This window comes from Rhinopithecus roxellana, chromosome 4 (genome assembly GCF_007565055.1).
Source record: "Rhinopithecus roxellana isolate Shanxi Qingling chromosome 4, ASM756505v1, whole genome shotgun sequence".
NCBI classification, from domain to species: domain Eukaryota; kingdom Metazoa; phylum Chordata; class Mammalia; order Primates; family Cercopithecidae; genus Rhinopithecus; species Rhinopithecus roxellana.
The window spans coordinates 94,874,224-95,018,402 of record NC_044552.1 but is presented as its reverse complement, the minus strand read 5'-3'; positions in this window follow the sequence as shown (position 1 = coordinate 95,018,402).

Sequence of the window (144,179 nt, the reverse complement as noted above, 5' to 3'; positions counted from 1 at the left end):
AGGACTCATTTGAAGAAAATAAGAGATTTAAGCCTAATAAATTTACCCTTTGAAGTCAGAAACCACTACTCCTATTTTCAAGAATCTTTATTTCATGCTTTAGATCTCAAAACACCTCACACATATAAGTTGGATATATAAAATACAATTCTTTTTCAAGCTTATTCACCACTGGTTAACTAAACCATGTTTGGGACCATAAATCATTCCCCTTCTCACCCTTGGTATAACTTGAATAGCCATACCTGTCTGTAAATGAGCACAATACTGTGAGATTAGACTAACAGTCTAATGTAATTCGTGTATTTCAGGTTAAAATATTCAAAATATTTTTTGTTTCTTTTTTTCACAAAGAATGAGATAAATTCAGATGAGAAAAATCTAAACACAGTAGAACAGTAGAAAATTGTATTTATTTATACATTACTATTTATTTTTATTATAACTATTTATTATAATTATATATATTTATTAAACCTAAATTATTTTCTATTTATTCCATTAAACACATACACACACACACACACACACACACACACACAATCAATTAAAGTTGCTTTCTTGAATTCTGTTTTTCAGGCTTCAGGACTCTGGAATTTCAAACAGTTCTCAGTTCATGTGTTTCTCAAGAACTATCTGTAGATAAGTAATCAGTTAAATAAATGCATAACTCAGTTTTATGTGTATATAGATGCTATTATGTTTAAGAATATAGAAGAAATTGAAAGTTATCAAATTGATAGTCATCTTTTGTCTTTTCATAACTTTTAAATCAACTAATGTAAAAATTACAACTACTGTTACGTGGGGACCACACATTTGTTTGGAAAGGGGTCAAATGTAAGAAGAACTCCTCTTACTCAAAATGACATGGAGATACAAATAGAGAGAAATATATATATTTATTTAACTCTATAGATATGTAGATATCTGTGGCTTTTTAACTCAGTTTCAAGAATGAGCTCATTTGCTAATATGTCTGCTATTAGTGTAAAATATCTTCTGCATCTCTGTCCTGTTTGCATGTAGGCTTCACATGGAATTCCTTGCTTATCATTGGCTAGAACTGTCAGAAGCTCTCTGTGCTTATTGCTGCAGAACATTCTACTCCATCAGTATATTTAAAAAAAAATTAGCAGAAGATTCTAAGCATTCTTGGATAAATTATTAGACAAACTTCATCTTTTATGGTTTTAATAGCTAAAACCACAATGAGATACCATCTCACACCACCCACAAAGACTATCTAAAAAGTAAAAAAAAATAACAGATGCTGGCAAGATTGCAGTGAAAAGGGAACCCTTATACACTGTTGGCTTGAGTACAAATTAGTTCAACCATTATAGAAAGCAGTGTGGTGACTCAACAAAGAGCTAAATGCAGAATTACCATTTGACTCAGCAATCCCATTACTGGGTATATACCCAGAGAATTATGAATATTCTACAATAAAGACACATGAACACAAATATTCATTGCATCACTATTCGCAATAGCAAATACGTGGAATCAACCTAAATGCCCATCAGTGACAGAATGGATAAAGAAAATGCTGTGCATATACACCATGGAATATTATGCAGCTATAAAAAATGATGGGATCATGTCTTTTGTGGGAACATGGATGGAGCTGGAGGATCTTATCCTTAGGAAACTTAACACAGGAACAGAAAACCAAATACTGAATGTTCTCATTTATAAGTGGGAGTTAAATGATGAGAACTCAAGAACATGAGGAAGGGAACAATAGACCCTGCTTGAGGGTGGAGGATAGGAGAAGGGAGAAGAACAAAGAAGATATTTACTGAGTACTGAGCATAATATCTTGTTGATGAAATAATCTATAAAACAAATCCTCATGACACGAGTTTACTGATGTAACAAACCTTCACAAGAACCCCTAGATCAAAAATAAAATTTCTTTTTTTAATGAGTTCAAATATAAATTAAACAAAGATGGAGAAAAAGGGAGAAGATTTGTTCTTCCCTCTGAAAAAAACAAAAATGGAAATATATGAAAGAATGGTTTTAAAACATTGAATACGTCTCTGAGAGATGGGAAATAAAGTAGTTAAGCTCTCAATAATTAGGACACTTAATATGACTCAAATAAGTTTTAGGCTGCAGTACAGAGAAGTCCAACAGACTCTCAATTGAGGAGGTGAAGCTGAGCATCTAGAGAGATTAGAGTGGTTAGAATATGGAGGTGGTAATTTCAGAGGTAACACTGGAGATCTGCTTATGTAACCTTCAAGCATTCAGCTAAGAATTAAGTTTGCTTAACACCTGAGGGTTAAGAAAATATCAAATATGTATTAAATATAAGTATATATCCTTTATTTTCAAAAAAAAGACAGGAAAGATATAATAAAAAAAAAAAAAATTGGGCCAGGTACAGTGGCTCATGTCTGTAATCCCAGTGAGAGACAGGACTAGCTGGAATTTCCTAGGCCTACTAAGAATCCCTAAGCCTAGTTGGGAAAGTGATCGCATCCACCTTTAAACAGGGTGCTTGCAACTTAGCCCACACCCGACCAATCAGAGAGCTCACTAAAATGCTAATTAGGCAAACACAGGAGGTAAAGAAATAGCCAATCATCTATTGCCTGAGAGCACAGCAGGAGGGACAAGGATCAGGATATAAACCCAGGCATTCAAGCTGGCAACTGGCAACCCCCTTTGGGTCCCCTCCCTTTATATAGGAGCTCTGTTTTCACTCTATTTCACTCTGTTAAATCTTGCAACTGCACTTTTCTGGTCCGTGTTTTGAGCTGAGTTTTCGCTGGCCATCCACCACTGCTATTTACTACCATTGCAGACCCGCTGCTGACTTCCATCCCTCTGGATCCAGCAAGGTGTCCACCGTGCTCCTGATCCAGTGAGACGCCCATTGCCACTCCCGATCAGGCTAAAGGCTTGCCATTATTCTTGCAAGGCTAAGTACCTAGGTTCATCCTAATCAAGCTGAACACTAGTCACTAGGTTCCCCAGTTCTCTTCCATGACCCAGGGCTTCTAATAGAGCTATAACACTCACCGCATGGCCCAAGATTCCATTCCTTAGAATCTGTGAGGCCAAAAACCCCAGGTCAGAGAACAGGAGACTTGCCACCATCTTGGAAGTGGCCTGCCACCATTTTGGAAGCAGCCCACCACCATCTTAGGAGCTCTAGGAGCAAGGACCCCCAGTAACACCAGCACTATGGGAGGCTGAGATGGGCAGATCACTTGAGGTCAGGAGGTCAAGACTAGCCTGGCCAACATGGTGAAACTCCATATCTACTAAAAAATATATATATACATATAACAATTAGCAAGGCATGGTGGTGCACACCTGTAATCCCAGCCACTCGGGAGGCTGAGGAAGGATAATTGCTTGAACCTGCATAGTGGAGGTTGCAGTGAGCCGAGATAGTGCCACTGCACTCCAGCCTGGGTGACAGATTCAGGCTCTGTCTCAAGAAAAAACAAAACCCAAATTGAAGTTGAACTTTAGAAATGTATAGTAGAATGTCCGAGATTTTCAAAATACATTGGATTTTGTTTTATTCTGTTTTGTTTCCCAAGATGCCTGATTAGAGGCATTTCCATCATGCCATGAGGAGAACCAAAATAGTGTGTGAACAATCACACTTTGAACATATTATCTAAGAGGGAACATGGGGAGTTCAACAGAATAGTGAGAGGAAGCTCTAGAATCTGGGAAGAAGATGGAGGATAAGCAGCCCACATGGCTAGGATTGGCCAAAACCAGGAGCTAATCCCCAATATGGAAAAGAGTGAGTGAGTTTCTTCATATGGTTCAGTTTTTCATTGGGGAATCATGCAAGCAAAGCCATGGGAACCACCTTGGCCCTGTCAAACCCTCAGTATAAATTGGGAAGTGGTGGGGAGACTGTGAGGAGGAACTGTTCCAGGAAATGTCTCACATATTCCCACAAACCTGGATCCCCGTGGTAGGATGCCATTCTTGATCCTAACTCTTAGCAAGCCGTGCATGGTCATGGTCCTGGGAGCTTGCAGCTGCAGCAGTCTTCAGCTTTAGAGAAGCTCAGACTTGGACTTCAGAAACTGGAGTTTGATTGAGGGAGGAGCATCCACAGCCAGAACTGAGAAATAAGTGTGGGAAGGGCTCCAGGTCCTGGCCCACCACGTGGGACATGAACAGGAGAAGAGTTGCCAGAGAGGCTTGGTATCAAGCTGGGCAGTGGCTCCTATAGCCTGAGTCTGTGCTGCAGACTAGAAGCAAACTGCAGTAAGTAACTGAAGAGCTACATGGGCTGACACAGTTTGGACAGGGGAATTGACTTCTGCCAGGACTGAAGTATGAGAGGGAAGCAGATTCCACTACTGCTGGCCAAGACTGTGGAGATGGAATGAACTCTCCTTTTCTGTGATGAGATCTTGGCACAGCAGTAGTGATCCCTCACCCTGGCTTTTTTTTTTTTTTTTTTTTTTTTTTTTTTTGTGGAGACAGAGTCTCACCCTGTCACCCAGACTGTAGTGCATTGGTGTGATCTTGGCTCACTGGTTCAAGCAATTCTCTTGCCTCAGCCTTCCAAGTAGCTGGGACTCCAGGTATGCACCACCATGCCCGGCTAATTTTTGTATTTTCAGTAGAGATGGGGTTTCACCATGTTGGCAAGGATGGTCTTGATCTCCTGACCTCCTGATCCATCACCCAGGCTTTTTACAAGGGGCCTGAGGACTTCCCTTCCAACCCTGTCTGGGATGGTTAATGTGTGTGACATTGGGGGACCTGAGTGCAGGAATGCCCAGTCCAACTTCACCCACCCCTCCAAGAAAGAGTGTGAAATATATGTCCCTGAAGGGTCCAAGCTTCAATCCGCTGCCTAGGACACCTGAGCACTTCCAGAGAACATAGGTCAAACATAAATCCTACTACTACTGCAGCTGTCTCTTACCTCTAAGCACCACCTACTGGCCTGGAGGGCAGCCCACATAGCACATTGCAGCAACTGCTAAAATAGCACAGTGCTCAGGACTGACAAAAGTTTCTTATGACTACCGGTACCCCAATCTCCCTGCTACCCTGGCTGCCCAGGAGGTCTTGAGCCCAATCACCCACCCAGTACATGACAACTACAACTTGTATTTGAGAAAACAGCCACACTAAGGCTACTTATAGCCAAGGACATCATACAGAGTCTTTGTCACTGCAAATATCCAGAAGCAAAATCAAATGACCTTATCCAACATTCATCATCATCATATCTTCAAGAAAAAAGTTCTCCCCCAATGAAAGTAAATTCAAAAATAAGAAGTGACTGTTGGTTGAGATATGCAGAAATCAACATGAAAATATAGAAAGCATGAAAAAGCAGGGTACTAAGACACTCTCAAAGGAACATAATGATTCTGCAGAAATAGATTCTAGCCAAAAAGAAATTCTTGAGATGCCAGATAAATAATTCAAAATATTTATTCTAAAGAAGTTCAATGACACCCAAGAAAAATCTGAAAACCAACACAAAGAAATCAGAAAATGAAGTCAGGATTTGAATGAGAAATTTAATAAGGGAATAGGTATCTTAAAAAACAAACACACACATGAACAATAGAAATTCTGAAACTGAAAAATTAATTGAAGACATTATAAAATATGTTAAAAAATACCAGTAATAGACCAGGCCAAGCAAAGAAAGAATCTCAGAATTAGAAGACAGGCCTTTTGAAATAGTCTATTCAGCCAAATATAACAACAAAAAATAAAAATAATAAACATGGCCTTTTAGATGTTTGGAATTACATAAAGCAGCTGAACTTGCAATTTATTGGTGTTCCTAAGAAGGAATAAATATCAAAAAAGTTTAAAAAACATATTTAAGAAAGTAATTGATGAAAACTTCCCAAATCTAGCAAGAGATATAGACACCCAGATACATGAGGTCCAGTGATCTTTGGTAAATACATTCCAAAAAGGATTTCACCATGACATATTATTATCAGAATATCTAAAGCCAAAGTGAAGAAAAAAAAATTAAATCAGCAAGAGAAAAACATCTAGTCTCCTACAAAGAAAATTGTATCAGACAAACAGTGGAGTGCTCAGGAGAAAACTTAAGAGGGCAAAGAAAATGGGAGGGTACTTTCAAATTGCTGGAAAAAATAAAAGTGCAGTATTTTATATCCAGCAAAATTAAGCTTTATAAATAAAGGAGAAATAAAATCTTTCACATGGAAGCAAATGCTGAGTAAATTGTCACCATTAGATTGTTTCTAAAAGAAACGTTCAAAGGAGTCCTAAATAAGAAAACAGAAGTTCAATATTCATGATCATGAAACCACAGAAAAGAATATAAATCACAGGCCTTATAAAGAAACAATCACACAAATAAGGAAGAAAAAGAAATCAAATGTCAACATGACAGAATTTCACAAAGCCAGAAAGTCAGAGAAAAAGAAAGAACTTTTAAACAACTAGAAAACAGTTAACAATATGACCAGAACAAAACCTCACATTAACCCTGTATTTAAAGAGATTAAATGTTCCACTTAAAAGATATAGACTGGCAGAATGAATTTTAAAAAGAATGATCCAACTATATGCTACTTACAAGAAACTACTTTATGTGTAAAATACACACGCAGACAAAGTAAAAGAGTGGAAAAAGATATTCATTGCAAATGCCAAAACCAACAGCTAATAAGAGTAATTATATGGTTTGGCTCTGTGTCCCCACCCAAATGTCACTATGAATTGTAATAATCCCCACATGTCAAGGATGAGATCAGGTGGAGAAAATTGAATCATGGGAGGTGGTTTTCTCCATGCTGTTCTTGTGATAGTAAGTTCACACGCTATCTGATGGTTTTATAAGGAGCTTCCCACTTTATTCAGCATTCATTCTCTCTCCTGCCACCCTGTGAAGTGCTGCCTTCCGCCATGATTGTAAGTCTCCTGAGTCTTCCCCAGTAATGCAGAACTGTGAGTCAATTAAACCTCTTTACTTTATAAATCACCCAGTTTTGGTTATGTCTTTATTAGCAGCATGAGAGCGAACTAATACAAGTAGCTATATTCATATCAGATAAATCAAACTTTAAATTACAAATATTTTTAAAAGACCAAAAAGGCTATTATGTATCTTTCATTGATTGATTGATTGAATTAGGATCTTGTTCTGTCACCCCAACTAGAGTGCAGTGGCATAATCATGGCTTACTGTAGCCTCGACCTCCTGGGCTCAAGTAATCCTCCCACTTCAGCCTCCTGAGTAACTGTTAATACAGGCCTCCACCATTACACCTAGCTGATTTTTGTAATTTTTTTAGAGATGGCATTCTGCCATGTTGCCCAGGCTAGTCTCAAACTCCTAGGGTCAGGAAATCCAACTGCCTCCCAAAGTGCTAGGATTATAAACATGAATCACTATGCCTGGCCATTTATTATATATCAGTAAAGAAACCAACTCATTAAGAGGATATAAAAATTGTAAATATATATGCACCCAACACTGGAACACCTAGATTAAAACAAATATAACTAGACTTAAAGAAATAGACAGCAATACAATAACAGTGGGGGACTACAACACTCCCACTCACAGCAATAGACGGATCATCAACACAGAAAATCAACAAAGAAACATTAGATTTAAATTGAACTTTAGACCAAATGAACCTAACATTTGCTAACATTCAATTTTATTAGAATTTCACATCACCAAACCAGAACTAAGTTGTTTATCTAATCTTTTGAGAAATCAGGAGAGAGATAATAGCTATGTCCCAAACAGGCCAACTCTAGCCTCCATGAAGAAAGTCCTCTCTGCTTAAACCTCTACAAAGAAAGTAACCTGATATTTACCAATTGGCCTTCTGTTCCCTGTTTCTGCTTTCTTCAGTCTTTTCCTGCCTATAAGTCAGACTCTTCTGCTCACCTCATTGGAGTACCTTTTCTAAGCCCTTAGATGAGATGTTCCCCGATTCATAACCTGCTAATAAAAGCCAATTGAATCGTTAAGCTAAATTTGTTGAAATTCTGTCTTTTGACATTTCAATTGGTAATTATAGAAAAAAATTGATGTGGCATCAGGTGGTTTGGGCTTTCAAGTTATATCACCGGCCAAATTCTGCTTTATTTCCAGTAGGACACCTCAATTTGCCAAGTTTCATTGACTGCTGTCTTAACATCCACCTCTTAACACACATGAAAAACATAAAATCTACAAGTAGGTAAGTCCTCTATCAACCCCATCTTGTGACTGTACAACCTCATTAATATTCTAATTCATCCTGAGTGAGCTTCTTCAGGAACTAAGACTCCATAGGATAGTCTCTGAGAGCGGATGCAAGATTAGCAGTGATTCTGTATTAAAATGGCAGCGAGATCCAAACACACAAGAAGGACACAACTAATATTCCTGCATGATTAATATCACACTGGGCATTGTTTATATATGCACTTCTCAAAATTTATTAACATCTAATGTTAAGTATCCACATTTTGGAGAAAATGAATAGATAAACCAATGGATCATCTCTGCATTTCATAAGGCTCTTCCCTTTGTAAACTGAGTCACTGAAATTTGGTCGAATGATAATTCTTCTGGCATATGAGTAGTTTTGGAAATAAATCATTGGATAATGAATTAAGAAAAATTTCAAGGTCAAGTGTGTGGAGATACAATTTAACTGAGGGGTATAATGACAGCATAACAGCAAAAAATATTCTAGTTTTAAACTCTAGTGTTTTATTGTGACAAATTAAGACAAAATCCTATCAAGATAAGTCTTTATAGCCAAGTTCAAGCAGGTCATGTTTATGGAAGTACAGAACCCAGCACAAATCATTAAATCACCTCTTCTGTATGCTTAATATCTTTATGCAGATTAAATCTGAAAATTTTGTTATGGTGAATAATTTAACAAATAGTCAGTAAAAACAGACATTAAAAACAGCTGTTGGTCTGCAGGTATATGCTTGGAGGAGAGAGGTATGCAGAAGACCAAAGACAGCTGAGGCAGGCCTAGGGAGTAGGTTGCATGCTGATGCTAATTGTACTTTACATATTGACACTAATTATACTTCAGCCACCAGCTGCTAGCTGCCTTTTTTCCCCTCCCTTCATAGATCCTGAGGGTCTGTAGGCAATTGCATCAATTTGCCTTTCTAGGAGGACAATCCTGCATAAAATTAAAGTCCCAAATAATCAAGAAAATGAACAATTTCTAACTGAAAATAGATATATATCTTCAGCACATATCTATAAACTAATCCAACCTTTGACATTTTTAAGTGAAATTGTATGAAGAACTGACCACAAGACAGACTTACAGCTTTCTCCACCTAATGCAAAACAGGTTGAAAAGCGCCTGATGTTGTCAATGGTTATCTGGTTGTTACATTAGGTGCAATTAAAACTCAGAGCTGATGTAACTGACTGTTTTCACATTTTGTAAACATAGAGGAAGGGGACATAATCCCAATGACTCCCTTCTGGAATGTTTTATGGTAAGTGTTTCTTCTTATGATAATGTATTTTCCCACTGGAAACATTACCTACATCTCCTATCGGTAGTTGTTCTCTTTTAAGCTTTATTTTCCTTATTTTACACCACCAAAGCAGTCTTTTAAATGCTTTGGTGAGTAATGAATTCTGAATAATAGGTCCTGAGTAACTGTAGATTTTCCACTTGCTATTTTTAAATTTATTACTTTGATAGTAAAATAACCAAAGATTGCTTTATAATTTTCAAAAAAATAAAATTATTATGGTTTGATTTCTCTGTCTTTCTGCTTCTTTCTCTGTCAGTAGCATTACTGCAGTTCAGAGCAAAACGTGAGTATGAAGAAATGAAACAACTCTTTGGTGGTTGTGAATGAAAATGTCATCATTAGAATCAGTCTGGTTACAGCACTGCTATTTATTAGCATCTTCAGAGCTTCTTTCCTCCTAAATCTCTTCGCTCTGAAAACATATACTTTACTCATTCTTTAATCCCTAGCATTTAGCACTTAAAACATTTCCAGAGGCATCATAGGTACTCGGTAAATGTTCATTAAATAAATGAATGACACTGCAGATGTATACTTTTGAAGGTTGTTGTATATCTTCCAATCCATCAGTGTGACCTTGGAGAAATCTCAAAAACAGAAGGATAGTTCATGTAGCAATTAGTTAATGGGTTCTTTGCTGAATGACTTGTCTTCATGTACCTGCTTTTGGGGAAGTATTTGTAATACTGGCTTAATTGGTCCTGCATACAAAGACTCTCCAATCTTCAGATATCTATCTCCTAACAAATATAAAGCATAAAATAATGTATTAATTCCTTTAGAGGCTTATTCTTGATTCAGGATCCATACTCATTGAAACACATTAAAAAGTATCCAGACACAAATAACTTCACTTGGGGGAAAAAGGTTAGTGTCAGGCCTTGATTCGTGGTTGTTTTAGAAATACTATTAGAGCCGGGCGCCGTGGCTCGAGCCTGTAATCCGAGCACTTTGGAAGGCTGAGACGGACGGATCACGAGGTCAGGAGATCAAGACCATCCTGGCTAACACGGTGAAACCCCTTGTCTACTAAAGAATACAAAAAATTAGCCAGTCCCAGCTACTCGGGAGGCTGAGGCAGGAGAATGGCGTAAACCCGGGAGGCGGAGCTTGCAGTGAGCCCAGATCGCACCACTGCCACTGCACTCCAGCCTGGGCGACCGAGCGAGACCCCGTCTCAAAAAAAAAAAAAAAAAAAAAAAAAAAAAAAAGAAAGAAAAGAAAAGAAATACTATTAAAGTTTATCAAAAATGATAGGATAGGACCAGGACAGGTCTGAAAAACAAAATAAAAAATTTTCCAGTTATCTGGCTTATCCTTTTGGTAGTGTTGTCTGTGAGAAAGAACACAAATTTGAACTGCGCAGGTCAGTGCATATGCTGATTACTTTCAAACCAACATGGATGGAAAAGACAGTATTCATGGACGGTGAAACCTGCACATACAGAGGTCAGACTTTTCATATCCGCAGGTTGTGTGACTGCAGCACTTGCCTGCGCACATATTCTGTTGCACATGTGAGGTGCTGAAACCAATGCCGCCAGCATATCAAGGGACGACTGTATTTTATTACACATAGGAAGAGTAAGTATGACCTCAAGAAAATTTTCTTTCAGTTTGTGGGCATGTGCGCTGAACTGAATGATAAATGCTATATATTTACTGTGGGTAATAGTTAAGTATTTGGATGCTTCTACATCAACATATTTGAACTATGGATGCCACAGTGTATTGGGCAGGACAGTATAAAGGTACTCATATCTGAAATCAGAGAAGAAGATGTTAAAGAAAAAAGCAATCAGCTCACCAAACATGATGTTACCCTGTCTTTCTGCCTTGAGCAGTTCTATTAAGATAGTGGAGGATAAGTGAGAAGTGATTGCGAAGGGACAGGGACAGAGAGAGACTGATGGAATTATAATACCGTTGAAAGTTAACTGATAATGTAAGCTAGTACAAACACCTTATTTCATAGACAAGGAAAATGAGTCTGAGACACTATAACTCAAACAGTTAATACACTGATTTTTTTAATCTAGTTTACATTCCTTCAACTAAAATGAAACTATTGCTTGGGAGGGGATAAGTAGGGGGTGGAGTAAAGAGAAATACTTTAGATTTCTAAAGTACATTGAGATTGAGATTGGAATCTGACAAATAAAGAGATCATTATAGTGGACTGGGAAGACAAAGCCGCCCCCACTTCTAGGTCCAGCTCTGTCATATACATAGTGAGAAGCTTGGACTAGCAGATTTTTACAGTGATGCTTCTCAGTTTGCCTTTAATTTCTATGAATGAAAAGTTTTTCTTAATATTTCATTCAAAGATATTTTAATCTTTAATCTATACTTACTGTATTTCTCTTTTTGTCCCCTAATCCTGGAGGCAGAGGGAGTTTATGGACTCTTCATAAATTCCTATTTTTTTGAAATCAAAGTAGAATGAAAAGGTATGGGCAATCTCGGCATTATCTTTGCTACTGAAATACACGGACTATGTTCCTAAGTGGGAAAGAGTCAATCAAAATTATTCTTTTGTAGCAGACCAGGCTATTTTTGTCAATAAAAACTCTCAGACAGGCAACCATCTGTAGATTTCTTTCTCCTGTTATCTAAGGTTTTTGTGTGTGTGATTGTCTGTAGTTCTTGAAGTCCTGAACCAGTGCTTCATTTAAGCTCTTCCTTTTACCCTACAGGCACAAGGCAGCTGGACCTTGAACAGGTAAAGTTCCCACTGAAGTCAATTGGAGTTTTGACTGCCTGAGGGCTGCAGCATTGGGACCCCAAGTCATCTATTATAAATATTTTTGACACATCAGATTCATGTACATTCAACTCCAGCTGAAAAGGTAAAAAGGTACAGATTCTCACCAGTTATTTCATGCCTTGAAGGAAAAGAACTCTGCTTAAATGATATTCTTTCCTCACCTCAGATTCACTTGGGAGTTATAATGGTCACCAAAGACCCTTTCTACAAACCGGGGAGAAATGAAGTGTTTCTTAGTAGAAAGAAATTGTTTTTCTGCTCAGGCAGTGTGTAGTAGACCAAGAACATTTCAGCTCTTTTCCATTTATTATTCAGTTTATAAGAATGTTTTACATAAATAGTAGACAGATATTGTGTGTGTATGTATGTGTGTGTATATATACATATATCTGTGTGTGTATATATGTGTGTGTGTATATATATATATACATATGTACATATACACACACACACACACGTTTTTGGCAATACAATGACAAAAGCTTTCTGCATCCCTTGATGATATACAGAAGAAAAATGATAAATAAGAGAACAAAAAAAAGTACAAAACTTAAAACTGCACAAGAGTTTGTCCTGTTTTTTAATTGAGTTTTTTATTGCATGGAACTTTCCTTCCTTTTTTAACTTATTTTGAAGCAAATTAATGCACCAATGACTTTTCAAACTATATAATTTTTCATTTATGTCTTTGATGGGGGGAAATTCTTTAGTGGTTTTGTCTATTTTGTATTACAATTTATATCACAAAACATCTGGAATCGTTTGAGGCCAAAGAAATAGCTACATATTGATTCCAGTGGTAAGAATAATTGTATTCCTAAGTTAATATGAATTAATGCTTCGTATATTTTTAAATTTTCTTTAGCGACAATTTTATTGTAACTAATTGAATTCTCTAAAAATTGCATTCCATATATTTCTATTTTTATTAATATTCCCTATTTATATAATTCAAAATGATAGGAATATCACTACCATATTAAATAAGTAAATAAGACTATTTGCCTTTTAAATAATTAAAAAATATTTTCACAGGATAGAAAGATATATAGTCAGACTTTAGTGCAGGGAGCAAATTTTACTCTTTACCATTTATCATACCCCCACACCTTGTAAAAATATTTCAGGTAAGGAATATTATTTTGTACATATATATGTATTTTGAATAGATACATATATGTATACTATTTGGAGACTATATAAATATAAACATAGAAATAGATATATAGAAGTAGGTATACTGTGTATGTGACTATATATTATATATACACGCACATACATGCATATATATGTGTGTGTGTATATATATATATATATATATATGGAGAGAGAGAGAGAGTCTCTCCAAAATGAAATGAATACCAAATTTTCAAAATGTGTATTGTATTCTCATGGATAAAGTACAATTAGATACAATAAGAAAATGTTTATATTTTCTGCAGCCTAACTACATGATCCTATGAGTGGCAGGAAACCAGAAATAATTCTGTTGCTACTTATAGTCAATGAGTCATGACAAATCTAAACAACCAAATTATTCAGTAGCATCAAATTTGACCATTCTCGGCTCTATCTACCAAAAGTCCAATTATTAGAGCAATTAAGTAAAAATGTGGCCAAACTAAATGCCTGGTATTGTGTAAACAGATCATTGGAATGAAGAATAACGTTTTTTAATTGAACTGACTTTTTTCATGGCAAGTTGACATAGATTGTCAAACATCATCTGGTTATTTTCTCCACATGATTTTAAGCTTCAATTCAAATTAAATAAATTTATTTAAATTCTTATTTAATTTAATGATTTTTTAAACTGAATAACTTGAGTAAACTTGTACTATATATACAAAACTTGATAGCAAAGCTTATGTGTATATTTGTACACTCACATATGTAATTATGATGAAATAATAGTTACAAGGCTTATTTTGTGCTGTTCAAGTCTATGTATTTAGTTCTCACAATAACTCTAAAAGATTAGTATTAGTATAATCCCTATTTTACATATGAGATCACTGAGGAAAAATAAGATAACACAGTTGTTTCTGAAGGGCTGTCTGACTCGAAGGCCCATGTGAACTAAATATGCTACAGCTGTTCACGTATAACCAAATCTACAAAAGCAACCAGTGTAGTCAGTCAGTATACTGAAAGAAGATACAACTCAAATTTGTTGTTGGACCAAATTAATCGATCAACTCAATGAGAATAGTGTATCTCCTGGTTGTGTTTCTAGTCAACAATCTATTTCTCTTAATTCCACAAAATGACTCAACTTCGACTTTTCCTTTGTGTTCACTCTCTAAAACATTACAAGGAAAGTGGTAAATCCCAAATAGCTCACTGTGGTACAAAGGGAAGGAAGGAAAGTCTATAGATCTTCCTAGTTCCATTCCCATTTTCTCTTTCAAGTTATATGGCTATAGCAAATATGAAGAAACAGCAATCATTCTAACAATTTTACCTCACCTTTAGCCACAAACACCCCAAATTTCCAAAAGCTATCTTCATAGAATCAGTATTAATTTCATAGAATTAGTGTTCCATGAATACTAATTTCATAGAATCAGTATTAATTCCATACATTGTTAAAATAATATTATCATTTTACAACAAATATTACTTGACAGCAATCTCTATGTTCAAGCTGAGTCTGTATTCTGATCCTACACTGCAAATGTTCCAGTGGTTTAGCCAGGAGAACCTTGTGATAACATTTGAAAAACAAAACAAACAAAGCGTTTTGCATTTAACAAGGAGATTTAGTCAACTATTTGTTATGGTTATAGAGGATAGTACTTATTTTGGTTTCCTTCTACCTGTTCTCATGGAAGAGACCAACTAAATCTTAATACATAAGTCGGTAGACATAATATAATGTCATCTATTAAATATGGCAATTATGTAAAATAATAATTTTTGACATTTGCATTTTATATCATAATTTTAAGGATTTCCAAGCTTTTGCATTTTTTACTAAAAATGTTGATGCCATTTTAACCTACAAATTAGTGTATATACAGAAAAATCAAGCTAAATATTTCATTAAATTTGTAAAGTCATTCTATGTAGCGGCAATGGAGTCAATGCTGCAATTGACTGCCTCTTCTTGTGAGTTAGTATTCTATTTCCCACCAAAGTTAAAAAAGAAAGATGAAGGAAACTAATAGAATCTTACCCTAATCTTAGTGGAAGTGTTCTTATTATTGTGTGGAAGAAATTTTAAAAAGACTGATTGAACAGTTCTAACTACATAACACAGTTATAGAAAGATGCAGAGGACTTGATCAACTCAGGGAACAAGATCCTCAGGCAATTCAATTCCTTTGCTACTTTAACTTGAGAATGCTGACAAACTACACAGGTTTGAATGAAGCTGGGTTGGAGAGAATCACGATGGCCAAATAAAAGACCTAATCTGGGAGCCTAGGACAAGTGAACTAACAATAAATAATCAGAGATGCAAAAACTAACCAGTGGTTGAAATGCTGAAATGTATTTTAACTTTGATTACGGCATAAGAGGAATCTGTACAATATGGTAGGTCTGAAAGCAAACAGGCCCTTGAGCTAATTAAGTGAAATTTTGGTAACCCATTTTTCTTATTTAAAAAATGAGAGGTTAATATTTGCAAGATTGTGATGCAGGTTTAATGAGAACCTTATTACACGACACACATATCTGACACAGGGAACACACAACAAATAGTAATTATTCACATATCTTCAAGTCTTCAAATATAAGAAAGACATGAAACCACTTGAAATAGGATGTTGTTTTAGCATACAAATATGAGAAATTGCCTGTTTCAGGTAAATGCATATTTCCATAACTGATAGGTTTATCTGTTACAAAGAAATTATGCCAAGCTAAATTGTGACATTGACCCAATCAAAGTCTGCCCATTTCTTTTTTTTTATTCCAGACATATTTCTGTAGATCTTGTTCTCTTGACAGATCACACATAAGACTCTGTACTTTCCTGTCTCAGCTATATTGACTTTTATTTTCAAACTCTTGCCTGATAAACATTTGAAATTTTATGAACGACCAAAATAAATCAAATAACTCTCTTTTTCTTCAGAGATTGGTATCCAACCTTCTAGTTTCGAGACCCACCTCAACATTTAGCTTGTGAATTAATTTGATATTAAGAACACAAGTGACTCATCAAGGTTTCACCCTTGAAAGGAAGTGACAGGCCTGGTAGTAGAAACCAGGTTCTTAGATTCCTGGCCCAAATAATATACTTTCTACTACATCATACCTTATGTATCTCATAGAGTTAAAACCACTCAACAATTTCAATGTCTTCGAAATTTTATTGTATTTCCCTGACTTGCATTTACTCTTGATATATCCATTTTATGATCATTGTATTTTTTTTAACATTATACTTCTTTCTTTACTTACCACCATATCCACCATTACCAAGTAACCAAAAATATAAATTACTATATTTAGGAGAAAAGTAAGTTATATTTTTCATGCATATCTATACAATACACACACACACATACACACACACACACAATCAAGTGAACAAATATGTGAGTGCTTTCTTACTGTCAAAATGATTCCCAGATGCAAACAGAGTTGGTCCACCTCTAATTCTGTTCCAGGAGTCATGGCAGGGGCCCATCTGGATACCAGGATACTGAACTCTGTCTCCTGCACTGCTGTTAGTATGTGCCCACACTAGAATTGTGTTGGACAGGCTCCATTCTCACTCTTTTCCCATGCACCTGTCCTCATCCCTGTTCACGTGTGCCCATGCATGCACACACACTCAACAGTGACTTTTCTCCTTTATTCTTCCTTTCCTTGCTCTGTCTTTCCTCTCTTTTATTTTTCCTCTTTCTTCTCTTTATTCTTCTCTAACCTGTGTAGTGACTCAACCAATGAATCTTTCCCAGTTCATATGAAAAGCCTTTTTATCTGGATGCAAAGCCTGGGAAAAAACATTATACTCAATATTTGTGTTTTTATACTAAGATTTGAGCCTGAAGAGAAGGAATTACGCTTGATAGAGTGACACTCAGGTCAAAGAAATATGCAAAATTAATATGCCCTGTGAGCTGTACCTAAAGTCACAAACACACACAAATATATATCCCCACACATACAAATATATGTGGACATATATATATATCGCATGTTACGGAGATAGATTTTGTCCAGCCACTGGGCTGCTTCCTTCAGCATAATAAACAGATTATCTATGGTGAAAGACCATTGGAAAACATCATAAAGAATTAAACATATTTGTGTGTGTAATGTACAAATTTGCATCTGATTTAAAGAGACACACAATGTATTTTGACAAGTTCCCTAAATGTTCCCCGACTGCCTCCCACCTGCTTTTTCAGGACACCAATAGACAGTTGTTCCCTTTGTTTTCTGTGACCTTCAGCTACCTTCTTCCTTGGCCCATTCTCCTCAGTTATGTAAATGTGCATTAAAAATGCACAAATGGTCTCAAAGTCTTCCCTTAGTTCCTCTCATTTTTCTCCTCTTCTGAATCATTAATTAATATCTTCAGTATATGGTTTATAATTACTGACTTTATTTTTCTTTCTTAACCTATTTCTTGGTAGCTTCCACTCCTGTCACTCTAGTGAGACCCCTTTCAAATGACTGGTGTGTAATCTCCTAACTGCCGTGTCTCACATTTCTATTTTTATGCTTTATAGCATTAAATGCCTAGAATAATTCAACAAGTTGACAGTCAACACCTTCATATTTATTAAAATATGACTGAATTTTATGGATTATAATACAAGCTCATTAGTAGAAATAAACTGGATTTAATTGCTGTAATTATTATAATATCACCATACTCCAAATCAGTAATTTTGACTTTTTTCTAGGAAGATTTATTTACATGGGATTATGATTCTTATAGTTTTATATTTATTCCTCTTAAATTATATTGCTATTTTTCATATAGAATTATATATTCTATAAAAATATTTTACTATTTGCATATTATTTTATCATATGGATTAACCATGACTTGTATAGTCACTCCCCATATTGGGATGTGTAGTTTGTTCTTATCATAACAAATCGTGCTATGAGAAAATCTTTGTGCATAATATTTAGCTAAATCTCTAATCATTTATTCTCAGTAGTGAACTTACAATGTGAAAGTATGCATTTTAATGATATTCAAATAGATGCTATCTTTTTTCTCAGAAAGGGTTTAACTAATATATACTTCTTTCAGAAGTGCAAGAAAATGTTCTTCTTACCAGATATATAGATGTGTTAGGCCATTCTTGCATTGCTAGAAAGAAACACCTGAGACTGGGTAGTTTATATAAAAGAGATTGAATAGGCTCCTGATCCTGCAGGCTGTACAGGAAGCATAGAACTGGCATCAGGCTGAACAGGAAGCATAGTACTGCTTCTGGTGAGACCTCAGACAACTCAGTCTTCATGGAAGGTGAAGAGGGGGCAAGTGTCTCACATGGCAGAGAGGGAACAAGATAGAGAGTTGGGCGGGAGAGGTGCCGTATTTTACAACAACCAGGTCTCATGATAACCCACTCACTATCACGAGGAAAGCACCAAGACACAAGAGAGCTGCCAGTATGACCCAAACACCTCCCACCAGGCCCCACCTCCAAAATTGGGTATTATAATTCAAGGTGAGATTTGATGAGGACACGTATCCAAACTATACCATTTTGTCCTTCCCCCCTCCGTCTTATGTCCTTCCCACATTGAAAAGTACAATCATACATTCCCAACCATCCCTCAAAGTCTTAATTCTTTCCAGCATTAACTCCAAAGTGCAAAGTCTCATCTGAAAGAAGGCAAGTACCTTCCACCTACAAGCCTGTAAAATCAAAGGCAAGTTATTTATTTCCAGGACAAAATGTAGGTACAGACATTGAATAAATATTCCTGTTCCAAAAGGGAGAAATCTGCCAAAGGAAAGGGCCTACAGGTCTCACAAAAGTTTGAGACCCAGCAGGGTAGTAATTAGATCTTAATGCTACAAAATAATCTCCTTTGACTCCATATCCTACATTCAGGGCACATTGGTGCAAAAGGTGAGCTCCCAAAACCTTGAGCAGCTCCACTCCTGTGGCTTTTCCATGCTGAGCTTGTAAGCTGCTGGGGGCTCTACTATTCTGGGGTGTGGAAAGTGGTGGCCCCTTTCTAACATCTCCAATAGGCAGAGCTCCACTGGGGACTCTGTGTGGGGGCTCCAACTCCACATTTCTCTTTGGCACTGCCCTGATAGAGGTTCTTTATGAGGGCTCTGTCCTTGCAGTAGGCTTCTTCCTGGACACACAGGGTTTTTCATACATTCTCTGAAATCCAGGTAGAGGCTTCCAACCCTTCACTCCTGCACTCTGCATGCCTGTAGGCTTAACACCACATGGAAGCTATCCAGGCTTACACCTTACACCCTCTAAAGTGGCAGTCTGAGCTGTATCTGGGGCCATATGAGCTGAGACTGGAGCTGGAGAGGTCTAGATGCAAGGAGCAGCCTCTTGGGGTGGGGTAGGGCAGTGGCACCCCAGGCCTGATTCTTGAATCCATTCAGTCATCTTGGGCCTCTGGGCCTGTGATGAGAAAAGTTGCCTGGAAGATCTCTGAAATGCCTACAAAGTCTTTTTCCCATTGTCTTGGCTGCCAGCACCTGGCTCATTTTTAGTTATGCAGATCTCTCTAGTAAGTGGTTGCTCCACAGCCTGCTTGAATTTCTCTTCCAAAAAAGCTTTATCTTTCTCTGCCACATGGCCAGGCTGTAAATAATCCAAAGTTTTATGCTTTCCTTTTTGTTTAAATATAAATTCCAACTTTCAGTCATTTATTTGCTCTCACACCTGAGTATAAGCTGTTAGAAGCAGCCAGGCCATATCTTGAAAGCTTTGCTGCTTAGAAATTATGTCCACCAGATACTTAGGACATCATTCTCATGTTTAACCTTTCACAGATACCTATGGTGTGAACACAATGCATCCAAGCTTTTTGCTAAGGCATAACATGTGTGACTTTTGCTCCAGTTCCTAATAAGTTTCTCATTTCTATCTGAGAACTCGTCAGCCTGGACTTTATTGTCCATATCACTATCAACATTTTGATTGCAACCATTTTACCAGTTCCTAAGACGTTCCAAACTTTTCCTTATCTTCCTGTCTTCTTCCAGAGCCCTCCACACTTTTCTTCAACCTCTGTCCATTACCCAGTTCCAAAGCTGATTCCACATTTTCAGGTATTTTTATAGGAATGCCCATTCCTCTGTACCAATTTTCTCTCTTAGGCCATTCTTGCATTGCTATTAAAAAAAAAAAAAAAAAAAAAAAAAAAAAAAAAAAAAAAAAAAAAAACTCTGAGACTGGATAATTTGTAAGAAAAGATGTTTAAGTGAGTCATGATTCTGCTGGTTATATGCTGGTTATATAGAAAGCATCTGCCATCTGCTACTAGGAAACGTATCATCATAGTGGAAGGCAAAGAGGGAGCAGGTGTCTCACATGATAATGGGGGACCCAGGGGGAATGGGAGGGGAAGAGGTGTCACACTTTACAACAACAAGATCTCATGAGGACTCACTCAGTATCACAAGGACAACACCAAACCATGAGGGATCTGCTCCCATGATGCAAACACCTCTCACCAGGCCCTATGTCCAATATTGAGGATAACAATTCAACATGAGATTTGACAGAGTTACATATTCAAACTATAGCAAAAGACATCCCTATCAGCTTAAAAAATGCTAGTAAATATGAGGCCCTACATATTGAGCTCTTTCTTTGATTTATAATACAGCACTTGACTATTTTCGCTCCTTTCATTTTACTATTCTTTCTTAATACAGTGAGCCTATTGTCCCCTAGTGCTTCACCTGGATTTTGTCATAATTTTACTCTATATCCATGTGTTATCTTATCCTAACCCACTGATTTAATTACAACCCTCATGTGGCATACCTTCTTCCTTCATCCTAACAGCCATATACATGCACCCAGCTCTTGCTCATTCATTGACACATTCTAGAAAATTTATCTTCCACTAGTACACTACATTTTCCTGTGGCAGCCATGCCCTATACACAGAAGGCTAAATCTTACCCTGTGGGGCTCCTCTAAATCTTAATTCCTTTCCTGCTCGTTCTTCTTCAACAGAGATGTAGTAATTACCGTCTGCCCTTGAAATTATATTTTGTAATTATTTTAGTAACGTGTAACCTTTTAAATTAAAAATTCTTTACACTGGCCAGGCACGGTGGCTCACACCTGTAATCCCAGCACTTTGGGAGGCCAAGGCAGGCAGATCACCTGAGGTTGGGAGTTGGAGACTAGCCTGACCAACATGGAGAAACTTGCCTCTACTAAAAATACAAGAAATTAGCCAGGCATGGTGGCACATGCCTGTAATCCCAGCCACTCAGGAGGCTGACGTAGGAGAATCGCTTGAACCCGGGACGTGGAGGTTGAGGTGAGCCCAGATTGTGCCATTAGACTCCAGTCTGGGCAACAAGAGTGAAACTCTGACTTAAAAAAAAAAAAAAAAAAAAAAAAATTCTTTACACTAATTACCCTTGTTCAAATTTCTGGTATGATTCTGTCTCTGACTGACACAGGAACCATTTTATGACTGATGTTGATGTATTTTCACTTTCAAACAATTCCTACATTTAAGGTGCGTCTACTTTTTGTTCACTCATGTATGATTTGTTTCTCTTTTGAATTATTTAGATTTATTTATATCTACCATTTTAAAAAGACTTTTAAAAGAAATACGATTTTTAACATATTTGGTGTTTTCTTGTTAAGATTGTAGTGATAATCTTTGCTACATTCTACATGTACCTAGGAGTGGATCTTCTAACATCGTAATTGACCACTGTGCTATGGGAATGCCTCTCAAAGCCAGCCCCTCATTTTTAGTCATAATATAAAACTTCATCATCTCTCAGTTGGATATTGTAGGAACTACTTAATTGGTTTATTTCTCATTCTCTACATAACTTAATCCACCACACTGCTGCCAGAATTATGTTTCTAGAAAACAAATGATGTCACTCTTCCATTTGACAACTTCTGACACTTCTTGCTGGGAGGATAGACTGCATCTAGCCTTTCACAATCTCCACCAAATAACTCTCTTCACTCTCCCTAATCAGTTGTTTCCCACTTAGTAGTCCTATTACTTACCACACAGATTTTTCTCTGCATGTCCCAAATATACAATCCATTCGTGTGAGATCTTGTTCTTTTCGATCTTCATATCCTATTTTGCAAGGAAACCCTCCTCAGCTTGATACCAAATGTTGTTTCAATTTCATATTATCTGTGAATCCATCCTTGAGTACCTTTAGTGTACTTCTTACTGTTCAACCATAATTTTTCAGATTTTAGCACTTTAATTCAGTGGTTCTCAAACTTTACCTTGCAGCGAAATCATCTGAAAGTTTTATTATAAATCTGTGAGCTGGGCCACATACCAGAGTTTCAAATCCCATAGATCTGGGGTAGTGCCAGATAGTTGACATTTAAAACAAGTTTCTTGGTGATGCTACTACTGCTGGTCAATGTTTTAAAAAATGGGACTGCAGCCAGGAGTGGTGGCTCACTTTTGTAATCCCAGCACTTTGGGAGGCCGAGGCAGGTGGATCACGAGGTCAGGAGATCGAGACCATCCTGACTAACACAGTGAAACGCCATCTCTACTAAAAATACAAAAAATTAGGCGGGCGTGGTGGAGGAAGCCTATAGTCCCAGTTACTCATGAGGCTGCGGCAGGAGAATGGCGTGAACCCGGGAGGTGGAGCTTGGCGTGAACCCGGGAGGTGGAGCGTGCAGTGAGCCGGGGTGAGCCACTACACTCCAGCCTGGGTGACAGAGCGAGACTCTGTCTCAAAAACAAACAAACAAACAAACAAACAAACAAACAAACAAAGGAACTGCATTTTTAAAAACACTGATCTAATGAATTTAGAAGATTCTTTTAATATTTTGAGTAAAAGTTTACAGCAACTTCAATTAAACAATTTGTGGAAGAATTGGAAAATTGCGACAGTTTCTATCTCATCAATTGTATTTGTTTTTATTAAATGCATTTTCTAAATTAACTGAATAAAAGAGTTGAGAATATGAATAAGAGCACAGTAAAAGAAGAGGAGCAAACCAAAGGCAGCTTCCCTTTTCCAGCTATATGTCCCTGAAGTATCTTCTTATATCTAATCCTCATGATCTGTAACAATAAAAAAGAAAACAGTTGAAAAAGCAAATTTTAGTAAAATTGATTTTCAGCAGTTAAGCGGCTTCACTGTGCCACAAACCAAGAGTATTTTACAAATGGTTTCATCATCATGACTGTGTGAAGCCTTCTATATAGGTATTGGGATAATTATATTGGTTGTCAGGAATATAAATGCTTTTCAGATAAAGCCAATTTATAGGTAGATTTCAGGGTCTGTCGCATTTCAGTTGCTTCGTGTGATTCTTTGATAAACCTCAGCTTATTAGGAAAGAATGGCCCTTGCCATATGTGCAGCATTAAGAACATCTGGAGACACCATCAAAGCAAGAAATATTTTACTTTCCACTGGCATGAAGAAGCCATTGGAAATTTCACAGATGTTTGAATCTCAGGATCCCTGGATAGTAGGAAATTGAAGCAGACTGCTGGCATTGACCAAGTGATTTCTCCTAGGAAATGCACTGCTACTATATGGAGGAAAATGAGAAGTTGTTCCTAATGGGAATAAGTTCCTTGCTAAATAAAGTTATGACTGAATAATCTAATTTGTCATTGAATGTCATTGTAACATACACCAGGCTAAAATCATTAGTGCGCCCACAGTGGTTACAATTAGAATCACAAGAGCAATAAAATGTTAGTAAAACCCATGCATTTATCGGGTTTAATGCAATTTGGCATTTATCTTGATGATTTGGGGCATTTCTCTATGTTCCAGGAATCCTACATCCAATTTGTCATTCTATCGAAATAAAAATTACTCATTCTACATTCATCACAAATTTAGTAAAGCCATTTTTAACTTGATTATATAAGTACAGGTTCTCATCTAGAATTTAAGGATCATGTGCATGACTCTTATGTTTACTAAGCAATGTTTCTAAACTCCCTGGCAAAAGTGCATCATACTGAAATCATTTGGGAATCTTTACCTATTTTGATTTTGCTAAAATACGTAAGGTCAGGACTCCATCTCTGATACTGGTAATTCCTCAGCTTTGCTCAGAGAAATTGAGGAATGGAGGGAACATGAAATTAGCTATGTGTTTGTAGAAATAGTTACTCAAGTAATTCTGATATTATCATTTACTTAGAATCACCTGCTATAAATTCTCAGTACTAAAAGTGGGGTACATAAGCTAGCAGTATCTAGATTCCTGGAAACTTGCTAGAAATGCACATTCTCAGGCTCTGAAGCCTCATCTGCATTTTAAGGAAAGGCCCAGGTGATCTGTTTTTACATAATATTTTCACATGAAACTACTGCTGTAAGAAGCAATATTGTCTTTAATGTGAAGCTAATTGATTCTCATCTATTTTATTTTGGTCCCTGAAAGTTAAAGCCCTAAAGTTAAATTAAAATGAGAGCAATATTTATGAGGATTATTAAAGTTTGTGGTACAAATGTTATATTTGGCATTGGACAAAAAGCCTTTGATGTTTAGAGAGCATAGTATTAGTAAGGCTACAAATTTTACCTCACAGTACGACTCAGAGAAATTCAGCTCCTTTGTCTATTTCTTATCTACTGTACAGCACAATAAACATCTGCCAGGTTGAGGGAAAGAAAAAAAGAGCTAATGGTCCAATACGAATTATAATTTATGCTTTATTAAGTTGAATCTATTAAGGGACTTTTTATTCTCCCTTGTCTAAATATGCTCAGCCCTTTTCAGAGCTTGGCCTCCCCTCATTCTTCTTTCCTTAGAAAGCATCCATTCCTTTTATGCTGCCTTGTAGATATCAGGAGGTGATGGGGTTCTTGACTGAAATTATTCTGCCTCTACATGTGTCCCCAGGTCTCTGCATGTCTTTACTTCCTAAAGTTATTTCCCCAACTGGCTTTCATGGTTAAAAGGTGAGTGAAACTCAAATTATTTTCAGTTTTCTCACGGTCCAATAGCCTTCTTGGCTGCCTGAGATTCGCCTCGGCTTTCCCTGATTATAATTTCTTTAATATGTCAATTATCTCAAAGAATATTCTATAGAGATACTGTTTTGACAGTGAGTTTAGTCAAACAAAAACTGTGAATAATATGCACCAAAAACAAGAAATCTATCAAATTTACTTTACAATGCTAGCAAAATCCTAACGCTAAAATTTAATCTACATAGCTTTAAAATCACAATCTCATTTCTGAATATTGCTATTTAACAATATTTTATGTGATATTAAAATTTTACATCAAATGTTAGTAAAGACAGTTAAATATTACATTAGAAGTGTTGCCCATCATGACTAAGTCGAGTGTATTCCAAGGAAGCAATGCTGACTAACATCAGCAAAATTGCATACCTAAGAAGAAATCAATTCCAAGACAAATTACCCAATTAAAAATTTGGCAAAGGATCTGAATAGACGTTTCTCTAAAAATGATTTATAAATGATCAATAACAAATAAAAGGATACAAAACATTATTAGCCATCAGAGAAATGCAAATCAAAACCAGAGTGAAATAACACTTCATACCTACTAATGTGGCTATAATAATATAGCTAGATAATAACAAATATCAGTCAGGGTGAGGATAAATTAGTAATCTCATACACTTATGGAAGAAATGTAAACATGGTGCAGCAACTTTGAAAAATAGTCTGACAGTTCCTCAAAAAGTTAAACATGTAGTTACATAACACAGCAATTCCACTCCTAGGTATTTTATTCAAGATAAATGAACACACAAAAATTTGTACATAAATGTTCGTAGCAGCATCACTCATATTAGCCAAAGTGGGGAAACAACTCAAACGTCTATCAAATGAATAGATCAAACAAATTAGTACACCCGCAAGGTGGAATATTATTCAACAATCAGAATTAATGAAGCAAAATATATGGCGTAATATGAACGAACCTAGAAAACATTACATACTCCACAGCTCAATTTATATGAAATGCCCAGATTAGGTCAATTTATAGAGACAGAAAATAGATTAGTGGTTACCTAGGGCTAGGAGGTGGGAAGAAGGGGGTTTGGGATGAGAACATCTGGCTGGAATAATGGGGAATGACTGTTAATAGGTACAGGGGTGTGTGTGTGCGTGTGTGTGTGTGTGTATGTGTGTGTATGTGTCTGTGTTAAAAAAAAAATTCTAAACTTAAACATCTAAAAATATTTGAAAATTAAAGCATTGTAAATATACTAAAACCCATAAAAATGTACACTTTAAATAGGTGAGTTTTGTGGTTTGTGAATTATATAGCAAAAAAGCTTAAAAATATTTACTTCAAGTTTAATGGAGAAAGTCTACATGAAAACTTCCGTAGATTCTCAAAAGTCCACAATCATGATTTTTGAGAACTATTACCAAAAGAAAATTTCCCGGATCAGGCATGTAAGGAGCTTAGCCATTGCCACTCCATCCTAAGTAACAAGCAAAGAGCAGACCAAACTGAAAAATAAACAACACTTCTTAAATCCACTGGAGAAGTGTAGTCCCAGGGTAAACCATTGCCCCCAGAATTGGAGAGAAAGGCAAATACAGAGCACCACAACTGACTGCAACAAAAACTCATAAGCAGGGAAACCAGTGCCCAGGCAGGAAAATGTGAACTGTAATGTCAAATTGCTGGAGGCTCAGTGTAGACAAGTCAGAGAGTTAAAAATTTCAGGGGAATCCAGTCACAGAAGGGTCCTCACACTTTTGTGGATTTTAACTCCAGGAGCTCAACCAGGTCCTTCTGGTGTATATTTGAGAAAAATCTCCTTATGCTCCTGGCAGAGGGACAGGGAATGAGCAATTTTGAAATACATGAGAGCATTCTTTTCTTAGCAAGGCCCAATCTGAGGAGAAGCTATTTTACCAGAGCACGATCTGCTGGAATTTTTTTAGGTCTTGTCCTAACTAGGGGAGGGAAAATACCCACCACCATCAAACTCTAGCCTTTCTTGTGGAGAATGGGAAATAACAAACTCCAAACCCCTCTGGGCTTCCTGTCCCACCTAAGGTGGGAAGGATTGAGAAACAATTATGAAGTTTACCATCAGAGGGTACAGGTCTACAAAAGACTAAGACCTAATCACAGGACTGCAGAATGCTGCTTATCCCCTCAAATCTTACCATTGCGTTAATGAAGGCTTATTTGCCATAGTTTCTTTTACCCGGTAAAAAAATGTTCACCTTACAACAAAAATATTATAAGGTATACTAATATGCCAAGAAAAAAAAAACATAATTTGAAGAGACTGAACAAACCTGTGAACCAGGTGAAGTATAACAAGAATGTTGACTATATCAGACCAAAATTTTTTTAAAGAAAAACCATCCCTATGATGAATATGCTGAAAGCATTAAAGGAAAAAGTAAATGGCAAAGTAACAGATAGATTATGTAAGCAAAGAGATGGACATCCTTAGAAATATTCAAAAGGAAATACTAGAGATGGGAAACACTACAATGGAAATGAATAATGACTTTGGAAGGATCTGTAGTAAGCTGGACACAGTGGAAGAAAGAGCATCTGTGCTTGAGAATATGACAACAGACACCCAAAAAGTAAAAAAAAAAAAAAACAAAACAGAAACTAAGAAAAAAAACCCAAAAACAAAGAGTAGAACTGATATCCAAGAACAGTGGGACAACTGAGAAAACGTATAACATACAAAAAATAAAAATAAAAGAACAAGAAAGCAAGAAAGAAAAGAAATATTTAAAGCTTGGACACACTGTCTCACATCTGTAATTCCATCATTTTGGGAGGCCAAGGAGGGAGAGTTTCTTGAACGTGCTGGGATTAGAGGCGTGAGCCACCGCGCCTGGCCCTGAGAGTTTCTTGAAATCAGGATTTCACAAGACCAGCCTGGGCAATATAGCAAGACCTCATCTCTAGGAACAAAAAAAAAAAAAAAAAAAAAAAAAAAAATTAAGCAGTAATGACTGAGAATTTCCTTAATTTAATGTCAGATACCAAACCACAGACCCAGGAAGCTCACAGAATGGCAAAAGGGATAAATACTACCCCCAAAATTAAAGGAAAAAAGCTATGCATATAAATATTATATTTGAACTATAGAAAATTAAAGATAACAAAAAACAAAAAAAAATAGTGAAAAAGTGCTTTACCTATGGAAGATAAAAATTACATCTGACTTCTATATAGAAACCATGCAAGCAAAAAAACAGTGAAATGAAATATTTAAAGTATTGACAGAAAAAAAATACACCTAGAATTATCTATCCTTTGAAATTATCCTTCAGTTATGAAGGGAGACCAGATATGGTAGCTCACAACTGTAATTCTAGCACTTGGGGAGGCTGAGACAGAAGGATTGCCTGATACCAGGTGTTCAAGACCAGCCTCAGCAACATAGTAAGAACTCATGTCTCTGAAAAATAAAAAAGTAAGTTGGGCATGGTGGTGTGTGCCTGTAGTCTCAGCTAGTCGGGAGGCTGAGGCGAGAGTATTGCTTGAGCACAGGAGCTTGAGGCTGCACTGAGCTATGATTCGACCACTGCACTCCAGCTGAGGTGACAGAGTAAGACCCTGTCTCTGAAAATAAATAAATTTTCAGGGAAAAGAAAAATGTATAAAGATCAGAAACTAGGATCTACGTCAAGAACAGAAGAGCACAAGGAATAGTTGGAAGTTAAATGAAACTTCAATTTAAAAATTCTGGATTAACCTAACAGATAATTTGTTCAAAAAATAATAGCAAAAATGTATTAGATTACATATGTTTATACATATATATATACATATATAATATACATATTTAAAAATAAAATAAATGTTTTCAATGATTCAAAGAGTGAAAGGAAAAATAAAATTATTTAGTTATTAAAAGCATCTTTTTTACCCTGAAGTGTATAAAGTGATTTCAAAGCGGGCTTGAATTAGTTATAAATGTATATTGAAAGGTATAGGGTGACCATTAAAAGAGGTTAAAAAAAAAAAAGGATAATTGATATGGTAAGAACTAAATGAAGTTGGGATAAGCTTAAATGTTAAATAAAAACTGCAAAAGACAGAAATACTATAAAAGGCAAAAATAAGAACAAAGAACAAGGGAGGCATAGAATAGAAAATAGTAACAAATATGATAGGTATTAATTCGAGTATATTACTAATAACTTTATACATCAGCAGTCTAAATACACCAATTGAAAAACAGAAAATGTCAGAGTGCATCCAAAAACAAGCCGCAACTATAACTTGTTCATAAAAAAGAGATATTAAAGGCCGGGCGCGGTGGCTCAAGCCTGTAATCCCAGCACTTTGGGAGGCCCAGACGGGCGGATCACGAGGTCAGGAGTTTGAGACCATCCTGGCTAACACGGTGAAATCCCGTCTCTACTGAAAAATACAAAAAGCTAGCCGGGCGAGGTGGCTGGCGCCTGTAGTCCCAGCTACTGGGGAGGCTGAGGCAGGAGAATGGCATAAAACCCGGGAGGCGGAGCTTGCAGTGAGCTGAGATCCGGCCACTGCACTCCAGCCCTGGCGACAGAGCAAGACTTCGTCTCAAAAAAAAAAAAAAAAAAAAAAAAAAAAAAAAAAAAAAAAAAAAGAGAGAGAGAGATATTAAATACAAAAACACATACTGACCAAAAAGTAAATGGATGGAGAAAGATATATCATAACACTAGTCAAAAGAAAGTGAGAGTAGCTATGTTAATTTCAGACAGACCCAACCTCAGAGCAAGGAAAGTTATGAGACATGAAAAGGTCGATACAAACTAATAAAAGGCTCAACACTGCAAGAAGACGTAATCCTTAATGTGTATGTGTCTACCAAAGAACATCAAAATATATAAGGCAAATATTGATGGAGTAGCAAGGAGTAAAAGATGAATTCATTCTTATAGTTGGAGACTTGAACAATCCTATCTTATATATAAAAAGCTCTAACAGCCGGAAAAAAAAAAAAAAAAAAAATCAGTAAGGACATTGTTGAATTCAAGAGCACTATCGATCAACTGGATATCATTGACATCTATGGACTCCTTCATCAAATAACAGCAGATTACACATTCTTCACAAGCTCACAGGGAACAGTAACCACGATAGATTACATTCTAGGCCATAAAACATCCCTTAAAAATTTGAAAACAATAGTAATGACACACTATCTGCTCTCCGACCACAGGAATTAAACTAGAAACCAGTAACAGAAAGACTGTGGAAAATCTTCCGATACTTGGAAATTAATCAACACACTTCTCAATAACAAATGGGTCAAAAGAGAAATGTGGAAAAATTTAAGAATATTTTGAAACAATGGAAAGTAAAATACAACTTATCAAAATTTGTGTAATGAAGTGAAAACGGTGCTTATGAGAAAATTTATAGAATTAAATATATACATATATTAGAAAAGAAGAAAGCTATAAAATCTGTAATCTAATATTCAACCTTAGTAAACTAGCAAAATAGGGCAAATTAAATCTAAAGTAAGCGGAAGAATATAAATAATAAAAATTAGAGCAAAAATCAATGAAATTGAAAACAGTGAATCAGTAGATAAAGTCAACAAAACCAAAACCTAGTTATTTGAAAAGATCAACAAGATCAATAAGCCTCAAGCCAGGATAACTAAGAAAAAAAAAAAAGAGAGAGAAAACACAAATAACTAATATCAAAAATAGAAGAGGAAACATCATTACATATTCCATAGACATTAAAAGGATAATAAAGCAATATTGTGAATAACCTTATGCCTACAAACTTGATAGCCTAGATGAAATTGACCAAATCCTTAAAAGACACCATCTGCCAAACTCAAACAGAAACAGGCTAATTAAAGAGTCCTGTATCTATTCAATAAATCAAATCAATTATTCATAACTTTCCAAAATAGGAAGCAACAGGCCAAGATAAGTGCACTGCTGATTTTTACCACACATTTAGGGAACAAATTATACCACTTCTGTAGAATCTCTTTCAGAAGGTAAAAATAAGAGGAATACATTTTACTTCATTAATTGAAGCCAGCATTACTCTAATATCAAAACCAAAGACAGTAAGTCAACATCTTTAATGAACAAAAATCCTCAAAATATTTATCAAATCAAAACCACCAAAGTATAAAAAGAATTTGACTGGGGTGGTGGCTCACGCCTGCAATCCCAGCAATTTGGGAGGCTGAGATAGGGGGATCCCTTGAGGTAAGGAGATCAAGATCAGTCTGACCAACCTGGTGAAACCCCATCTCTACTAAAAATACAAAAAGTAGACAAGTGTCATGGTGTGTGCCTGTAGTCCAGCTATTCAGGAGGCTGAGGCAGGAGAATTGCTTGAACCCAGGAGGTGGAGGTTACAGTGAGCCAGGCACTCCAGCCTGGGTGACAGAGAGAGACCCTGTCTCAAAAATAATAATAATAAAAAAAAATTACACACCATGTTTAAGTGGGATTTATCCCAGGTATGCAAGGCTACTTAACATTTGAAAATCAATTAATTTAATCCGTTACACCAATGGGCTAAAGAAGAAAACTCAAACAAACATATTGATGGATGCAGAAAAAGGATTTGACAAAATCCAACACCCGTTCATGATTTTTAAAAAAGCTCTCAATACACTAGGAGGAGAGAAGAAATTCCACACTTTGATATAGAATGTCTGCAAAACATACCTATAGCTACAAATCATACTTAATGATGGAAAACTAGATGTTTTCTGTTAATATTTGAAAAAAGTCACGTTTGTTTCCTCTTACTACCTGTTTTCAACATCATACTGGACATTTTAGCTATCACAATAAGACAAGAAAAGTAAATAAAGTGTTTACAAATTGAGAAGGAAAAAACAAAACTATTTTTGTTTGCCGATTATTTTGTAGAAAATCCAAAAGAAGAAATAAAAACATTCCTGAAACTAAGAAACAGCTAGAGTAAAGTTGCAGGATACAAGGTTTATAAACAAATGTCATAGCTCCCTATGTGCCAACAATGAAAAAGTGAAATTAGAAATTAAAGACACATTATCATTTACATAAGCACCCTCCAAGATGAAATACTTAGGTATAATATAAGAAAGTATGTACAATATATATATGAGGAGAAGTAAAATTAAATAAATGAAGGGATATTCCATCTTCATGAATCCAAATACCTCAATATTGCCAAGATGTCAGTTCTTCGCAGCTTCATGTATAGATCCAATGCAATTCCAATCAAAATATCAGCAAGATATTGTGTGGATATTAAAAAACTGAATCTAATGTTATACAGAGAGACAAAAGATCCAAAATTGCCAATTAAATATTAAAGAAGAACAAAGTCAGATGACTGACACTACTTGATTTCAAGACTTACCATAAAGCTACAGTAATCAAGATAGTGTGGTATTAGTAAAAGAACAGACAAACAGATCAATGAAACAAAATAGCAAGGCCAGAATTAGACCAATATAAATATACTCAACTGGTCTTTGACAAAGGAGCAAAAGCTATAAAATAGAGAATCGTGTTTTCAACAAAGAGTGCTGTGGAAAAACTAGACACCCACATGCAAAAAAAGAAAAGAAAAGAAAAGAAAAGAATTTAGACAGAGATCTGTTACACTCCAAAAATACTAACTTCTTAAAATCAGAGCCCGAAATGTAAAATGCAGAGCTATAAAACCCATGGAAGATAACATACAAGAAAATTTAGATGACCTTGGTTATGGCAATAACTTCCTAGATGCAAGACCAAAGGCATGATACATGAAATAAAGAATTAATAAGCTGGGCTTCATTAAACTTAAATATTTCTGATCTGCAAAAGACAGTCTCAAGACAATGAGAAAAAGAGCCACATACTGGAAGGAAATATTTGTTAAAAAAACATATCTAATAAAAGACGGTTTTCCAAAATATCCAAAGAACTCTTAAAACTCAACAATAAGAAAATGAACAACCTAATTGAAAAATGGGCAAAAAATCTGAACAGATACCTTACCAAAGAAGATACACAGATGACAAATAAATATATGAAAAAGTTCTCAACATAAAATACACATTGCAAATTAAAACAGGATAGAACTACCTAATAGAATTGGCAAAATTCAAAACACAACACCAAATGCTGACAAGAAAGTGTAGCAACAGAAACAATCATTTATTTGTGGTGGAACTGCACAATGGTACAACCACTTTGAAAACAGATCGGCAGTTTCTTTCTAAACTAAACATACACTGAGTAAACAATACAATTGCCCTTCTTATTATTTATTCAAATGAATTGAAAGCTTACATCCACACCAAAACCCGCACATGGATGTTGATAGTTGCATTATTTTAATTTATTTATTTATTTATTTATTTATTTTTTGGGACGGAGTCTTGCTCTATCGCCCAGGCTGGAGTGCAGTGGCCAGATCTCAGCTCACTGCAAGCTCTGCCTCCCGAGTTTACACCATTCTCCTGCCTCAGCCTCCCGAGGAGCTGGGACTACAGGCGCCCGCCACCTCGCCCGGCTAGTTTTTTGTATTTTTTAGTAGAGACGCGGTTTCTCGGTGTTAGCCAGGATGGTCTCGATCTCCTGACCTTGTGATCCACCCGTCTCGGCCAACCAAAGTGCTGGGATTACAGGCTTGAGCCACCGCGCCCGGCCTTATTTTTTATTTTTTGAGACAGAGTCTTGCTGTGTCTCCCAGACTGGAGTGCAGTGGCACAATCTTGACTCACTGCAAGTCCGCCTCCTGCGCTCACGCCATTCTCCTGCCTCAGCATCTAGAGTAGCTGGGACTGCAGGTGCCCACCACCATACCTGTCTAATTTTTTGTATTTTTAGTAGAGACGGGGTTTCACCGTGTTAGCCAAGATGGTCTCGATCTCCTGACCTCGTGATCCACCCACCTTGGCCTCTGAAAGTTCTGGGATTACAGGCGTAAGCCACCAAGCCCGGCTGCATTATTTTATTTTATTTTTTTATTATGCTTTAAGTTATAGGGTACATGTGCACAATGTGCAGGTTTGTTACATATGTATACATGTGCCATATTGGTGTGCTGCACCCATTAACTTGTCATTTACGTTAGGTATATCTCCTAATGCTATCCCTCCACCCTCCCTCCACCCCACAACAGGCCCCAGGGTGATTTTCCCCTTCTGGTGTCCAAGTGTTCTCATTGTTCAATTCCCACCTATGAGTGAGAACATGTGGTGTTTAGTTTTCTGTCCTTGTGATAGTTTGCTGAGAATGATGGTTTCCAGCTGCATCCACGTCCCTACAAAGAACATGAACTCATCCTTTTTTATGGCTGTATAATATTCCGTGGTGTATATGTGCCACATTTTCTTAATCCAGTCTGTCATTGATGGACATCTGGGTTGGTTCCAAGTCTTTGCTATTGTGAATAATGCTGCAATAAACATACATGTGTATGTGTCTTTATAGCAGCATGATTTATAATCCTTTGTGTATATACCCAGTAATGGGATGGCTGGGTCAAATGGTATTTCTAGTCCTAGATCCTTGAGGAATCACCACACTGTCTTCCACAGTGGTTGAACTAGTTTACAGTCCCACCAACAATGTAAAAGTGTTCCTATTTCTCCACATCCTCTCCAGCATCTGTTATTTCCTTAATTTTTATGATCACCATTCTAACTGGTGTGAGATGGTATCTCATTGTGGTTTTGATTTGCATTTCTCTGATTGCCAGTGATGATGAGCATTTTTTCATATGTCTGCTGGCTGCATAAATGTCTTCTTTTGAGAAGTGTCTCTTCATATCCTTTGCCCACTTTTTGATGGGGTTGTTTTTTTCTTGTAAATTTGTTTGAGTTCTCTGAATTATTTACTATTGCCAAAACTTGGAGACAACCAGATGTCCTTCAGTAGGTGAGTGAATAAATAAACTTAATTCATCTAGACAATGGAATATTATGCAGTGATAAAGAGAAGTGAGCTGTCAATTCACAAAATGGTAGAGAAGAAACTTAAATTCATGTACATGAAAGAAGCCAATATGAAAAAGCTACATGTTTTATGATTTCAACTATCTGATTATTCTGCAAAAGGCAAAACTATGGAGACACTAAAAAGATAAGGGTTGGCTGGGGCAGTGGCTCATCCTGTCATTCCAGCACTTTGGGAGGCCAAGGTGGCTGAATCACTTGAAATCAGGAATTTGAGACCAACCTGGGCAACATGGTGAAATCCTGCCTCTACCAAAAAAATACAGAAGATTAGGCCAGTGTGATGGCACAAACCTGTGGTCCCAACTACTTGGGAGGCTGAGGTAGGAGGATCGCTTGAGCCCACCCGGGAGGCAGAAATTGCAGTGAGCTGAGATCGCACCACTGCATTTCACCCAAGGCAACAGAGTGAGACCCTGTCACAAAAAAAAAAAAAAAAAAAAAAAAAAAAAGAAAAAAGAAAAAGAAAAAAATCAAGATTTAGGATGGGTTAGGAGGCAGTCAGAGAGGGGTTTTAGGGTGGTGAAACTACTCTGTATGATACTATAATGGTGGATACGTATCATTACATATTTATTAATTTCATAGAAGGTACAACACCAAGAATATACTATAATGTAAACAATAAATTTTGGTTGATAACAACGTGTCAATGTATGTTCATCAATTGTACCAAATATGCCAGTGTGGTGCAAGATTTTGATAGTCTTTTCTTATGTGGAGGAAGGAGCTATATGAGTAATCTCTACACCTTCTGTTCGATTTTGTTGTGAACCTAACACTGTTTTAATAAACTCTCTAATAAAATACAATAAAATAAAACAAATGTCACAACAAGTTTAGTTGTCTAGGCATATATAAATATAATTAAAATTTGTGAGACAATTCATCCAATATTTATCATGAGGGATTATAAACATAGAATGATGATATAAACATAAACACAGGAAAAAAAGAGAATGTCTCTTTTATTTTGCTTAAAGAACTTTAAGAACTGACTATCTACTTCAAGGTATACCATATCTATATAGTAGTTAAGATCCATGGAGAAGAAACCAATTCATTGCGGCAGACACATTAGCTGCTGAACACACAGGAAGCTAATAATGAGACAGGAATGCTGAGGTCAGCTGCTGCAACTGACTCTTAAAATGTCTGTCTCCATTAGCCTGCTTGCCATCAGAAACAGATGCAGAAATTGGTGAAGCTACATTTTCATATAGAGCTCCAGCTGCAAGGAAGTGGAGTAAACATACTTTTTAGCATTGAAGCTTCTGCCAAATATACCCTACAAAATGATCATTTTAGTGACACTGTGTTAATCAACCAAATATATCTGGCATATAAGACAAAAATTGGATTAGATACATCCATCCATGCATATTCACATGCATACATACATAGACATATATATATGCACATATATAATTTGAATTAACTTTACATAAAATGAAATCACACATCTTAAGTGTATAGTTTAATGACTTTTAATGAATATGTACACTGTGAAATCACCATCCCAATCAAGACTTTAGTCATAGATGTTTTATGAATGCCCTTTACAAAACTGAAGCAGTTCCCTTCTATGGATATTTTCAGAGACTTTAGTATTAATAGGTGGTAAATTTTGTCAAAAGCTTTTGGCATTTATTGAGAGAATTATACTTTTTTCTCTTTGTTCTGTAATATTGGTAAATTATATTCATTAGCTTTTACATTTTTTATTTTAAGATAATTTTAGACTTACAGAAGAGTTTCAAAGATAGTCCAATGACAACTTCTATACTCTCCACTCAAATTTCCCTAATGTAACTTACCTAATCATGATAAATTATCAAAACTAAGAAATCATTATTTCTACAAGAAAATCAATTGTGCAGCAATCAGTTTTTGAGTATTTAAGCAAACTAATATTCTTGGAGGAGACCCCAATGGAGTTTTTTTTTATAGATTTCCAGATTCAATTTGCTAGAATTTTATTAAGTATTTTTGCATGTGAGTTGATGATAATTAATTTATATTGTAATTTTTTTTAATTTTCAGTTTTGATAATATGTTGGTTTCATAAGATAAGAAGGTATTATGTGAGAGTTTATATAAGATTTGCATTTCAAATTCTTTACATGTTAAATTTAGAGTGAAATGATCTGGGTCTAGAGTTTTCTTAATGAGGTTTTTGGTAATTAAAATTTTTGCAACTGATATGTATACTTAGATTTTTCTATTTCTTGTTATATCAGTTTTGATAAATTGTGCTTTTTCAAATTGTTTGTATATTTTTACCTAAATTTTCAAATTTGATGGTAAAATGTTATATGAAAATACAACCTCACTGTCTTCTCTTTTATTTCTTATACTGGAATTTTTTAAATCTATTTTTCTTTATTAAATTTTATCAATGTTTATAATACTTGTAGGTTTTGTTTTTACTAAATTTTCTCTACTGTTTGTTTTCTATTTTTCTGATTTCTTTTCATAGCTTTATTGCCTTTCTAAGAGTTTTCTGGGTACATAGTAGGTATATATTCTTAAGGGGTACATAAGATGTTTTGATACAGGCATATAAACTAAAGCATTTATATTTTGTGCTACAAACAATTCAATTATATTCTTTAGGTATTTTATAAAGTATACTTAAATTGTTATTGACTACAGTCACCATGTTGTGCTATCAAATACTAGGTCTTATTTTTTCTAGTTAATTTTGTAATCCATGTTCAGTTGCTTTGATTTTTACATCTTACTAGTAAGTGAGAACATGTGATGTTTGTCTTTCTGTGCCTAGCTCATTGCATTTAAAATGATATCCTGTTCCATTTATGTTGTTGCAAATGACTGAATCTCATTCTTTTTATGTCTGTGTAGTACTCCATTGTGTATATGTACCACATTTTCTTTATTCATTCATCTATTCATGGCCACTTAGGTTGCTTCCAAATCTTGGTTATTGTGAAGAGTACTGCCACAAACATGAGAGTGCAGATATCCCTTTGATATACTGATTTCCTTTATTTTGGGTGTGTAAAATAATAGGATTGCTGGATCACATAGCTGCTTTACTTTTAGTTTTCTGAGGAAACTCCAAACCATTCTTCATATTGGTTTTACCAATTTTCATTCCCACCAACAATGTACGAGGATTACCTTTTCTCAATGTCCTTGTCAGCATTACTTGTTACCTGACTTTTGAATATAAACCATTTTACCTGGGGTGAGATTACAACTCATTGTAGTTTGATTTTCATTTCTCTGATGGTCAGTGATGTGGGACACCTTTTCATAGCCTGTTTGCCATTTTAGGTCTTCTTCTGAGAAATGCCTATTCACATCTTTTGACCATTTTAAATTCAATGATCATATTTTTTCCTAAAGAGTTGTTTGAACTGCTTCTATGTTCTGATTATTAATCCCTTGTCAGATGGGTTATTTGCACAAAATTTCTCCCATTCTATAGGTTGTCCCTCCACTTTGTTGATTGCTTCCTTTGCTATACAGAAACTTTTTAACTTGGTTTGATCTCATCTGTTCATGTTTGCTTTGGTCTCCTGTCCTTATGGAATATTATTCAATCAATCTTTGACCAGACGAATGTCCTAGATAGTTTATTCAATGTTTTCTTTTAGTATTTTCACTGTTTGAGGTCTTAGACTTATGTCTTTTATCCATTTTGATTTTACTTTTGTATATGGCAAGAGTTAGGGGTCTAGTTTCATTCTTCTGCATATGAACACCCAATTTTCCCAGCACCATTTATTGAAGAGACTGTCTTTTCCCCAGTCTATGTATTTGGCACTTTTGTCAAACATCAGTTCACTGTAGGTGTGTGGATTTGTTTCTAAGTTCTCTATATTGTGCTATTGGTCTATGTGTCTGTTTTAATGTCAGTACCATGCTGTTTTGGTTACTATAGCTCAGTAGTATAATTTGAAGTTATATAATGTAATTCTTTCAGTTTTATTCTTTTTGTTTAAGATAAAATTTGATATTCTGTATCAGTTGTTTTTCTTTATATTACATAAATTAAAGGATTTTTTTTCTATTTCTGTTAAGAATGTCATGTGTATTTTGATAGGGATTGCAAGGAATCTGTAGATCACTTTGGGTAGTGGGACATTTTAACAATATTGATTCTTTTAATCCATGAACATGGAATATCTTTCCATTATTTTGATGTCCTCTTCAAAATCTTTTTTCAGTGTTTTATAGTTTTCATTGTAGAGATCTTTCACTTTTTTGGTTAAATTAATACCTAAGGATTGATTTTTATTTATGGCTATTGAAAATGGGGTTACCTTTTTCATTTCATTTTCAGATTGTTCCCCATTGACATATAGAAATGCTACTGTTATTTGTATGTTGATTCTGTACTCTACAGCTTTACTGAAATTGTTTATCAGTTCTAATCTTTTTTTAATTTTGTTTTTATTTTAATTTAATTTTGTTGAGTCTTTAGGTTTATCCAAATATAAGATCATATCATCTGCAAATTTGACTTCTTTCCAATTTGGATGCCCTTTATTTTCTTCTCTTTTCTGATTCCTCTAGCTAGAACTGCCAGTACTATGTTGAATAACATTGGTTAAAGTGGGAATCCTTGTCATGTACCAGATTTTAAAGGAAAAGCTTTCAGTTTTTCCCCATTCAGTATGATATATATGCTGTGGCTTTGTGATACATGGCTTTTATTATGTTGAAGCATAGTCCTTTTTTTAAAGAAAGAATTTCACTCTGCTGGAGTGCAGTGGTACAATCTTGGCTCACAGCAACCACCAGCTCCCAGGATCAAATGATCTTCCCACCTCAGCCTCCGAAATAGCTGAGACTACAGGGCATGTGTCACCATACTCAGATAATTTTTGTATGTTTTGTAGAGATGAAGTCTCACTACATTCCCTGGGCTGGCTGGAATTCCTTAACTCAAGTAATCCTTCTGCCTTTGCCTTCCAAAGTGCTAGGATTACAGCCATGAGCTACTGCACCTGTCCATGTTCTTTCTATACCTAGTTTTTTGAGGGTTTCTATTATGAGGAAATACTGAATTTTATGAAATGCTTTTCCAGCATCAATTGAAATGATCATATAGCTTTTCTCCTTGATTCTTTTGATATGATGCATTGCACTAATTGATTTGCATATGTTGAGCCATCCTTGCATCCCAGGAATAAATCCCACTTGGTCATGATAAGTGATCTTTTTAATGTATTGACAAATTTAGTTTGCTAGTATTTTGTTAAGGATATTTGCAGCAATATTCATCAGAGCTATTGGCCTGTAGTTTTTTTCTTTGCTTTTTAACGTGCCTTTTCCTTGTTTTGGTATCAGAGTAAAACTGGCCTTGTACAGGTGGTACGAAAGTATTCATTTCTTTTCTATTTTTTTTTTTCAATAATTTGAGCAGAATTGGTATTTGTTCTTCTTTAAATGATTGTTAGAATTCAGCAGTGAAGCCATCAAGTCCCACATTTTCTTTGCAGGGAGACTTTTTATTACAGCTTTGATCTTGTTACTGTTATTTGTCTGTTCATGTCTTGAATTTCTTCCTGGTTTAGTCTTGGTAGGTTGTATGTATTTAGGAATTTGTCTATTTATTTGTGGTTGAGTCTTGGTAGGTTGTATTTGTCTAAAAATTTCTCCATTTTTTTCTAGAATTTCCAACTTAATTGCTCATAGTAGCTACTAATGTTCCTTTGAATTTCCATGTTATCAGTTATAATGTCTCATTTTTCATCTCTGAGTTTATTTATTCAAATATTCTCTCTTTCTCCCTAGTTAGTCTGGCTAAGGATTTGTCAATTTTATTTAACTTTTCAGAAAACCAACATTTAGTTTCATTGATCTTTTGATTGTTTTCTTCATTTCAATTACACTTATTTCAACTCTGATCTTTATTATTTCTTTTCTTCTACTAATTTTCGGTTTGGTTTGCTCTTACTTTTCTACTTCTTTAGATGAGTTGTTAGATTTTTTACTGGAAGTTTTTCTCTTTTTAGATATTGGTAGTTACAGCTATAAACTATGTTCTTAACACTGCTTTTGCTGTATCCGATAGGTTTTGTTGTGTTGTATTTCCATTATCATTTGTTTCAACAAGTTTTTAAAATTTTCTTCTTAATTTCTTCATTGACCCACTTTATTCAGGAACATATTATTTTAGATTTCATGTGATTGTATAGTTGCCAAAATTCCTCCTGTTATTGATTTCTAGTTTTATTCCACTGTGTGGTCAGAGAAGATGCTTGATATCATATCAATTATTTTGTTTTGTCACTATATATATATATATATATATATATATATATACATCCTTGAGAATGATTCATGTGCCGAGGAGACTAGTGTTTATTCTGTAGCCATTGGATGAAATGTTCTGTAAACATCCATTAGGTCCATTTGGTCTATAGTGCAGATTAAGTCCAATATTTCTTTGTTGATTATTTGTCTGGGAGATTTGTCTAATGCTGAAAGTGGAGTGTTGGATTCTTCAGCTATTATTGTATTGGGATCTAACTCTCTCTTTAAGTCTAATAATATTTGCTTTATGTATCTGGGTCCTGCACTATTGGTTGCATATATATTTAAAATTGTTATAGCCTCTTGCTGAATTCTCCTCTTTGTCATTATATGGTGACCTTGTCTTAAAATCTGTTTTGTCTGATACAAGTATAACTACTCCTGTTCTCTTTAGTTTCCATTGGCTTGTAATATATTTTCCATTGCTTTATTTTCAGTTTATGTGTGTCTCTGTGGATGAAATATGTTCTTGTAGGCAATAGATCATTGGGTCATTTTTTTGTCCATTAAGCCACTCTGTCACTTTTGCTTGTAGTGTTTAGTCTATTTACATACAATGTTATTATTAAATAAGGACATTTATAAAATCTCACCCCTGATGTTTTGTCATTTGCCTTTGGGTTGTTTTGTGGTCTTCTTTTCCTTCTTTCTTTCCTTCCTGTCTTCTTTTTAGTGAAAGTAATTCTCTCTGGTGATATGATTTAGTTATTTGTTTGTTTGTTTGTTTGTTTTTTAGTATATTTATTGTATATTTTTTGGTTTGAATTTACCATGAAGCTTGCAAAACCTATCTGATAGCCTATTATCTTAAGCCAAAACAACTTAACACTGTTTACATAGACAAACAAGCAAAAAAAAAAACCCCCAAAAAACTAATAAAAGCTCCACACCTTAACTTTGTCCCCCAGTTTTTTTCACTTTTTGTTGTGTCTATTTGTATCTTATTGTATTGTTTATGTCTTGAAAAGTGTTGTAGTTATTAATTTTTATTGGTTCATCTTTATGCTTTCTATGTAAAATAAGAGAAGTAGTTTACATACAACAGCTACAGTGTTATAATATTCCGTATTTTTCTGTGTACTTACTATTACAACTGAGTTTTGTACCTTCAGATGATGTCTTATAACTCATTAATGTTCTATTCTTTCTGATGGAAGTACTCCCTTTAACATTCCTTGTAGATAAGTCTGACACTGACCAAGTCCCTCAGCTTTTGTTTGTCAGGGAAAGTCTCTTTATTTCTCCTTTGGTTTGAGGGATATTTTCACTGGATATATTATTCTGAGGTAAAACTGTTGTTTGTTTTTTTGTTTTTCTTTAGCACTTTAAATATGTCATGACAGCCTGCCCTGGATGCTGAAGTTTCCACTGAAAAGTCTGCTGCCAGACATATTGGAGCTCTATTGTATGTTATTTATTTCTCTTGTTTTGCTGTTTTTACAATTCTTTCTTTATCCTTGACTTTGGGAGTTTGATTATAGTCTTTTTTTGGTTAAACCTGATTGGTGTTCTATAGCCTTTTTTTATGTGAATGTTAATAACTTTCTCTTAGTTTGAAAAATTCTTTGTTATTATCCCTTTAAATAAACTTACTACCCGCGCCCCCCGCCTTTATCTCTCTCTACCTTCACTTAGAGGTCACTCTTAGACTTGTCATTTGAGGCTATTTTCTAGATCCTGTAGGAATGCTTCATTCTTTTTTCTATTGTCTCCTCTGTTTGTATGTTTTCAAATAACCTGTCTTCAAGTTCATGAATTCTTCCTTCTGCTTGATCAATTATACTATTAAAATACTGATGCATTCTTTAATGTCAGTTGCATTTTTACCTCCACATTTCTGCTTTATCCTTATTATTTCAAATTCTTTGTTAGAATTATTACAAAATTTTGAATTTCTCTTCTGTGTTATATTGAATTTTTTTGAGTTTTCTCAAAATAGCTCTTTTCTCTATTAGAAATAGAGTTTTCTGAATTCTGTTTCTGAAAGGTCACATATCTCTGTTTCTCTATGATTCCTCCCTGATGCTTTAGTTCATTTGGTAATGTAATGTTTTCCTGGATGGTCTTAATACTCAGATGTTAATCTGTGTCTGGACATTGAAGAGTTAGGTGTTTATTGCAGTTTTTGCAGTCTGGGCTTGTCTGTACCCATCCTTCTTGAAAAGGTTTTCCAGATATTCAAAAGGACTTGGGTGTTGTCATCTATGCTGCATCTGTTTTAGGGTGCACGACAGTTCAAAGAATTTTGTGGTTCTTACAGACTCATAGTAGTACCGCCATGATGGTCTTATACAAGATCTGGAAGAATTCTCTGGCTTAGTAAAGAGAAACTCTTGTTCTCTTCCCTTACTTTCACCCAAAGAAGTGGAGTCTCTCTCTCTCTCTCTCTCTCTCTCTCTCTCTCTCTCTCTCTCTCTCTCTCTCGCCCCTAAGTAATGTGGAGCTGGAGATGGAATAACAAAGCCTCCCTGTGGTCACTACCACTGAGACTGTGCTGGGTCTGACCTAAAGCAAGCACAGGTCTGTGTCTCACCCAATGTCTGCTGTAAGCATTCCCTGGTTACTGTCTATGGTTGCTTAAGGCCCTGGGTCTCTACGATCACCAGATAGCAAAGCCAGCCAGGCCTATATCATTTTCTTCAGGGTGGTGAAATTCCCCAGCCCCATGGTGGGCCCAGAGGTGCTATCTGGGAGCCAGGGACTAACGTCAAAACCCTTAGAAGTCTATCTGGTATTCTATTATATTGTGGCTGAGCTGGCACTTAAACCACAAGACACAGTTCTTCTTACTCTTTCCTTCCATTTCCACAGGCAGAGGAGCCTGTCACCACAGGTGACCGGGAGCACTGCCAGACTACTGTTGATGCTCCCTTACGGCCCAACATCTCTTAAGTCAGCTTGCAGTGAATGCTACCCAGCCTGGGACTCACCCTTCAGGAAACCGGGCTCCATTTGGCCCAGAGCAGGTCAGCGATGCTGCCCAAGAGCCAAGTCCTGAAACTGGGGACCTCAAGGGCCTGGTTGGTGCTCTATCCCCTGTAACTGAGCTGGTACTTAAGGTGTAAGACAAAGTCCTCTTTACTTTTTCCTCTGCTTTACTTTTTCTGTCAAGCAGAAAAATTCATGCTCCATAGCTACCACAACTGTCAATACGCTGATTCTCATCATCTGAAGCCAGGAAGTCTCACCAAGGCCCATGACATACTTCCTGAGTATCACTGCTGGTTTCTCAGGGCCTCAGAGCTCTTTAGTTAGCAGGTGATGAATCCTGCTGGAACGGGGTTCTCCTTTCAAGGCAGTGGATTTCTTGCCAGCCCAGAGTGTGTTGAGAAATGTCTAGGAGCTAGGGCCTGGAAAGGGGGCTTAATGACTTTGAACTATGTCCTATCCCGCTGTGGCTGAGCTGATATCCAAGATGCAAGACGAAGTCCTCCCCATTTTCCTGTCTCCTCTCCACAAGTAGAAGGAAGGGGTCTCTTCTGGAGCCATGAACTGTGCAGCTTGGGATAGGGGAGGGATGATGACAGCAGTCCCTTTGCCATTCTGCTTGCTATCTCAGCAGGTCACATGCTCCCCCAGTCCACTGACTCTGGAAACAGTTCATCACTAGGATTTGATAGCAGCTGCAGCCCTGGTGGCCTAGACTGCCTTTTCAGTTTATTATAGCCCCAGAGCATTTTAGCCCTCCATAGAGAGGCTTGTCGGAACTCAAGTTAAAACAGCTAAGATCGGTGATTCCCCTCTGGTTAGGGCTAGTTTAAATGCTCCCTCTGTGGTGGGCATCAGCTGAGTTTGTTCTTTTATTTTTACTTTCTGCTATAACAGTGCAGCACTGAGTCCAGTGCATCCAAATTTCTGTGGTCTCCCCTACCCAGTAGACAGAATTGCTCTCCATACCATGCCACTACTTTCTGGGAATGGGGACAGGGTGGCATCAGCAATTCAAGACTGTTTCTCCTAATTCTTCAGTGTCTCTTTCAATGATATACAGTTAAAAGCAGATACAGTGAGTGATGACCTGATTTTTGGTTCTTATTAAGGTGTTTTTACTCTAGATGTTTGTTAAATTGGTGTCCTTGAGGTGGGGGGATGGGGGCAGGTGGTGTGATCAGTGGAGCCTTATAGTCTGTCATGTTCCTCTATCCCTCTTTGCCCTACTTTCCCCTTTTTTGAGACAGGGTCTCACTCTTGTCACCCAGACTGGACTGTAATGGCATGATCCTGGCTCACTGCAGCCTCTGCCTTCCAGGATCAAGTAATCCTCCTACCTCCCAAGTATCTGGGACTATAGGAACATGCCACTACATCTGGTTAATTGTTGTATTATTTTGTAGAAATGAGGTTTCACCATTTGCCCAGGCTGGTTTTGAACTAGGCTCAAGCAATCTGTCTATCTTGGCCTCCCAAAATGGTGGGATTACAGGCGTGAGCCACCATTCCACACCTTCTTTTAGCCTGCTTTTGCTTACTTTGGAATTCAGTTACTTTCTTTTTTCCAACTTAATGCAGGAAATTATACCATTGATCTTAAGCACTTATTCTTCAAAATCTAAGTGCTTAAAGCCTCAAATTTTTCACTAGGTGCTACCTTACCTGCCTCCTATACATTTTGGTATGTTGTGATTTTTTTATTATGCAGCTCAAAAATATTTTCAACTTACCTTCTGATGTTTCTTTGCCTCATTGGTTATTTATATGGTATTGCTTAATTTATAGATAGTTGAGTATTTTCTAGATAGGTTGTTATTGATTTTTAACCAATTCCTTTGTGGTCAGAGAATATATGAAGCAAGATTTCAAGCTTTTGATATGTAATGAGACTTGTTTTATGGCCAGCATATCATCTATCTTACTGAATGTTTCATGTGCACTAGAATGCACTATTGTTGAGCATATGTAATTCTGCAGTTTTGGGTATAAGTTGTATAAATATCAAATAAGTTGATGTAATTAATAATGTCGTTTCAGTTTACATGCTCAGTGTTTTTGTTTGGGCTAGCTTTATATAAAATACTAGAAAGAGAGTGCTAAGATGTCTAACTGTGGATTTGTCTCTTTTTCTCTTTATTTTTATTTTTCTTTATCTATTTTAAATCTCTGTTATAAGGCACATCTTTAAGTGCATATATATGTCTCTCTATATAAAGTGTTTTTAAAATATGCATATATATTTAAAGTTTCCCTTTAGATATAATATAGTTGGCTCTTGCATATTTTACTCCATCTGACAATTTGGCTTTTTAGTTGATATATTTATTCTATTTATAGTTAATGCAACTATTGATATGATTGGATTCAGGTCTACCATACTATTATTTGTTTCACTTTGTTCAATATGTTTGTGTCCCTGCTTCTTTAGTCTAATAAAGTGAATTTGTTTTTGTTTTGGGGTATTTTTTTTTTTTTTTTTTTTTTTTTTTTTTTTGAGATAGTGTCTCACTTTGCCTCCCTGGCTGGAGTGCAGTGGCACAATCTTGGCTCACTGCAACTTCTGCCTCCTGGGTTCAAGTGATTCTTGTGCCTCAGCCTCCTGGGCAGCTGGGATTACAGGAGTGCAACACCACACCCAGATAATTTTTGTATATTAGTAGAGACAGTTTTCACCATGTTGGCCAGGCCAGTCTTGAACTCCTGACACCAAGCAACCCACCCGCCTCATCCTCCCAAAGTTCTGGGATTACAGGCATGAGCGACCACAGCCAGCAAAAAAGTCAATTGGTTTTAAGCTTCAATTTCTTTGCCTTGTTCCCTATACTTTTTTGTGTTATGTTTTTAGCAATTGATAGAAATGACTAAAGTGTATAAGTTACTAAAGTACTCAATTGCAAATGTTAAGTATGCATTCTGAACTTCTCACAGTCATTGTTGAGTAAATATTGTACTGTTCCACCTAAATATAAGATCATTATAGCATTATAATTACGTTTCTTCTCAGCCTTTTGTGCTAATAGTATTTTATTAACTGTATCTTAAAATGCTTCTTTAAAATGTTATAATTTTCTATTAAAATTCATTTTAAGAAGTTAATAAGGATATGATAGTTTGTTTACATTCACCTGAATATATGCCTTGCCAGTGCTCTTAAAGTAGATTTAAACTTTCATCTGATGCAATTTTACCTCAGTGTGAATACATTCCTATAGTAATTCATGTAGCGCAGGTCTGCTTGAGAAGAATTCTCAGCATTCATTCATAATAACATGTTTTTAATTCATCCTTTTTTTTTTTTTATTTTGAGATGGAGTCTCCCTCTGTCACCAGGCTGGAGTGCAGTGGCATGATCTCGATTCGCTGCAACCTCTGCCTCCTGGGTTCAAGCGATTCTCCTGCCTCAGCCTCCCGAGTAGCTGGGACTACAGGCACACGCCACCACGCCCAACTAATTTTTGTATTTTTAGTCAAGAATGGGGTTTCACCATGTTGGCCAAGATGGTCTCCATCTCTTGACTTTGTATTCTGCCTGCCTCGGCCTCCCAAAGTGCTAGGATTACAGGTGTGACCCACTGTGCCTGGCCAATTCATCCTAATTTTTGAAAGATATTTTTATGCATTATGGATTTCAGGGTTGATATTTTTTTTTTTTCCAGCACTGAAAATAAAAGGAATCAAGACAGAACACAGTGGAATAAAAACTTTTAAAAGTAGAAAATATTAACACCAAAAGCAAGTTGGTTCTTCCAAAAGATAGAGAGAATGATAGGTGATGATGATAGATGGAGAGACAGATATAGCAAGATATATGAGAAAAAATGGGATCAGAAATAATCAGAAAAAAAGAAAATAATTATATATATATATGTTAAATACATATATACACATATTCATGTTAATATATGTTTAATAATCAGAATATTATGAAAAATGATATACTAATCAATTTGAAAATCTAGATCAAATTAACTGGAAAATGTAAAAGTTTAACTTAGCTAAAGAATAAATAAAGTACTTAAAAAGAGCAATAACTATTAAACAATTTGAAGTGGTAGTTCAAGGCAATGCTCTCTCACAAAAGAAGTCTGGATGGAGATTTATGTAGTAATTTCAAGGAATAAATAATTCCTAATTTATAAGAATTTTCCTAGAAACAGAAAAAGTGTTAATGTACTTTTTAAATAAAGTTATTATTGATTCCAAAGCTACATAATGAAGCATAATAAAAAGCTAATTATAGACACATACTTAACAGTGTAAAAGCAAAACTCTGAGAAACACACTAGCTGACAAATCCAAAATGGGATTATTAAATGTGCATCATGATTAGATAAGTTTAATCATCAGAGTGGTTCCACTTTAAAGCACTTAAAGAGAAAAATAATATGATTGATGCAGACAATCTTTAAGTACAACACTCATTTACCTATGTGCATATTTAATATATGATGAAATTTGTTAATTTATTCAGGAAACACTTAGTAAACTAAGAATAGAAGGCAATTTCCGTAAGTTGATGAGGGCTATGTACCAAAAACCTATAGCAAAAATTATATAGGTAGATATTATATATACTCTCATTAATAAAAATATAATAATGCCCAATCTCAGCACTATTTTACATAATAATGGTGAGCCTGGCTAACATTATAAGGGGGAAAAAAATAACAAGAACAGGCGTAACATCTGGAAAGGAAGAAATAAATTGTTATTATTTGCCAGTGACAAATACCTTGACAAATGTAACCAAGTGAACAAATTAAGCAATTAAGATTTCAGCAACTTGATTGATACTTGGTAAGATAATGGAAATCAATAGCATATTTTTACATTTACAATAACTTGCTGGAAAATATAGTCAATATATATAGTAATGAACATACATTATATTAGGTTGGTGAAAAAGTAATTGTGGTTTTTGCTATTAAAGGTAACAAACTTACTATAAAATTTATGTAAATATATTGTCATGAATAGCTACATCAACCCTGAAAATAAGAGCCCTCATCTCCATCCCTGCATACATGAAGACATACTACAAAGATACTGTTATAATTGAGTGAAGAGCTCAAAGCAGATCCATGAATGTAAAAAAAAAAAAAAAAAAAAAAAAAGAAAGAAAGAAAGAAAAAGAAAAACTTATATTTTGATGAAGTTAGTTCCAAATATTAATGAGAAAAAGAAAGATTACTTAGTACATGGTGTTGGGAAAACTGCCTTATTTTGGGGAAAAACATAAACATAGATTTCTACTAATACTTTGGGGAAGGAATCCATGGGTATTATAAGACCCAAATACTAAAGGTAACAGCTATGAAGTTAAGAGAAAAAACATGAAACAATAACTTTGGTACAAAAGAGTGCAAAGAATTTCTTAAACAAAACTTTAACATCATAGACTGTAAGACAAAAACAAGCAAAATTTATATTATCAAATTTGAAAGAAAAATACAATAAAAGAATCCATAAAGAAGTGATGATAATTTGAGAAAAAAAATGATATATGAACAATGGGCCAATAGATGAAATACACAAGAAACTCATTCAAACCACTTTTTTTCTTTTTTTTTTTGAGACAGAGTCTGTCTTTGTCGCCCAGGCTGGAGTGCAGTGGTGCAAACTCAGCTCACTGCAACCTTTGCCTCCCAGGTTCCAGTGATTCTCCTGCCTCAGCCTCCCCAGTAACTGTAATTACAGGCACATGCTGCCATGACTAATTAAGTTTTTGTATTTTAGCAGAGACAGGATTTCACTGTGTTGCCCAGGCTGGTCCCGAACTCCTGTGTTCAGGCAATCCTCCCGCCTCGGCCTCCTAAAGTGTTGGGATTACAGGCATGAGCCACCGCACCCAGCCTCAAACCACTTTTTAAAAATTCTGGTGGAAAAATGAGCAAAAGCAATACGTTAACAATGTATAGAAGAGAAAGTGTAAAATGCTATCAAGCATATGAAGACAGGCTCGTAGTCAAGAAATTAGAACAATACAAATCAAACTAACAATAAAATACTAGTTTATACTATTAATCAGATAAAATTAGAAAGCTGCACATTACCAAATTTTCATAAATTATGGAATTGTGAGTCATGTTTTTGTTGTACTAAATTTCTGAAAATCAATGTTGGACTCTTTAATCAAACCATTACATCCATGCCCAATATTCATAAGGATGTTTCTTTTGGTATTGTTTTTGGTGGCAGCAATTTGAAATAAATCTAAATATCTTTCATTAGAGAAGATTTGGACAAAATGTGCGAGATGACTATCATGACTCCCCGTGTGGTAGATGACTAGTTAGAAATAATGTCCATCAGTGACAGACTGGATTAAGAAAATGTGACATATATACACCATGGAATACTATGCAGCCATAAAAAAGGATGAGTTTGTGTCCTTTGTAGGGACATGGATGCAGCTGGAAACCATCATTCTCAGCAAACTATCGCAAGAACAGAAAACCAAACACCGCATGTTCTCACTCATAGGTGGGAATTGAACAATGAGATCACTTGGACTCCGGAAGGGGAACATCACACACCGAGGCCTATCATGGGAGGGGGGAGGGGTGAGGGGGGAGGGATTGCATTGGGAGTTATACCTGATGTAAATGACGAGTTGATGGGTGCTGATGAGTTGATGGGTGCAGCACATCAACATGGCACATATTTTGTTACACATATGTAACAAACCTGCACGTTATGCACATGTACCCTAGAGCTTAAAGTATAATATAATAATAAAAAATAAATTAAAAAAATAAAAGAAAAAAAGAAATAATAGGCTCAACATACACACACACACACACACAAACACACACAGTGGATAGGTTTAAAATACACAATGATAATTTAAAAAAACAGAAAGTGATATGTGATATATAAATATTTGTATAAATTAAAACGATATATATGAATGAAACTGCAAATTTTTCCTCAGAATCCATTCTTCCCTTCTTTAACAGTGACAGACTAAAGCTGAGATGTGATCACTTGCCTAGGAAAATATTTTCCAGGCCTTAAGGTGCTGGATGTGGCTATTTTACCAAGTTATTGATGGTGAATTCTGAGTGACTGTATGTGTGCTATCTCTGGGTTAAGGCCCTTAAGCAGTTGGCTGACTCTCTCGTACTAGCCTTCCATAACCTTTTTCTCTTTCCTATCAGCTGCAGCCAGCTTCAGGTATAAAAGGTACGTCTCTGAAGGAAATGACCCAGGAACAAGGTGAAAGAAAGCCTGGTTCCTGAGTAACTACTCAGAAACCTGGAACAACCCCAGACTACAATATGAGAAAGAGAAATAAACCTCTGTCTGGTTTGAGATATTGCGTTTTTGTTGTTTTGTTTTGTTGTTGTATGTGTTCTTTGGTGTTGTTTAACCTCATGTACAAATGTATAAATAATCAAATACACATATTAAGGCACATGTACATGATATATAGCAAAGATACTCAAATAGCTGTTGGCTGCTTTCAACAGAGCAGAGAAGGAATGGGAATAAAAGGGAATCATGTTGATACACACACACACAGACAGACGTTCTTAAGAGTGGTTCATTGTTTGGATGAATGCTGGTTATGTGGTATTATATATGCATACTTTAAACCCAAAACTCTGCAAGTGAGGGAAAAGAAGGATGAAAAAGAGAAAGGAGACAAGGAATAAAAATTATAAATGACAGCTATTTTTCTTCTTAAGAAAACCATTTATGCTTTATTGTGTAATGCTGGGCTTGGAGTCAATAGATTGTAATTAATGTGCATAGCAGTAAAGATCACTACAAGAAAAATAAATACGCTTCAAAAGTGTTCAAAGGACAAAAGAGCAGGAACGCTTACAAGAATTGTGTTGGTTAACTTGGCGGTGGCTGCAGATTCCAACGTGTTTCACAAGCGTCTAGTGCCTGAGCATCCTATCTGTAGACAGTATTCCATTGTACCATATATTCTAGGCGAAGCTAAATTGCTTTTTTTTTCACATCCAACCAAGAAATGTTGTTCAGAAGCCACATTCTTCATCACTGACCTTTCAGTAACTTTCTATTTATTGGTTCTAATAATAGCATTTTTCAGTTGATGATTTGGTGTTTTTTTAGGAAATAATAATTGTAGAATTTTTTCTCCAGTGATTAGGATTATTTGTTAAATACAAATTATTCTTGATTAATTGGGAAGAATATAGAAATGTCTACTTAACTTTTCATCAAAGTTTTAAACATGTTAACTGAAAATTTATTCACCAGCATTTTCAGGACCTTTCCTTTGAGCATGGATCTGCTGCTTTGGATTCTGTGTAGTCATTCTTCTACAAACTTCACCTCTAATTCTAGCTCTGCATTCCACGGTTGTTTCCTTTAATGTGAAAGGAGATTTGTGAGGCCAAAGTTGAATGGTAAATCTTTCCTGATAATAAATCCATCTACTCTTTTTCCATTGCCTCATCTATGTGTATCCTAGCAGCTTTTTTTTTAAAGTAATGACCTCTTTAAATTATTTTGAAATCATTTAATATAACATTCAGAGTAACAAGTCTGTATTTTTCAACTATCTTTCATTGTTTTCCACATTTAAACAATGTTATTACAATAACAAGAAGAACTGAAACAGACAGACCTGTACACATTCAACTGGCACTTGTTAAGAGTAACCAACAGCTGAGACCTGAGGAGTAGCAGGGTCTAAGAGGAATCAGTTACTATTAATGACCATTAATTGTGCCTTGGGTACCAGTAGCTAATTATAATTGTATTTGTATTTATACTAACCTATATATATATATACCAGCTTTTAAAAGTAATTAAATAAGAAGACGATGGTAGAAAGGCAGTTAACATGATAAATTGTTTCAAGAGAAAAGGTTTTAAAATTTTTTCACTGAGTCAATAATAATCAAACTGCTGTGGTTTGGATATGGTTTGTCTGTTGCCACCAAGCTTATGTTGAAATTTGTTGCCACTGCCAATGTGGCAGTGTAGAGAGTTAAAGCCTAGTGAGAGATGTTTGCGTTATGGGGGCATATCCCTTGTGAATGGCTCTGTGCTGTTCTCACAGCAATGAGTTCTTGCTCTCACAAAACTGGATTAGTTCTTGTGAGAATGAATTAGTTCTCACAAGAGTAGGTCATTATAAAGCCAAGGTTTTCTTCTCTTCACACATGTCCACCTCTGCTTTGACTTTCTCTGCCACATAACACAGCACGAAAACCCTTGCCAGAAGCCAGGGCCATGCCCTTGAACTTCTCACTTGCAGATGCATGAACTAAACAAACTTCTTTTCTTTACAAATTACTCTGTTAAAGGATTCTTTGGTAGCGAAACAAAATGGACTAAGATACAAACAAATTACCGACACTAATTTTAACATTTGTCCAGAAGAAAATATATTTTTGGTAGCTAAATTTCATCATTACCTTATAACATATGCACATTTCTTTGAAAAAGTCACAGTTATATAATTATTCTATAAATACATTATAAATCTTTGAAAATGTATTTTAAACGACCAAATGTTAACTATGTAATGGCCTGACTCCCAATTGATGATTTAATATTTGGTGATTCTACTTATCAAAATTCAGTACAGCTGTTCTTCATTGTTGCAAACTGCAAAGATGTCTGATTTGAAAAACTGTAAATTGATCAATGCATTTCAATTTTCTTATTTTGCTTATTTTATTTAATATTTTATTTATTCATATAAGCTGATAATATGCAAGAAGTGTACATATATGCATGAAATAACACAATTTCCTTTTATCTAACACTAAGAATCCCAACTGCAACCCTGTTTTCTTATTTCTGTGAGAGAAACCACACAGTTAAGTGATGTTGGATCTTGTACCTGATCTCTTGTGAAAGGTGGCTTTGTAGTCCGTCCCAGCATTCTGGATGTTCTTTATAACAAGCTTTTTAAATCTCTCTTTTTGCCCAGAGGCATAATGAACTCTATAATTGATTATATTATATTTAGAGTCTTAAAATGTCGTTCAAGGTTATAAATTCTCGTTTTAGCAGAATGATAAAACTCTTTGTGTTACAAATAAATAAATGCCATAGTTTTTACAAAACTGCATCACAAATCACATTCAAGGAGAATGCCCTTTATATAATGTCAAGAATTATCTAGTATTTAGCCTTATCTTTTTTCTCTCCTTATATCTAAATTTCAGCCTATAAACTATTCCTGTCTCATTTATTACCCCTAACTCCCACTTTAGCCCAACATTACTAATAAAAATAATCATTTTATTTATTTATTTATTATTACTATTATTATTATTTTGAGACGGAGTCTTGCTCTGTCACGCAGGCTGGAGTGCAGTGGCGCGATCTCGGCTCACTGCAAGCTCTGCCTCCCGGGTGCACGCCATTCTCCTGCCTCAGCCTCCCGAGTAGCTGGGACTACAGGCGCCCACCAGCACACCAGCTAATTTTTTTTTTTTTTTTTTTGTATTTTTAGTAGAGATAGGGTTTCACCGTGTTAGCCAGGATGGTCTCGATTTCCTGACCTCGTGATCTGCCCACCTCCACCTCCCAAAGTGCTGGGATTACAGGCGTGAGCCACCGCGCCCGGCCCAAAATAATTATTTTATGAATGTAGAATATTTGTGAAATATATACATTTTAATTTTTTAATTATTAATCATTTGGTTGCAATTTATTTCTTTTTAATGAGATTGTTGCAGGTAAGAGAATTTGGTATTGACTAAATTATGAAAGGATAAGTGGAGTTACTATTAACAATTAGTTTTATTAAGAAGTCATTGAGGCCGGGCACGGTGGCTCAAGCCTGTAATCCCAGCACTTTGGGAGGCCGAGACGGGCGGATCACGAGGTCAGGAGATCGAGACCATCCTGGCTAACACGGTGAAACCCCGTCTCTACTAAAAAAAAATACAAAAAACTAGCCGGGCGAGGTGGCGGGCACCTGTAGTCCCAGCTACTCGGGAGGCTGAGGCAGGAGAATGGCGTAAACCCGGGAGGCGGAGTTTGCAGTGAGCCGAGATCACGCCACTGCACTCCAGCCTGGGCGACAGAGCGAGACTCGGTCTCAAAAAAAAAAAAAAAAAAAAGTCATTGAATTTTTTTTTTTTTTTTTTTTTTTTTTTTTGAGATGGAGTCTCTCTCTGTTGCCCAGGGTGGAGTGCAGTGTCGCCCTCCTGGCTCACTGCAACGTCCACCTCTTGGAGTCAAGCAAATTCTCCTGTCTCAGCTTCCCGAGTAGCTGGGACTACAGGCGCATGCCACCACACCCAGCTAATTTTTGTATTTTGGGTAGAAACAGGGTTTCACCATATTGATGAGCCTGGTCTCGAACTCCTGACCTCAGGTGATCCACCCGCCTCGGCCTACCAAACTGCCGGGATTACAGGTGTGAGCCACTGTGCCCAACCAGAAGTCTTTGACATTTCTAAGTGGATCTGACAAACATCACAAGAACAATAAGGAGAATGATACTTTGCATAGGTTAGCTGGGATCACAGAAGAAGTCCCCTCTGTATTATCAGCCTCACTGATAAATATAAAAATAAATTGTGCAATAGAATCACAATGACACCTTTCAGTTCATTTGTATGCATATTTTGTCAATATATGCCTGTATTCTTATTTGCATACTAACTAAAATACTAGACTATTAATATATACTATGTCAGTGTGTCAAATAATTGTGATAAATTACTTCCTATATGATTGGTAATTGATTGAAATTCATAGAAATATCTCATGATAGGTAATTAATGCCTCAAATGACCAATGATATTTACACAACTAAATCCCATTTCTAACTTCTGAGTGCTTTCTTTGTACTAGTTACTATGCTAAATGCTTATTATTTTATGTAGGAATATAAAATATTATGAGAAGAAGCTAAGAACAGGATGATAAATATATCATTAAGAAAATGGATTACTTGTTTATACTTTTATATAATTTGTCAATTTACTGCTAACCAACTCAAAGTTACATAGCAAAAAAACAGGGGAAAAAACTTAGATAAAATTCAAAGAAAATTCCACAACTCATTTATTTTATGATTCATTTATATCTGTTTAAGTTTTTTCAATTTAAAAAAATTAATTGATTTCTTTTTATAATTTGGCCCTTCATATCATAGACTTGGAGACCTTCATTTCAACCTTGACATTAGCACTTCTTAGCTAGAACACATTGATCTTTATGCTCAGGGTACCCAGATTCTTAACCTATAAAGTAGAGTTAACGATACCTATCTACCTTCTTTGTAAAATGTTTACGAGGATTAAATGTAGCAACAAAAAGAAGCTCATTTCTTGAATTATAAAATGTCATATGAATGTAATTTATGTTATTGATCAAGTGGGAATGTAATAAGATATTATCTGATAGAAGATGAAAAGGCTAGATCCAAATATTCTTTGAACAATTAATAACTAGATATGCAAAAATTGTCTGCAATCTTCCATGTAAATTGAGTTACTAAAAGTAGAAAACCAATTTTTAGCTTTTAGAAAATAGGCTTTCATTCAGTGCCAGAGTAAATTCAACTAATAAATTAATAGGACTTTTGCCCTCTTTCTAGATTCCTTTTATGCTTGTTCATGAAGATATATTCAATCATCCAACACCTCTTTAGTTTGTAGCTATAATAATCTATTCCTGCATATTTTAAGATAATGAAATAAAAGAAGTGTTAAACACAAGAAACAAATATATAGCATTGTAGAATTTTAGTTAATTTTTTAAAATAATAATTTAAATAAGAATTTCCTTTTATGTTGCAAACAAATAAAATGCTTTTACATTTTTTAAGCTGTCTTTTATTTTAGGAAGAAAACTTGTATTACATACTTATCACTGTCATCTTCCCATTGAGGTCCATTAATATTAAAAAGAGTTCAGTTTAATACATTAACATCTCAGTGAGAGTCTGTCTCGTTATAATTATCACTGACCTTGTCAATTTAAAATTTTAGCCTGAGTCAAAATTAAATCTCAGCTATTAGAAAAAAAGTAAAAGCAAAATGAAAGGCAGATTATTCCTAATTAAAGACATAATAAGAAAATATATTAACCATAGAACTTGTATGTAAATATTATATATATGTAGAGATGCATATATATGTGTGTGTGTGTATACACACATATATATATCCCTTCAGAATATTGAAAATCTATGCCACTTTCAATTATCTTATATTTAAATTGATCTCAATACTATGTTTCATAATTATCTACAGAGCTTTTAAAAATTAGAGATACAATGGTAACTCCTAGAAATTCTGATTCAGTGAGTATGAGTGAATCTCATGCCTGTTTGTTATTTAAAAATGACACTAGTAATTCTGATTCACCCTCAGGGTTAAGAACCTCTGTTATGTGTCATAGAGGATTTAAGTACATCTACTTTAATGTATGAATTTGAACCCTAAATCCAGTTGCAGTTTCAATAATTCTAATTGCACTCAGAATTGTTATTTTGGCAAGACTTTGGGGACACATATATTCCATCAGCACACAAATCTTGCATTGACCTCAATGACATTTAATAAAGCTACAATTTCCAACCATTGCTCCTGGACCAGATAAATAAATAACGTCTTGCAGAAAAGCTGCTGCAAAGCTATCTACTGACATTGACAATTTAACTGAATTCCGGGTTTTAGAAACAAGTAGAATTCAGCAGTTTTTTTTTTACATTTCACCTAAATGATAAATGTTAACAGATTTCATTTTTATACCCATGCTTAATTATTTGTTTCGGCTTCAGGGGTCTTTACAAGGGAGTGAAAGACCGTGGAAAGAAAAAGCAGAGAAGAGGACAGAGAGGGAGCAATGGGGAAGAAGAGGAGAGAGAAATAAAGGAGGACAGAGAAGTGATTTTGTTAGGTGCATTGTTTTTGTCTGATTGCCTCAATTGTTTTTAAACTAAATCTTTTCAAGCACTCCAAAATGTAAGGCAGATCAAAAGAGAGTTACTCTGGTGTGTTATGAGTGATGGGGGTGAGAGGCAGTGTACTGGGAACCCATTAGATTCCTTGTTCACATTTAAGAACAAGGAGTTTTCAGAAGTAATTTGAAAGAAGAGCCTTTGACTTCAGATTTAAGGAGCCGTGTTCTGAAATCTTGGCTTCGGCTATTAGATAGTTGTATAATTTCTATCAATTTTCTTAAGAATTGCTTTGACTCAGTTTCCATATTTATAAAATTGTTGCGTTAAAACGCAATTTTCAGCATTTTAGTAAGTAGACACAGTACATACAAAGTTTTTAGCTTATGGCAGATTGTCAAGAAATAGTAGCTATCATTAGTATTATCACTAATAGGATAAGACATACAATAAATATCTTTTAGTACATGACCTCTATGAGTAAATAGCTTTTGCTGTTAATGTCTGAGCATTATGCCATTTATTATGTTCAGTGAGACATTATTTTTGTACTTCCTTGTCTTCAGGTCTACGTGCATGGAAGGGTATTTTTTATAAATAACATTTCAAACACGTTGAGTTTCTAGCCACCAACCAGAAATGCAGCTAAATCTTACTTGTCTGGAAAAAATTTGATTCATTTCCCAGAAGTTCTACATAAACAAGATCTTACCACGAGTGAGTGTCTATAGTCACTTACATTTTATGACTCTTTGTTTTCCTATTAACATATAATATAAAGGGAATAACAGAAAATAAAGTTTAGTTTTTAGGTCTATTCCTTCATTTACCTGAGCGGTGCCTGTTACAGTAGATGTTGCTATTTGTTGTGGCGTTTCAACCTAACATTTATTGTTCCTTTCTGATTGCAAAGATGTAGCAGTTAGAAAATACAGAAAAGTATTTTATAAATCTCGATCTTTAAGGTAAACTTCTAGGGGTAAATGTCTGAGAGAAAAAGATACTAAGTTTGTAAAACCTCTGGTAGATTATGGCAATTTGCTTTCTAGAAAGATTGTGCCAATGTATTCCTTATTATCACTTTATAAAAGTGATTGTCTATTCCTACTTGATTGAAAAAATAGCTTGTTTATATTCAAATATTGGAGAATATTTGTTCATCTGTGCATAGGTCGCTTAGCTTTATTTTTCTGTGCATTTTTCATTCATGTCTTTTGTATTTTGTCCATGAATACTATTGTGTTCTTTGTAATGTATGGACCACATTACAATTGATTATTCTCCCTTTGTCATATTTGGTGCAAATATTCTATTTAAGTTGTCAGTTGCTTTTTAAATGAATTATTTTTCCAGGACAGAAAATGTTTCTAATTAATGCTCCTAAGTAAATTGTAAGGGAGGTAAAATTTCCTTACTGTCTCTTACTTGTTTCCAAATATCTCCCTTTTCCAGGATTGTACTATAAGATAATTCAATTTAACATTGTACTTAGGTTCTTTCCTGCATTTGGCTGTTAGTGAAGGGAAAGCAGTTGTTTTCTGGAATAAAAGAGGGGACACATTTCCCACTTTGTACATGATTTCTTTTGTTCCTCATATTCATCACATTTAGATTAAATATTCATTTGTAGTTTATACATATTTATACATATTTTCATAATTAACACTTATCCATAATGCTTCAGATCATATAAAGGATCAGTCTGAGGTTCTTCAAAAATTTTTCTTCAATTTTCCATATACTATTTTTAAATAATGCACTTTTATGCTTTATAGTATATTGAAGATGATAGATAGAAGGATAAATAAGGATGGAGACATTTACTATTTCTTCCTTTCCTAAAAAAAATGTAATTTATTGCATTGATAAAAATTAGTGACTTTATGGAGGAGGCTGTTTACCCAATTTTAAGTAAGGTAATCTCACATTTGTTTTGCCCAGAGCAGTAACATTTTACATATGTTTTTTCACTCTCGTAAATTACAGGCTTTGGAGGATAAACTTGTGATTGTCCAGTGATAATGCATTTGTGACCATTAAAAAATTAACATTGGTGAAGACACAGTGAAAGACAAACCTAAATGGGAGAACTCATATATACCCTGAATAATGACACTAGAAATTAAAATTAAAGAACCTCCGTCATACCCTTACTCTAGAGAATCTTGGATAGTAATAGGTATTATAGATTGTCCTAGTAGGCTGGGTGCGGTGGCTCACACCTGTAATCCCAGCACTTTGGGAGGCGGGCAGATCGTGGGGTCAAGAGATCGAGACCATCCTGGCCAGCATGGTGAAACCCCGTCTCTACTAACAATACAAAAATTAGCTGGGCGTGGTGGTGCGCGGCTGTAGTCCCAGCTACTCAGGAAGCTGAAGCAGGAGAATCTCTTGAACCTGGGAAGCAGAGGTTGCAGTGAGCCAAAATCATGTCAATGCATTCCAGCCTGGTGACAGAGTGGGACTAAGTCTAAAAAAAAAGAAAAAGAAAAAGAAAGAAAGATTGCCCTGGCAAAGTCTCCTGTGTGTTAGGCAGATAGAGTGAATCAAACTCTAGAAATATACTAACGTAATACAGAAGAAATCTAGAAAGTAAGAACTTGACTTTACTGGGGTTTCTTGCAGTAGAGTAAAATTTGCAAGGAGCAATTGAAGAAGTTAGGTGTGCTGGAGGAGCTGTATGTTTAGAAATTGAGTTTAAGTCCGTAACAATAATCTTTATTTCACTTAAGTATTTTGCTTTTGAACTCTGAAAAACACATAGCACAGATTTAATTGTTCAGCTCATTTATAGACAATTATCACAGCTAATATTTAAAATAAATTGATGTGCGTTGTGCAGTCAAGTGTGGAGTCTGGAGGAGCAGGAAACATCATTTCATCAAGGGAGATCCCTTCTATTTAGAAATCGCAGTATATGGAGTAGCACATCAGACTGATCAAGGAGTTTTACTTGTAGTAATGTCATAATATAACATAAGATGTGACAAAATAAATTCCTAGACAATCAACTGCCACATTTAAATTACTATAATAAAAAAAATGAGGGCCATGATTGAGTAATTGGAACTGAATATACCTCTCTGTTGGAAACAACAAAATGAAGTAGCCATAGGAGTCATCATCAGGCAACAAAGGAGAGTGCTACCTGACTGATACAGAAAACAAATAAGATAAGCCTTATTATTGTCTTAGCTTACTACTTTAAGAAGTTTTGAAGTTGCAGAGGAAAAGGGGAACTCAGAAAAAACCCAGTGGATTCTGAGTTGAGACAGAGGTTGAATTCGGAGGAGGCTCATGTGGCTAGAGTTCATAGAACCGAGTACAAGAGAAGTGAGGGCTGTATATAGAGAGAACTCAAGATCTGTGAAGGACTCCCCTATAGTATTCAACTAAGAACTGATTAACACTTTTCTGAGACATGTGTGAGGAGAAAACTGCCCAGGGCCAGGGAAAGAAGCACAAAAAGTTTGGAGGAAACATTCCTGAAACTACACATGACCAGAAAATGTTTCTTGTTCCCCCAAACCAGATGGCATCCTCAGGGTTTATGAAGCAATGGATAGAGCCCACAGAAGTGCTTTGCCTTAGTAGTAGAGGATAATTACCTCTCAGTTCAGCACAACTCTGGTCTTTTGTACCAAATCTGAAAAACAGGACCCTAAAGGATAAAATTGTATTCTTACTGAATACACAAATATCCAGCATTCAACAAGTTAAAATTTACAGTGTCTGCCATGTAATAAAAACTTGACAGGCAAGCAAAGAAGGAGAAAAATGTACCATATAATGGAAAAGATTAACCAGTCAATCAAAACAAACACAGAACTGATACAGATGTTAGAATAGAAGTAGCAGACAAAGGAATTAAAATAGTCATTATAAGTGCTATATGTATTGAGAATTGAAGTAGATAATTGGGTGTTAGAGCCCCAAACTGAACATTTAAAGATGAAAACTACAATGTGTCAGATAAAAAATATATGAGATTGTGTTAACTGCCAATTAGATATTGCAGAAGAAAAGAATAGTGAACTTGAAGATATAACAATAGACACTATCTAAAAGTGAAACAGAAAGAGAAAGGATAATTTTTCAAGAGAGAATAGATCATCAATAAATTGTGGTACAACTTCAAGTAATCTATTAATAATACATGTGTAATTGAGGTAACAAGAAGAGAAGAGAGATCATCTAGACTACAAATCCATATAGTATGTTACTATACTAAATACTGCAGGCAAATATAATTCAATGGTTAATATTTGTGTATCTAAATATATCTAAACATAGTGAAAGTAATATGTGCTGTCATGACATTACCACCACCACATTAGTAAGCAAAATAAAATTTTCAGCTCTATTATAATCTTATGAGACCACCATTGAATATTCAGTCTGTTGTGAACCAAACATCATTATGTGATATGTGGCTGTATTTATACATCTTTAAGAGATAGTACATAAACAAAAATCACAATGTAGTGTAAAGTTTTATAGCTAAACACCATCTTTTGGGAGAAATGAAAGTATGTTGTTATAATGTTCTTATAATATAGCTAAAGTGGTATAGTATCCCTTGCAGGTAGACTGTCATATGTTAAATAAATTTTATAGTTCATATTGCAACCAATAAAATACTAGTTTAGTTAATAAGTCCCCAGAAAGAAAAAAAAAGATTCGTTAAAAATTCAATACATGTATAATAATTCAGAAAAAAATTAAAAGATAAAAAATCCCAGATGAGACAAATAATAAACATATAGAAAGATAATAATTCCAAACTGATCATATTGGTGATCACATGAAAGTAAATCGTCTAAACACTCCAATTAAAGACATAAAGTGTCCAATGTACATAAATAAGCAAAGCCAGACTATATGCTGACAACAGGGAAATGTACTTCAAATATGAAGACACAGAAAACTAACAGGAAAAGAGTGTAAAAATTATACCATGTAAATACTAATTAAAAGAGAACTGGAATGGGGGTTGGATGCACTAGTCCATGCCTATAATCCTAGCACTTTAGGAGGCCAAAGTAGGTGGATCTCTTTGAGCTCAGGAATTCAAGACCAGCCTGGGCAACATGGTGAAACCCTATTTCTACAAAAAATACAAAAATTATCCTGGCATGTTGACTCACACCTGTAGTTCCAGCTACTCGAGAGGCTGAGGCTGGAGAATCACGTGAACCAGGAAGTGGAGATTGCAGTGAGCCAACATGGTTCCAATGCACTTCAGCCGGGGTGGAAACACAGCGAGACTCCATCTAAAATAATAATAATAATAATGATAATAATAATAATAGAGAGAGCTGGAATGATCATATTAATCTCAGACATGAGATATGTTAATTTTAGATAAAAGATATTACCAGAGATAAAAAAAGGCCCTTTCATCATGATAGAGGGACCAATGCATCAAGAGAATGCAATCACTGTAAACATCTGTGTTCCAGTCTCATAGCTTCAGAATATATAAAGCAAAAACTGATAGAACTGCAAGAATAAATAATTAAATCTATTATTTATGATAGTGATATTATTACCCCCTTGCTCAATAACTGATTTCACAAATAGAATATAAAACATAAAAGACTACGTATAACTCTCAGCTAGCTTGACCTTATTGACATTTATAGAGCATTCAACCTAAACCAGAAAAATATACATTATTTTTAAGTGTACAAAAAATATTCATTAAGATAGATTATATTCTTGGCCACAAAACAACTCTCAATATGTATAAAAGAATCTGAGTCACCTAAAATGATTTCTGGTTACAATGAAATTAAATTGGATATCAATAACAGAAAATAATTGGAATAAGTAAATAAAATTTTGAAATAACTCATTGGTTAATGAAGTAATCAAGAGATAAATTAAACATATTTTGAAATGGATGAGAATAAAACACAATATATCAATATTTCTGCAATGTCATTAAAGCAATTCATAGGGGAGAATTTGTATCATTAAATGTTGGTGATAGACAAGAAGAAAGGAACTACAATCAGTAGCCTCAGCTGCTGGCTTAAGAAGCTAGAAAAAGAAAGAAAATTAAACCTGAATAAGAAAAGAGGAAATAAGGAAGATCAGAAAGAAATCAGTGATTTGGAACACAGTAAAACAGTAGAGAAAATTAATGAAATATAAATTCATTTTTTCAAGAAGATCAGTAAGTTGGTAAACCACTCTCCTACTCAGAAAAAAAAGACAAAAATTACAGTAACAGGAAAGATAGAAGTAAGTTATAGATTCTACAAACCATAAAGGATAAGCAACTTCATCCAATACAACTGAAAAATTAAATGAAAATAGATAAACTTCTCATTTAAGATAAATTATCTGAAAGACACATGCTACCAAAGTTCATTCAAGGAGAAATAAATACCTAAATAATCCTATATTCATTATTCTTTTTAATTTTCAAATAAAAATTTTCCACAAACACAAGGCACAAAGGGTTCCACTGGTGATTTCTATTGAATGTCTAAGAACGAAATAATACCAACCCTACTAAACTATTTCAGAAAATTGAAAAAGTAGAAATATTTTGCTAATCACTTTATGAGGCTAAACAATAACATAAGAAAAGAAAATTGGAGAGACGTCAAAATGGCTGATTAAAAGCCGCTGCAATCCATGCCACTCACAGAAAGGAGTAAAAGGAGCAATTGAATTTAGCACCTTCAATTGAAATATCCAGGTTTTCACATTGAGACTGACGAGGCAAACAGCTCAACCCAAGGAGAATGGTGAAAAGCAGAGAGGAGTGACAGCCCACCGAGGAGTGGCATGGAGCCAAAGGAACCCTCACCCCTAGCCAAGGGAAGTGGTTAGTGACTTTGTAACCCTGCCTGGAAAACCACACTGTTCCCATGAATCTTTGCAACCCACAGATCAGGAGATCCCCTGTGAGTCCATGCCACCAGGTCCTTAGGTCCAGTACATAGAGCTGAGTGGAGTCTCAACAGAGCAGCTGCTCAGGCACACTGCAGAGACCCAGGAGCTTTACATACTTTGGCCCTTGAATCTTCAGCACAACGTGAGAGATTCATACATACATATCCCTAGGAAGAGGGCTGAATCCAGGGAGCCAAGCGGCATCATTCCGCAGGTTCTACTTCCATGGCACCTCACAAGTTAAGACCCAGTGGCTTGGAATTCCAGCCAGCCAACAGCAACAGGCTAAAGTCTGCCTGAGTCAGGATTGAGTTCCCAGGGGGAGGGATGGCTGCCATCTCTGTGGCTCAGTAGACACAGTCATTCTAGCCTGCCGGCTTTAGGGAATACAAACTGTCCAGATGAGGAAAAATCCACAACAATGCAGCACAGCTGTCTTGCTAGATCATGGCCAGGCAGTTTATTTAATCAGGACCCTGATCCATTCCTGTTTACTGGGTGAGACCTCCCTGCATGAGCTTCAACCACTCCAGCAAGGGTTCTATGAACAGAGCTCTGATCTCTCCTTGGGATGGAGCTCCTGGGTGAGGAAAAGGCGGGGGTTGCTGCCATCTCTGCAGTTCAGTAGACTCAGCATTCCAGCCTGCCATCTTTGGAGAATACAAATTCAGACAAGAAAGAGTCCCCCACAGTACAGTACAACTGCCTTGCCAGATAGTGGCCAGACTGCTTCTTTAAGTGAGACCTCCCTGTGGAAGCTTTAGACACTCCAGCAAGGGTTCAATGAACAAAGCTTTGATCTCTCCCTGGGATGGAGCTCACACTGGGAGAGATGACCACCATCTCTGTGATTCAGTAGACTTAGCCATTTCAGCCTGCCAGCTTGGAAGAATCGAGTCTGAATGAGGAAGGATCCCCCACAACACAGCACACTTGCTCTACCAAAAATAAGCCATACTGCTTCTTTAAGTGGTTACCAAATCCTGCTCCTCCTGACTGGGTGAGATCTCCCAACATGGGTCTCCAGCTACCTCCTAAAGGTATGTTCTGACTGGCAAGAGGTCAGCACCTCCCTGGGACAGAACTTTCAAGGAAAGAGAAGACTGCCATCCTTGCTGTTTTGCTGCCTTCAATGGTGATACCTCCAGGTATGGGAAAAACCAAGGTTACTAGGGTCTGGAGGAGACCTCCAGCAAACCCAACAGCCCTGTGAAAGAGGGCCTGACTGTTAAAAAAATAATAATAATAAAATAAAACAACTAAAGCAACAACATCAAAACACAAAGGACCTCACAAAAACCCCACTCAAAAGCCAACAACCTCAAAGATCAAAGGAAGAAAAGCCCACAAAAATGAAAAAGAATCAATGCAAAAATGCTGCAGACTCCAAAAGCCAGTGTGCCTCTTCTCCTCCAGATGACCAAAACACCTCTCCAGCCGGGGCATAGAACTGAGCTGAAACTGGATGGCTGAATTGACAGAAATAGGCTTCAGAAGGTGGATAATAATAAGCTTCACTGAGCTAAAGAAGCATGTTGTAACCCAATTTAAAGAAGGCAAAAATCATGATAAAACAATACAGGAGCTGACAGTCAGAATAGCCAGTTTAGAGAGGAACATATCTGACCTGATGGAGCTCCAAAACACAACACAAGAGCTTCACAATGCAATCACAAATATCAGTAGCAGCATATACCAAGAGCAGGAAAGAATCTCAGAGCTTAAAGACTATCCATCTTAAATAAGACAGGCAGACAAGAATAAAAAAAAATAATAGAACGAAAAAGAGTGAACAAAACCTCTGAAAAATATGGCATTATGTAAAGAGACCAAATATATGACTGATTGAGGTACCTGAAAGAGACATAATGGAACCATGATGAAAAAATTACTTCAGGATATCAAGGAGAACTTGTCCAACCTAGCAAGACAGGCCACCATTCAAATTCAGAAAATGCAGAGAATTTCAGTAAGATATTCTATGATAAGTTCAACCACAAAACAAATAATTATCAGATTCTTCAAGGTCAAAATGAAAGAAAAGATGTTAAGAGTAGCCAGAAAAAAATGCCAGGTCACCTACAAAGGGAAGTTTATTAGACTTACAGTGAACCTCTCAGTGGAAATCCTATAAGCCATGAAGATAGGAAGCCAATATTCATTGATATTAAAGAAGAAAATTTTCAGCCCAAGATTTCATATCTGGCCAAACTAAGCTTCATAAATGAAGAAGAAATAAGATCCTTTTCTGACAAACAAATGCTGAGGGAATTCATCACCGTGAGGCCTGCCTTGAAAGAGCTCCTGATGGAAGCACTAAATATGGAAAGCATAAACCATTACCAGCCACTACAAAAACACACAGTGAAACTATGAAGCAACCACATAAACAAGTCTGCATGGTAACCAGCTAGCACCATGATGACAGGATCAAATTCACACATAACAATATCAACTTTAAATATATATGGGCTAAACGGCCAACTTAAAAGATGCAGGCCGGGCGCGGTGGCAAGCCTGTAATCCCAGCACTTTGGGAGGTCCAGACGGGCGGATCACGAGGTCAGGAGATAAAGACCATCCTGGATAACATGGTGAAACCCCGTCTCTACTAAAAATACAAAAAACTAGCCGGGCGACCTGGCGGGCGTCTGTAGTCCCAGCTACTCGGGAGGCTGAGGCAGGAGAATGGCGTGAACCCGGGAGGCGGAGCTTGCAGTGAGCTGAGATCCGGCCACTGCACTCCAGCCTGGGCGACAGAGCGAGACTCCGTCTCAGAAAAAAAAAAAAAAAAAAAAAAAAAAAAAAAAAAAAAAAAAAAAAAAAAAAAGATGCAGAGTGGCAAGCTAGAAAAAGAGTGAAGACCCACTGGTATACTGTCTTCAAGAGACCCATCTCACATGCCAAGACACACAGAGGCTCAAAATAGAGAGGTGAAAGAAAATTTACCAAGCAAATGGAAAACAGAAAAAAGCAGGGGTGTGTGTTAGGTTCTGTGTCCTCACTCAAATCTCATATTGAATTGCAATTCCTAGGTTATGAGGGAGGAAACGGGAGGTGACTGGCTCATGGATGCAGTTTCTCTCATGCCCTTCTCGTGATAGTGGGTGATTTATCATGAGATCTGATTGTTTTATAAGGGGCTCTTTTTCCTTTACTTTCTTTCCTCTTTTATGCTGCCATGTGAAGAAGGTCCTTGCTTTCCCTTCACCTTCCACTGCAATTATAAGTTTCCTGAGGCCTCCCCAGCCATGTGGAACTGTGAGTTAATTAAATCTCTTTGTTTTACAAATTACCCAGGCTCAGGTATGCCTTTATATTAGTGTGTGAAGGAACTAATAGGACAAATTGGTACTGATGTAGTGGGGCACGACTATGAAGACACCCAAAAATGTGGAAGTGACTTTGGAATTGGGTAACAAGAAGAGGTTAAAAGAGTTTGGAAGAATCAAAAGAAGACAGAAGGATGTTGAAAAGTTTGGAACTTCCTAAAGACTTGTTGAATGTTTTTGACCAAAATACTGATAGTGACATGGACAATGAAGTCCATACTAACGAGGTCTCAGATGGAAATGAGGACCTTATTGGGAACCGGAGCAAAGGTCACTCTTGCTCTGCTTTAGCAAAGAGAGTGGCAACATTTTGCCCTTGCCCTAGAGATTGGTGGAACTTTGAACTTGAGAGAGTTGATCTGAAATTGGAACTTACGTTTAAAAGGAAAGAAGAGCATACAAGTTTAAAAAATTTGCAACCTAATGATGTAGTAGAAAAGAAAAATCTATTTTCTGGGAAGAAATTCAACCTGGCTGCAGAAATTTGCATAAGTAATGAGGAGCCAAATGTGAATCACCAAGAAAATGGGGCAAATGTCTCCTGTGCATGTCAGAGACCTTTGCAACAGCCCCCTGATCTCAGGCCCAGAGGCCGAGTAGAGAAAAATACTTTTGTGGACAGGGTCCAGGGACCCCTGGTGTGTGCAGTCTTGGGACTTGGTCCCCTGTGTCACAGCCACTGCAGCCATGGCTAAAAGGGACCAAGGTACAGCTGAGGCCATTGCTTCAGAGGGTACAAACCCCAAGCCTTGGAGCTTCCACATGGTGTTGGTCTAGGTGTGCAGAAGACAAGAATTGAGGTTTGGGAACTACCATCTAGATTTCAGAGGATGTATGAAAATTCCTGAATGTCCAGTCAAAGGTGTGCTTCAGGAGTGGAGCTTTCATGGAGAACCTCCACTAGGGCAGTGCAGAAGGGATATATGGGGTTAGAGCCCCCATACAGAGTCCCCACTAGAGCACTGCTTCGGAGAGCTATGTAAAGAGGACCACCATCCTCCAGACACCAGAATGGTATATCCATTGACAGGTTACATTAGGTACTTGGAAAAGCTGCAGAAATTTACCACCAGCCATGAAAGCAGCAGGGACAGCAGGATGTATCCTCAAAAAAACAAAGGAACAGAGCTACCCAAGGCTGTAGGAACCCACCTCTTACATCAGTGTGATCTGAATGTGAGACATAGAGTCAAAGGAGATTATTTCAGAACTTTAAGATTTAATGACTGCCCCACTGGATTTTGAACTTGCATGGAGCCTGAAGTCCCTTTGTTTTGGCCAATTTCTTCCATTTGGAATGGGAGCATTTATACAATACCTGTACCACCATGGTATTTTGGAAGTAGCTAATTTGTTTTTAATTTTATAGACTCCTAGGTGGGAGCGGCTTGCCTTGACTCAGATGGGGCTTTGGACTTGGACTTTTGGCTCAAAGCTGTAATGAATTAAGACTTTGAAGGACTGTTAGGAAGGCATGATTGGTTTTCAAACGTGGAAGGGACATGAGACATGGGAGGGACCATGGGCAGAATGATATGGTTAGAGACTTTCTACTCCCACCCAAATCTCATCTGGAATTGTAATCCCCAGTTGTTGAGGGAAGAATCTGGTGAGAGGTGATTGGATCATGGGTATAGTTTTCCCCTATGCTGTTCTCATGACAGTGAGAGAATTCTCATGAGATCTGACAGTTTTATAAGGGGCTATCCCCCCTTTACTTTCTCTTCTCTCTTCTGACATTATGTGAAGAAGATCCTTGCTTCCTCTTCACCTTCCGCTGTGATTGTAAGTTTCCTGAGGACTCCACAGCTATGTGGAAGTCTGAGTCAATTAAACCTCTTTGCTTCATAAATTACCCAGTCTCAGGAATGTCTTCATAGCACTGTAAGAATGGACTAATACGGGTTGCAATCCTTATTTCTGACAAAACAAACTTTAAACCAACAAAGATTAAAAAAAGAAAGGCATTACATAATGGTAAAGGGTTCCATTCACGAAGAAGAGTTAACTATCTCAAAAGTACATGCAAGCAATACAGGAGCACCCAGATTCATAAAGGAAGTTCTTAGAGACCTTCTAAAAGACTTAGACTCCCACACAATGATAGTGGAAGACTATAACAACCCACTGACAATGTTAAACAGATCAAGACAGAAAACTAGCAAAGATATTCAGGACCTGAACTCAGCTATGAATCAAGTAGACCTGATAGATACCTACAGAACTCTCCACCCCAAAACAACATATCATCTCATAGTCACATGGCACTTACTCTAAAATTGATTATGTAATCAGAAGTAAAACACTGCTCAGCAAATGCAAAGTATCTTGATTCATAACAGTCTCTGAGACCAACAGTACGATCAAATTAAAACTCAAGATTAAGAAACTCACTCAATACTACACAACTATATGGAAATTGAGAAACCTGCTTCTGAATGACTCTTGAGTAAATAATGAAATCGGTACAGAAATCAGTAAGTTCTCTAAAATGAATGAGAACAAAGAGACAATGTACCAGAATCGCTGGGACACAGCTACAGCAAAGTTAAGAGGGAATTTTACAGCAGTAAATGCCCACATCAAAAAGCTAGAAATATCTCAATTTAAATACCTAACATCTCAACTAAAAGCACTAAAGAACCAAGCACAGACAAACCTCAGGGCTAGCAGAAGACAAGCAATAACCAAGATCAGAGCTAAACTGAAGGAGCTAGAGACACAAAAAATCAATGAATCTAAGAGCTTTTTTTAAAAAAAAAAAATAACAAAAGAGATACACGACTATCTAGACTAATGAAAAAGAAAAGAGAGAAGATTCAAATAAACACAATCAGAAATGATAAGGGTATATCACCACTTACCCCACAAAGATACAAACAGCCATCAGAGAATACTGTAAATACCTCTATACACATATAAATTAGAAAATCTAGAAGACATTGATAAATTCCTGGACACATACACTCTCCCAAAACTGAATCAGGAAGAAATTAAATCCCTGAATAGACCAATAATGAGTTCTAAAATGGAGGCAGTAATATATAGCCTATCTACCAAATAAATGCCCAGGACCGGGTAGAATTACAACTGAATTCTACCAGAGGTGCAAAGAAGAGCTGGTACCATTTCTACTGAAACTATTACAAAAAATTGAAAAGGAGGGATTCTTCCCTAACTCATTCTATGAGACCAGCATCATTCCGATACCAAAACCTGGCAGAGATACAACAAAAAAGGAAAACTTAACGCCAATATCCTTTATGAACATCAATGCAAAGATCCTCAACAAAATACTAGCAAAGCAAATACAGCAGGACATTAAAAAGTTTATCTACCAAGATCAAGTTGTTTTCATCCCCATCCCCAGGAAGAAAGACTGGTTCAACACACACAAATCAATAAGTGTGATTCATCACATAAACAGAACTAAAGGCAAAATCCACATGATTATCTCAATAGATGCAGAAAAGCCCTTTGATAAAATTCAACATACCTTCATGTTAAAAACTCTTAATAAACTAGGTTTTGAATAGATACCTCAAAATAATAAGGTATTTTAAAAGATACCTCAAAATAATAAGAGCCATATATGACAAACCCATATCATACTGAATGGGCAAAAGCTGGAAACATTCCCCTTGAAAACTGGCACAAGACAAGGATGTCCCTCTCTTACCACTCCTATTTGATGGAATATTAAAAGTTATGGCCAGGGCAATCAGAAAAGAGAAATAAATAAAGCATAGTCAAATAGAAAGAAAAAAATTCAAAGTATCTGTTTGCAGATGACATAATACTATGTCTGGAAAACTCTGCTCTCTCAGCCCAAAACCTTCTTAAGCTGATAAGAAACTGCAGCAAACTCTCAGGATACAAAATCAGTATGCAAAAATCAGTTGCATTTCTATACACCAACAACAGGCAAGCAGATAGCTAAATCATAAATGAAGTCTCTTTCACAATTCCTACAAAAAGAATGCAATACCTAGGAATATAGCTAACAAGGGAAGTGAAGGATCTCTTCAAAGGGAACAACAAACCACTGCTCAAAGAAATCAGTAAGGACAAAAATCAAGTGGAAAAACTATTCCATGCTCATGGATAGGAAGAATTAACATCATGAAAATGGCCATACTGCCCAAAGCAATTTATAGATTGATTGCTATTCCCATTATACTACCACGGACATTCATCACAGAATTAGAAAAAAATATATTTTAGAGTTCCTATCTAACCAAAAAAGAGCCAGAATAGCCAAGGCAATCCTAAGCAAAATAATAAAGCTGGAGGCATCATACTGACCATCTTTATACTACAAGGCTACAGTAACCAAAAAGAATGGTACTGGACCAATGGAACAGAATAGAGAACTCAGAAATAAGAGCGTACACCTACAACCACTGGATCTTAGACAAACCTGACAAAAAAACAAGCAACGGAGAGAGGATTCTGTAATTAATAAATAGTGCTGGGAGAAATGGGTAGCCATATGCAGAAGGTTGAAACTGGACCCCTTCCTTACACAAATACAAAAATTAACTCAAGAAGGATTAAAGACTTAAATGTAAAACCCAAAATTATAAAAACCCTAGAAAAAAAATGTAGGCACTACCATTCAGGACATAGGCATGGGCAAATATGTCATGATTAAAATGACAAAAGCAATTGCAACAAAAGTAAAAACTGACAAATGATCGGAAGATCTTCTGCACAGGAAAGGAAACTATCACCAGAGTGACCAGACAACCTAAATTATGGGAGAAAGGTTTATAATCTTTCCATGTGACAAACATCTGATTTCCAGAATCTACAAGGGACATAAAGAAATTTACAAGAAAAAAACAAACAACCCAATTAAAAAGTGTGCAAAGGACATGAACATAAATTTCTCAAAAGAAGACAAATGTGCAGCCAACAAACTTAGGAAAAAAAGCTCAACATCATTGATCATTAGAGAAATGCAAATCAAAACTGCAATGAGATATTATCACACCAGTCAGAATGACAGTTATTAAAAAGTCAAAAAACAACATGTTAATCGCAGCACTATGCAATGACATGGAATCAACCCAAATACCCATCGATGATAAGCAGAATAAAGAAAATGTGGTACATATGCACCATGGAATACATCATGCAACCATATAAATAATGAGATCTTGTCCTTTGCAGGGACAAGGATGGAGTTGGAAGCTATTATCCTTAGCAAACTAATACAGGATCAGAAAACCAAACAGCCATATGTTCTCACTTACCAGTGATACAGTCACTTGGGAAAAAGTTTAGTAGTTTTTAAAAAGTTAAATATACATGTATTATATAATCTAGCCCTTCTACCCTTAGATATTTATCCAAGATATAAGACAACACATCTGTACAAAAACTTGTGCATAAATGTTCATAGCAGCTTTATTGTAATAGCAAAAAATAAAAAAAATGTCAAATTTTCATTTAAAGGTTAATGAGTAAACAAATTGTGACATATCCACATACTGGAATATTTCTTAGCAATATAAATGAATGAACTATTCGATTTAAGCAGATAGACAAAAATATGATGTAAAATCTCGTTTACATAAAATTTTCAAACACACAGTGCTTTGGCAGGCTGAGGAGAGAGGATCACTCGAGGTCCATAGTTGCAGACCAGCCTGGGCAACATAGCAAGAAATTGTCTCTAAAAATTTTTGCTTGTTTGTTTTAATTATCCCATCAGGGTAATGTGTACTTATAGTCTTAGTTATTTGGTAGGCTACGGTGGGAGGATGCTTTGAGTCTAAGAGTTCAATGTTATAGTGAATTGTGATCACATCATTGCAATGAAGCCTGGATAACAAAATGAGACACTGTCTCTGGCATATAAAATAAATAAGTATTTTTTAAAGTGCAAATTAATCTATTGTAACAGAAACAGATCAGTAGTTTCTTCGAAGCAGGGTAGTTGTCTGGTATGAGATGAGAGGGTGGGATTACACAGGGATTGAAAGCCTTTGGGAGTAATGTAAATATTTATATTAAATCAAATCTTACATGGATATGTACTTGTGTTAAAACGTATCAAAGTAGAAGTTTTAAATGCATGTATTTTATTGACTATAAATCATACCTAAATAAGCCATTAAAATAAACTTTTATATTTATATTTTCAACTACTTTTAAAGCTTTGTCAAAGGTTGCTAATTTGAAACTCTCACATCAAAAGGTTGACGGGTGTGGGTTCTGTCATTACATTGTTTTAGGTTAACATAACTACTTTAATGTTATTTGTACATTGAACTGTGGATGATTCCTAATATAATGTTTATCTGTGTAATTCTGCTGATCAATAATTATGCTAATAGGTATCTTGTTATCAAATAGTCATGTTTAAATTTCAGAGAGTATGAGAGTGGTGCGTGGGAGGGATCAATCTATTTTACAAGAGAGAGATCTGTTTTCATAATATTGAAGGAGGGAAAACTCTGTCAAAAGGTTAAGAAAATGTATCAAGGTCAGTATTGTGAGTAAGTGAAGAAATTCATAAAGGGTAATAAAAATCTTGAGTAAAAACACGGCAATGAAGATGAAAATGTGGATCAAAAAAGAAAAAAATAATATATATATATGTGTGTGTGTGTATATATATATGTACACATATATACAAAGACTATTTAGATCTGATTGCTATGGACATTATTCTGCTTAATCTTACTAATATGGTAAATATATATTATGTTGGAACCCATCCCAATTCTATTTTTAAAAATTATTTGTCAATTTTTAATATAATTTTTGTATAATTATAACTTTAAAATTACTCATGTATTATAGAGCAATATATGAATATATGGACACACTCAAACATTTCTAAAACATTCAAAAAATTAGGCATAAAGAGTAACCTACAAAGATTCCCTTGACTCTTCCCTCTCTACTCACTTTCTTATTTTCTTTTCCTTTTTGTGTGTGTTTGTGTGTGGTGAACACTTACATGAATTTTACCTTGAACAAATTTTTAAGGACAGAATAAAGTATTGTTAACTATAGGCACAATGTTGCACAGCAGTTCCCTCAAATTTATCCTGAAACCTTGTATCTCTAGAACAGCAACGGCCCTGACAACCACCATTCTACTGTCCATTTCTATGAGTTTGACTACTTTTGACACCTCATGTTAAGTGAAATCATGCAGTATGTGTTTTGTCCTGTGACTGGCTTCTTTCACTTAGCATAATAAAGTTACTATTCATCCATGTTTTTCCATAGGCCAGAATGTCCTTCTTTTTGAAAGCTGATTATTTCATTGTGTATATATATGCATATTTATGTATTTTTTTATACATTTTCTTTATCCATTATTTTTATCCATTATTTCCTCAGTTGATATTTGTCTTGAATCTTTATTGTGGCTATTGTAAATAATGCTTCAGTGAACAGAGGAGTGCAAATATCTTTTAAAATCATGGTTTAGTCCCTTTGAATATATACCCAGAAGTGATACTGTTATATTATAAATGAAAATACGTCCCATTTTCATAGGATTAGAATGCTTAATATTGTTAAAATATTCATACTTCAAAAATCAATCTACAGATTTTATATACTTCTTGTCAAAATTCAATTGACATTTTTCACAGAAATAGAAAATAATCTTAAAAGTTGTATGGAGCTATGGAAAACATCGAATAAGCAAAGCAGTTTCGAGTAAAACAATAATAAAGCTGTAGACATCATGATTTCCGGTTTCAAAATATATCACAAAGTTACTGTCATTAAAACTGTATTGCACTGACAATTATTAACAGACATAAAACAGACATAAAAGATGTATGAAATGGACAATGGAATAGAATAGAAACCCAAAAACATACCCACAGATGCATGGTCAACTGATCTTCAATAAAGATTCCAAGAATAAACAAAGGGGAAAGATAACCTCTTCAGTAAATGGCATTAGGAAAACAGAATATCCATATATATATATAAGAATAAAATTACAACCTTATATTCCCTACACAAAAACAACTCAAAATGTGAAACCTGAAACTGTTAAACTTCTAGAATAAAACACAGAGGAAAAGCTTCATGACATTTCTCTTAAGTCCATTTAATGTTGCATAAAAGAATACCTGAGGTTGGGTAATTTCTAAAGAAGATAGGTTTATTTGGCACAAGATTCTGATGACTGGAAAGTTCAAAAGTGGACATCTGCATTTGGTGAGAGCCTCAGGCTGCTTCCAGTCATGGCAGACAGCAAAGGGGACCTGGCCTATGCAGAGATCACATGGGAAAAGAGGAGGAAAGAGAGAGAGGGAAAAGGTGCTGGGCTCTGTTAAACAACCGGCTCTCATGGGAACTTATAAAGTGAGGAAACACTCACCCCTGAGAGAGGGTCAGTCTATTCGTGAGAGATCTGCCCCCATGACCCAAACATGTCCCATTAGACCCCATCTTCAACCATAAGGATCAAATTTTAACATGAGGTTTGAGGGGGACAAACATCCAAACCACAGCAACATTGGTCTAGGCAATGATTTCTTGGATATGACATGAAAAGAGCAAGCAACAAACGAGAAAATAGACAAATGGGATAAATCTGCACAGCAAATAAAACAATTAGAATAAAAAGGCAACCTAAAGAATGGAAAAAAATATTTGCCAACCATATGTTTGATAAATAATTAGTATCTGAAATATATAAAACTGTGAAACTCAAAAGCAATAAAACAATCTAATTAAAAATGGGCAAAAGATATGAATAGATATTTCTCAAAGAAGACATACAAATAGCTAACAGGTATATGAAAAGATATACAATATCGCTAATCATCAGCATAATGCAAATCAAAACCACAATGAAATATCATCTCACATCTGTTAGGATGGTTATTATAAGCAGACAAACAAAACAAAACAGAAAAAGGCTAAGTGTTGGTGATGATGTAGAGGAATTGTAACTCTTGTAAACTGTAGACATGTAAAATGTTACCACAGCTATGGAAAACAAAATGGAAATGCCTCAAAAAATTACAACTGGAACTTCCATATTATCCTACTATTTTTGATACATTAATATGGAATTATGTCCCTTTCATTTTATAGAATATAGAGCCAAGCATTCTCAACAAATAATTGTATGATTTTCATCAAATCTCATTTAAAAGACATTTTAAGTGTATTGTGATTTGTGTATTTCTGAATTACATGTACTCTGGATAAAAGGCTGTACTTTAGAGCCAGCTAGACTTGGGTTCATTATAGCTCCACCCCTGTTAACTGGGTGTACTACCCTAGACAATTTATTTAACCTTTTTTGTCTCCAATTTTCTCAGCTGTAAAATAATAATGGTAATAGTACCTATATCTTAAGTTTACTGTGAGAATTGAATATGTTAATGCTTATGAAGAGCTTTTATAGTACCTGGCCCATAACAAGCACTATATAAATGTTTGTTGTTATTCTTATTATTCTCATAACAATATACCATTTAGATATAAAACCTCCCTCCACCCTCAGTTCATGGGTAGAATGAGCAATATTTTATTCTCTTTCCCGGACACATAACTGAGGCCAAATAAATGAGAATACATATTTCTATAGCCTAGCCAATTGGCTTAACAGAAACAGGACAGTGTCACAAATAGTGAAATATAATGAAACTTTTGCAAACGTTGTAAAAAAGATTAACTCTTTCAAATTGTGTGTTATTTAAGGTTTGATGTTGCTATAGCCATCTTATAGTGAAGGGCTTGAAATGGAGGCAACACTGGGATATCAGATGAGAATTAAAGAAACCACTTCTTAATGATATCATTTGAATTCAACAAAAGGTTATGTATAAACTCAGTCAAGTAATGATTCAGGTTCATGAGTCTATAGGATCTACTATCTATCTATGATTTATCTATGTGTCTAATCATATATCTATAATTTGCCTAGAAATGGGCTTTCTATCCCTTGAAAACAGAAAGACCCTAACTGATTCAGACATTCAGAAATAGGATGCTAAATATAATATTCTAAAAAGTAGACATGAATTATCTGGAATCAGATAGAATGCAGAATGTAACTCTGTAGTCTGGGCTGAATATTGGCAATCCTTTTCAAGCAATAGAAAAAAAGTTAAACACATGTCTTTAGCTTTTGGGGAATCAGATCTTCGGAATTCCAATGCTCCAGCATTAGGTGATTTCATAGGATACATTCAAGACATTGGAGTATGATGGACACCTCTCACCAGCTTCAATAATATTCCATGAGAAAGTAATTAATTTAGAGAGGAAAGACATTACATTTTTAGCAAGACAGCCCTCTTCTGTCTGTTTATAATCTGGGTGGGTACAGGTACAATACTTTGGTTTGGAAGAGAAGAACTCTTTATCCTAAACTGAAATTATTGTTAGCAAAGGCTGGGAGTTAGGATACATGGCAGGCAGTAGGATCAGATATGGTAGAAACCTCATCCACTAGCCACTATGTGGCCAACTACAACCCATATGTCAGATTTCACCCTAGGCCTTCTTGCGTACTGCCCACAGTTAATAATGCATTTTATGTTTTTAAAGTGTAAAATGAAACAACAAAGAATATGGGACAGAAACATTTCATGGCCAGCAAATCCTAAAATATTTATTACCTGTCCTGTAGTTTAACATCTGCTGATGCCTGCAGGTGTCTGTTGAGATCCTCCTGTTTGGCTTTCTCTGTCAGATAAAGGGAACAATCGCTCTTGTTGACAAGATGCAATTGGAATGCACCCATAAGGAAAGTAGTATATTAGTCGTTCTTTCCCATGTCAGTATATTTTTTCCCCAACTCCTCTAAGGCAGAGGCTAAGATTGACAGCATTTAAATGAGGGCCTCCAGATCAGCAAAGTATTCAGGCCAAAGCTGCTTTCTGGGAACTAAATATTTCTACAGTCTTCTATATTTAAAAGCCTGACAGGCTTTTTTACTTTCATTAATGGCCTATGAAATTTAAAATGTGGTAATTAATTAAAACCATATTACTTTCTAAAGAAGATACTGTGTAAGAAAAACTTCAGGTTTGGACAATATTAATGTAATTAAGTATCTGATTTCTCAAATAGATGATAAAAGGAAATGGGCCTGCAAATTGACTCCGGCAGAAGAATTCTGCTGAATGTCCATCTCCAGTGTGGTTACAGAGCATAATAGACATGGTAGATTCTCTCAAAAATTAAACCTAGGACTTGCAAGATTGGCTGGTCTAGAAACTAAGTTCACTCTTAGGAGAATATTTCTTCTCATTTCTTTTCAGCATAACTGGATATGTGCTGTGGCCTGATGATTACCATGTTGTTTCCTATAGACCTTGTTTTCCAAATGAAGTTATGTCTTTCAACATTCTGACTCGAGGAATCTGAGCGTGGATATCTCAATGTCTATCCTAGTTCAAATTTATTGATTTTCATAGATATGTAAATTAATGTGTTTCATTGTATTTGAGAAGTTTTCAGCTATTATTTCTCCCAAAACTTTTTCTGCTATTTTTTTTTTCTCTAACATTCTGATTCTTGAGGAATCTGAGTGTGGATATCTCAATGTCTATCCTAGTTCAAGTTTGTTGATTTTTGTAGATATGTAAATTGATGTGTTTTATCATAGTTGAGAAGTTTTCAGCTGTTATTTCTCTCAAAACTTTTTCTGCTTTTTTTCTCTCCTGTCCTTCTTGTATTCCTGTTATGTGCTGCCTAATACTCATCATATATACCACATTTCTTTAAAACAATGTTCATTTTTCTCCATTCTTTTTTCTCTCTCTTCTTCACATTGCATAATATTTATCTGTCTTCCAATTTACTGATTCTGTTTTCTGCCAACCAAACTACTCCTGAGGCTCTCTAGTTAAGTTTTTATTTCTATTATGCTTTTCAATTCCAGCTTTCCATTAGATTTTAAAACAATTTCTATCTTTATTAATAAACTCTATTTAATGATACATTGTCATCATACTTTCTTTTCGATCCTTAGACATGTTAATAATAGGTTCTTGACATAATTGTCTGCTAAGTTTGGCACCTGGATATACTCAGAGACAGTTTCTAATGCCTCTTTTTATTCACATGTATGAGTGACACTTTCCTGTTATTTTTCATGTCTCTCTCTCTGTCTCTCTCTCCCTTTTGCTGTCTCTGTCTCTCTCTGCCTCTCTCTTTCTCCCTCAAACTAGTTAATTAAAATAAGATATGGGTGTAACTCTGGATATTCACACGAAATTTGATATTGTTGTTTGCTTTTCATTTATGTAGTAACTTGGCTGAAATATTTCAGTGAAGTCTATTTCCTCTGCAGTGCACAGCTTCTGATGTCACTCTTACAGTTTGCAGTCTTGGTTATGTGCACAGTCACCCTGACCTTGCTTGCTTCCTGGAATGCTAGTGATTTTAGATGGTCTCTCTTGACTCTCTCTTATTTACATATTGCGATTCAAGCTAGGTTTTTCTCTATTAGTATCACATTCAATTGTTAGCCTCTACTAATTGCTAGCTTACTATTCCATTTCTTTTGACAACTGCTTTAACATAAATTGCTCTATACTCTTATATAATTAAATTCAAGCTCCCTTGCAGTGGTAGTCTTCCTGGTTTTTAAACACCAGGGGGACACTTCTTAGCTGTCTCTCCCTGGTTCTCCATGTTAAACTTTTTAGCTGGTTTCCTGTTTCAATTGTTGCTACCATAAAGCAAACAGCATCCTCTTAATGGCTCACAACTAAAATCTTCACTCTTTTTAACTGTACCCTTAGGATTCAACCTCCTCACAATCTGTCCCAATTAAAGTCATTCCCTCAGGGAGAGCTACAGAGCTCCAGGTTCCTGCATCTTTCTCTGAACCTGCATCTTTCTCTGAACAGAAACTCTGTGCTACTACTGCTTTGGAGCTGGGGGCAGGGACAGCAGCACACGTAGAGTGACACCCTTATCATAGGAGTGAGATACTTGTGGGGATGAAATTCCGTTGACTTCTTGTGCAACCTTAGCCTTATGAATAAGTTGGGGTGAGGGCACTTGTGGCCTAGTATTTTTCAACTGCTGTATATGTAATTGAGTCATGGGTCAAATGTCACAGAGTCTCATTTTTCTTACTGAGATTTAGTAGCTTTTTAAATTAAAGTTTTATCCATATGTTGTATGCCCTTATGACAATTTCTAGAGACTTCAAACTGTTTGTACTGCATATTTCAATAATAATTTTCACCGGTTACGATTTTTCCACTGGGGAGAGCCTTCCCAGAGCAACATGATCACCATTTTGGAAGTCACAGTCCCTGGACATGACATTTTAAACTATAGCAGCCATCTTCTACTTGGAGGGAAAACATTGTCCATCCCCAACATAAGACATGAGAGAAGTGGGAAAGTATCTCAGAATTTTCAAAATTTATGTCAAAATTGGGCCGCTGCTCCACTCTGGAACTGTTCACTTTTTAGTTTATTGTAATATTAGTTAATTAAACGTTCTCATTGTCTAAGCTACTTTTGACTGGTATTGCATTTCTTGTAGTCAAAAGTATTCTGATAAAAGGGTTTTGTGATTCTTCAAGCATGCTGAAAACCAAACTTAGAGAGAGCCTGAATCAGAATTGCAATGTTGGAATCTTGGCTTGGGAGAACCAAGAAAGAAGCCATAAAGACTATGAGGAGACTGATAAGATGGATCATATTAAAACAGCTCAACTGGTATCAATAATTCAAGGATGCTCCTAATTAATTCTGTTCTCAATTTAGTGGGAATTTTTATTTCTTCTAAACGCAAGAATATATTATGACTTATTAACTAGCTTTAAGCAGATTCTACTTCCCTTGCTTTGAATATCTTTTCCCTACAGATTCTAGATCCTAATTTTTAGTTTCCATTGATTTTTTTCATACCCATCAAAGTATAATTAGCTCCTTCACACAACCTGGACTCTCCAAAGAAAAGTAATATTATTACAATAAAGAGGGAAACCTCTTTCTTATATGGAGCATTGAAAAACAAAAATAAAATTGGCTTAAAGTATATACAGAGGTATTCTAATAAATACAGTATATATAAAGTGTTATCTTACTTGCTTCAGTGGAAGAAAACATAGAAAAAATCTTATTATCCTAAATTTTTTTGTATTCTAAGAGATTGAAAGTATTTCTGATTGCTTCTTGAAACATCTGTTTATCTTTTCCAATTGAAAAAAGGATAAAAATGTTCTATTAATCTACTTATGATGGAAGTACAGCATCTGTGTTTGATACAATTTTTGTTTAATTTTTGCAAATGAAATCAGAGATTGCTTCATAAGTACATATTTGCAAATATTAAAAATAAATATAAAATAAATAATGCATATTTTATTGTTTTCTACCCCCATCTCATTTGTTTCTCAGAACCATGTCTAACAGGCTTCCAAAAGGTATTTTTGAGTGACATGAATTTCATAAACACAATGCAGAAAGCACACTGGGGAAATGTTTTGTCGTCCTTTAAATGAGAGCATCTGATTGCAAAATGTATTTATTCATATAAATGTTAAAATATTACAATGCAGTCTTTATTGATATTTAAATGAAATTGATTCAGTGAAAGTGAAAATTAGAAGTAGTCATTCATAAAGCAGTAAACACAAACAGAAAATAAATTCGTATGAACTTAAAATATGCAGTATATCATTTCTGAGCTTAAGAAATCTCAATAATGACTGTAAAAATAGTGTGCTAACATTTATTGACTATTCATTTTATATTTGTTCACTATCTTTATTAATTACTTTACAAATGTGATCTCCAAGGGATTTATATATTTACATATTAAAATCCATTATTGTAAACATTAGGAAAATGTTATTCACTGGCAAATGTGAAAGAAAGTATTTTCTATGAAAGTAGGCATAAGAATTCAAAATAATTGTTTAAATTCCACAGACTTCACCTGAGTCTCTTCCGCTAAATACGCCTGATCTTATTTGAGTGACAATTAAAACAGTTGTCAGTAAAAGCATAAAAGCTTCATCACTACTTTTTTTATGAAAACAAGGAGGTTCAGGAGTAAGAGCAAATGGCTAACTAGATGTGCCTGGTGCTCACCCTCCCTGAAAAAAAAAAAAAAAAAAGCCACAAACTGAAACTATGAATAGACAACTATAATTTGACTGGAGTGTTTCAAGGAAAGTACTACAGTGTAGCAAGGGAGTGATGAAATCTCTGTGGAACATGGAAACCCAGGATGACAGCACTAGACAGAGGAGCAAAGGACCCTACCTCTGCTTTCCTATCTTCCCTACCAGAACTGACTTCGAGCCAGGAGGGACTTCTCTTTGCAGGGAAAAAGTAAGCTGGAAACGGCCAGCAGGTCCATTATCACCATGGAAACCTGTAGTTCTCATTTCAGGAGTATTCTACAGCCGTCACGTGACCTGACCCAAATTTAGGGAGCTTCCTGGAAATCATATAAGTGTATTGTTCTAGAGTAGGAGCCCATTTTGTGTACCACCCAACCGCATGACCCAACCTGCTACAGCATGGTGCCATCTTGAAACGAGAGCAATTGCTGGAGTGTGCCTTGCTTTGAGAGCAAGCAGCCATTGCATTTCTCCATTTCTGAGGCTCCACTGTCATTCCATTACACTCTCATGGGTGGCTGTAGCACTATGATTCTGGCTGAGCAGAGACTAGGCCCAGCGGAATGGCCATAACTCTGGCACCCAAGTCCATGCAGCACCCTGCCCCCCGCAAGGAACAGGTGGTATTGCATAGTGAGAAAGCCACCCCTGAGCCAGCTGAATTATTTCTGAATTATTGCATGCATGTCCTTGGCCTGAAAACCCTGAAAACCTAAATGGCTGTACTCTTGAAAAGTCCACCTGTAACAAGCCCACCCCTGTGCCAGCTAACCTCCTGTGCATGTGTGTCTCTGACCTGAGAACCAGCCCAATGCCCTGCTCTCAGCAAAGCCACACTACCACTGCCACAAACGCCTGCAGCCTAGGCCACTTAGGCACTTACAGACATCACTGACATGGACTACAGCTGAATAAACTACATGGAGACTACACTACTCTGTCTACCCATAACCAAAGCCAATGCACTGTACCAAACGAACACCCTACAACTCATTTAAAGGAAAAAGTTTATTCATGTGAAAGTTACTTCATAAAATTGGAATAGGCCATTGTTCCACCAGATGCACAGAGATCAACAGTACACAAGACACCAAGAAAAGGCAAGGAAACAAGATACCCCCAAAAGAACATAATAATTTTCTAATAACAGATATCAAGGAAAAAGACATTTGCTAAATGTCTAAAAAGGAATTCAACATAATGATCTTAAGGAAACTAGGTGAGATATAAGAGAATACAGATTTAAAATCTGCAATAATATCAAGAAAAAAATTCATTATGAGAACTTAAACGACGACAAAAAATAGATTATAAAAAAGAACCAAACAGAAATCTTGGAGCAGAATAATTAAAATAAAAACTAATAAAAATATGATTGAGAGTTTCAACAACAGACTGTATCGAGCAGAAGAATTTCTGAACTTGAAGACAGGTCCTTTCAAATAACCAGTCAGAGGAGGAAAAAGAAATAAGAATAAAAAGAATGAAGAAAGACTACAGGACTTATGGGACACTATTAAGTGAACAAATACTCGCATCCTAAGATTTCAAGATGGAGAAGAGATGGATAAAACCTGTTTAACAAAATAGTACCTAAAATTGTCCCCAGTTTTGACAGAGATGTGAATATTTAGATCCAGGAAATTCAAAATTCTCCAAATAGATTAAATCCAAAAAGGTCCTCTCAGAGGCACATTATAATAAAACTGTCAAAATGCAAAGACAAAGAGATAATTGTAAAAAGAACAAAAGGAAAATATCAAGTTGCATATAAAATAATTCTCATTAGATTATCAACATATTTAGCAAAAAATGATAATTATGATCATAACAGGTGAAAGTACAAAACTCATTAGTAGAGGTAAATTCATAATGAAATTCTGAATGTGACAATACTATAATGTAGGTATGTAAATCTTTCAAATTTATATTATGAGGACTAAAAGTCAAAATAATAAACAATAACTATAGCTACAATAAGTTGTTAAGAAAAATATAACATACAAGGATATAAATTAAGGCAAAAACAGTTGTGGACAAATAGTAAAAATTTAGAATATTTTTATGTGATCAAAGGTAAGTTGTTGTTGGCTTAAAATATGCTGTTTTGTAACTACAAGATTCTTTATATGAGCCCTATTGTAACCACAAAGAAAGAAATTGCAGCAGATCCATGAATAAGAAAGAGAAAGGAAACAAAGTTTAGCACAATAAAAAATACCACAATGGTAAAATACAAGAGAGAAAGAAAAAAATAACAGATCTACAAAATATCCAGGCAAAAATTAACAAAATGGAGAAATGCTTATGTATCAATAATAACATTGCATGTAAATGAATTAATTTATCTAATTAAAAATACAGAGTGGCAGCTGAGGTGGGCAGATCACTTGAGGTCAGGAGTTTGAGGTCAACCTGGCCAACATGAACCTCATCTCTACTAAAAAGACAAAAATTAGCCAGGCATGGTGGTGCGTGCCTGTGGTCCCAGCTACTCGGGAGGCTGGGACAGGAGAATTGCTTGAACCCGGGAGGTGGAGGTTGCAGTGAGCCAAGATCACACCACTGCACTCCAGTCTGGGCAACAGGGTGAGACTCTGTTTCAAAAAAGAAAAAAAAAAAAAAAATATATATATATATAATATATGTATGTATATGGAGTGGCTAAATGGATTTTTAAAACAAATGTAACTACATACTGTCTACAAGAGACTCGTTTCATTTGTAAAGACATACATAGACATACATACAAAGACATACTTCATGCAAACAGAAATCAAAATTGAGCAGCAGTAGCTGTATCAGATAAAATAAATTTCAAATCAAAAACTCTAAAAAGAGACATAATTCTGTAATAATAAACAGATCCATTCAGCAAGAAGATACAACAATTGTAAATTTATATGCACACTAAACTTGAGTATTCAAATATGTAAAGCAAATAGTATTAGATCTAAAAGGAGAGATAGATAACAGTATAATAGTAAGGGACATTAATATCCCACTTTCAGCAAAAGACAGACCGTTCAGTAAGAAAATAAACAAAGAAGAGCAAATTTAAACTGTACTGTAGGCCATATGAACCTCGATTTGAAGAATATTCTATTCAAAATCTGCAGATTATACATTTTTTCTCAATTGCACACGCAAAATTGTCCAGACTAGGTTATATATTAGGGCAGGAAACAAGTCTTAACAAATTGAAGAAGATAAAAATTATATCAAATATCTTTTCTGTCCACAACAATTTAAAATTAGAAATCAAGAATAGGAGGAACTTTGGAAATTTCATGAATACATAAGCTTCTGAATAACCAATAGGAAAATAAAGAATTAAAAGAAAAAATTAAAATTTCTTGAGACAAACAAAAATGAAAACAAAAACCTACCAAAACCTATGAAATACAGCAAAAGCAGTTCTAAGGGGAAGGTTTATAGCAATAAATACCTACATTAGAAGGTAGAAAGATTTCAAATAAACAACCTAATTGTGTATCTCAAGGAACTAGGAAAACAAGAACAAACTAAAGCCAAATTTAATACAAAAGAGAAAAATAGATCAGAAATAAATGAAATTGAGACTACAAAAATACAAAACATCAACAAAAGGAAGAGTTGGTTTTTTGAAAAGGTAAACTGACGAAATTTTATCAAGATTAAGGAAAAAAGAAAGATTAGTCAAATAAAATCAGAGCTTATAAAGGATGCATTGCAACCAATACCATAGAAATACAAAGCATCGGTCGGGCGCAGTGGCTCAAGCCTGTAATCCCAGCACTTTGGGAGGCCGAGACGGGCGGATCACAAGGCCAGGAGATGGAGACCATCCTGGCTAACACGGTGAAACCCCGTCTCTACTAAAAAATACAAAAAATTAGCTGGGCGAGGTGGCGGGCGCCTGTAGTCCCAGCTACTCGGGAGGCTGAGGCAGGAGAATGGCGTAAACCCGGGAGGCGCAGCTTGCAGTGAGCTGAGATCCGGCCACTGCACTCCAGCCTGGGCGACTGAGCGAGACTCCGTCTCAAAAAAAAAAAAAAAAAAAAAAAAAAAAAAAAAAAAAAAGAAATACAAAGCATCTTGAGAGACTTTTATGAGCCAATATATGTCAACGAATTGAATAATCTAGAAGAAATGAGTAAATTCCTGGACTCATGTAGCCTACCAACATTAACTTATGAAGAAACAGAAAATCTGAACAGACCAAAAACATTTTAGGTAATTGAATCAGTAATAAAAACTCCCCCATAAAGAAAAGGCCAGGATCTGATGGCTTTACTGCTAACTTCTTCAATGATTTAAATAACTAAGATAAATTCTTCTCAAAATATTCCAGAAAATTAAAGAAGATAATATATCCCCGAATTTATTTGATAAAGCCAACATTAACCTAAGACCAAAACCAGCAAGGACACAACACAAGTCAATATTCTTAATGAATATAGATGCAAAAATCCACAACAAAACACTTGCAAACTGAACTCAACAGAACTTTAGAAAGATTATTTAAAAGGTCAAGGGAAATTAATCTTAGAGATGCAAAAATGGCTTAATAATATATGCAAAACAATAAAAGTGATATACCATAATAACAAAAAGGAGGACAAAAACCAGAGACCTTTTCAATAGGCACAGAAAAATCATCTGACAAAATTCAATATTCCTTCATGAAAAAAGCTTTCAGCAAATTAAGTATAGAAGGTTTGTACCTCAACACAATAAAGGCCATATATGATAAATGTTCAACTAACATACACTAAACAGGGATAAGTTGGAAGCTTTTCCTCTAAGATCTGAAATAAGACAAGGATCCCCACTTTGGCCAATTTTATTCAGCATAGTACTGGAAGTTCTAGCCAGAACAAGTAAACACGAGAAATAAATAAAAGGCATACAAACTGGAAATAAGAAAGTCAGATTTTTCCCTGTTTGTAGTTAGCATGATCTTATATATAGACGATCCTAAAGACACCACACAGAAACTTTTAGAACTAATAAACAAATTTAGAAGTCACGGGATACAAAATTAACATACTAAAATCAGTAGCATTTTATATGCTAATAGTGAACTGAGAAAGAAATCAAGAAAACAATCCCAAATATAAAAGCTACAATAATCCGGCCGGGCGCGGTGGCTCAAGCCTGTAATCCCAGCACTTTGGGAGGCCGAGACGGGTGGATCACGAGGTCAGGAGATCAAGACTATCTCTGGCTAACACCGTGAAACCCCGTCTCTACTAAAAAATACAAAAAACCAGCTGGGCGAGGTGGCGGGCGCCTGTAGTCCCAGCTACTCGGGAGGCTGAGGCAGGAGAATGGCGTAAACCCGGGAGGCGGAGCTTGCAGTGAGCTGAGATCCGGCCACTGCACTCCAGCCTGGGCGATAGACCTGAGACTCCGTCTCAAAAAAAAAAAAAAAAAAAAGCTACAATAATCTAAGGTACCTAGCAATTAGTTTATCTAAGCAGGTGAAAGATTACTAAACTAAAAACTATAAAATCTTGGTGAAAAAAAGTCGAAGAAGACACAAGTAAATGGAAAGATACCCAATACCCTGTGTTCATTAATTGGAAGAAATAATATTGTAAAAATGTGTATACTACCTGAAGCGATCTATATCTTCAATGTAATACCTATGCAATTCCAATGACATTCCACATGGAAAAAAAAAAACCCTAAGATTTATATGGAACTTCAAAAGATCCCAAATAACTAAAGCAATCATGAGAACAACATTTAAAATGGAAAGTATACTACTACTTGACTTCAACATATAATGCAGAGCTATATTAACCAAAACATATATATTGACAATATATTTATGTATTCACATAAAAGACATGTAGACTAGTAGAAAAAAAAAAAAGAGCCAATAAATAATTCTACACTTCTACAGCGACTAATTTTTGATAAAGCTGCCAAAAACACACTTTGGAGAAAGCACAGTCTCTTTAATAAACGGTTTTGAGAAAATTCAATATCTGCAGGCAGAAGAATGACAATGGACCCGTATCATTCACCATATACAAATATCAGCTCAGAATGGATTCAAGAGTTAAATGTAAGACATTAAACTATTAAATAAACTATTTATAGTTAATGTCTACTTATAGTTAATTTATGTTTAGTGTCTTAATAAATACATTTAACTATTAAAGAAAATAGAGGAAATACTTTTGACATTGGACAGGGATTGGACAGGAATTTTTTGGACAAGACTTTAAAAGCACAGACAACAAAAACAAAAGTCGGTAACTGTGACTGTATCAATCTATAAAGCTACTGGACATCAAAAGAAACAATCAACAGAGTAAGGACGCAAATTACAAAATGAAATGAAATATTTGCAAACTACATATCTGGCAAAGGGTTAATATCCAAAATGTATAAGAAACTCAAACAACTCAATAGCAAATAATAGTAAACATCTGATTAAAAATGGGCAAACTAATAAACATTTCTAAAAGAACACATACAAATGGACAACAGACACACAGATAAAAGGCTCAGCATAACTAATCATTAGGAAAATGCAAATAAAAACAATAATAAAATATCACTTCATTCCAGTTACAATGGCTATTACGAAAAAGACAAATAATAAATAAATGTTGGAAAGGATGTGGAGCAAAGAGTTCCCTTGTCCACAGGTGGTTGGAATGTAAATTAGTACATTCCTCAAAAAATTGAAACAAGAACTACCATCTGATCCAACAATCCCACTGTGGGGTATATATCTGAAGAAAATGAAATCAGTATGTAGAAGAGATATCTGTACTCCCAGGATCATTGTAGTACTATTAACAACAGCCAAGATATTAAAAGAACCTACTTAAGTGTCCAACAATGGATGAATGGATGAAGAAAACGTGGTATATATACACAGTAGAGTGCTATTTAACATTGAAAAGAATGAAATTCTGTCATTTGTGACAATATGGATGAACTTGGAGGATATTATGTTAAGTGAAATAAACCAGACACAGAAAGACAAATACAGCATGTTCTCCCCCATATAGGAAATCTAAGAATATTGAAGTCATGAATAAAACAGCTGTTACCTTCCCAGGGAGTGGGGAAGAGGAGTGGAGGGGTGAGGAGAGCATGTCCAATATGTACAAAGTTACAAGTACAAAGGAAGAATAAATTATGTTGTCCTTCGCACATTAGAATGATTATAGTCAACAAGAGTATGCTATATACATATATGCTATGTATATCTCAAAATAACTAGAAGAGAGGATTTTGTGTGTTCCCACCACAAAGAAATGACAAATATTTGAGATGATAGATATGCTACTTACACCAATTCAATTATTACACAATGTATACATGCATTGAAATATCACATTGTAATACATATGCATAATTATATGTCAATTAGCACCAAAAATTAAAATAATTAAAAAAAAATCAATCAAACCCATAAAATAGTTGTTTATTTTAGTAAAATGAAGTATAAAATTGTCATGCATATTTTAATTAAGTTAAAGAATAATATTACATAGCATTAATTTTTCTACTAGAAGTTTAGTATGTTCAGATTTCTTATGTGTTTGCATTGTTCTTTTTCTGTACTATGGCTGTCATTCTTTAAAACACACTGAAACCAAATGTGATGCCAGAAAATTCAATTAAAAAGATAGGATTGCTCACACCAGCCCAGAAATGTTATCTTCAATGTCTCAAGTCACTCTAACCTCCCCACACCCAGGGATTATGCAGAATCCTGAGGATTACTTACGGTATATTTATTTTTATTTCTTCTATCTTTAAAAACATAGTGATATTAATATGCTTGTGGTCTATTTATGGAATTTTGTAACCAAAGGACTAAGTTATAAAAATCTACGAGATAATTACATCTTGCCAAATGTTATACATATTTCCTCTTTTATAAACATTTGCTATGCATACTATAAAATCATTGATATAAAATAATTAAATATAGTCCCTGTGATAAGGGCTGAGATATGCGAATTGCATGAACATAAATTATATAGCCTATTAGTAAAGTTTTAAGACCAATCTTCTGTTACTAAACAGCTACAAATACACAAACACACATACACATACACACACCAGAAAATACTTATTTTAATATATTAAAGTAATGAACTCTCACTAACGTGTCCTGAGAGGTTTGTTTTGAAACCTCACACTGATAATCTTTCTTTTGTTTTATAATTCTAATTTATTTCTTTAAAATGTTAATAGTTCTCTTAATTTTCTGTGAATCACCTTGTCTCTCTTTCTGTTAACATTACCTCCTTCTTCCAGAGAGTAGAGATTTCCAGGCTTTAATTGACCTTATATCTCATCTGTGAATATTCCTAAACTCTGTATTTTTAGTAACTTGTTTTCCACTGAAAAGTTTCAAAAGTACATTTGTCTCTGTTTATTTGTTGTCTTTTTGTCCTCAACCTATTGCACAAATAAGTTTCCTTTCATGACATCAATGTGCCCTTCTAATTTGTCCTTTCTTTTCTCCTTAAAAATGTTCTGAAGAATTTTTTTATTTTAAATATAATACAAAATTCCTCAAGGTTATCACCTCATCAGCCACATTCCTTTTTAATGCCCAATTATAAAAGCCTGAAGCTCCTTATCATTACTCAAGTATTTAGTAAATTATTACAGTCTTCTCTAATAATGATGATAGAGATCCCCAGGAAGTGTTAACATGTTCCACAAACTTGTCCTGGCTCACACTTCATTCTTAGCTGGCTGTCCTCTGTCCTGTGCGCCCTCCTCTGCAATATATCATCTCTACCATCTTGAATCTAGATTTTCTCAAGCTGCAATTGCTCCTCTATATTATTTTGGTTCAAATGTAGGCATACATTCTTTTCTCCATTTTATATGTAGTAAAAGAAAAAACTTTTAGTTTAATCTTTCTGTTAGCAAGATAGTTAACAAAACCTATCCACAATCTAAAATACTTTAAAATTTTGATGACACTACAGATAAATTTACAATTACTTACTAGAAGTACTGCTGTCCTATTCCAAAAATCCAAGCTCTTTACAGGACTCCATTAATAGGTGCCTGCATGTCTGTCTGGTTTCTAACTTGTCTTCATCTGATCAAGGTCAGTTTTTTGCTTGCTCTCAATTTATGACCATCATTCAAACTCATGTAGCTGCTAATGGAAGTGACTTGTCCACCTGAAAATGGAAATTATTTCCAGCATGACTCTTCCACTCAGAATCTGGTTCTCATCTAAGTCCTCTAAAGATATCCCTTTTCATACAATGTAAATGTCTGCTACTTCCAGAGGTAACACTTTTGTCCACTACCTTGAGCTGTCACTTTACTTTCATCAATCAATATGATGATATATCACAATATCATATGTCTCTAAAAGTATACATGTTTTACCTATCAATTAAAAATAAATTTTTAAATAAGAAAATTTAGGTAAGGCACAATGACTAGTTTCATAACCCAGTAGCCACTTATATTACAGTAAATATTATTTTTTATCTACAAGTTTTAATGCTTTTTTAATTATTAAACTTCATGGATATGAAAAAAATTAATACAATAAATGGGGAAAGTCAGTCCTTCCCAAAGGTCGGGCTGATTCATTCTTGAATAACACCATACTCAGGACATCAAAGACCAGTAGGGTTTCATTCTTTTGAATGTCTTCTTCCATTCAAATAGAAGGTTGGGTTTGCCTGCTAGGACTACGGCTTTTGTGAAAATGTGTTTGAAGATATCATCTCTACTAAAATATTTATGAAACATTCAAAAATATTTATGAACTGTTCATTCTTTGTGAGAATTTTTGCTAATTCTTGGAATTTCATAGTAAAGAAAATTAATAAGGATAATCACCCACAGTCCAAATCACATACTGATACTGCCAGGAAGGTAGCATCTATAAATTGGTGGGATTGTTAGATGTTAAGTGGTGTGGGGGACAAGGTGAGGGATTGGAGTAGAGTAAGGAATATAAGGAGTGATTGAAAAGGATGTAATTTTTAAAAGAATAGTCAGACTAGGTTTCATATGTGAAAATGACTTTTGAGGAAGGATTTGAAAGAGGTAAAGTTCTTAACATAGTAGCGTCTGGAGACAGAGCATTTCAAGAAATAAGAACAGAAAATGCAAAGACCCTAAGGTAAGAGTTTGCCTGACATGTCTGAAATATGCGAGCACTTGAATTCAACTATAACAATGAGCATGAGGGAGAGTACAAGGAAATGAATTTAAAGATGTAATGGGAGTCAGATTGTTTGGGCTTATCAACTATTTTAAGGACTTTGAATTTTATTCTGAGTGAAATAGGAAACCAGATTTTAAGAAGGGGAGGAACATAACCTGAAATACATTTTCTTCATGAATGACTTCTTCTGTTGAGAGGAGGCTCTAGGAGAATAAGGGTAGAGGCCCTGAGGGGAGCTAGGAAACTCCTGCAGTAATCTAAACAAGAAATAACAAAGTCCAAAGCCAGAGTAGGAGCAGTGGATGAATATTTCCAACATTGAGACAAATTAGATGTTAATTATGAGAGAACGAGAGCTCTATGATCACACAAGATTTTTTGTCTAAGCAATTGGTAAGCATGATTGTCGCTATCTGGGAGTTTAGTTTTAGGCATAATAATTGTGAATTTTCTATTAGATGCCAGGGTAGAAGGCCTAGGAAGTTGGATAAATTAATCTGGAGCTTGGAAGAACTGTCTACAGCTATACATATAGTTATTTAATCTCATGAAACTGAACAAAATTATCGAGTAATAACAGGGGCACAAAAGTAGATTTTAAAAATACATATAGTTAGTTAATCTCATGAGACTGAACAAGACTATCAAGGAATAATAGGGACAAAAAGTAGATTTTTTTTTAAAAAAAAAGGACCCAAGAGAACTCTAGAGACTTTGAACATTAAAAGTTTGAAAGAAATGGAAACCTAAGAGGGAGACTGAGGAGAGACAGGGGATATAGGAATAAAACCAGAAGAGAGGATTGGTGTCCTGAAGTCAAGAGAAGAAAGTTTATCAAGGAGCAAAGATTTATAAATTGCATCAATGGTGCTAAGAGATCAATTTGAGTAATGACAAGTTACCATTGGTTTTAGCTGCATAGAGAGGACTTTGTTGACCTCGAGAGCAGTTTCAGTGAAGTAGTGGAAACATTTTAAGAGAAAATGAGAGGAGATGAATTAGATACAGTAAGCATAAATACCATTTTTTAGGAGTTTTACTGCAATATGAGGCAAAGAAACAATCGCACCTATACACTTCCTAAAAACAAAAATAATTCTTAGAGACTGGACAGTCTGTGGGAAACATTTTCCTAAGAGAGACATGCTTTTCAGAGGTGCAAGCCTGCTGTTAATGAAAACAACCTCTTTAGGTAATTATATAGAACACTTTATCTCCTTGAAGCTACAGTCCCATACTATTTCTATTCCAAAAGAATATTATTGCATCACATTTTTATAAATAAAGGGCTGTGTGGTTGGTTTAGTTATTTTGGTATAAGAAGGTTAGTTTGGCTGGGCGCGGTGGCTCAAGCTTGTAATCCCAGCACTTTGGGAGGCCCAGACGGGCGGATCACAAGGTCAGGAGATCGAGACCATCCTGCCTAACATGGTGAAACCCTGTCTCTACTAAAAAATACAAAAATCTAGTCGGGCGAGGCGGCAGGCGCCTGTAGTCCCAGCTACTTGGGAGGCTGAGGCAGGAGAATGGCATAAACCCAGGAGGCGGAGCTTGCAGTGAGCTGAGATCCGGTCACTGCACTCCAGCCTGGGTGACAGAGCGAGACTCCGTCTCAAAAAAAAAAAAAAAAAAAAAAAAAAAAAAAAAAAAAAAAAGGTTAGTTTATCTTAAAGACACATTCAAGTTTCTGCTTTTAGGGCTCTAAAAACTAGTTGAAATGTTTTGATTATTTTTGACAGTCTACGCTCAGTAAAAAAAATTCTGGCTGTTTGCCAATATCCTGTCACTACATGGAAAAATTTTTTGGATTTTGTGTCATCTGCTAGTCACCCAACTCACCTTTGTTATTCCTTAGTGCTCAATCTGCAGAAGTACAGTAAGCATACATACAGTGGAGTCTCATAGATTCAAGGTTTATATTTAGGGTTTGATGGGAAAACACCTAAGGCAGAAAAGCCAGAGAGGTGAATAGAACCATAAACTGAGTCAGTGGCCAAGGCCAAAAAGGAAAGGAGATCATTCAAGAAGTCTAAAAGCTAACAGGATGAGGAACTGATATCAAAACTAGTGTGAACACTAGGACTTCAGGATAAAGATTCTAGAAAGTACACCGGGTGGTTGACTGTAGTCAGAAGAGGGAGTGAAGGAAGATAATGCAGAAAATTGTCTTCAGCACACGTTAATATGCCAGCAACAACATTTATATAGACAAATTGTACTAGAACTAATTTTAGATCCTTCATTTAAAAACTAATTGCTTACCATCTTGTAGACTTTGTGCTATATACTAGATAAAATTGTGAAAAGGCAGGCCTAATTATTCAGTAAATATTTACTGGGTACCTATTAAGCTTGAGATAAATATGACTAATAAATTATAGGCTCTAACTTTGAGGAGCTTGTATTCCATTTGATAAGACATAGTTGTAAACAGATAATTTCAATGTTAAATATACAAATACACAAATAAAAACAAAACTTAAAAATGGAAACTTTAATCGACAATACTTTTTAGGCACATAGGGAAATCACTGATGACTTTAAATATTTTATTTCAAGAATGGCACAAGAAAAAAAGTCTAAACCGGCAAAACAAATATATAATTTGATAGGATCATAGTAAATAAAAATGATTAGCTAATTATTGTTACAACAGATATGGAAAAGAATGTCTAAATATATTTAGACCGTTTCATTCTAGCTCTCAGTCCTTACATTTGAATATAAGCCTGCCCCCAAATTTTCACTAGCCATAAAAATAAAAGACTAAAACTGCTTACAGAGACAGGCAGGCATACAGAAAACTGCTGAACCAATTATGCAATTAGCTAAAGATAATTGCAAAAACAGACACAAATATATAAACAAGCAAAACCCTGCAGGCAAAACACAAAATAACTTGCTGCAGCCAAAATATTTCTGAATATAATTACTCAATCAGTCCAGCCTTTCTAAGGATTTCAGTCATTTCTAAGTAACAGTATAATCCCTGCCACAGTATTCTTCAAAACAATCATGTAATTTCTCAATACAAAACACTGGGCAGCTATAATTAGTCATGTGATTCTTCAAAGATCCAGGAATTCTTCAGACATAAAACAGTGACCAGAAATCTATTGTACTGCACCTGGCTTCCTTCCTACAAACCTTCAATACGAAACCACTTTCTGTAGACTTTCCATCTGAGGAGTAGTTACTTCCTGATCAAAACCATATATCCTAATTTGTAACTTGGATTGTCTGAAATTTTACAGGACAAACCTTCTGAAAATGGCCACAACATTTTGATAAACAAGGGCCCTCAAAATTAACTGCCTTTTCTAAATGCCAGCAAAACTCATTGATTCATTACAGCATCAAAAATGTTAGAGAACACAGATAATCTCAACAGAAGTTTGTTGTAACTTTTCTTATTCAGGCACAGTTCTCACTTTGCTTGAATGTGTCCTCATAAGGAAAGCACCTATTCATAGGGTGTTCACAACTGTTTGAAAAACAATAACAATTTTTTGATGAATTAATTATTTGTACACGTATAAGTTTCTTTTCAACTTTTTGGAAGGGGAGATGCCTATGTAGCCCTGTTTCAAGATTCTCTCTTGGAAAGAACATTCCATAAGAAAAGAAGATGGTTAGATAATGATAGGTTGGAGACAAGAAAAAAGAAAAAATTAAGGTAAAAGATCCTTGTCAGTTGAGAGTCAGCTGGATGGGTGAGTCATTAATTTCATATTAGGTCATAACATCATTTAGCTCCATCATAAAATCAAATATTTCATCAGAAATGCTAATCTCCTCCAAGAAAGAGGTTTGCAAATTAGATTCTGTTACAAAATTATATGAGAAATGAATTTCAGGATAATTTTTCCTTCACAGTGTCAAGTGTATAAGTCTTTCATTCATTGCCTAGTTACTGAACCTATACTGTGCTATACATATATTGTGCTATATTGTGATATATATATACTGTGATATATATACACACAGTATATATGTACACACTATATATATACTGTGATATATATACACACACAGTATATATATACACACTATATATATACTGTGATATATATATAATGATACATAGTGATATATATGTAGAGAGAGAGAGAGCTAGGAAATGGGAATGCAAGGAAAGTCCAACAGGAAAACTGATGGAGGTGCCAGTTGGAAAAGACAGTATCCCATAAATCACCTGAGACGGTCCCATCGAAGCTAAATCCTGGGAGAACAAGCCAGGAAAATGTTCAAGGAAGGGCAATCCAGTTAGTAGAAAAGTATGACAAGTCTTAATGAGATTTTTAAAAATATATATGCTGGTATTGGGAATTAGAAGCCCAATCTGGCTGGAGGCCAGAGAGCTGAGGCTGGATATACAAATCAGCAGGGCTTCTTGTGACCCAATGTTGCCTTCCTGGTCAGGAATTTGAGTGTTGCTAAAAGAAACAGAAAGTCCTGGAAGCAGTAGTGTTTTAAGTAACAGCGTTAAATAATTGCATTTTATTTTTAATTGACTAATTCGAATTTTTCACTGCCTCATTGACCAATATTGATGGCCCTTGGTGGCCTCTCGAGGCAAGATTTCAAACGCTGACTTTTTCAGGGAAGTTGTGAATTCTTCAAGGGACTCTGCAGAGCTTGTCCACCGCAGTATCCAGACACATGAAAGATCCACTTCCTGTTTCAGTCTTCGATCCCACATCTCAGACTCCCAAACTCCCATTCTCACTTATATTTCCTAAAGCCCCTTAAACAGTACATCTTGGGTGGGACACCAGTCAACTTGGCTTCATGTTCCTGGGAACATATCTCCCCAAGCTGCCTTTTTTCCATGGCAGGAAGATGTCCCTGCAATTCATGTTAGTCCAATAACTCTTGACTCAAAAACCTTGGTAAAGCAGGTAGAAGAATTTATTTTGGCAATGCCAGCACTACCAGTGCTTCATAAGCTCTTAGCTAAGTAGACTCAATTGCTGGGCACTCTTTGTAGCCTGTAATACCTGTTTTTTGTTTAGTTGGTTTTTAGTTTGTGACCCCTGGCTCTGGGCCGTTGTGTTTTCACTAAAGCAACAGTAAATGTTCCTGTTAGATATGCTATTAGCACTGAAAATTTTGTTTTGTCTGTTGCATGAAGAATAGGTTTGAAGATTATGAGGCTAGGAATATAGAGTGGTCAATCCAGGGGACGATGGTAGCAACTTTGATCTGGATGGCATGACCAAAGAGTCAGAAATTATTTATGAGCACTTACTGTATATGCAGTATTTTACTAAGCACTTACAATTTGAAAATAAACAGCAGAGATTGAAGTCTTGCTCTTTAGGAGTTTGCATTCTAGTTGAGAAAAATGTAACAAAATTAAAAAAAAATATATGTTTCTCGTAAGGATAACTTCTATGAAGAATATAGAATATGACAATGGATTAGAAAAAAGTGGATAGATTTGATGTGCATCATGGAGACCTAATTTATAGGATTTAATGGTAGATTGGCTTGAATGGCAATGGTCAAAGATGATTCCTAGGGTTGGGACCTAAACAATGGTGTAGAGAGTCATGCGCTTTATTGAGAAAGGTAAGACATCAGTGAACAATAATCCTTAGGGGAAAGTTCAATTTGGGATGTATTAAGTGTGAGATTTATGAGACATCTAAATAAAGACGTCAAAAAGAAATTTGGAATAAAAATTCTGTAACTCAGAGGAGAGTCCTCATCTTGTGTATGACAAAGTCATGGAAATAGATGTAGTCACACAGAAACATAATGGAGAGAAAGTGGAGAATTTGAATGTTAAAGGGACAGCCCAGGGTTCTCATAAAATCCACTAATAATATACCTTGGAAAGAGATAGATCTTTCTCTTTTCCCTAAACATCATGTTTGACTTTTGTTCTTTCTTCAAGTTTACTCTGAGTGCCATTCCCCCCACCGCCCCCCCAGGAAGCTCTTTCTTAATATATGCCTTGGTAAAGCAGAATAAATAAAATATCCCGGGCCGGGATTCTAGAAGTAGAGCTGAAAAAGTGAAAGTGATGGAACTAACCTGTCACTATGCAGCTTTAAGCAGAGCGGAACTTAAATGATTCAGGGATGAGGTCAGCCTATCAGCCACAAATACGAGCTAAATTTTAAATCTTGTTGGACTGGGATGAGATACAAAATATTAATAGTGAATGGATTTACAAGCAACGATAAAACAAAAAGCAGAGCTGAGAAAGCCAATAAGAGATGGAGCTGAAAATACGTCCTGGGAGCCAAATATAAAAACTGTGTCATTTGGAGGAGTCATTATGCAGGATCCATGGGTATGAAACTTGCTATTAATAAGGTTGAACCCGTTCATACAAGCAGAAAGAACGTAATCAAAGGCATACGGGTAAAAATTAGATGGAATTTTCTGTCCCTTTATCTCATAAGCATTTACTTTGTTGGGTTATTTCTGGACATACTTCTAGCATCTTTATATATATAAATTATATTGCGCAGGGAACCAAGAACTTAACAAGAAGCGGGGTAAAAAAGAAACAGAAAAATGTGAATGGCATTATATGAGGAGCTTGAACACAAGGAATGCAACTATGCACAAATGTAATTTTGTGATGGAAGAAAGATTCCAAGAACCCCTGGATTTCAAATATATAAGAATGCCTTTGATGAAAAAAAAAAAGAAAGAAAGAAAAGAAAATCAAAACAGGTCACACTGCTTAAGAGAGAGTGTAAAAGTGTTAGGTTTTTTGAAGCCAAAAAGAAAACACTGTGAAATTCAACCAAAATTTCAAAAATCTTTTATGTAAAAAATGTCTCTTGAGGAGAGTAATATTTATGCAGAACACTTACGTTTTATGGCTTCAGAAATGCATGGCTAGGTACAGTTAAGCTGTGCCTAATCAGACACTGTCTTAAGGCTGGAAAGAGAGCAAATGTGCTTTGATACAATCGACTGCTTGTTGAACGTCTGTTCTATTGTTTTGGATGAATGGATTGAATCAATTATTTTCATTTCATCACCAAATAGTTAGAGCATATCTCTTAACCAGCACAACTGGGACCAGTGGTTGGTCAGTAAAGCAAAAAAGTTGGTTAAAATGGGACTTTAAAAAAAAAAAAAAAGATGATGCAGTCTTAAAGCAGTTCTTACTTCTCTCATCCACACTTGATTCAAACAGTGTTTTTGGTTTTTGGTTTTATTGGGGTTTTTTGTTTGTTTGTTTGTTTGCTTAATGGCTTGGTTGTGAGTTTTTCCCAAATCATTAAAATTAATTAAAAGAAACTTTTACTCATACTTACGTTTTATTAGTTTATTTATTTTTATCGTAATTACAATAACAAATACTTCTGGAAAAAGCAACTTCATGGCTAAGAGAAATGTGTAGCTATATGAACAAGCTGCCTGCTAATTTCTGTATTTATTTGTTGTTTTTTTTTTTTTTTTTTTTTGGAGACAGGTTGTCACTCTGTCAACCAGGTTAGAGTACAGTGGTGCAATCTAACTTTTTTTTTCTTTTTGAGACAGTATGTCACTCTGTCAGCTATACTGGAGTATAGTGGTACAATCTCAGCTCAGTTAAGCCACAACCTCCTGGGCTCAAGTGATCCTCCTGCCTCAACCTCCCTAGTAGCTGGGACTACAGGAGCATGCCACCACACCTGACTGGTTGGTATATTTGAAATTAGAAAATGAGATTAATCTGGCATGTTGTTTAAATGAAATTTGCTTAAGAGAGATTCTACTGCATTTGCATATTCTAAGCTTAAACTATGTTCTAGTATATAACAACAGTTGTGAATGGCATAATTGTGCACCTTTCTATATTCCAGACACATTATTAACACCAGTAGGATGGTCATTGAGAAGCCAAGAGGGTTAGGTGATAGTGGGAGGGAATAAGAATAAGGAAAGTAGTTGAAGAAGTTAAAGATGCTGAAAAATCTGCTAAAATTCAACAGATGGTTTGGGAAAAGTACATAAATGGCAAAGTACATTCAAGAAGTGTAGAAAGAAATAGAGTGGCTACTTTCTTGCTCTACTATCTTCCACAATCCCTAACTTTGATCTGTCCTTAAATCCTGTATCTCTTTCTCACACTGAGCTTAAGGTTCAGGACTAGAATACTGACAAATAAATAAAATCTTCTTTTATTTTCCTGAGTCCTAGATTCTTAGAACTACAGTCATTCTTGTGATTAGAATATTCTCATTAGTACAGATTTTTCTTTCATCCAGGGAACATTTATTCTCTACTTCCTATCTATTAGATAATGTGAATGAAGTCAGGAAAAAAAATACAAGAACAAATGGAGTTTTGAGAAGAGAGAGAGCTGCTTTTTCCTCCTATCCCTACCCATATAGAATTGGAACAAGTGGCATCTCAGATTTTGTTTCCCAAGGAACCTGTCTAGACTGCCTGTGTAGTGCTGACTGATTGCTTATATATGTGAACTGTCTGAATTTAGAATTTTGTAAGTGACTCTAAGCACATGCCAAAGTGAGTATATTTTTTAAAGTCACATTTTAAGGTACAGATAAGAGAACACTTTGGCAAATCATGGACAGGAGAAGTTGATATTAGCTTTCAAAATAAACATGGTCCTGATCACTTTTTTTTTTTTTTTTTTTTTTCAGATTTTCTGCTCTCGCTTTATTACAGTCTGACTTCTCCAGGTAGTTTTTAGCCCCCTTTGCCCTGTATAGGTTTAGACTCAGAACTGTTTACATGTTCGTTTGTGTGTGTGTGTGCGTGCACTCATTTATATATGTATGTTTACCCTGACTGATCCAAAGAACCTTACAAAATATGGTTGATTCAAAACAAGAATAAATATTTAAGGAAATCAAAGTGACAAAGAAATAAAGACTAAGGTTAAAAAGATAACACACGGAAATATAGATTATATCCTTTCTATAGACCTGTTAATGGCTGTGTTGAAATTTACCATTAAGCATTGGAGTACCGAAATCAGTGAAGAAAGCATAATCAGCTTCAAGATGGATAGTCTAATTACACAACAAAATTGTGTAAGTAATTTTGGCAAAGTCCTTACTCTCTTCCCCAAAAGGGAAAGTGAAAAAGACATTCTAAGAAATGTTTCTCAAAAGACAGGAATATTGGAAAGAAGTCTAAGGCTACAAAATTAAAGGTCAGTATCAGATCCACCTCAGGTCCAGAGGGAAAGATAGGTGGAGAAAAAGGCCTGAACTCATATTGAGTCATTTAGAGATTAGCGATATTATCTACATTTTTTAAAGTGATGAAACAATGGTTACAACTTTTCTGAATGAATGTATCTATTAAATTAGAGTAGCATAATCGGGGTCTGGCTTCAAAGTCCATGTTTTTCTCAATATAACATGTTTCCTTTTCATGGAAGGAGACAATTAAAAAAGGCATAGACACTAACTTTTCAATGTTCTCTTATCTAATGAATTATTTATCACTCTTCTTTTTCTAATATCATGAAACTCTCTTTCCTATAACTCTCACTAAGATGTTTCTTTTGCTTAAGAAATTGGTTTTATAATTAAAAATTAAAATAAGCTGAAAGACATAAAAAATCATTATGTTAAAGGCTATTTTCTCAATTGAAATTTAGTGCCCTTTTGAATGTTGTTTCATGTTTTAATGCTATGAATTTTAAACCAAAGTTTGGTCTTTGGTTGTTGGGATGTATAAACTGCCAAATACTTCTAACAGAAAAATGCATTTCAAAAGCCTAGGGGAAAAAGGGACTCACTTTGCTTTCTTGACATCAAACAGGCCTTGTAAAACAACACATTGATCAGTTAAATACAAATGAACTAGAATCATATGGATATAATTCTCTTAAATTAAATTTCCTTTAAAATAGGGATGGAATTAAACATTAAAAAGAAGTTCACAAAGTCAAGCTTTTTTGTTTGACATCTGTCTGCACAGCCCTAAATCCTAAAAGAATAAATCTTAGCACTATTAAATGTGTGACATACTGTCTTATATAATATATAACTAATAGATTATTGTTCATTACATAAATGATGAGAGGATTTTTAGAAAAAAATCTCAAAGTAGTCACTTTCCTTTTTCTTCAGACAATTTAATTTTTGTTTTTGTATGTGTGTGCTTCAAGAATTGAGAGTAAGTAGTGGTATAAGTCCCAGGAGAAGTCAGGATAACTGTTTTGAGTTTTTTGATCCCAAAAGTTCAATGAAAATATAAACTGCAGGTTTGGTTGGTATCAACAAAGTATGGAGGGAAGGTATTTGGACATCAGGAGAAGGAGAATGCTGTCACCTGGAAGGCAGCTAGAAGTCACAATACATCTCAATGAGGACAGTGATGCCATTGGGAGCTGCTTGGAACTGACTCTTCTAAGTGTGATATACACCAATCTAGACATATAGTGATGACAAACAAAAAGAGCCCAGCAGCTTCACAGTCACCCATGTGGAATTCTTTACATCCAGCAGTTAAAGTTAGGACTAATTTAAAAGAAAAGAACAGCCAATTTGCCAAGGGCAGTAACAAAAGGAAATGTCTTTAGAGAGGAATAGGAAAATGGAGGCAGATGGTGTTTGTGGAAGCAAAACAGTCTCCTCTCTACTACACTTTTGAAAGTATAACCAATCCTGGAGGTAGAAATTAGAGATTTAAAATGGACCTAACATGACTCTAAAGTTATGGGATTTGAGCATTAATGGAGCCCACTATTTATACTTGTAATATTCTTCTGCAACTTATTTAGGGTGGCATATTTATTAATTCAACAAATGATTATTGAACTCTATGCTAGGCACTGTGCTTTATAGAATGTGTGTCTAGATAAGCATTCCTCTACGTTAGACCTGAAAAATGCACTTTTTGTTGTTTAACAATTATTTTGATGGTTTGCCATGGCTTCATGCTGAGCCTATGAGATGAAAATCAAGTAGTCTTTAAACAACACAAACTCAAATGGAGGTGATTGGTATGTAAACACATATATTGGGGTCAAAAATGTATTCTCTCAGCAGTTGTATTCAGAATGGTTCTTGAAAATACAGAATGTTTGATATAGGACCTACACGCGAGCTTGATATAAAAAATGAGAGGATGATGAATTAGAGGTTGGCAGCAATAATTTTTTGTCTGTTTGTTTGAGATGGAGTTTTGTTCTTGTTGCCCATGCTGTAGCATAGTGGCGTGATCTTGGCTCACTGCAACTTTCATCTCCCGGGTTCAAGTGATACTCCTGCCTCAGCCTCCTGAGTAGCTGGGATTACAGATGCACACTACCATGCCAGTCTAATTTTTGTATTTTTAGTAGAGATGGGATTTCACCATGTTGGTGAGGCTGGTCTTGAACTCCTGACCTCATGATCTACCTGCCTTGGCCTCCCAAAGTGCTGGGATTACAGGCATGAGCCACCACACCTGGCTAGGTTGGCAGCAATAATAAAGACAGAGGTAACTTCATTCAAGAAGTGTTGAGAGGCTACATAACAATGAGAATAAAAAACATAAGAACAGAGCAAAGGTAACTTGTTATGTTTTAGTAAAGAGACAGGTGGCATTTTGCTTCTGACCTAGAAATTTGTGGAACTTTGAACCTGAGAGAGATGATTTAGGGTATCTGGTGGAAGAAATTTCTAAGCAGCAAAGTATTCAAGAGGTGACTTGGGTGCTGTTAAAATGCATTCAGTTTTATAAGGGAAGTAGAGCATAAAAATTTGGAAAATTTGCAGTCTGACAATGTGATAGTAAAGGAAAGCCCATTTTCTGAGGATAAGTTCAAGCCAGCTGCGGAAATTTGTCTAAGTAATGAGGAGCCAAATGTTAATCTCCAAGACAATGGGGAACATGTCTCCAGGCCATGCCAGAGGTCTTCATGGCAGCCCCTCCCATCATAGGCTCCAAGACCTAAGAGAAAATGGTTTCACAGGCTGGGCCTAGGGTCCCTGTACTGTGTGCAGCCTAGGGACTTAGCACCATGTGTCCCACCTGCTCCAGCCATGGCTGAAAGGGGCCAATGTAGAGCTCCTGCTATGGCTTCAGAGGGTGCAAGTCTAAAGCTTTGACAGCTTCCATGTGGTGTTGAGCCTGTGAGTGCACAGAAGTCAAGAATTAGGGTTTGGGAACTTCTGTCTGTATTTCAGAAGATGTATGGAAATGCCTGGATGCCCAGGCAGACTTTTGCTGCAGGGGTGAAGCGCTCATGGAGAACCTCTGCTAGGGCAGTGTGGAAGGGAAATGTGTAGTTGGAGCCCCCACACAGAGTCCTTACTGAGGCACTGCCTAGTAGAGCTGTGAGAAGAGGGTCACCATCCTCCAGACTCCAGAATGGTAGATCCACCGACAGCTCGCTTCGTTGAGCTGGAAAAGCTGCAGACACTCAATGCCACACTGTGAAAGCAGCTGGTGGGGGGAGATTGTACCTTACAAAGCCACAAGGGCAGAGTTGTCCAACACCATGAGAACTCGCCTCTTGAATCAGGGTGTCCTGGATGTGAGACCTGGAGTCAAAGGAGATCATTTGGGTGCTTTAAAATTTGACTGCCCTGCTGGATTTCAGACTAGCATGAGCCCTGTAACTCATTTGTTTTGGCCAATTTCTCCCATTTGGAACAGTTGTATTTACCCAATAACTGTATCCCCATTGCATCTAGGAAGTAACTAGCTTACTTTTGATTTTACAGGGTCATGGGTAGAAAGGACTTGCCTTGTCTCAGATGAAACTTTGGATTGTGGACTTTTGGGTTAATGCTGAATCAGTTAAGACTTTGGGGGACTGTTGGGAATGCATGATTGGTTTTGAAATGTGAGTATTGAGATTTGGAGGTGCTGGGGTGGAATGATATGGTTTGGCTGTGTCCTCACCCAAATTGCATCTTAAATTGTACTCCCATAATTCCCACGTGTTGTGGGAGGAACCTGGTGGAAGATAATCCGAATCATGAGGTGGTTTCCCTCATACTGTTCTCATGGTAGCGAATAAGTCTCACAAGATCTGATGGTTTTAACAGGGGTTTCCGCTTTTGTATACTCCTCATTTTCTCTTGCCACCATAATGTAAGAAGTGCCTTTCACCTCCCATGATTCTAGGGCCTCTCCAGCCATGTGGAATTGTAAGTCCAATTAAAACTGTATTTTTTTCCCAGTCTTTCTATCGGCAGCATGAAAATGGACTAATACATATTTCCAAGATATTTTCAATGGCAACATGATATCCAAGCCCAGTGTTTCCTCATTCTGTGGAGATCCATTCCCTGTACCTTATTAAAATAAAAATTTAATTTCTCAACATTAATATAGTAAAAATTGTATTCCCAAATGAATTATTTCCATATCTTTCCCAATCCCCATCAACGCCCATTAGTTTCCATTGAATGAAATACTGCTAACCTTCAAAGTTAATTACATCTCTTATGCTTTTGAGTTCCTTTTTACTAAAATCCTCAAAAATCATCCTCTATCAGCTGCTCCCTTCTCTTTCTCATATAGACATCAACTGCTTATTATTTATTCTTCCCACTTGCACCATACTAATATGCCTTAGCCTTGATTTATAGATATGTATATATACATACACACATACATAAATACACAAACACACATGTGCATACATACACAAACACCACAGAATTTAAAGCTTCTTAAAAATAATGAATAAGAGTCAAAGAAGGATGGAAGGAGAGCAATCAGAATGAGTGAAAGTTTAAAAGTTGAATAACACAAAACATATCTAAGTGAGATGAAGCTGACTTGAATACTAAGAAAGAATTATGAAAGATTTACATAAAATTAGATTCATAGTATAGGAGGCTTTGTATGACAAGTTAAGGCATTTAATTATTTTATTTTATACACAGTGAGAAGTCACTATTAAAAGTAATTCTTGTTTATGCTTTTAGCACAAATTGAGGTGACTTGTCATCAATTTCAGTTATAAGATTAATTTATACTTAGCTCTGATTGACTCATCCATTCAGTCATTCAGTCAACCAGTGTTTATGGAAAAGATATCTTTTGTAACAATATTTTCTGGGAGAGGGAGGTACAAAAAAATAAATTTACATCTAAACCTTAATATTTTCCCAAGGTAGTACTTATTTAATACTCAAGCTTTCTATAATTTTTCATGCTTTTAAAATTATTTTTCTCAACCTTAATTTTACTTCCTGGTGCTGGTCCTTAATTTAATTTAAAACCTGTGTGATTTATTCACTGGAGTGTATATCACAAAGATTATAGACTTAGGTTGAAATAAAGATTAATGAATTAGGATATAACATGCCCAATTTCTCTCTCTCCTTTCTTGTCACTCTTCCTATTTCCTAACATACTCTCATATGCCCACAGATTGTCAGATATTGCTCATAATTGGGTCAATCATCAAATATTTGTGATGAAAGCTTTGAGCTATGTTTCGGCAGTGAAAGAGCAAATGGCATTGCCTATATAAGAATTGACATGTGCAAGTGAGTGGAAAGAAAGCAAACAGATAGATGAAGAGTTCAGTTGGTGTTTAAATTTTTTTAAAAAAATAGATATAGGAAAATTTATTTGACTCAGTTTGTGGATAAAGGCCAGAGAAAGAACATCTGGGCATGCAAAGAACAGTTTATTGAGCATTGAACCAAAAAGAGATAGTGTGGTCATCACACAATATAGACATGAAATGGTTAGACAGATATACAAAGATTCTGATGATATCCTATGAGAGTAAGACATGTCATTTTTTGTTAGACTTCAAGTAGGAAGTTAGTAAAAATTAGTCTTCACTCACAATAGGTAACGTTTTAGCACATAAGTCTCACTACCTCCTCGTTCATGGTTGGTCCATTATGGCTGTCTCTACAGTGTGACTTTAAGTCCATTGTGACCTTCAAGCTTCCAAGTATCTCCAATGAAGCTTTGTGTATTCCTAATTCTTTGGGAAAATAGTATTACTGGTCTAGCATGGAGCGGAGGCCTATAGTGGACTATGGGTGGATTTGATTCTAGGAAGTACACACAGTATGGAGAAAATATTGCCTGAAGCAAATGATAAAGATTTTTGCACGTATTAATTGAGCAGGACTTTTTTATTCTCAATCGACATACCCTAAAATTAGCTAGACAATGTCCAGGATGAGAGCAGAAACAAGGAAGAGGGTCATCCTGCCAGAAGAAATAACACAAGCCAAAAAATGACAGCACGAAACATCATGGTATGTGTGAAGTTCTCTAAACAAATATTATTACTTGAACATAAAAACATAAATAAACAACCATTTCCCATAAACAAATTAAGAATTTTTTCAATGAATAAAATAATTTTAAAACTTAAATTAAAAACCATAGTTTCTACATTTTTTGTGCTTCATAGCAAAAGGGAATTTCATAATAAAAATAGTCTATCTTATTAAGACTAATGCCTTTAATTTTTAAATAATAACAAAGTATAAAACTGCATATGAATTGAAGTCCGCATGTGAATAATTTATTTAACTTCTTCAGAAATCTTTAAAGGAATAGATAATTAAAATATCTAAGTTTTCTAAATTGACAAAAGGTATAATCCTGCTTAGTAAAATAAAAACCAAGACCTTGTGAGTTTGTTAGCAATACCAATTTTCTGTGTACTTATAAATCATAAATTAATCTTTACATTATACATATCTCCCTTAAGACTATTTTCATCATTACTAACAGGTCTATGTTTTATAATTTTATACTTCCATTGTAAAAACCTAGAATTATATAAAACAATACAGGCAGTTGCTGGCCAAAAAAAAAAAAAAAAAAGTTTTCATTAGTGTTTAGATATACTAATAAGCAAGAACCAATGCCAAAGTTTGTTTATAAGTTTTTAAAATCTATGTTTAATTCTAAAGAGTTCATGACCAATTAAAATATTTAAGTTTGAGATGAATAGCTATATGGATATTTGGAAGCATGGCCACTCTTTTTAGTATTTAAGAGATTTGTTCATTTTTTAGCAGAGCTCAATCAAAACTAAACTTTCAATGAAGGTCAATCCATAATAACTTTTTTTAATATTCAAAATTCTTACTCTTCTTAAATTTTAATAAAATTATTTAAAAGAAAATAAATAATGATAGTATTGAGAAAATTTAATCAGCTCCTGGCTTCTTCACAATATTATATTTATGAATTTTTGAAATATAAGCTGGTTTTCAAAATTTTGGAATAAAGAGTATAAATGAGGATCTCTTCTTAACTACAATGTAGCTTAGAGGTAAAAGCAATGAATTCTGAATTAGGACAGTAGTTCTGTGCCCTTTGCCAAATCACCGAATTTATCAGTTCTAGGTATTATCATCTGTAAAATTGTGGTTAAATTAGATAATGCATACAGAATATGTAATATGCTGCTGGCATATTAGTATGTCTTAAATATATTGAAATGCACATTTCTTCAACAAATATTCAATCTACCACTAAATGACTTGCATTTTACTAAATACTGGGAATGTGAAATGGACAAGACACAGTCTCTGTGATCAGGAGTTAATTTTGTGTTGATATACAAAAGGAAATTGGTAGCAATCCCTTCATACATTCAGCAAATATTCCCTGAGAATCTATAAAATTTTAGGCAACTATGCACCATGGTGCCATGGAAACTGTGGTGGTGGGGGGAGAGGAAATGAGGGAAGGGAGAGCTAAAACACACTAGGAAGATCTGCCAAGTAGTTGAGGAAGGATGAGGAAAGTTTAACCAGTTATTTAAGTGTAAAGGAGATATAGTGAGAAAAGAGGAAAGACAGAGTTCCAATTGTGAATGGCTTTTTGTGTGAGGCCTATGATTTGACTTTGTGCTAGACAATCACTGGAAATTTTAGAACAAACATAAAATGAATTGATTTGAATTTTGGGGAAAAATACAGAAGCAGTCTGGTGGGTGAATGAGGTGGATCTGAGAACGTAAAAAAGACAAATCTGTTAAGAATCTGCCACAGTCTTTTAGGTGAGATATCAGGCTCAAGCTAAGGTGGCATTCATGGGAATGACTAGGAAGAAATAGACTCGAAAATTATATGTAACAATGCTTTTCAAACCCAACTGTCTACACTCATTACTAATGTTATTGACCAGATGTCTCAGTTAGGATTCAGTCAGAGAAACAAAACCACCTTTCGGGATATGAGGGATTTATTATAGGAATCAGCTTTGATAAGATCCTGAAAGCTGGTTAGGCAGTGTGAGTGGTTCAGTAACACATTGACTGTATGAATATGAATCATAAGACTGAGAGTCAATTAGTGATAGTTTGAAATAAGCATATAGGGGGTGGCGATTACAGCCATGAAGGTTAATGAGAACACATAAGATAAAAAGATAGACAATATGTTACAATAATGAAGCTCAGGGACCAATTTAAAACAAACATATTCAGTATTTTTCTGTTCTTTTTAAAAGGACATTTCTACAAATATAGGGTTGTTGTTAAGATACACAGTATTTTAATTTAAATGTTAATATTTAAAACTCAAGGGTTTCGTGGATGTGAAATTTCCTAATGAATTTGACATATAGCACTTATGAAACAAAAATGAAATTGTAATTTAAAATCCTAAGAAACAGTACTTTGCTTACTTTAGAAATATTTCTTATAGGAAATATTCCACTTTTAAAATGAGATAATTTTCCTAAAAAAGAAATTATATTAAAATGTAATTATATTTTATTCTCATTCTCTTTATCTCCTCTCTTAAAGTTTTATTGTGACTTTTGATATTATGTTTCCATTTAGAGTTTGTCTTTTTCTTCTATTCAGCCTCATACCAACATTTTTTTGAAAACATCATTTTCATTATCAAGGAGTTAACTTTCTGATTTTATGAAGATCAATATTTGCTTTGGCTTGCCCAGTTCAATACACATATATAAATGAATCAACTAAATATAGGGTCTTTATTTTTTCATTTGGAAAATTTGCAGGACTTCAAGAACTGCTATACAAAAAAACATTTAGCCCTTAATACATGCTGAGAATAATAATTAATAGAAATTTAAAAATGTACATTGTATATACAGCTGCCTGGATTATAACAGCAGTAAATCCCTATGGTGACTATATTTAATTTATTTTGGTTTTATATATATATATAGAGAGAGGCATGTGTGTTTGTACATATATGTGTCTATGTGTGTGTGTGTGTTTGTATATATATATTTAGAGAGAGAGAGATTTAAATCAATTTTTCTTAAAGCCAATTTAAAAAATAAGAAACTGGATTTTATTTTGCATGTAAACTATGATCCCTTGCTGAAGGGCATATACAATCAATATTAACATAACCAGAAACATATGGGAACTTTAAAAGTTATAGAACAATTAGATCACATGAAAATAAAAAAGACATGCTGATAATATTTTGAGTAGAACTACATGATAAAAATTACTATTTCTATATATAAACTTTTGACTGACCTTTGTTATGCCAGTAGTTTTGGTGAAGAAATACAGAACAAGTTCCAGGAGAAGATATTCAACAGTAAGGAGGCTTAATGCTGACCTAAAATAATATTTTATTTCCAAGGTTAAAATAAGGTCGTAGAATGCCCTCAGTGGTGGACTTTCTTAGGCAAAGGTGCTGATGGTAGTAACTATTAGCATTATTCAGCAGTTTAGAACTATAATTATTACAGGATTGCATTTTGTACCATTGCGTTCATTTGTTAGGTGTGATATATTAAAGAATAACAATATCTTAAGGCCAAGTTATTTAGGGGATGAATAAGTCCTTTGAGCATAAGGTCACCATAGAAAATATTTTTCTTTCTCCATATTTACATTTTGATTAATTGAAGCCCTGAAATTATATAATAACTTTGGAATTTTATGGAGTATATCAGTGGCTGAATCTGCGATTTCTTAGGAAAATTAGAAATATTTATTATTAGTTTTATAAAGTTCTGTTTTTTAAAGGAACAGAAAATACTACTTTTCCATACATTATTGTCTAAATTTTAATTTTTGTATCCAATAACTCTAACAAAAAAAGCATTTTTTAAAAGAATGATGCTACGTCATCATATTTTAGATGGTGAACTTAGATTATATTTTTCTAATAAATAATATAGCCATTAACTAATATTTAAATAAATAAAATGATATTTCTTTAATATTCTCATACTGGATAAGTTAGATACTGCTCTCCATAAATGACTGGATAATAATTATATTATAGTTGTAATTATGTTCTCACTTATTTAAATAACTTTTTGGTCAATGCTTAATGAGGAAATTGTCTATTAAAATTGGTTTTTTGAAAGTACTGCAGTAAACTACAGAGAAAATAATTGATTTCTGATTTAAAATATCTTAATGAATTTACAAGCTATCTTGCCCATTTGTGTTTTCAATTTGCATGATCATTGATAACTGAATATTTAATTAACTGCGTTTTTGAGGTCAGGCTTTGCCATCCTCTCTCCAGTATAAAAATTGCATATATTGGTAAATGAATTCTAATATCTATGTTTTTTCAATTATTATTGTGGCATAATTAAAGGAAAATTCTTTTTAATAAATACTTTCTTCAAATAAAATTAAGGCTGCACGTTTTGATGCTCATAAAGTTAATTTTCAAAGGAGTGCATTGTGCAATGTTGATAGGCAAATTGATCGCCTTCATAAAAAAACGAATTTGGAAAATGTAATTTAAAGTTTATCGAATTTTGTTGAGGTTTCTTTCCTTTTTTCTTTTTTCCTTTCAGGCTGCTCCACACTGTGCTGTATATCAAAAGCGCATGCATACATACACATATATGGCACATGTCTTTCCTCTTCCTTCATAACTAACATATAAATAGTATTTTCATTTTGTTTTATTGAAAAGAAACTGAAGTTAAGAGAACTTAGTAAACTGGACCTAAATACCACAGCTAGACAGTTCTTGCTAACTCCACACACCAGCACGGGACTTTGTAATACCAGCTGGCTTTAGTAGTATCATATGCCTGATGAGTCTTGCTGCATGGCAGTGAGGTACTATTAGTTTTGCAGTGTATTTTATTTATTTATTTATTTTTTTTGAAATGAAATCTCTTTCTGTCGCCCAGGCTGGAGTGCAATGGCGCGATCTCAGCTCATGGCAACCTGTGCCTCTCAGGTTCAAGTTTTTCCCTTGCCTCAGCCGCCTGAGTAGCTGGGATCACAGGTGCCCGCCAAAACGCCCGGCTAATTTTTGCATTTTAGTAGAGACAGGATTTCACCACCATGTTGGTCAGGTTGGTCTCGCACTGCTGACCTCGTGATCCGCCCGCCATGGCCTCCCAAAGTGCTGCAATTACAGGCGTGAGCCACCGGCCAGTGTAGCTCTTTTAATTCTGTGAAAATAGCTTCTGTGTGTAAAACTTAAATACTTATTTAATGTAACTTGCTCAACTCACTGATCAGCATAATTCCAGAAGAAGTAAAAATCAAACAACAATAAAATGTAAGGAAAACTGTTTCTCACATTAAGATTTCTTAAAGAAATTTTAGATGTTTTAGTTAACAAGTATCCTATTTCTTAATTTAAACTATATAAAAGCTGAATTATGTCTCAATATCTCCGACTCTATTTCCAGAAAGACAAACATGAGGAAACAATAAATCCAAAACATGGTACATGTTATTTTTTCAGTGTTCATAATCATTTTTTAATGCAAATAAACCTAGAATGAACTTCCGGAAATTCCTTTCTTGTTCTGATCTCCCTTTGTCGGGCTCTCTGTTCAAATGTTTTTGTTTTTCTTCTTTCCCTCTTGTCAGACTGATTCCCACCATGGAAAAGTCCTCCATGAAGTGAGCATGACTTCCGGCTCCACTCAGGGGATGGAGACCATCCTGGCTAACACGGTGAAATCCCGCTTCTATTAAAAAACACAAAAAAGTAGCCGGCCGTGGTGGCAGGCGCTTGTAATCCCAGCTACTCGGGAGGCTGAGGCAGGAGAATGGCGTGAACCCGGGAGGCAGAGGTTGCAGTGAGCCGAGATCGTGCCACTGCACTCTAGCCTGGGCGACAGAGCGAGACTCCGTCTCAAAAAAAAAAAAGAGACAGACCTTATTAGAATAACACATTCATTGACTTTCTGCTGCAGAGGATGATCAGAACAATTTGTAAAAAGTTATAGGAAACTTTACACTGCATGGTGCATTTTCTTAATTATATAAAAACCTAATATAAATAGTAAACATCGGGATAGGCTACTTCTGACTAGGTACAGAGACAAATTCAGGAGTGCACTTGCATCTGTTTACAATTATACTGGTGTCAAATACTGCCACATGCTTCAAATCCACACTGGAGACGACTGAAGTGGGGTCTATAAATTTGCTGCTGCTGATGCTATTGTTTCTTGAGGTGGCTTTTTGTTGTTGCAATCTCTCAAAAAGCATATTGCTCACGTGTGAAATTATTTCAATTCAATGACTGAAATGCTTTTTAGAAAGTTTGGAAATATTAACTAACTGAATACTTGGTATAAATCATTATTTATCCTAAAATATCATTTTACTTTAGAATAACTATTTCAGGAACTGTAAAAATTATGGAACTTAAACCCTGAAAATAAGTTTGTTGATACATTTTTAGTTTTTTCATATGACTTATCCCATGGTGTAAAATCATACATTTCTAGGATAATACTTTTGGAATAGAATATAGTTTCCCAGATTTTTTTTTCCATTGCTTTAAAGAAAATTTGCATTTGAACATGTATTTAATCCAGCTTTATAGTTTCTTAAAGTAACTATATTACTAATAGTAATGTTCGTTAAATAATGACCACAATTCTGTACATTTAATACCCCTATGAGGTACGTACTACTAGTAGGCACATGTGCTAGATAGTGAAGTGAGTCTTAGACAAGATGTTTCAGTTAACAAATATCCTATTTGTTAGTTCAAACTATATGAAGCCTCAATTATGTCTCAATATATCAGTTAGACTCTATTTTCAGAAAGATGGTAATGATTAAACAATAATTCCAGAATATGGTACATACTATTTTGTTCAAGATCACTAAAGTTGTCCACAACTAAGGCAAAATATGAACCAAGGTCATCTAACACAGGAATTCGTTGTTGTAAATCCTCAGGTTTTCAGTCACTGTAAAAACTGCTTTATGTACAACATGCTAATGATACCATGTGTAGCTGAATTTAGTACCCAAATAATCCCTTGTAAATCTATACTTTTCTCAAGTTTTCTAAACTTTGAAAGTTAGCAGATTTTCTCTTACAATGATATTTTGAGTTCTTTTAATTATTTCTTTTATCTTTTTAAGGAATACTTTTAGTGATGTCAGAGAAAAAAAAAAAAAAAAAAAGCTGTTTTCTTCAAAAAGGTTGGAGTATAGTATAACCCCGCTGTCAAAGTCTTGTTTCTAAGGGGACATTGTGTTCTGATTTAATACCATTATCAATGGCAACTTTATCTATAAGCAAGGCTGTAGATCCAGAGAGAGCTGTTAATCTTAAATTAAGATTTAGGATAAATTACAAAGAAGCATTCTAATCAATCCTAGATAAAACCAAGATAAATTGGGGCTTTGGGTAATAACAGTTAAAATGGAAAAAAAAAAAAAAAAAGAATTGTATAACTAGGTCTTCCAATATTGCTTTGTGTTTGTACATGTGAATAGTTACGTTGAGCTGTAGAAGCAAAGAAAGGTAAGAATTGAAATGGAGACTGACGCCCCTGGCAGTGAAAAATGTCTGCTTTCGAAGCTGGCATGTGGGGAACATGGGATTTTGCTTTTCACCAAGTCCCTGCTCTTAAAGGGTAAAAGGCGGCCAAAAACCTGCAGGGAAATGAGCTGCTCCTTGTATATGGATATGATCATAAATGTCACATTTGCAAATAAAAGATTCACACCATTCCTCCCTTTTCATCTGTCATTTCAAATTACATGATTTCAAATGTTAGCCTACAAAAATAATCTCATTGTACAAAAAGAAACTCAAAGCAATAATTGACAGTAATTCTCCTCTTACTCCATATTTTTCTTGTCACCATTAAAGAAAAAAAAAAGCTAACAGTTTTGCTGAAATAGAAATACACTCATTTTTTAAAAAAAATTATATATAGCATTTTTTCAGAGAGATATAGTGTAATTTATTTGACACTTTATGTTGTATGTGTTTTCTTGGTATTGTTTTCTTGTTTCTTTTCTTTTCTTTTACTATTAAGGTAACACTGTATTAAGCATTTACAAGATAAAAATCTCCCATCAAATGGGTGAGGGCTTCTTTAAAATATATTAACACTGCACTCTCTAGGTCAAATATTATATATGTTTTTAAAAGTTCGATAGATACGTTGCCAATGTTGCTTTATATCTACTGTTTTACCAATAAACACTCCTACAGTTTTATCAAGATTAGGTAATACTCATCTTTTATATTATATAAATCTAACAAATGAAATCATTATTCCTTAATTATGATATACAAATTACTGGTTATTACTGAAATATTTTTAAATATTTTTATTGGCTATGTGTATTTACTCAGAAATAACTGCTTATATTATATGGCAACTTTTCTATTCAGTGTTTGACTTTTCTGTTACTATTTAAGTATACATGCTAATTAAATATATAGTAGACCTTTGAACAATGCAGGTCTGAACTGTGTGGATCCACTTATATGTGAATGTTTTCAATAAGTATAATTTAAATTTTGTTAGAGATTTGCAACAATTTGCAAAACCTTACAGACAATCTACATAGCCTAGAAATATCAAAAAAAGTTAAGCATTTTATGAACACAATTTATACAAATCTATTATAAAAAGTTAAACTATATCAAAACTTAGACACATGAACACTTACAGACCATACAGAACCCATTTACAGCTCTGAGAAATGTAAACAAACATGAAGATGCAGTATTACATTATGACTTCATTAAACTAACCACAGTACATACTGTACTACAGTACTAATTTTGTAGCCAACTCCTGTTGCTATTGTGGTGAGCCCAAGAGTTGCTCATGTGACACTAATCATCTCCATGTGAGCAGTTTCTCTCTACAATAAATTGCAGGTTCAGGAAAAAAGTGATCTCTCATGGCTCTACCATATTTTCCTCATGTTTAGTGCAATACCGTAAACCTGGAAAAACATCATGGGACCCATACAATTTGCCACTACTAATGGTGAAAATGCTCCTAACAAGCAGAGAAAAGTCATGGCATTATAATAAAAAGTTGAATTTCTTAATATATGCTGTAGATTGAAATTTGCAGCTGCAGTTGTCTGCCATTTCAAGATAAAAGAATTGAGTGTAAGGACCAATGTAAATAAATAAAATGAAATTTTTGAAAACATAGATGCAATTACACCAGCAGGAAGGAAAACCTTTTTTTTAAATGTTTTTTTTTTTTGAGAAACACCTTTTTACACCTTATCAAAAACGCAGTTTTTATCCATGTAATAGTCTATTCTAACATTGCTATAAAAAATCACCTGAGACTGGATAATTTATGAAGAAAAGAGGTTTCATTGACTCACAGTTTCACAGACTTCACAGGAAGCATGGCCAGGAGGCCTCAGGAAACTTAACAATCGTGATGGAAGTGTGAAGGGGAAGCAAGCACCTTCTTCTCATGGTAGCGAAGGAGAGCGTGAAAAGGGAAGTGCCACACATTTTTAAACCATCAGATCTCTTGAGAGTTCACTTGCTCTCACAAGAAAAGCATAGGGAAATCTGTCCTAATTATCAAATCACCTCCCACCAGGTCCCTCCTACAATTTGACATGAGATTTGGTCAGGGACAGAAATACAAACCATATCAATGTGGGTGCAGCATTGCTGTAAGAAAAAGCATATCTACAGACTCTAATATGATTTGAGAAAAGATAATTATATGACAAAGTAGAATTTAATTCCAGCAAAAGATGGTTTAATAATTTTAGAAAGAGAATTGGTTCAAAAAATGTCAAGATAACAGGAGAAGCAGCTTCTTTCAATAAAAAGGTAGCAGATACATTCCAAGGACCATTAACAAAATAATTGAGGAGAAAGGATATCTGCTGGAACAAGATTTTAAATTGTATTTACTAAGGAAAAATATACATATAAAATTACCATTTTTACTGTTTTTGTTTTCATTTTTACCATTTTTAAGTGTGCACTTAAATGGGAATAACTACATTTATATTCTCTTTTCTCTCTTCATCCCTCGGCCTTCCAACACTTTCCAGTCTCTAGAAACCACCAATCTACGCTCTATTTTCATGAAACCCACTTTTTTAGCTCCAACATGTGAATGAGAACATGAAACATTTGTCTTTCTCTTCTGGCTTATTTCACTTGACATAATGGTCCTCCAGTTCCATCCATACTACGGCAAATGACAGACTTTCATGTTTAGGCTAAATAATATTCCATTGTGTAGACACATCACATCTATTCATCTGTTGATGGGCATATAGGTTGATTGCATATTTTGGCTATGGTAAATAATGCTGCAATAAACATGGGAGTACAGATACTTGTTTAATACCTTTCTTTCCTTTTGAACATATACTTAGTGTAGAATTGCTGGATCCTGTTCCATTTGTAGTTTTTTGAGGAACCTCCATATGTTCTCCATAGTGACTACTAATTTACATTCGTATTAGTGGTGTAGGAGAGTTAACCTTTCTGCACATCCTCACCAGCATTTTTTATTGCTTTTTTGATCCACATCATTTTAACTAGGATGAGATGATATCTTGTGGTTTTGATTTCTGTTTTCTGGGTAATTTGTGATATTGAACTTTTTTAAATACATGTGGGCTTTTTGTATGTCTTCTTTTGAGAAATGTCTGTTTAAATATTTTGCCCATTTTAAATCAGATTATTATTATTATTGCTATTGAGTTGTTCGAGTTCCTTATATATTCTGGTTATTAATCCTTTGCCAAATGGTCAGTTCAGAAATGCTTTCTTCCATGCTGTGAGTTGTCTTTTCACTTTGATTGTTTTCTTTGAAAGTGCAAAAGTTTTTTAACCCGATATAATCCCATTTGTCTATTTTTGCTTTGGTTGAGTGTGATTTTTGAAGTTTTACACAAGAAATCTTTGCCCAGACAAATGTTCTGGAGCATTTTTCCAATGTTTTCTTCTAGTAGTTTCACAGTTTCAGGTCTTAGATTTAAGTCTTTAATCCATCTTGATTTGATTTTTCCATATGGTAGGACACAGAGGTCTAACTTCATTCTTCTGCATATAGTTACATAGTTTTCTCAGCATAATTTACTACAATGATCATCCTTTTTATTTGTATGTTCTTGGCATCTTTGTTGAAGATGAGATGGCTGTAAATGTGTAGATTTATAACAAGATTGCCTTTTCATTTGTCCATGTGACTGTTTTTATGCAAGTGCTCTGCTGGTTTGGTTACTATAGCTTTGTAGTAAATTGTGAAGTCAGGTAATAGGATGCCTTCAGCTTTTTTCTTTTTGCTCAGTATTGATTTGGCTTTTGGGGGGTTTTTCATTCCATATAAATGTTAAGACTTTTCTTATATTTCTGCAAAGAATGTCATTGGTATATTGATAGAAATTGCATTAAATCTGTAAATAACTTTGGAATAGTATTGTCATTTTAGCAATACTAATTCTTCCAATATATGAGTATGAAACATCTTTCTACTGTTCTGTATATCCTCTGAAATTTTTTTCATCAGAGATTTACAGTTTTCCTTCTATACATCATTCACTTATTTGGTTAGACTGCTTCTTAGGTATTTCATAATTTTGTAGCTATTAGAAATAAAATAGTTTTTGTGATTTAGATTTTAGATTATTTGCTGTTGGCATATGAATATGCTACTGATTTTTGCATGTTGATTTTCTATCATGAAAATTTACTGAATTGGTTATTTGTTTTAACAGCTTTTTTTGCTGGACTTTTTAGGGGTTTCCAGGTATAAGATCATGCCATATGTAAACAAGGATAATTTGACTTCCTCCTTTTTAAGTTAGATGTCCTTTATTTCTTTCTCTTGTATAACTGCTCTGACCAGGATTTTGTGTTATGTCAAATAAAAGTGGTGAAAGTGGCCATTGTTGCCTTGTTTCAGTCCTTACAGGGAAAGCCTGCAATTTTTCCCCCTTCAGCAAAATGTTAACTTTGGGTTTGTCATATATGATTTCTATTATTTTGAATTATATCCCCACTATACCCATTTTGATGACAGTTTTTATCTTAAAGGGATGTTAATTTTACCAAATGCTTTTCAGCATCTATTGAAGCAATCATATGTTTTTTGTTATTGATTCTGTTAATTTCATACATATTTATTAATTTGTGTATGTTGAATTATCCAAACATCCCTGTAATGAATCCCACCTGATCACAGTAAATGATTTGTTTAATGTGTTGTTGAATTCAGTTTCCTACTATTTTGCTAAGGATGTTTGTATCTATGTTCAACAGTTATATTGGCATTTAGTTTATTTTATTGTTATTCCCCTGTCTAGTTTTGGTATGAGGGTAATCTGGCCTCATAGAATGCTTTTGGAAGTCTGACCTCTTCAATTTTTTTTAAGAGTTTTGGTAGGATTGGTATTAGTGCTTCTTTAAATGTCTGCTAGAATCCAGCAGTCAAGTCATCAGGTCCCAGGCTTTTCTTTGATGGGAGACTTTTGATGATGGCTTTGATCTCATTACTTGTTTTTGGGTTGTTGAAGTTTTCTGTGTCCTCACGGTCCGATGCTGGTGGGTTGTATATCTCCAGGGATTTATCCATTTCTTCCAGGTTTTTCAATTTGTTCCTGCATAGTTGTTCATAGTAGTCTCTGATTCTTTGCATTTCTGTGGTCTCAGTGGTTATTCTCCTTTTTGTTTCTGATTTTATTTACTTTGGTCTTCTCTCTTTTTCCTTAGTTTGGCTAAATTTTGTCTATTTTTTTTTTTTTTTAATTTTCACAAAGCCCACTTCCATTTAGTTAAACTTCTGTACTTTTTTTGACTTTTTTTCATTTGTTTCTGCTTAGATCTTTATTAATTTTTTTCCTTCTACTAGTTTGGGATTTGGCTTGTTCTTGCTTTCTAGTTCCCTGGAATGGATTGTTAGGTTATTTATTTGAAGTCTTCCTACATTTTCAATATTACCATGCATTTTATAAACTTCCTCTCAGTGCCCTTTATGCTATTTCCCATAGATTTTAGTATGTTCTATTTCCATTTTCATTTGTTTCAAGAAATTATTTAATTTCCTTCTTAATTTCTTCATTGACCCATTGGTCATTCAGGAACCTTTTGTGTAATTTCCAGGTTAGCTTACTTTCCAAAGTTCTTGTTACTGATTTGTAGTTTAGTTCCATTGTTATCAGAAAAAAGATACTTAACATGGTTTCTGTCTTTGCTGTTGTTGTTGTTCAGGCTTGTCTCATGGCCTAAGATATGGCCTATTCTGAAGATTGTTCCATGTGCTGATGAAAAGAATGTGTGTTCTGCAGCAGTCGGGTGCAATGTTCTGTAAATGTTTTTTACGCCTTTCAAATCTAGTGTGTAGTTTAACTATGCTGCTTTTTTTGTTGATTTTCTGTCTAAGTAATCTGCTCGTTGAAAGTGAGATATTAATTGCTATTATTGTATTGCAGTATATTTATCTCTTTAGATCTATTAATGTTTGCTTTATATACTTGGGAACTCCAGTGTTTGGTGCATAAGTAATTATAATTGTCGTATACTCTTGCTGAATTAACACAGTTATCATTACATAGTGACCTTCTTTGTGTCCTTTTACAATCTTGGGTTTGTAGTCTATTTTATTGGATATAGGTATAGCTATTCCTGTTCTTGTTTCGCTTCCGTTTACATGGAATAACTTTTTCCATCCCTTCACTTTCAACATGTGTCTTTATAGGTGATGTTGGATTGTTTAAGGGAGCATATAGTTGAGTCTTGTTTCTTTGTCCATTCAGCCATGATATGTCTTTTAACTGAAGAATTGAGACCATTTACGTCATTGATAGGTAAGGACTTACTATTGCCATTTTATTGCCTGTTTTCTGATTATGTGAGACTCCTCTTTTCCTTTCTTACTGTGTTCCTTTGTGGTTATTTTCTCTGGCAGTATGTTTTCATTTGTTGCTTTTGTTTGGTTTTAGTGAGCCTATGACAAGTTTTTGTGTTGTGGTTACCATGAGGACTACACAAAAATCGTCGTAGTTGTAATGAATTATTTTAAAGAGATGACAACTTATCTTTGATCACAAATAAAAGAATTGAAACAAAGGCAAACTCACACACATACATGCACACACACACACACTCTGCACTTTAACTCCATCCTCTCCATATTTTGACATGTACTTGTCTCAATTTACATAGTTTTATATTGCCTATCCTTTAACAAGTTGATGTAACTTTTATTGCTTTTGATAGATTTGGCTTTTGGGATTCATGCCAGAGCTGTGAGTAGATTGCACACCACTATTATGCCAATAGAGTATTCTGAGTTTGCTCATGTATTTAATTTTACCAGTGGGTTTTATGTCTCAAAAAGGTTTCTTTTTACAAATTAGTGCTTTTTTTCCAGATTGAAAACTTTTCTTTAGCATTTTTTCTAAGACAGATCTGGTGATGGTTAATAATCTCAGCTTTTATTTGTCTGGGAAACTTTTTATCTTTCCTTTATAATCAAATGATAATTTTGCTGGGCATAGTATTCTTGTTTTTTTTTTTTTTTTTTTTTTTTTGAGAACTTTAAAGAAATTGTTCCACTGTCTCCTAGTCTGTATTGTTTCCACAGAGCAGTTTCTTGCCAGACAAATTGGAGTTCCTTTGCATGTTATTTACTTCTTTTTTCTTTGTGCCTTTAAGATCTTCTTGTTCTTGACCTTTGAGAGTTTATTATTTACCTTCAGGCAGTCTCCGTTAGGTTGAATCATTCAGTGTTCTCAGAACTTCCTGTACCTGGTATATTCTTCAAGTTTTGGGAAGTTTTCTGTTGTTATTTTTCTGAATAAGGTTTCTATCCCTTGCTCTTTCTCAGCTTTTTTTGGAACACCAATAATTTTTAGATTTTGACTTTTCAGGCAATTTTCTGTATCTTATAAGAAGTCTTCATTCCTTTGTATTCTTTTTCTTTTTCTTTTTTTTTCTCTGACTATGTGTTTTCAAAGAGCTAATCTTTGAGTTCACCAATATTTTTTTCTCTGATTGGTCCATTCTATCTTTGAGAATCTTTAATTAGTTCTTCAGTTCAGCAAATGTATTTCTCAGTTCCAAGATTTCTGTGTTTTTTTTTTTTACTGTTATTTCAATCTTTTTGTTAAGTTTTTCTGATAAATTTCTGAATTGCTTTTCTGTACTATCTTGATCACTAAGTTTTCTTCAAACTGCTATTTTGAATTTGTGGTGAGATAACTCACAAATCTCCCTCTTGTTATGGTTAGTCAGTGGGTTTCCACTTTGTCCTTTTGGGAAGGTCACAGTTCCCCATTTCCTGTTGGTCTGGTGGGTATACGTATATGTTTTACATTGAAGGATTAATTATTTATTTCAATTATTTCTGTTCAGCTTGTTTTGTTTTTTATTGAATATATTTGCTTAGTAAATCTTTACCTCTAGGTCACTGCCTCTTTTTCAGCTCTAGGTAATGCAGTAAGCCCAGGTTTTCCTCAGCTCTAGTAAATGATCAAAGTCCTGCCTGTTCTGAATGGGGTGAAGTCCCAAATGTATTATCTAGGCAGTGTGAGAAGAGTGGCTAGATACTTTTGTTCCAGGGTCTTGTGAAACAAACCTCTTACAGCATGGTGTTGCTCTACAGCCACTCTAACTTGTCATCTCCTTTGGCCAAGTTACAGAACAGTTTCTAGGACCGGGGATAATACTTCCGCCTCCTCACTTGTCTATGTCCGTTCTCACAGATATTTTTCTCATCAGGCTATTGAATTGCTTCCCGTAAGTTAAGGGAAGAACAGGTCTCTTGCCAGGGAACACGAGAATCTGAAAAGCTGGTTGCTGCCTCAATATCACTTTTTTCAGTGTAAACACCATGAGATGGGAGAATATTTTCTGCGTACTTCTTGCTGGGCAGAATGAGAAAGAGTTATCATGAGTGTGGAAGTCCAATTCTTTTACCATCTGCTCAGAGTTTTTTCACTTTTTTGTGCTCCTGGGATCTGTCTCATCCTCATATTTGAGTTCTGAACTGTTGTTGATAAAAATCTTGGCACTGTATGTTTGGTTTTGGTTTTCTAAGAGGAAGTGCTAAGCCAGTTGCTTCGATGCTGCCATTTTAAAACAATTGAATAGGTATTTAATGCACACAGTAGTCCCATAATCTGGTGGGGTGGGGGGGAAGGAATGCCACAAAGGATATTTATTTGTAAGGAAGAGAAGCAAACACCAGGATTTAAGACAGGAAAGCATAGGCTAACTTTTCTATTTTGTGCAAATGCAGTCAAGTTTGTATTCATGATTTGCCTTTCCCCAAAGCTTCAGTCAGCTAAGTCTGAGCTCTGAAGGGAACAAACAGATAAACACCATTTGCCATTCTTTTGATTATGCAACAAGAACGTCCGAACAATAAGAACACTTTTGCTGGATTGGTTCCAGCAATACTTTGTCCTTGAAGTCAAGAAGTATCTTGACAGTAAGGGACTCCATTTTAAAGTTATCTTGATAATGGACAATGCCTCTAACAACCCAGAACCCCATGAGTTCAACGCTGAATGCATCAAAGTGCTCTACTTGTCCCAAACATAATGTCTCTAATTCAACCTATAGATAAGAGGGTCGTAAGAACCTTTAAGGCTCATTATACAGGGTCCTCTATGGAAAGGATTGTCAACACTGTGGAAAAAAACCACAATAGAGAGTACATAATGAAAGTATGGAAAATTTCAGCCATTGAAGCCCTCATCATTGTTATTAATAAATCCATGAAAGCCACCGAGTCCCAACCATAAGTTTCTGATAAAGAAGATGTTGTGATGTTGTGCATGATTTCACAGGATTTATGGCAGAGACAATCAAGAAAATTATGAAAGAGATTGTGGATATGACAAAAAGAGGTGTGTGTGTGTGTGTGTGTGTGTGTGTGTGTGTGTGCGTGTGAAGGGTTTCAAGATATGGATCTTGGAGGAATTCCAAGAGCTAACAGATACCACACCAGAGGAATTTACAGAAGACAGCCTGATGGAAACAAATGCTTTCAAATGAATGCTAGGAGATAAGATACAGAAGAAGCAGTGCAAGAAAACAAACTGACATTAGACAGTCTGGCAGAATCATTCTGATTATTCAAGACTGCTTTTACTTCTTTTATGATGTGGACCCTTCTATGATACAGATATCTAAAATAAAGCAAAAAATGGAAGAAAATTTGGTATTATGTAGAAACATTTTTAGAGAAATAAAATTGCAAAAATGTTAGACAGAAATTAAGATATATTATTGTAAAGTTACAAGTATGCCTTCATTTCCTGCCTGCCCTTCCACTTCCTCCACCTTTTCTGCCTCTAGTGCCCTCAGGACAGCAAGACCAACCCCTTCCCTTCCTCCTCCTCCTCAGCCTACTCAATGTGAAGACAATGAGGATGAAGATCTACTTCCACTTAATAAAAAATAAGCATAATTTCTCTTTCTTATGATTTTCTTAATATCATCTTCTCTAGCTTTCTTTATCGTAAGCATCTAGTACATAATTAATATTACATACAAAATGTGAGTTAATTGTTTATTTTATCACTGAGGCTTCTGATCTACAGTAGGGTATTAGTACTTTTGCTTTTGGGAAGTCAACAGTTGTATGTGAATTTTCAGCTGTCAGGGTGGGGGTTGCTCCCCAAACTCCTGCATTATTCAAAGGGAAACTGTATTGATACCAATTTTTGTCTTAAATCATTACTCTCTCTTTACTCACTTTTTATTACTATTTGTTTAGTCATATTCTTCTTATCAGAATTGCTGCCCTCTTATGGACTAAGAATTTCTAAAAGTAAGAATCTATGTCTTTTTAAAGTGCTTAACCAGTACCAGTACAAATAGATGCTTGATAAATATGAGTGTGAGAGCCAGAGAGAAAGAATGATAAATCACTAAGATATACATTAATAATATAAAGATAATTTACGTTAAGTTGTATGACTAGATTTATGTGAATAAAAACAGAATTAAACATCACTGAATAGTGTACAGTGTCTACTGTGAGCATTTTGTGGACTACAGCACTCTAGCTGGGTCATTTGGTCATGTTCCTTTCTGCTATACATGGGTAGATCCACGTGTTAATCAGCTCAGTTGTGACATATATTTATAACCTATGATTAAACTCATAATAGACTGCCCAGAACAGAGCACAAGGTCGAGGAGAGAGTTGGAAATACTAAATGAAAGTAGGGATTTATGGCTCTCTAACTTAGACAATTTTGTTCATCAAAACTAGTCTTCTCAATTAGTGGTTCAAATAGTTCATTTCTCAATGAATTATCTAAATAGTTGCAATTGCATAAATTCAACCACATTATTAAGCTTGTTTGAAAAACAAGAAAACTGCTTCACTTATAAATTTGACCAGACATTTCTCCAATTTTAACTTTGTTTTAAATCATAAAACTATATGGGACATGCTAGCTTTTTAAATGGATTTGAAGATTATTATCTCTAGATACCTTCAGCATTTTGAAAGGATTTGAAGCCTGGTGGAAGAGACTATAGAAGTAAACACTCTGTGATACTCTTACAAAAATGTTAACCATTCTAAAAGGTATATAGAAATTGAAAAACTGAAAGCAATTGAAAATTTTCACTTAGAAAATAAACATGCTAAGGCATCAAGCATATAGAAGAAATACTTATAATGGTGCCTGTGATCACAGCTATACAATTATTAGAGAAATATATAAAATGGAAAATTCTGAAAATATTTTAAATATTTAAGTTACATGACTGTTTCTTTCACCACGTCACTTACATGGCATTAAAAAAAATAAGCATCAAATTAGAATGCCTACTCTCTCAAATGTGTTTGAATCAGCTTTGCCTGAAAAAGAAAGCATTTCATTTCTTCAGGAGACTTTTGCTAGTGTACGTATAGTCTAGGATCATATGAAACAACTAGTTCAGAAAGGCCATAAAAATATTATACAGAAAGAAAGATTAATAAAAGATCTCAGTCTCTAGTGTGTATGAAGTTATGTCAAGTAAAATATAATTTATTACAGATGAAAAAGTTATTAATAAGTAATATTGATAGTTGAAAGTTCCATGGGCAATATTCAAGATAAGTTAATCATCAAAGAAATAACACTTTTTACATTTAAGAAATCAGGAAATCAAATAGAAAGTAACTTAACACACATATTTTAGGATTTCTCAATCTTAACACTGTTATTTTAGGCAGATAATTCTCTATTGTCTTTTTTTGTGGTGAACTGTCCTGTATATTGTAGGATGTTCAGCAGCATCCTTGAAAATTACACACAAGATACCATTAATACTCCTTTTACTGTGACAACCAAAAATGTCTCCAGGCACTGTCAAATATCCCCTTCACAGGGCAAGATCACCTGGTTGAGAATCACTCAAAAATTCCATTAGTGTTACCACTGTGGAAGAAACTTCTTTATGGAAACATTTATCTATAAATATAGCTGTTCTGCTTTACTGCTCAGTTTGCTTTAAAACAGTCTACTTGGTTGTACACGTAGAAATTATTTGAATCCGTTTTCTGTTTGGATAGAACTTTTACGATCAGTATATTGAATTGACTGACTAGTATTGAGTAATTACTACTTAAAATGATCTTATATATAACCATTTTTTAAATTTTAGGTATAATTTTCCTGTTAGAACATTACATGTGAAAGAAGTCATACTTGAGTTTGAAAGTTACACTTTTAAGAAGTTTACTTGTCCCTCTTGCAGAAATAGATATTTTTGACAACTGTAATAACTGGACATTACTAGAACAATACTAACACAGGGGGTTAACAGCTTGCACTTGTACAAAATACTTGAAGTCAGTCAGAAAGCCATTATTATGACCTTGTGCTGACCACATTCTATGAAGTGTTACATGATCAGGGACAGGGAAGTTGGTTAATGGAAGTTATATAGTAGCTAGATGTATCCTTGTCACACTTCATCTAAACTGATACATTGCAATGGTCCACACTGCTCAGACCTGGCAATTACTGTCCAATTCCAATCTATTCCACACTGCCACTATAATGAAAAATAATTAGGAGCCTGAAAATGAGTTTTCACATGAAATGGTTTCAGTGCTTGGACACAATCGCCTTTGGCAGATGGCTTTGGGTTTGCTTTAATATAATAAAGACAGTTAATCATCTCTAAAGAGTGCACTGAATGAATAAACTTTTAACACTATTTTCTACAATGAAACTCTTATATTGATCAAATGTTTAATGCTCAGGAGTGGAAGTTGCTTTGGTTGAATTGTTTGGTATGAGCGTATAAATCATGGCTAAATAAATGCATTAGAAAAGAAGAAAATTGGTTCAAATTGATTATCTATTATTGGTGGAGGAAAATTAAAAAGCTTAACACTAAAAGCAAGTACTTTTCCTGAATGTTGTATCTAAAATAGCTAAAGATATTTGTAGAAGTATTTATGAAGACTGATTTTGGTAAGACTGAAGTAAGTCATTTCATCACAACAAAAACTATATCTTTTTGTGTGTGTATACCTACCTACCTGTGTATATGTAACATTTTTTAATGTATGTATTTCCCACGAAGGGAAATTACCCCCTCTATTAGAAAGGAAATTCAAATTTTAACTAGCTGTATATCATTTAGTAATTTTTTCTGAGAACAAATATTTCTCTATTGGAAAAAAATCTTTCACTTCTATACATAGAAAAATATCAATGCTTTAGAATTAATTAAATTGATTTATTAATTATGTTCTTATATGATCAGTCAATATTGAATTTCATTCTGATGAACTTATATTCAAGAAGTAAATAGAGCTATATTCTAGATGTATTGTTCATAAATAATACCTGTCATTGTTAGAGACTTACTGGCTTTATTAGAGACTCTATTTTATAAACTGATAGCAGTGAAGGGTACTCAGGTAGAGTAAGTTTTCTTCTTTAAATAATTTGAATTTATAAAATACCATTGGAATCCTAATAGTTGCCAAAACAAACTAATAATTTGGATATTTATGTTTGGCAGCACTACTGATAACACAATATGTGAGCAAATAGTCTCTTAACTTTACAGATGTGTCTAGATCAAATCTCTTTATTGTTCTTTCTGGTTATGCAAATATACCATGTCATAATTAATGTTTTTTTTCAATATTAACTGTCTTTCACTGGAGAGTACTTAACATTTTCTGAAATATCCATACTTTAAAAAAAATGGCGACATTAACCTCAAATAAAATTATTGTTTCCATCTCTAGTTACTAATTTAAAATGCTCTATTTAGAATCAGGCCTTATAAATTTTGAAATATGTTTGTAAGTATATCTGTAAATAGTATTATGTAGCTAGATACTCCATTCTTTATATATTATTGGGTGCTAAGTTATGTTTCTATTTAAATATTTGACTGTTACTTAATGCTGCCTTAATTTTCCAAGCAACAGCATATTTTGCTATTCTGGATACAGGGTTGTTGGTTTAAGTGTTGATGTACATACATCCAAACGAGGTGTATTAGTTCATTTTCACACTGCTGATAAACACTTACCAGAGGCTGGGTAATTTATAGAGGAAAAGGGGGCTTATTGGACTTACAGTTTCTCCTGGCTGAGGAAGCCTTGCAATCATGGCTGGAGGAAAGGAGGAGCAAGTCATATCTTACACGGATGGCAGCAGGCCAAGAGAGAGCTTGTGCAGAGAAACTCCCGCATTTAAAGCCATCAGATCTCGTGAGACCCATTCACTATTACTAGAACAGCACGGGAAAAACCCACCCCCATGATTCAATCATCTCCCACTGTGTCCGCCTCATAACATGGAGGAATCATGGGAGCTACAAAATGAGATTTGGATGGAGACATAGAGCCAAAACATATCACCAGCCCATGATTCATTTCTGCATTTCAGGTACTATGACTTGTTACTTAGATAAACAATTAAAATACTAGCTTGAGAAATACTGTTTATTATAATTAAGATTGTTTTCCTTTGTTTTCTTTAAGCGCTAAGATGAAATTATACCCGCCTAAGTATCAATGAGTATTATATTAATAGTCTCCTCCTTTTATGGAAAGGAGATCAAAATGTAAAATATTTTTAAAATTTTGGCACTTTTTAATAATGGAAGCAATATGGCACGAGCCAGTTCTATTCAGTGCAGTCAGAGGGCAGAGTTGCCTTTGTCCATAGTTCCGAACTAAGTCACTTTATGCTGCAGCTTTGGAGTTTCATCCTGATTCTTTGTGTCTCTACTGAACTAATATGAAAAGTTTACCTTTTTGGAGGATAATCAGGATGGTGTTTTCTATACCTGGCAAATCCACTCACCTGTTCCTGCAAGATTGCAATTTGAAATCAAGATATATACATACTCACCTAGAGGAGGAGTTTAAATAATAAAGGACAATAGAAGAGTAAATTATATTGGAATATAAGGAACAATTGCTGTAACCTGTGAGGCTACAATTTCAGCTATGAAAGAAGAGAAAATTTTAATTTTCACATATAATACAATGACATTCTAATTAAAATATCCATGGACAAATGAACAGAATTAATGAATGATATGTATGAGGAATAGCATAACTTTCAAATTAGGTAGGCATGCTTGAAAATCTAAGATGCACTATTCAGTTGCTGTGTGACCATGAACAAGATGTAGGAAAAAATTGCAACACTCCATTGAGTTTTCTGAAAATGTCAAATGCTATAATATATGTGCATAGAAAATAGAAGAGATTCTATGGCATAGTAAATCTAAGCACATTCTGGTTGTTATTATTTCTAGCATAGTAATTATCCTGTAATTTAGAAACATCCTCTCTGTGCCTATGTACTTCCTGGAACTTCATAGAGAAACTGAGGGTCATCTCATAATTTGTGCATTTTTTTTGAAAAAAAAAAAAGAAAAATACTGTTATTTATTTCCTCATGTGCTAATATGTAAATATCAACTTAGGGTCAACTGATTGTGACTGCATGGGAAGGTAGTATAAGGTTTAAACCAGAGGTTTGTACCGATAAAGCAACCTAGACGAAAAAGAAGATAGAATTACCAACTTTATTTTTGTAGAATAAATTTACCTAATGATAATAATGTAACATATAATATAAATTAGATGGTTAATTTCAAATTTAAAACATAAAATTGAAATATATTGGTGGAATGATAAAAAAGAAATAATTACTTAAAATTTTTGTTCACTTTTAAATCACTTTAGTTTTAGTCTTTTTTTTTTTAGTTAAAATATTCATGGACTTTAGGTTTAGGATTTTGTGAACTCAGAATTAATGATTATGCGTCTATAAGGGTCAACTCTAGGCAAGAGCCAAAGTAATTTTTCTGGTTTATATCACTTCTTTTTTTCTGTTTTACTCAGTACACATGTAATCTACCAAAAAAAAAAAAAAAAATTAAAATTGAGCCATAAACAAGTTATAGATTACTTCTTTTTTAGCAAAGGATTTTCCCATTAGGTAATTTAAATATTAGAGCTTCTATTCTGGTCAAATATAATGCAGACATGTAATAATTACTGTTAATTTTTATACATTGCACAAAATGTATAAATTTTATACATTTATGCATTGAGTTATAATGTATTGCATCATTGAATTAGCAAATAAAACACTGTATTTCATCTAAATTACATCTTCATAGTGAAGGATAGGGGAAATGTGGAAAATGCATCAACATGCTGCCTATAAACTTCTGCACTCATTTTTAACTTGAGTGTTTTTGTGATCTAAACTATCGGATTAAAGTTTTTGCCAGCATTTTTGGACCCAGCATCTAACATATTTTATCGCTATTCATAGATAGTAATAAAGTGAGTTATTGTATTAAAAATTTAGTTATATTACATCTTATTTAGTGTTTATTTTTTAAGATTTGTCATAGTTGTTTTATATATCATATTTATATATATTTGTGAAACTATTTTAATGACATATTTATTCCAATTTATAATAAGCAAGCTGTGAAATTTGATATAATTTTTTTATCAAAATAGCTATCTAGTTTGAACATCATTAACCTGTTGTAAATTTATTTAAGAACTTTCTAAATCTTATCTCTATGGTATTCCAACATGCAGCTCTTTTTGTCTTGATATTTTGCCATTTATCATTATCTTATGTTTATACATGTTCAGCCAGCTCACTACCCATGTGACAGTTCTCAGATCCAGGTCAATTTTAATTCATTCTCTATGTCAATATTCATGAGATGTGGCATTGAATGTGTTTCTTTAGCCAGAATATTTGTGTTTTGGTCTTCTAAACAAACTAAATTTGTGTCATAAAATATGCTATTCTCAAAAGCAAATAGAACTAAAAAAATATGAGTTTGCCCTCATAATAAAAACTCTTCTTAATATGTATTATACTATAATGTGAATGTTACTCTAAGTACATTCTAATTGTTCAGAAAATTTTAAAATAACAAATCCATTTATATTTCTCTGGAATTTCTTCTGAATTTTTAGCTATGACCAGATAATGATTCAAAAAACATATGATTTGGTTTGGCTGTGTCCCCACCCAAATCTTATCTTGAATTGTAATTCCCACAATTCCCATTTGTTGTGGGAGGAATCCAGTGAGAGGTGATTGAATTATGGTGGTGGGTCTTTCCTGCACTGTTCTCATGATAGTGAATGATTCTCATGAGATGTTATGGTTTTAAAAATGCAAGTTTTCCTGAACAAGCTGTCTTCTCTTTGCCTGTCACCATCCACGTAAGAAGTAGCTTGCTCCTCTTTTCCTTCTGTCATGATTGTGAGGCTTCCACAGCCACATGGACCTGTGAGTTCTCCATTAAACCTCTTTCCTATGTAAATGTAAATTGCCCAGTCTCGGGTATGTCTTTTTCAGCAGCAGAAAAACAGACTAATACAACATGAAAACTTTTTTTTTTTTTTTTTTTTTTTTTTACAGACTGTTGCAACATGAAAGTTTGAAACAGCAAAATATATTTAATAATAAACCTTTAATGTTTTCAAGAGATATTTATATAAAGGGAGCCAGGGGAAACACAGCTGGGCAGTTAGCAGGGACTATCTTCAGAATAGTCTTGCCTTAAATCTTAAGGCACTTAAGACTTTTGAAAACACATTTTAGAATGGGAAGAAATGATAAGCACTATAATCTAGAAAGCTCACTTTGTTAGCATGACAGGGGACACGTTTAAAGGGAGAAGAAACAAAGTAGGTATTTTGTTAAATTGGTATTTTAACATGCCAGGCAAGGATTATGAATGAAAACCAAAATAAATTCGAGGTCAATTAAGTATTCGAAACCAAATAAGTTAAACTAAAAAGAGTTAGAAAAAATACAGAAAAATATTTAAACTATATTTGGAACTAAATACTGAGTACACACATATTTAAATAATTCTTAAAATACATATAGGTACATTTTGCAAAAACAAATGCATACAAGTATTCATTCGAAAACTTTTAAACTAAGCTAATATCAACACTGATAAAACAAAAAGAAATGATATGAAAGTGTAGTTGTATAAATACAACACACAAATTGATTAACATATTACCAAAAACTTCTTAAGGAATACTGGCAAAGGTCGCTAAGAGTAATTCCAAAGAAAAGGCAACATAACTTTCTAATACACAGAAAGTTTATCTGCATTATTGATCAAAGTTATGCAAATAAGTTCAAAATAACACCCTGCTTCTAAAACTAGTGCAAAAGCTTCTGTCACCAATTTGCTTAAGGCAAATGATGAGCTCTTCTGATCTTCATCAATTTGTCAATCTTCCAAAACCTTAAAGTACTTACATATATTTTGTCATTTATTCAACAAATACTTACTGGATGCCTACTGCATTCTAGGGACTGACCCATGCATTGAGTATATAATGAATGGTAAAGGAGGTAATCATTACCTCCATTATCAGGAAGTATACAATTTTGCCTGTATGGATTATTTAATGGGGAAACTTTTCTTTCTATATAATAAAATTTGATTAATTTACTTTAAGTCTGAGCTTATTTTTCCTTGATAAAGTCGTATATTATCTGGGTCAGTAGTTTACTTGAGGAACAGGGACAGATAGAGTTAATCTACAGTATCTTCTTGTCTGACAATCCCCATGTTTTCCAAAACCTTGTGCAGAAAGCTCTTAATGGATATCATAAAATGTTTGGAGATTTAATACATTTTCTGAGGACTTCAGTATTTCATGGATGAAAGTTAATTCAGTTCTAATCTGTGATTCTTGGTGGTTAGAACAGGGATTTAAATACAGCGTAAGAGTCAAGATTAGTAGTAATGGTCAAATAACACTATCACAGGAATAGTTTTGGAGTCTTTATTTTTTCTCAACCCAAATTTTGGGTTAAAATGTAACTTTAATAAAACTAAAACATGCTACTATGTTTCTGGGACAAGCAGCAGATACACTGTGGACATCAGGGACAAAGCTCCTCCCCTCATGGGCTGCCTCATGGCTTGGCCTGGTTTCATGTTGCTCTTAATAAATGTGGGGCTCTCCTGCTTGACTTTAAAAGTAAAAAATATAAAAGTTTCTGTTTATGCTGCCTGTATGGCTTTATTATCAGGCCAAGGGCATAAGGGAAGTCTCATCTTTTCTAATTAGAGTCAAGCGTACGTTATGAAAAAGCTGCAGAATTTTTTCGGGGGTGGAGCTTAGGCACTTATTGAATTGCTTTTACTGAATTGAATTCTATCATACTGGATCCAGATCAACTACACTTAATCCAAAATTATGTTCAGTGGAAGCTATTCAACTGATCCAATCATTCAGTTTCTGAGGAGAACAATTGTACAGAATTTAATAAAAACCATATTGATTAAATGGAAAAATACAATGAATGCTAAACTGAGATTTTTCTATGACTATAGTTAAAATAATTTCATGATTTTCAGACTATAATTATTATGGATTTTCTAAAGACACACAAATTCGCAGCTTTTTTTTTTCTTCCCTATGCTGGTGAGTTATTGTGGATTTAGAACAGATTTGCCAGAAGTTTTGTTCTTCATACATGTACTAACTTGGCCTGCTTCTTTCTTCCAAGTAGTCACCCTATCAAATGCATTGGATGGTTAAGTTTGTACTGTGCTTTTTAAAAGAAAGTTTTAACTCTTCTTCTATTTAGCACAGACTATATGCTTTTTGTTGCAATCAGAATTAACTGCTGTTCAATCTCCATAGAAAGTCTGGTTAGGAAACTGTTAGTGATGGAGAGCTGTTTGAGTGTATACTTCAGTCTAGTATTTCTGCTGGGTGACAACAAAGAGATAAACAGCTGTAGACTTACTGTTCTTTGTTCATGTCCCATGTAGAATCAATTTTACTGTATTGATGGAACTTCCAAGAAGCAAACCCTGCGATTAACTATTTTGTTTACTTTAAAAATATTTTACTGCGATATCAGCCACCAGACAACCATGTCCTCTATATGGAGATTAGAAAAATGATTCCACTTAGAACCCACTATCTGAAAAATCTACACAATTACTCAGCATTTATTTTCTTCATTTCAACCTCATGACAAGCATGAACATTTATATTCTTGTGATTATTACTTATCCTCTACAATAAGACTTATAATCAAACTCCCCACTTAACACTAACAACTGTACAGAAACATACTACTAGTTTAATTATGTACAGAGGTCACATTCATAGTGTTGAATCCAATGATTCCATTTCTAGGAAGGAATCCTAAAGAAATTGTCAGAAATTTGGACGAATCTCTGTGGCAATTGTTCAACATAAAATTATTCATGATCAAAAACTAGAACAAGCTTGATAATATGGAAGAAACAGTTTAAAATTTGTGATGCATATCTAAAATAGGCTATAACCCAGCTATTAAGTAACACTTAATAATTTCAATGAATTGTAAATATTAGGTAAATATTAGGCCAAAAATATAGGGTTCAGAACTTTATTACCCAAAATCTAAACTACTTAAAATCAAATGGGGATAATGGGCAAGATGACTGGTTACAAACAGCTGTGGTCTGTAGCTCTCATGGAGAGGAATGAAGGAGCAAGTGAAAACAGAACCTTCAACTAAAATATCCAGGTACACACAATGGGACTAATAAGGGAAACAACTCGACCCACACAGCATGAAGAAAAGTAGAGTGGGCATCAGCACACCTGGAAGTTACATGGAGCCAAGGGAATGTCCCCCTCCCGCTCCCAGCCAAGGAAAGCAGGGAGTGATTGTGCAGCCTTGGGAAACCCTACTTCCACCATGGATCTTCACAACCCTGGGTCAGGAAATACCCTCATGAGCCCACATCACCAGGGCCTTGGTCCAACACACACAGTTGTGTGGAATCTTGGCAGAGCAGCTGCTCAAGCATGCACTGAGACCCAGAAACTTTACATACTTCAGCCCCAGTATCCCTGGCAAGGTGGGAGGTTCCTACTCTCCTCTATGAAGGGGGATGAGTCCAGGAGGCCCAAGCAACACAGTTCTGCAGGCCCCACTTCCAGGGCACTTCACAAGATAAGACCCACTGGCTTGGATTTCCAGCCAGCCACTGACAACAGGGTGGAGCCTGCCTGAGATAGAGCCCCTGGGGACAGGGGCAGGCCACTCTCTCTGCTGTATTGTCAATTCAGCCATTTCCACCTGTGGCTTTGGACAATGCAAAAGTCCAGAGGAGGAATGGTTCTCCCAGTGCAGCACAGCTGCTTTGCCAGAATGTGGCCAGATTGCTTCTTAAAGCAGGATCCCAATCCATTCCTCCTCACTGGGTGGGACCCCCCCAGCTGCGACTGCCAGTCATTCCTGACCATATGCTGCAAACAGAGCTCTGATCTCTCCCTGGAATGTAGTGCCTTGGGGGAAGGGGATGTACCACCTCTTTGATCATTTGGATGACTCAGCCATTCCAGTCTGCAGGCTTTGGAGAGTCCAAGCCAATAGGGGAAGAGGCAGTTACCCAGCATGACTCGGCTGTTTTGTGGAAGTGTGGCCAGACTAAAGGGATCTAAATTCATTCCTCCTCACTTGGTGGGTCTTCCCAACGGGAGGCTTCTAGCCACCCCAGCTCATTTTCTACAACTGCCAGAGTTCTAATTTTTCCCTGTGTGGGAGTTCCCAGTGGGCAACGCAAGCTACAACCTTGGCAGTTTGGGCATCTCAGATGATCCAGCTTGTGAGCCTTAGATAGCTCCCCCAAATTGGAGGCTGAACCCAACACAGCACAGCTGCTCTACCAAAACTGCTAGACTGCTTCTTGAAGGAAGTGCTTGATCCCATTCCACCTGACTGGGTGAAACCTCCTACACATGGGGTCTCCAACCACCTCTTACAGTTGTATTCAGGCTGACAACAGGTCAGTACCTCCTTGGAACGAAGCTTCCAGAGGAAGGGGCAGGCTGCCCTCTTTGCTGTTCCACAACCTGCACTGGTGATAGCTCCAGGTACTGGAGGTGACTAGGGTCCAAAGCAGACACCCCAGCCAATCACAGCAGTACTATAGAAAAGTGGCCAGACTGCTAAAAGAAAAACAAACAAATAGAAAACAGCAACAACAACAAAAACCCATGCAGGGTCAGCAACCTCAAAAATCAAAGGTAGATTAGCCTACAAAGATGGCGAAAAATCAATGCAAACATGCTGATAACTTAAAAAGTCAGAGTGTGCCTTTTTCTCCAAATGACTGCAACACATCTTAAGCAAGGGTTCAGAAGTGGGCTGAGGCTGATGTGGCTGAAATGACAGAAGTAGGCTTCAGAATGTTGATTAAAAACAAACTTTTCTGTGGTAAAGGAACATATTTCCCCAATGCAAAGAAGCTAGGAATCATGATAAAGCAATGCAGGAGATGACAGTCAAAATAATCGATATACAGAGGAACATAACTGACTTGATATAGCTGAGAAACATGCTACAAGAACTTCATAATGCAATCACAAGTATTAATAGTAAAATCAATCAAGTGGAGAACAGAACCTCAGAGCTTGAAAACTATCTTTCTGAAATAAGACAGGCAGACAAGAAAAGAGGAAAAAAGAATAAAGAGAATGAACAAGAAATATAGGACTATGTAAAGAGACCAAATCTATGACTAATTGGTGTACCTGAAAGAGATAGAGAGGATGCAACCAATTTGGAAAACATACTTCAGGATATCATCTAGAACTTCCCCAACCTAGCAAGACAGGCCAACATTTAAATTCAGGAAATGCAGAGAATCCCAGTGAACTCTATGAGAAGATCATCCCCCAAGACCGGTAAGATCCATGAGAAGATCATCCCCCAAGACCATTTGACCAGTAAAGTCAAAATGAAAGAAAACATTTGAAGGCTAGTCAGAGAGAAAGTCCACGTCACCTTTAAAGGAAAGCTCATCAGATACAGTGGACCTCTCAGCAGAAACCCTACAAGCCAGAAGAGATTGGAGGTCAACATTCAGCATTCTTAAAGAAAACTGTTTTCAACTGAAAATTTCATATCCAGCCAAACTAAGCTTTGTAAGCAAAAGAGAAATAGGATTCTTTTCAGACAAGGAAATGCTGAGGGAATTCATTACCATCAGACCTACCTTACAAAGGCTCCTGAAGGAAGCAATAAATATGGAAAGGAAAAATCCATTACCAGCCACTACAAAAACACACTGAAGTACACAGATCAGTGACACTATGAAGCAACCACAAAAGCAATTCTGCAAACTAACCAGCTGGCATCATGATGACAGGACCAAAAAGACACATAACTATACTAACGTTAAATATAAATGGGCTAAATGCCCCAATTAAAAGACAGAGAATGATAGTTGGATCAAGAACCAAGACCCATTGGAATACTGTCTTCAAGAGACCCGTCTCACAGGCAAAGACACACATAGGCTCAAAATGAAAGGACAGAGAAAAATTTACCGAGCAAATAGAAAGCAGAAAGAAGCAGAGGTTGAAATCCTAATTTCTGACAAAACAGACTTTAAGCCAACAAAGATCATAAAAGACAAAGAAGGGCATTACATAATGGTAAAGGGCTCAATTCAACAAGAAAAGTTAACTATCATGAATATATACTAATAATATGGGAATACCCAGATTCATAAAGAAAGTTCTTAGAGGACTTCAAAGAGAATTAGATTCCCAAGCAATAATAGTGGGAGACTTTAATACCCCACAGACAATGATAGAAGGTTCACGAAGGCAGAAAATCAACAGAGATTTTCAGGACCTGAACTCAGCTTTGGATCAAGTGGAGCTGATAGATATCTACAGAACTCTCTGCCTCAAAATAGCAGAATATACATTCTTCTTATCACACATTACGCTTATTATAAAATTGATCACATAATTAGAACTAAAATACTCCTCAGCAAATGCAAAAGAACTGAAATAATAAAAACAATCTCTCAGAACACAGTGCAATCAAGTTAAAACTCAATATTAAGGAATTCACTCAAAACTGTACAAATACAGGGAAATTGAACAACCTGCTCCTGAATGACTTATGAGTAAATAATGAAATTAAGGCAGAAACCATAAAGTTATTTGAAACTGAAGAGAACAAAGATATCATAAACCAGAATCTCTGGGACACAGATAAAGCATTGTTAATAGGAAAATTTATAGCACTAAATGCCCACATCAAAAATCTAGAAAGAGCTCAAGTTAACAACCTAACATCACAACTAAAAGAACTAGAGAACCAAGAGCAAACAAACACCAAAGCTAGCAAAAGACAAGATAAGAGCTGGACTGAAGGAGATAGAGATATGAAAAACTCTTCAAACAATGAATTAATCTAGGAGAAGTTTTTTTTGAAAAACATAAAATAAAATAGATGACTGCTAGCTAGACTAATAAATAAGAAAAGAGAGAATATTGGTTTTCTAATTTCCAAATTTGATTGTGTTCAAATAAACATAATCAGAAATGATAAGGAGGATATCACCACTGACTCCACAGAAATGCAAACAACCATCAGATAATACTATAAACACCCCTATGCACATATAAACCAGAAAATCTAGAAGAAATGAACAAATTCCTGGACACATACACCCTCTCAACACTGAACCAGAAAAAAAAGACTACCTACCAAAACTACCTACCAAAAAAGCCCAGGACCAGATGGATTCACTGCCGAAGTCTACCAGAGGTGCGAAGAAGAGCTGGTACCATTTCTACTGAAACTATTCCAAAAAATCAAAAAGGAGAGAACCTTGCCTAACTTGTTTTATGAGACCAGCATCATTCTGATACCAAAGCATGGCAGAGATACAACAGCAACAAAAAAGAAAGCTTCAGGCCAATATCCTTCATTTTCAAATATTGTGAAAATGACTATACTGCCCAAAGCAATTTATAGATTCAGTGCTATTAAACTACCACTGACATTCTTCACAGAATAGAAAAACCTATTTTAAAATTCAGGTGGAATAAAAAAAGAGCCCAGATATCCAAGGCAATCCTACGTAAAAAAAACAAAGGTGGGCCGGGCATTGTTGCTCATGCCTATAATCCCAGCACTTTGGGAGGCTGAGGCAGGTGGATCACGAGGTCAGGAGATCGAGACCATCCTGGCTAACATGGTGAAACCCCCTGTCTACTAAAAATACAAAAATACATGGTGGTGGGCGCCTATAGTCCTAGCTAATCTGGAGGCTGAGGCAGGAGAATGGCGTCAACACGGGAGGCGGTGGTTGCAGTGAGCTGAGATCATGCCACTGCACCCCAGCCTGGGCAACAATGCAAGACTCTGTCTCAAAAAAAAAAAAAAAAAGAAGAAGAAAAAAAAAAAGCAGTAGGTATCATGCTACCTGACTTCAAACTACTACAAGGCTGCAGTAACCAAAACAGCATGGTACTGGTTCAAGAAAGCACATAGGTTGTCATGGTGGATCATACCTGTAATTCTAACACTTTGGGAGATTGAGGTGGGTGGATCGCTTGAGGTCAGGAGTTTGGGACCAGCATGAGCAAGATGGTGAAACCCAGTCTCTAGTAAAAATACACAAATTAGCTGTGTGTTGTGGTGCATGCCTCTAGTCCCACATACTCTGGAGGCTAAGGCACAAGAATTGCTTGAACCTGAGAGGCAGAAGTTTCAGTGAGCCAAGATTGCACCACTGCACTCCTTCATTCTAAGCAACAGAGCGAGACTCTGTCTCAAAAAGAACAGACACATAGATCATGGAAGAGAATAGAGAACCCAGAAAGAAATAAGACTGAACACCTACAACCAGCTGATCTTTGACAAACCTGACAAAAACAAGCAATGAGTAGAAGATTCCCTATTTAATAAATGTTGTTGGGAAAACTGGCTAGCCATATGCAGAAAATCGAAACTGAACTCCTTCCTTATACCATAAACAAAAAATAACTCAAGATGGATTAAAGACTTAAATGTAAACCCAAAGCTGTAAAAATTCTGGAAGACAACCTCGGAAATAACATTCTGGACATAGGACCTGACGTGGATTTAACAACAAAGAAGCCAAAAGCAATTGCAATAAAAGCAAAAATTGATGAATGGGATTTAATTAAGCTAAAAAGCTTCTGCACAGCAAAAGAAACTGTCAACAGAATAAACAGGAAATCTACAAAATGAAAGAAAATTTTTGTAATCTATCCACCTGACACAGATCTAATATTCAGCATTTATAAGGACCTTAAGCAAATTTACAAGAAAAGAACAACCCCATTTAAAAGTGGTCAAGGGACATGGCAGATGCTTTTCAAAAGAAAACATACATATAGCTAACAAACATGAAAATGATTTGATCATAACTGTTCAAAACCACAATGAGATACCATCTCACACCAGTCAGAATGGCTATCACTAAATATTAAAAAAAAAAAAAAAAAAAAAAAAATGCAGATGCTGGTGAGGCAATGGAACAAAAGGAATGTTTTACACTGTTGATGGCAGTGTAAAATAGTTCAACCATTGTGAAAGTGTGACACTTCCACAAAGACCTAGATGCAGAAATACCATTCAACCCAGCGATCTCATTAGTGGGTATATGCCCAAAGGAATATAAATTGTTTTTATTATAAAAATACATGCACAGGTATATTCACTATAGCACTTTTCACAATAGCAAAGACATGGAGTCAACCTAAATGCTCATCAATAATAAACTGAATAAAGAAAATATGGTATATATACAATATAGAAAAACAAGCAGCTATACTTACATGTCCTTTGCAGGGACATGGATGGAGCTGGAGGCCATTATCCTTAGCAAACTAACACAGCAACAGAAAACCAAATACCACATGTTCTCATTTATAAGTGGGAGCTAAATGATGAGAACACATGGACGCATGGTAGGTAACAACACAACACTGGGGCTTGTTGGAGGGTTGGGGTGAAAGGACAGAGAGCATCAGGCAGAATAGCTAATGGATGCTGGGCTTAATACCTATGTGATGGGATGATCTGTGCAGCAAACCACCATGGCATGTGTTTACGTATGTAACAAACCTACATATCTCGCACGTGTACCCTTGAACTTAAAAGTTGGAAATTAAAAAATAATAAAAATTTAAAATATAGATAAAGTGTGTCTGTGTAACAAACAGTATTTATCTCTTAGTAGTGAGAATTCCATAGATTTTTATTTTTATCCTAGTGAATTTCTGTATGGTCCAAGTTTTCCTAATGAGTATGTGCTAATTTTGTCATAATTAATTAAAGAATATAATTTACTTTTTCACAAAAGAATGGAGGACTGTACTCAGTACAATGAAAATGGAGAAAAATATATGAAACTGGTCTCTGTAAAGAAAAATAGATCAGAAATGATTGAGGGGTGGAGGCAGGCAGGGGAATGCAAGGTAGGAAGATAACTGGGTGGCAGGAGGGGGATGATGTGTAGAAGAATGGAGTTTTACTGGTAAAAAGAATAAATCAGGAGAAATAGTAGAGAACAGGTGAAAGAATAAAAATTAACTTTTGGACCTGACAAGTTTGAGGTGACACTGAGACAACCATGTGCAGTTACATATTCATATAAGATCTAAAACTCGGGAGTTTTTGGACTATTTGGTGGATATTTTGGTCCATTTTTGAAAATCCCAGTTTTGAGCAATTAATAAAAGTCAATATGCAAGTTGCAAAGTTGGATGTGTTACTGTTACAAGAAACATGCTTTTTATTTCATAGTGT